Genomic DNA, 144,179 nt, shown 5'->3' on the forward strand with positions numbered 1-144,179 from the left:
GACGGAAATAGAACTTGGAACATTCTGCTCTGAAACTCTGCCTCTAACCCAAACAACGTCAAAGGAAATTGCTTGAAATATCCCTCGAAGAATTAATTATATGACACAATGAGTAAAATAACGCATCGTTAGTGTTTGTTCAGCGGCTTGTGGCTAACCTGACTAAGCAGGATACTAATTGGCCTAACTGACGTTCCGCCTGGTGTACAAGCGCTCCTTGAATCAGTGCTATGGACAGTTGGAACGTTCTGTACAACTGATTGATGCTTCGGATATCTAGGGATATACTGCAGAGAGAGCATTTATTGTCCTGTATTTGCAGTGGTCGATATTCCTGGTAAGATACTGCATCTGACGGTTAGTTCAGTTGGCCTGCTTTCATTTCTTCATGGAGACAAAGAAAGTCTCCATGTCTTTCTTTGCCGTTCCTCGGTTCAGTGCACCATCTCATTCAGCGGACATCACAAAGAAAGTTATTCTCTTCTTTACCTCTTTTTAAAATGTGATTTATGTTACATTACTTTTTCAAAAAAAAATCTGTATGGAAGTGTGAACGATATTATCAACACAGTTCGGAATTCATTTCCTTTGCATTTAAATAGATAACGCAAATTTAATGATATTTTGTTAATTCTGCCGAACACCAGACATTTTTAAATATGATTACAAAGCGCACTGGCGGTAACCTTCCGCCTCAACATTATCTGTGGAGATTACGACGCTGAAGATCGTGGTTTGCCAGTGTTCTGATCGCTGCTGAGTCCCCACTTCATATTGATACCCATGTTTGTCCTCGTACAGTCCCAGGACAATTTACTGAGAGCAAGCGGAGACATCAGGGGCTGAGTCCTGTCCGCGCTCGATTAGGCCCAAAACAATTCCAAGCATTTCTGTCCTTTCCATCTGAATGAGGTTCCTGCTGTCTGGTGTTATCCTGACAATATTCCTCCCAATGTTAGGGAATCATAATTGTACTGCATCCACGAACGTCCATGTTGTTTAAATATCTGATGAACAGTAATGAGCCAAGTTCTGATGTCCATTAGAACATAGCAAGCGCGCGTTGTCTCTCAGAGAACAAACGCTGATAGACTTTCACCGCTCTCTTGAACTCCGGTCCAGTTACAGATATTACCACATTCGGAAGTAGCTGTATTTTCATTGTGTCCTGGGTAAGCGCCACTTCATATTCCACCAACAAAAGGAACCTCTTTCCTTGGATCATCCCTGATAGTTGAAGAATGTAATCGGGGCAATCGATGAAAACTGGCTTCAGAAGCAGTTCTTTCTGTCTCTTATTATCAGTGCTTCTCCAGACAAGAATTGTTCGGTCACCTAAACAGCGGCTGCAGCCGTTTCCCCGCCACTGACTCTTTTTCCGATTCAGCGCGTCCTTCGGCTCCTTTGCCCTGAAAGGAGAGGTGGTATCATCTGCATCCAAATCAACGAACTTCCTGTCCTTTGGGTGATTCTCTGCTCGTTTTCTACTTAGGCCATCTATGCAAATAACAACTATTGAAGTTAACGGTGAGACATTAGTTTAAAGATCTCACTGATGTTGATTGAACAAATTCATTTCCATAATTGTTTCACTGAGCCGGATTACAATTGACTCGGCATTGGATCCTGTTCACCTACCGCGTGGTTTCCACTCACACGAGTAAAATTTCCTCTCTGTGGCTCCGATATCCGGGACTTATCGATGGCATCTCTTCTTCGCGAGGTGAAGCGGTCAGCGAGTGACGACTTACCATACCTGCGATGATGCGAATGTCTTTCAAGGAATAGAGCAACACGTGAGGCCCGCAGGCATTTTCCACCGTCTACAAATTGCTCGCTTGACCGAGTGAAATAACTTCAAGATTGCATCCCAAAGGATTGTTGAGTCTCCTCTGTACTCCCCGCCCTCTATCTCCTTGCGTTCACCTCTCCTTCCACCCACTCGGCTGCACAGTCGATCCGTGTCCCAGCTTTAGCCACCCTCCATCGCGCGTAGGGATTGGTTTCCTTTTCTTAATGTAACACTTCACTTCCCCTGGTGTAGAAACTGTTGGATGAGTAGAGAAAGTGAGATGATTGAGGCGTCAGGTAAATATGGTGAAATTTCGCCCGCAGATCGCCCCTTCGTCCTTGTGCTGGACACCAATAGTGACACGTTTGTCAACACAATGCGTAATCCGGGAACCAATCACGAAATCCAAGACTGGCTGAAGTCCACGTCTCCTCCAAGGTCAAGGTTACTTTATAATACTGAAATGTGGCTCCCTCTGTGGGAAGGATGAGGATGTTTTGGGCCGGCTCCCAACTCTGGAACGCAGCACAACGATTCTGCCAACACATCTCTGTGTGGGACTTGTGCTGTCCCCCCCCCCACCCCGCTGTCGGACACGGTTCAACTTTACCTCCTTGTTTCACCTGTGATTAGATATTAATCAACGCGAATAATACACACAACCTGAACAACATTGCTTAGAAAGTAACTGGTGTCGTCCCAGTTACTCAAATAGAGAACGCTTATGCAAGATACGAGAGGGAGGATAGGCAGGTGAGAGAGAATGGACCTGCTAAGACCGGTTTGAGATGTGTCCATTTTAACGAAAGGAGTATTGGGAGCAAGGCGGATGGGCTGAGAGCTTGAATAATTACTTGGAGCTACGATGTGGTGGCCATTACAGAGACTTGGATGGCTCAGGGACTGGAACGGTTGCTTTAAGTGCCCGGTTTTAGATGTTTCAAAAAAGTACAGAAAGGGAAGCAAAAGAGGTGGGGGAGTGGCACTGTTGATCAGAGATAGTGTCGCATCTGCAGAAAAGGCGGAGGACATGAAGGAAATATCTTAAGTGAGTCTCTGTGGGTGGAGGTTAGGAACAGGAAAGGGTCAATAACTTTACTGGGTGTTCCTTTTAGGCCGCCCAATCGTAACGGGGATATTCAGGAGCTGATAGGGAAGCATATCCTAGAAAGGTTTGAGAATAACAAAGTTGTTGTGATGGGAGAATTTAATTTCCCAAATATAGAATGGCATCTCCAGACAGTGAGGGGTTTGGATAGGGTGGAGTTTCATAAGTGTGTTCATGAAGGATTCTTGACACAATATGTAGATAGACCTACATGAGGAGATGCTGTGCTTGATTTGGTATTGGGAAATGAACCTGGTCAAGTGTCAGACCGCTCAGTGGGTGAGCATTTGGAGAAAGTGATCATAATTCTATCACCTTTACGATAGCACTGTAGAGAGATGGGAACAGACAGACTAGAAAGGCGCTTAAAGGGAATTATGAGGCTCTCGGGCCGGAAATTTGAAGATTAAATTGGGAACAGATGTTCTCATGGAAAGGTACCGAAGAAATGTGGCAAATATTCAGGGGATATTTGTGTGGAGTTCTGCATAGACATGTTCCAATGAGACAGGGGAGTCAAGAGAATACAGGAACCGTGGTGTACAAAGGCTATAATAAATCTAGTCAAAAGGAAAAGAAAACCTTACAAAAGGTACAGAGAGCTCGGATCTCGGTAGTGACAGAGATCTGGAAGAGTATAAGGCTAACAGGAAGGAGCTTAATAAGGAAATTAGCAGAGCCAGGAGGGGACATGAGAAGGCCTTTGCGGGCAGGATTAAGGAAAACCCCAAGGCATTCGACAATTATGTAAAGACAAAGATTATAAAATGTGAAAGAGTAGAGCCCATCAAGTGCAGCAGTTAGAAAGTGTGTATGGACCCGGAATAAATATCGGAGGTACTTAATGAATACTTTACGTCAATATTCACGACGGAAAAGGAACTGGGGGAATGTAGTAAGGACTTGCAGCAGACTAAAAAGCTTGAGCATGTAGATATTAGGAAAGAGGAGGTGCTAAAAGTTTTGGAAAAAATCAATTTGGATAAGTCGCCGTGACTGAATGAGATGTACCCCAGGCTGCTGTGGAAAGCGAGGGAAGAGATTGCGGAGCCTCTGACGATGATCTTTGCATCGTTGATGGAGACGGGATAGGTTCCAGAAGATTCGAGGGTTGCTGATGTTGTCAACTTATTCAAGAAAGGGAGTAGAGATAGCCCAGGATATTATAGACCAGTTTGCCTTACCTCAGTGGTTGGTAAGCTGATGGAGAATATCCTGACAGACAGGATTTACGAACACTTGGAGAGGTATAATGTGATTAGGAATAGTCAGCATGGCTTTGTCAAGGGCAGTACCTGCCTTACGAGCCTGATTGAATTTTTTAAATATGTGACAAAACACATAGATGAAGGGAGATCAGTAGATGGAGTGTACATGAATTGCAGCAAGGCGTTTGATAAGGTACTCCATGCAAGGCTTCTTGAGAAAGTAAGGAGGAATGGGATCCAAACGGATATTGCAATGTGGATCCAGAACTGGCTGGCCTACAGAAGACAAAGAGCGGTTGTTGAAGGGTCCTATTATGCAAGGAGGTGTGAGATCAGTGGTGAACCTCAGGGATCTGTTCTGGGACCCTTCCTCTTTTTGATTTTTATAAATGACCTGGATAAGGAAGTGGAGGGATGGGTTAGTAAGTTTGCAGATGAAACAAAGGCTGGAGGTGTTGTAGATAGTATAGAGGGCTATCAGAGGTTACAGCTGGACATAGATAGGATGCAAAGTTGGCATGAGAAGTGGCAGATGCAGTTCAACCCAGGTATGTGAGAAATGGTTCATCTTGGTGGGTCCAATTTGATGGCAGAATATAGTATTAATGGTTGGACTGTCAAGTGTGGAGGATCAGAGGGATCTTGGGGTCTGAATCCATAGGACGCTAACAGAGGCTGCACAGGTTGACTCTGTGGTTAAGAAGGCATATGGTGTACTGTCCTTCAGTCGTGGAATTGAATTTAGGAGCCGAGATGTATTGCTGCAGCTATATGTGACCCTGTTCAGACCCCACTTGGAGTACTGTGCTCAGTTCTCGACGCCTCACTACAGGAAGGATGTGGAAGCCATAGAAAGGGTACAGAGGAGATTTATAAGGGTGCTGCCTGGATTCAGGAGCATGCCTTATGAAAGGAGGTTGAGGGAACTAGGACCTTTCTCCTTGGAGCGATGGAGGATAGGGGGGACCTGATAGAGGTATATAAGATGATGAGAGGTATTGATAGGGTGAATAGTCAGGGGCTTTTCCGCAGGGTTGAAATGGTATTTTCCTTGTGTGACAATATACCTTCAATTTTTTAAAATCGTTGCTGAATTTGTCCAATCCCATTAAGGTTTTCCACGTGTTCGGTTGTTGTGCATTTTACACCAGATTCGAGTTTTCTTTAATGTTAGTAAAAGCGAGTTTTGTCTCTTCTCTCCTTTCATGAATATTGGCGTCGCAATTATTCAGCTCTAGTCCGAAGCGTCTGAAGAACTTTGGAAGGTGACCAACAGCGCGATCACTGTTTTGAATGTGACCTCTTTTAGTCGGATTTAGAGGGTGCTTGAAATGAATGCAGTCTTTGACGGAGCGCGGCATCAACAAGCGTTGATAAAACTGAAGTCAACAGGACCCAAAGGAAAGACACTGCAAGGGTTGGAGTGATGTCCCACACAATGGAAAACTGTTGTTGTTGTCAGCTGTCCGTCATCCCAGACACAAGACATTACTGCAGAATTTCTCCCCCAGGACCAGCCACATTCAGCTGCTTCATCAACGACTTTTCTTCCATCACGTGCTCAGAAGTGGAGATGTTCGCTGAGGATTTCAAGAGCTTCAAATACATTTCAAAATTTCAGAACATTAATTGGATATCCACGCAACCTCTTCTGTTCCAAGACAACAACCCCGGCTTCTGCAGTCTATCGCATCAGTAAAATCCTTCACCCTTGGACTTACTCAGTCGATCTCTTCTGTACCCTCTCTAAAGATTTTGCAGTTCTGCTGAAGTTCGGCGCCCAGAGAGGACTTTCGTAAGGTGGTTCTCTCAATGTGTCCTGACCTGAGTGTGGGGGAGGAGCACGCAATTTAACTGGAAGCACACCAAATTCCTGAACTGTATCCTGTGGGATACAGCACATTGTGCTCGGTCAGCCCTGGAGGATTATGTTGCACTGGGTCTGGCTGTGTAGTTCTATCACCCAACCTACACGAACAATCAAGGCTACACCGCGCTGAAGCTTTGGGCGTCCCTTTACCCAAGGTCACTGGAAGCAGCACATTCTGCCCTTTTGCCTGCAGTTCACCCTTCACTTTTATGAGGAGACGAAGAGTGGATCAAACGCGAAGGGTCAGGACGCTGTTACCTTTCCACTGTGTGCACATTTGCGAGAGAAAACAAAACTAATGGTGAAATGCAGTTGAACTTTTTTTGTTGAAACTTTCTACTTTCAGATTGTGAATAAGCCCTTTCAATGTTATGGTTTGATTTAATTGCGACACATCGATTTTACTGTCCTTCTGATTCCGTCCGGGCCAGTTTCCGGCCCTTCATTATACCTTGGGAAATGCGATTACACTTGACGAAGGACTGAAGATGCAAAAATCACCACCAACCTCCGGTGTCACTCTGAAAGACGAGGAATCGTTGGCGACATGGAGAGCACATCCTGACATTGCACTCAGTATCCATGGTCCCGAGGATTTGAGTGGAGCTGCCCTCAGGGAGGAAGGATCCTCTCATATTCCCGAGGCCGCATTAAATCTTACTTCCACATAAAGAGGCAGATTGTGCAGTTTCTGCTTCGTGTTTGGGACTGGGGTAAATGTAAAATGTCGTGTGGTGACGTTGCAGATATACAGGAAAAGTTCAACAGGTTAGCAACATCTAACCGGGTCCGAAAGATTAAGCATCAGGAAATAAAATATCCAGTCGGGAATTCTGCAATTCCTGGTCTACCGAAGGAGTGGTGAAAACAGGAAGCGGACCTACAGAATCAGTAGTTGAAGATGGGGTTTCCATGTATTTTATGAGTAGATGTTGCAAGTTTTGAAGTTGATGAAATCTACAGAGGGATAATGCGGCCAAATGTTTCCTTTATTTAAAAGACCATTCATACTGTCCAGCCTCACCTCTACAGGGGAAAAAGAAAGAAAGTAAAAGCAAACAATAAAGAAGGAAGGAAAGAATAAAAGAAAGGAAAGATTGAGAAAGAAAGCAAGAAAGAAAGAAAGAACGAAAAAAGAGAGAGAAAGAAAGAAAGAGAGGAAGCAAACAAGAAGAGAAAAAGAAAGAAAGAAAAAGAAAGAAAGAAAGAAAGAAAGAAAGAAGAAAGAAAGAAAGAAAGAAAGAAAGAAAGAAAGAAAGAAAGAAAGAAAGAAAGAAAGAAAGAAAGAAAGAAAGAAAGAAAGAAAGAAAGAAAGAAAGAAAGAAAGAAAGAAAGAAAGAAAGAAAGAAAGAAGAGGAAGGAAGAAAAGAAGGAAGGGAAAGAAAATTAAAGAAAAAGTGTGTTTGGAAAGTCCTCGTCTTTCTGCCACTGGTGTGAATTCACAAGACTGTTCAAAGCAGTGCGGAAAGGCATATGAAGAAAACCTTGGGCTGCAGGGCGCAGAGCTCGGGTTCAGTGCAGAGTTTTTGGACAGAACCGATAAGGACAACGCGATCTAATCACCTGGGCCAAGGCCAATAATACCGGGGAAAAGTGTGAATAATTCAACTCTAAAACTTTCCGTGTGTTTCGCCTGACTGGTGGCATTTCTAAGACCCAGTAGCCCATACACAGTGTTTTGTGGTGGGAGAATTAGTCTGGACGTAGCAGGTGCTGGAGCAGTGTTGGGACACTTTGAGAAGGAACTCACTGCGTGATGGAGAACACAGAAACCGAATTTTCATTCCACTAAATAGAATTGTCGTTTCTAATTTAAATACTTGAAACCTGAAAAACAAGCTTGAATGTGTCGGTATGTCAGAGCAAATTACCGGAGCACGGAAGTAAAGCAAGGACTCTAGAACGGGGTTGGATGCGCCAAGGATCCGCGGCAGTCCAGCCGCATTTGGATGTGAAAATAAGGAGATGGTGTCTGTTCAGAGCAGGATTCTCTCTCACGGCTCAGTAAGATACGAGGGTGTCACGTCACTTCTGGACAGAGACATCATTCTGTTTGTGGTGACACCTCCGTCCAAAAACGGACCAATGTCGGTAAGAAATATTTAAGGACGGGGTTACGGATCTGGAGGTGCAGGTAACAGGATCATGCGTTGTTCCTGTCTCCCTCAGTAACTGGTCGTGATAGCCAGGGTTTTAAAGACTGATCCAACTGTTTGTCCCAGACTTCTCCTGATGGAGAGATGACTTTGGGATGTCCAAAGAAAGACGTTCGAGAATCTCAGGAAGTATGCATGGGACACCCCTCAGTCCAGCCAAAGGCAGGAAACAGGGAACGACGACTTCGCCCGGTTACTCTCTGAACACCATTGTTTGGTTCTTTGAATTGGTCGCACTTATTAATGTCCAATAGCTGTTAAAAAGAAGAGGCGTGTCTGCAGAGTCACTGTGGCGCGGAAACGATTCCAGAAACCTACCTCCTTCCGATAGGGTGTCCTTGATCATCGTCAAACGTGAATGCAAACTAAGAAGCAACAGATATTTGTCACTTTGATGTCAGTGCTATGTCACCACTTTGTTCAATGCCAGTCTCACCCTTTACTCCGGCGTTGTTGATGTTTTCCACTGAAAGCGCGACCTCCGTTTATAATGTGAACATTGCCTTGGACAAGTGCCCTTCTGCCAGTTTGGGATTTCCGCATTGGTATGCGGATTTTGATAAAGGATTTGTTTTGACAAGCCTGATACCGCAAAATACAATATTCGAAGTGGGGGAGGGGGGTCCCAGAACAAATCAGTTCGAAACACCACTGATAACCGACCTCCGGGCAGCACACGCTCCATCTACCACCACCCTCTGTCTTCTATGGGCGAGCCAATTATGAATGCACGCAACCAGGTTTCCCTGGATACCATGCCTCCTGACTTTCTGAATAACCCTTCCATGAGGAACCTTATCAAACGCTTGACAAAATCCATGTAAACCACATCCACTGCTCTACTTACATCAATGTGCTTTGTCACATCCTCAGATAATTCAATCAGGTTCATGAGGCACGACCTGCCCCTCTCAAAGCCATGCTGACTGTCCCTAATCAGCCTATGCTTCTCTAAATGCCCATCAATCCTGTCTCTAAGAAACTTCTCCAGTAATTCGCCCATCACTTGTCCGTAATTCCCAGGGTTATTCCTACTCCCTTTCATAAACAAAGGAACAGCATTTGCCACCCTCCAATCATCCAGCACTACGCCTGTCGCCAGAGAGGATGCAAAGTTCCTCGCCAAAGGCGCAACAATCTATTCCCTAGCTTCCAGTAATAACCTTGGACATATACCGTTCGGCCCCTGTGACCTATCAATCCTCATGTATTTCAATAGTTCCAGCACATCCTCTTTCCTCACATCGACATGCCCTAACATATAAGTCTGTTGCTCGCCGTCCTTTCAAAAGTCAAGTTCAGAACAATATTGCAACAAATCACATGAAGCCCTCGATCCCAGTTACTTGAATGATTTTTTTTAAAAAATGAGAACACCCATATTTGAGGATCTGCGAAGGGGGTTGTAGAAATACATCACAAGAGCTTTCTTAAGTGAGGACGTTTATGACCGAGAAGGGGTGAACAGTCTCGGTTCCTACTATAAGAAGGTAGAGAGGGTGCCTTGAATGGATGTCTTTAACCTATGGAGTAGCTTGCTCGGATAGGATTGGAAATAATGCCTTCAGGTGTTGCAGCACAATACTCGCAAAGTTTATAATGAAAATAGATAAAACCACGCACAATATTCTCTCGTGGTCCCCAGTTACTTGCGAACATTTCTGAACACAACATTCGTCATACTGTCGATGGAAGAATGGTTCTGTTCCTCGCCCACGAAAAATTAATAACACCTTGTTCTGCACTAAGGAAATACATCTAATAAACATAACAGCATTTTCTAGAGAAATCACTTTAGTACAGCATGGTTAGAATCCGATGGAATGGAACAAATTAAATGGGAAGTTCTCCAAATTCTTGAGGGGATATTAAATAAACGCCAGAACACAGATGTAACACAGTTTATTGAAGAACGTCAGAGCTGGAAGTTCGCACGCAATCCCTCCCTTACTTACGACGTGATTCTGAAAGGAACCAATCGGATCCCTGTAAAGTGTCCTCCTCCCCGCCAAAGAAACCAAGTGATGTTATTATGTTCAAGGTGAGCACTCCGTTTTACGCGATGGAGACAAATGTGATGCCCGCACTTATAACGCAGTCACTGAACTACAGTCGAATTTCTGGTGAGACCAGGGTTTTGTTTTGACCTGTTTCGATATCTTCAACTTCCCGTGTTCATGTCGGAGTGTTTAATTACTGAAAATGAATTTGTCCAAATTCCTTTTGCAAAATTCTGACACCCAATAGATTCCAGTTCACCTTCTCAGTTTTGGATTATATTCCATCATCTCCCGCAGTGGACGTTAATTTGATATTATATGGGTCAACGATAAGGTGCTGTGTCAAGGTAGTAATCTGCTCATTCAGTTTCCATGTGAAACCTAATGCATTCTACGGTGAGAGATGGAAACACCAGACCGCGAGCTACAAAACGAAAAAATATAGAATATTCATTGTAAAGCTTAACGAATGGATTATAGGGTTTGCATTTTAATTACAGAGGTGTCCATTTAATGTAAACAGATATTTCACTCCATTCGTCATTTCCTCCCTGAATTTCCTCTGTGTCAGTCCATAGATACACGTGTTGGTGCAGCAATTGAACAACTGAAACATAAACCCAAACAGTTGAAAGATATATATTGGTGTGCCGAAATATCTGTCTTTGTAGGTATAGTTTTCCGCTTGCCAGTTCATAAAATGTACAACATAGGGCATGCACAATAATATGAAATTGGCTGACAGAGCAAACAACAAAACCGTTGACTTTCTCCGGTTTTCCACCTCTGGATCCTTCTGATTCTCACTGCTGTTCCGGAGTCCCCGACGGACTCGATTCTCTGCTATAATATGTATGACTGTGAAAACATTGAACAGCAGAATTAAACCGATTGGTAATAACGGTGTCATTATACTGTCAAATACCTCGTAGGCTTTCCACACGGGTGACATAAGGTATTCAGCTTTGGGTACGCAATGACCTGGATCCATTGCAAAGTAAAATGGAAATGACTGAGCACAACTCGCTGCACCTGCCGTTAAAATCACCTCTCTCGGTGCAATATCGTTTCCGCAGATTTTGACAGCAGATGGCGACGTAACCATCGAAAGTGAAAGCCACTGTATACCAGACTAAACAATCCATGGCTGCAATGTCCAGAACAAGTGTAACAGAACATATCGGAGGTTTGAGCAAGAAATCAGCAAACAAATAAATATAATTAATCTTCTCCAGTACAACAGCAAAGATAATGACCATCAGATCTGCTGCCACCATGGCCACCAGGTAGCGAGAGATGTATTTGGAGAGACCACATTTTCCGAGGGACAGGATCACAATCGCCGTTAAATTAACTGTAAGAAACGATAAAATACGGCGTTACTTCCGAAAGGGTCTAATTTTATTAGTGCAACTCGATCTCTGTAGTAACAATAATAGTCCGGATCGTGATACTGCCAGGTGTCACTGCCGGAGTACCAGTGCACCTGGGCTGACAGACACGGACTGCATATGTCCGATCAGACTGACGTCAAATTGGGACATCACCAGTTTCGCAACCTGAGCAGGACCCACAAGAGCAGGTGGCCGAGCTTTATTTTTAATAAGAGCAAGACTTCCTCGGGCATTCCATTAAGTAGGCAACAGAAGGCCAGGTACATTTATGTCCAGTCTATAAGTCGAGGGCATTCTTTTCATTATGATGGGGTTGGCGATTTGCGAGGGGGCGCACATGCAGTAGGGTAATGCATAGTATTTTAATTTACATGCTGTGATTACACTGATTTAATTTCACTTACTTAAGATCGGTGCATTTTGGAACGAATTGACTTGGTACATTACACAATCATAAAAAAAATACAGCACAGAAACGGGCCCTAATAACCATACTAGTTCATGCCGACTGTGATGCTCATCGACGCTAATCCCATGCTTCCGCCTTAGGCCCGTAGCCCACCACGGATTCCCCATCCCACAATTTATGCAAATGCCTTTTGAACATTGCAGTGGTTTCTGATTCCACTAATCCTTTGGAACCTCGTTCCAAATATTCACACCTGCTCTATGGAGATCGGACACCTCAGATTTCCTTCAGATTTCATCCCTCCCATGTTAAACATGTACCTCCTAATTCTAGATTCCCGTGCTCTGGAGAAAGATGACGTTAACTATTTACCGAAACCATGTGCTCATGATTTTGTACACATCCATAAATTCACCAATCAAAATCCTTCATTTCCAGTGGGATTAATGACAGCCTACACAATCTCTCCTTGAAACTGCAACACGCTACTCTTTCTGTATCCTTTTGAATCCGTTTTGCATTTAGCTCCAATGATACCAGATGCTTCCTGTGGCGTGGCGGCGAGGATTGCACACAATATCCTGATATGCCGTCAAATCAATGCGTTAATGAACTGCAACATGATGTCCCAACTCTTATAAATTACTTTTATACTCAGTTTGTTCGCCTGTGTAGCTGCTTTCGTGGAGCTGCAGTCTTGCACTCTCTGTACATCGACACTCCTCAGGACTTTTCCATTAACTCCACATATATGACCGGAATTTGACCTCCCAAAGCGCATTATCTCACACTTGTCTGGATTAAATATTCTATTTGGTACCGCTCCGCTTAACTTTATAGTTGATTTATGCCCCGCTGCATCCCTAAACTAATTTTTTCCCTGTCTACGAACCCACCAGTTTTCGTGTCCTCCAGAAACGGCCGAATCATACGCGCTACATTCTTATTCAAGACAAAGAGCACGGATCCCTGCTGCACATCACCTTTTTATTGGTTTCCAGTCAGAAATAAAAGCACATCTACCACTCCCCACTGCCTCCGGTCATGAAATTAATGTTGGATCCCGTTCGCCAACACACCTCGAATTATTTCCGCGAATCTTCTAGAGCAGCTGGCTAAGCGGGAATTTGTCAAATGGCTTACGGGTCCATATAAGCAACATCTGCAGCCTGCCTTCATCAGATTGATTGGTTACCCCCGCAATAAAACTCAGGTTTCTTGTGACATGAAATCCCCTTCACAAAACCACGCATACTCCTGCTAATCAGTCCTCGCCTTTCTCCAAGTGAATTTCAGTCCTTCCTTCATAATATTCTCCAACAATGTCCCTGCACTGTAATAAGGCTCGCCGGCCTGCCTTTTCCAGGCTTATATCCAAAGACCTTGTCGAGCAAGTGGCAGGACTTGCTATCCTTCAGTCTCTTGGTCCCTCACCCATGGATAAATAAGAGCAAAAGACATATCTCTCTATTTTTCCCTGATCAAACCTTAAATTCCCCTTCCTCATCTGAGTTCACTAAAATTACCATCATCGTCTCATACCCTAAGAGACATGCTGTCTCTGAACTCTTACGATCACGCGTTTAAACGCGTTCAACTCAACTGACCGTGTTCGCCCTTCTGGTAGTTGTTCCCAACCCATCTGTTTTAGGTCATGTTTTACACTGTCGAAATCCATCTGCCCTCTGTTAGGACCCTTTCTTGAGGACCAGCTGTAGATTATATTGGGGCGGAACCTCGCGGCTCTACTCTTTATAAGCATATGTAAATTCCAGTATATTGCATCCTTATTTTAAAAAAATAATATTTTTAAATTAATGCACATTAATGCACATTAAATTATAATGCTCATTCATTTTGCATTTTTGCTAAATACATAATTAATAGAAATGTCTTAATATATTAGCAATCTCATTTAAGCTCCCATTACCAATTAAAGCATGAATGAAGCACAAATAACATTTCAGAAACTGTCACAACACGATTCTCTTTCCAGTGCTCACTGAATGAACTATAGAATGGACCGAGCACCAACACAGCAAGAGACGGCTACTCTACGTTGCAGCAAGCGCAGTATAAAGATTGAGCCACACAGACAGCAGTCGGTTCCAGTACCTTACCAGGAATACCGACTGCTGCAAGAACAGGATAGTACGTTCTGATTATTTGGAAAATTGCTGGATATCCTATTTTCTGCCTCAGTTGTATAAAACTTTCCAAATACCCACATGCGCTTGTTCAAAAATTCCTTATACACCAGGAGGCAAGGTCATTAAGCCAATTAGTATCCTCTGCAGTCACATTAGCCACACGCCACTAAACAAACAATGGGTGTGAACTATTTTTACTCATTGTGTTGCTGTGTAATATATTTAACTCTTCGGTAGATACTACAAACAATTTCCTCTGATGTCATTTGGACAGATTTTGGGAGAGGTTTGCAATTTATGTTCAGTACCGTGCAGATTCAGCTGTGCAAACAAAACTTTTCTCTGAATCGTTCGGTTCCTATAAGAGAACAAACGCTATTTCCTTTAAACGCCTGTCAAATATAACATTGATGGTATCAGAGAGGCTTGTATGATACAGTGATTTTTAACTTCGCAGATGAAATGACGGACACGCCATACTTTGACCTTCCCTATTGAAAGACCTGACCACCTCGTTTATCACCCATTATCGTTGGTGTATACTTCAGTCTTCGTTTTTATATTCTCACTTGTTTACCTGCATTGCCTTTAACACTATCACATTATTGCCTGTCCGAACAATAGCTGCACTGTTCCCCATCATCTTCTGTTGCATTTCTATAAGTGATGGACGTTCCCCCTCATGTATCCTTGGAACTACAATGAACTGTTTTTGTTTATTTTTGCTTTTTTACGCCATATTCATGGTACGGAAGTGTCACCCTGGTAATCATTCAAAAATACTATCAGTCGCAGACACACAAATTCAATCGTTTGATGGTGATGAAATTCTCTTGTACCAGTTCTGCTTTTGCAGAGAATACCAACGCCCTCATTCACCGTCCTCAGTTAATAGCTTTCCTTCATTCTCTGCGTGGTGATCCACATGGTTGAATTATCGTCACGAACCACGAACATGCCACACCTCAGCTCCGATTGGTCGAACATTTCACTTTCATTTTCCAATTCATCGCTCAGCAAAGATGTATTCGATTAAAATGTGTCCCTACCTTGTTTTGTTGGTTTCCTTTTGCATTTCATTTAACATTTTCTGAACAGTTTACCTCATCTGGCCCTGCAGCTCGATTGTCAAACTTACTCTTCCTCGCATTGCAAGTAATTTGCCAGCTGGAAGCCCGATCAGTGTTCCATGCGGCAAATTCTGCATCACATTCTGGGGTTGTAGCTGTCAGTCTACATGCAATGCTGTGCTAGGTGTTGAATTTGTCTCTCTTTGTCGTTCATTGCTGCGTTGTAAATTGAACTGCGTCCTTGTAACCTTCGGATCCGCATTCTTGCATTGTGCTGGGTGAAAATCAAAACATTGGAAACGCTCAACGGATCAGACAGAATTTGTGTAAAGATAAACAGCATCATCATTTCAGTTCTGATACTCTTCATCAAAACCGTTAACGCAGACAGAAAATACAAGGGAAGTTGGTGATAAATTACAAAAGAGGATGCGTGTATATACTTAATGGGAATTGTGGTACTGGTAACGGAGGGCATGGCTCGAAGGATTAACGGGCACAAATACAGAGAGAAAGAGAGAAAGAGAGAGAGAGAGAGAGAGAGAGAGAGAGCAAAGGCTATGAAATGGAAGGAGTTAGAGTACGGAAAAAAGGGAAACGGAAAAGTTGCGAGAGAGAAACTGAGCCAAGTTCATGGGTGAGTGAGCTGTGCCATAACCAGACAGATTCAATATTGTTAAGAAAGCAAGTAACTGAAGTTGTTTGAATTCTATTCAGTAAGGCTGCAATATGTGCAGCAAGAGGACGAGCTGGGCTTTCCATTGGTCTCCCTACTTACAGCACAATGTTGAACATTGCACTGCACTGTCTTTCTGCAGCGCAGTTGTGGAAATTGCAGTGGCCTTTCTATTTATCCTTCTGTACCGGGGGCCAATCGTACACTGTGTTATTCCAGAGAATATCAAATTTGCAGATCTGTTCACGGTAGGTTTTTACAAACCTTCAAGACCTCGGGGAGGCTGACAGCAAAGGAAGAAATTGTTCCGGCCTTCGCAGAGGATTTATTATCTTTAGCCTCGGGTGAGCTACTGGAAGATTGCAGATAGCTAACTTTATGAGTTTTACTTAAGGACAAGCAAGGTAACTACATGCCGGCGAGCCTAACATCAGTGGTAGGAAAGTTACTGGAGAGGATTCTAAGATACAGGATCGATCTGCATTTGGAAAAGCGAGGACCGTTTAAGGATTACCAGCATGGTTTGTTCGTGGGGAATGACGTCTCCAGAATTTGATACAGACTTTCCTGCAGTTGACCAAGGAGATTGATGATGGTACGTCGGGAGACGCTGTGTCCTTTGATTTGAGCAATGTCTTTGAGAATTTTCCGCATGGCAGGCTGGCACGGAAGTTGAGATCACATGGGATCCAGGGTTTAGCTAGACAACTAGATACAAAACGAGCTTGGAGACAAGAGACAGTGCGTGGTAGTGGGGGGATATTTTTGCAGTTTGGAAAACTGTGACCACTACTATGCCTCAGGGATCGATGTTGGGCCCCCAGTTGTTTGCCAACTATATTAATGATTTAGAATATAACGTAGGTGGAAGAATAAGTAAGCCAACAGAAAATTGGTGGTGTAGTGCACAGTTGTCTGAGGTTGCAACGGGATCCAGATCAATTGAAAAAAATGGGCAAAGGAATGGAAAATGGAATGTAACGTGTACATATGTGAAGTGATGCATTTTGGGAAGTTAGATACAATACATAGTGAATGTAAGGGTCCTGGGAGTGTTGTACAGCAGAGAGACAGAGGGGTACAAGTGCATATTTCTCTGAAATGAGTGACACAGATACACAGGGTGGTGAGGAAGGCGCATTACACTCTTTGCTTCATTGGGCGGAGCATTAGGAACTAATTTCAAAGCAAGTAATTTCACTCGGAGGCCTAATGTGACCTTGCAATATGTAGGATTATGTGTTGAAAACTGTGGCGAGTATGACAACAAAACACGGAGTAGGGTGAGACGATGGGATTATATTGGGAGTAAAATGTATCTGCCTCCCTGCCAGACGTCTCCTCGGATCTGTTTCAGGGCACAGAGACTGCGGCATCCTGGACTCGAAATTCACAATGTTCATCATGGCTTCCGGTCTAACTCCAGACTATTCTCCTTTAAATCGCCAAATTTCCTTACATTTTCATCTGTTCTTTGTTACACAAGTTGTTTCTGTTACAACAGACAAAACGACTATGCACAGTAACATAATGCACGATAGAGGGCGGAACATGCTCTGACAAGAAAGGAAGAGCGGCGAAGAGGCAGATAGGGAGAGGAAGAGATAGAAATACGCAAAGTGACGTCGACCAGTGATGGGGACAGGGAGCAACAAAACGCGTGAAAACGTGGAGAAAGTGAAGGAAGGTGGGAAAACGGGACAGGAGGAAGGGATTATTCAGAGAGAGTCGTGTGAGATGCAAACACGGGAGTATCATCAGTGAGTTTATGGGAAGAAGGATAATGGGGGATTATCAGAGAAAATATTGGGAAAGGAAGAGAGAAAAAGAGAGAGACGAAGACAGAAACAGAGAGAGAAAGGCAGAAAGAGAGATGGTAAGCAGATGGAGGGACATAAATTGACATCAAGGGTATCTGGTTCCGGATATTCCACTGCCCAGGACGTCACAATTCCCTCTTTGTCCTTCCTGATTATTGGGCGGACCTCAGTGATGTCCACAATTTAGAAGAATGTCTTCTGACATTACACTCAAATTTTGGGGAGAAATTGCGTTTGGTCCGCCGAGCAGCTCCCGCCTGGGTACATCAGATTATCTGTGAAATATATCTCCATTAGTATATTCAGGGTTCTCCTTTGCAAGACGACAACTTGGATCTCACCAATTAGGGATGCAAGATGCAAGGGGAAATGAGAGAGGATTCAATTCTACTACTACTGGATCGATATTAAATCCAATATGTAATAAATACAATGTGGCGTTTCAACAGATTAGTCGATCGCGATCTTCAGTCCTCGAGAAATCTACTCATGATCACGAGCAAGAACATGCGTAATCGTGCAGCAAAGAGGAAAAGTGGATAGGGCGGTGTAGGAAGTACATATCATGCTTGCATTCGTGGTTCGAGACATAACATTAAAAATCGGGACGTTGCATTGCAACTTTAAAAAAACACACTGATTAGGCCGTACCTGGAGGATTGTGTAGAGTTCTGGGCCCAAAATGTTGAAAACATGTGATTGTGCTGTAGAGAATGCATAGGAGATTCACCACGATGTTGACTGTTTTGGAGAACTTCATTTACGCGGTGATATTGGACAGCCTGGGCTTGTTGTCCGGGAAGGAAGGAGGCTAGGAGTGTCATAAAAGCAGTATATAAGATTATTAGAGGCATAAATAATGTATGTAGTCAACATATTTCCTATGGTAGGGGTGGGAAACACAGGAGGGCATATTGTTCAGGTAATAGGTAGGGGATTTACAGGGGATACTATGGGTATTTTCTTTTAACAGAGAGTGGTTGGTATCTGGAACACGCTGCGGGAGAAATCAGACGTAACCTACAACTTTGGGAGACATTTAGACAGCAGATTCTGTAATCTCGAGCAATAAACAAACTGCTGCCGGAACTCATCGGTTAAGATATCAGCTGTGGGGTGGCGATTCGTCTGTAGTCCCTGCATCGCTTAAGCTGGAAAGGTATAGATGGAGAGGGTCGTAATCCTACGAAATGGGATCAGTGTAGATGGGCAAATCGGTCAGCATGGACGTTATGGTCCGCAGGACCGGGTTCTGTGCTGTACGATTCCTACTCCATGCCTGAGAACCAGCCGCATCGCCGCCGGATGTTGTGTGAATGAGTCAGACGCAGGTTAATGATAAACATTATATGACCCGTTTCCTTGAACAAGTGTATCGTTAATACGTGTTAATTACTATTTTTCAAAGGTAAACGCCAATTCATTACAACTTCCTTGCGAAGTGGTGTTGGTACTAAAATTCAAAATAAGTATTTTCAGATGTGTTTGTGTAAAATTACACTAAATACACAGGTGATCTGAGCTGCGCTGAATTGTATTTTGAACATAAATAATCTAATAGATGGGAAACTGTCAAGGTGCCAATCTTCACAGTACTCCGCCCTAAACACATGCACACCGCTTATTGACACGTGCTACAGCACCAGATATCCAACAGTAATATTCTGTCTTGATCTTTGTGTTGGTACGAACTGGACGGGCCGAATGCTCTCGAATCCTGCTGAAACCATTTTGTGGCTACGTATTGAGATACTTCGTGCGGACACAGAGCGGCCCGGAAACCGGCAGAGTTTCGTTTGCATACACAAATTTGGGACCGGATGGAGCAGGAGAGATTCAGCGGTTTACCTGGATGTGGGACCTGACGAAACTCACCCAGCCCCCAGTCGTCTCGGTCTACCGCTTACACGCTCCTACTGTTAGCCTCTCCACGAGGAATGTCACGAGCTTCCGGGACTCCACAACCAACTAGCCTCCTCTGCTGCTTGTCTCCCGCCGCTAACAAGGTCGGGGCACATCAATGGCTCAGCTCTCACAGCGGGACCAGTTGATCGACGGCAGCTGCTGTCGAGCAGCCCACCGCTCTTTAAGCAACTCCAGGAAATTGGCGTATATGGTTGAGCCGAAACTTAAACCGAACACCGCTGTATCCTCGGCTGTTTTGACCGGCTGCATATCCGTGCGGATATAAGCCTGTTGTACTAGCCCCTCCTTCCCCGGAGGGATGAATATACATGCAAGCTTGGCGTCGGACTTCGTCCGTCACTGGATCAATGAGAGGAATCTTTTGTGCCCTCGTCTCAGGGAGCAGGGGGTTGCCATCGGCAAAGACCCCTCCACACTTAGGGGTAAATTCATCGATGGCATTTGCGCCTGGGATAGGTCCATCAATACTCTCTTCCATACAGAAGCTCCAGCGGACACGACATTTCCGGCCCCTTCCCAACGACAAGAAAGCAGACACCAGACAGAAGGCATGACATCTATTTAATTTCTGTTAATGAGCACAGTGTTTTCAGTTTGAGTCACGTAGGGGATGAGTTTGCAGCCACAGTTGTCAGATAAACTTCAATCTCCAGCATTGACACATTTTTACAGTGTTACGATTGCATTCATGTGAACGGTTGGTTAAATATGTTAACTATTGGGGTATATAAACTTATTTGGTATTGGTATTAGTATTGGTTTATTATTGTCACTTGTACAGAGGTACAGTGAAAAGATTGTCTTACGAACCGATTGTACAGGTCAATTCATTACACAGTGCACTTACATTGAGTTAGTGCAGAGTGTATTGATGTCGTACAGGTATAATTAATAACAGTACAGAGCTGTTACAGCTACAGAGAAAGTGCAGTGCAATACGGTGCAAGGTCACAAGGTACATCGTGAGGACATAGTCCATCTCATTGCATAAGGGAACCTATCAATAGTCTTAGCACAGTGGGGTAGAAGCTGTCCTTAAGTCTGGTGGTACGTGCCATCAGGCTCCTGTATCTTCTTCCCGATGGAAGAGCAGAGAAGAGAGAATGTTCCGGATGGGTGGGGTCTTTGATTATGCTGGCTGCTTCACCAAGACAACGAGAGGTAAAGACAGAGTCCAAGGAGGGGAGGCTTGTGTCCGTGATGAGCTGTGCTGTGGCCACTACTTTCTGCAGATTCTTGCGGCCCTGGGCAGAGCAGTTGCTGTACCAATCCGTGATACATCCAGATAGGATGCATTCTATGGTGCATTAGTAAAAGTTGATGAGAATCAAAGGGTCAAACCAAATTTCTTTAGCCTTCTGAGGAAGTAGAGGCGCAGCTGAGCTTTCCTGGCCGTGGCATCGACGTGATTTGACCAGTACAGGCTGTCGGTTATTTTCACTTCCAGGAACTTGAAGCTCTCAACCCTCTCGACCTCAGCACCATTGATGTATACAGGTGCATGTGAACCGCTCCCTTTCCTGAAGTCAATGACCAGCTCTTTTGTTTTGTTGACATTGAGGGAAAGATTGTTGTCATGACACCGTTCCACGAAGCTCTCTATCTCCTTCTTGTACTCAGACTCATCGCTGTTTGAAATATGGCCTGCAAAAAGTCTGGTGACACCATTGGAAAGGGAGCTGGAAATAGTGAACATCTGGTCAGGTGCCGGTTAGTTTAATAATCAGACCATACCTGTGACTCTCTCTACGATTTCAATAATTTCACGAAGAATTTCAGCGGACACTTCACCAAGTTCTTCAGCTCCTCTCGGAACATTCTTTGTGTCAGAACATAAATCCCCGTGTTCGTGCAGGTGCTGAGAAGCTGCAGCATGAATGCGATTGGGGGAAGGTCACTTCCCGTGAAGTACTTAGGGCCCAGAACACGCTCAGACACAACATATCCGACCTCAGTGCTCCACAACAACATGAAACTGCCGGATATACTGAAGAGTAAAACGATGGATTTCCTTCGGTTGTCCATCTCCGGGTGCTTGTCATTCTCTCCATTGCTGCGGAGCCACAGCCTCCTGCGGATTCTACCAGATACGAGAATATATCTGGCTGTCAGTGAATTGATCAACAGTAACAAAACGAATGGGAGACAAGGGGTTAAAGTAAACATAAACAACTCGAATGAAGCCCATGAGGATGAATTTAAAAATGCCAATTTCCAGACCCAGCCTTGGGGTATATTGCCGATGATATATGCTGGGTCCAATGTAAAATACCAGGGGATGCTTATTAAACAGCTCAGCGCAGTCACCGTCCCGAGAACCACAGTTGCCGTTCTCTCGGTGCAATATTTTATTCTAAGGTTCTGACAACAAATGACCGCAAACCGATCAAATGTGAAACCCTCCGTGAACCATACGGAGACCACGGTGGCTGCATATATCAGGACAATGTTAAAGGAACACCCAGAGGTGATGGCCAAGAATGAAAGTGGGAAATACATTTCAACAATGGCATTTAACACGACGTCAGTGATGACGACCAGGAGATCGGCAGCTGCCATTCTCACCAGGTAGCGAGTGACACATTTGGATAGACCGCGCTTTCCTCGGAATAGGATAACAATTGCCACCAAGTTAACTGTGGGGAGAAAAAAAAGATGTAATGATGAGGTCAGCAAAATAACCCTTGTTGAGTGAATTCCCAGGTGACACCAGGAAGGGAGATGAGATACATAACGTAAATGGAATTAAAGTAACTATTAGTGGAAAGCTAAGGCAAACAAAAATAGACGCTGCTCGCAGTACCACATGTTCTATTCTCTGTTCGGGCGATGGTTGCGTGGAGTGTGCATGTTTCTCACGTCACCAGTTGGCGTTCCCAGGGTCTCCAGAAACTTGCTCCATTTCAAAGACGTTTTGGCTTGTTAACTGGTTGCTGTAAATTACCCCATAATGCGGGGTTAGGGTAAAAGCTTCAGCGCAGTGGTGATAGGAAAGTAAGGGGTAATAAGTAGCGAATAATTGGGGCAATTGTCTTGCGGTGTTCTTCCTTGGCAATGATCTGCACTAGATGGGTAGGATGGCCTCCTTTTATGTCGGAATACACACCGAAAGAGAAATGTAGTTATTAAAACACGAACTCTTGTGGGGGCAAAGAACTAAATTCTCCAGTCAATGGCGCCCAGGGACAATTACTCATGCAATAAATGTAAGAAAAACCAGTTACACGGGTGGTTCCATTTGAAATGCCGCCGCCTCTTCAAATACTTCAATTATTACTCTGATTTAGCAATGCCATTCGTTATGCCAGCCCTATTAAACTACTTTACGGATTAACCAAGATCAGTACAGAAATCCCCGTGCCCGTGCTCTGAAATTGAGCATGAACGCGCGTGACGCCGAGTGTGTGAAGCGCAGAGGGTCAGAGAGACGAAGGGGCCGAACACATCTAGCCGCTGCACTTCATGACAATACGAAACTGCCAGTTAATCGAAAAAGTAAAACAATTTTTCCACTGCACCGCAATTCTGTATTCTTGAAGTTTTGCTCAAAACGGCGAAAGGTAGTTTACTGCGAACTCCAAAACGCATTCGCGCGACACAGAAATGATGAAGTTATAATAGCAAAGTGCGGTCCAGCGGGTGATCACTCACGGGGCAGAGCGCAGACACACGGAAGGTTCTGAGAAGGATATTGACAAGGAGAAGAGTGAACGTGCAACGTGCCATGAGGAAAGTACAGGGTGAAGGTGCAGTGGAGGCTGCGCAGTGTGATAGTCTGTGGAATGTGACAGCGGGAAGATTTAGTGAGGTCTTGGCAATCGTGAAAGTGAATAGCAGATTGAGCATGGAGAAAGTGCTTTTGGTCTGCACATGTTGACAGCGCAGTTGGGTGAGGCGCCAGTTTAAACTCAGTGGAATTCTACATTGTGAACTGGAAGTAGTTCTGGGCAGTTTGTATTATACAGTGGGGGCCGGCTGAATGTGCAGCCAAGTGAAGGGGAGACTTCGGGCAGGTGAAGAAGCTGCCGGGGACGGTAGGTGAATAGGAATGACATTTCCTTCCCTCTTCTCTCATCTTTCTGCAGATTACTCCATGATTTTAAACTATCTCCCATGGGAAATGTCCACGTTTTTATTGGACATATACTTGATCCATTATTATGTACAAATCGATTGAACCTCATCGTATACAGTTTCACAGGAAACGACTCCACCCTCTCTCATCATAACTTATCATTCCCAATTTGAATGCGGGATAACAAGTGAATACATATCATCTGTCCTCGCTCCCTGAAGTAACGTGGTGATCCGAACTCTTGGCAGTCTGTGACCAAACTGCTTTGTTATCAATTTCAAGCATAGTAGTCCCCTGATCTTGTATAATATAGAAAAACGCCTGTATGATATTTTAGATACCTGTACGTTTAATGCAGCATAGAGTCAGGGATTCATGGACTACAGCTTTCAGACAACTAGCACATCAATTCACCCAGATTCATCAATTCATCTACACTCAATCTGCAACTTACAACAGCCAAGTAGTCACTAATTCACACACCTGTGTGTGAGAGTGGAAACCGGAAGATGTCAGAAGTTCGCCAGTGAACTAAGTCCAGAGGCATGAGATCGTGAAAGAGGAGTCAACAACAATTCTCAGCTGCAATGAGTGACCACAAGGACTGCAACTCTGACCCCACATTCCTGTGTGTGATACATCATTTACACCGCACCACCTCATTCCATTCCCTATCCAACAACATATCCATGTGTGCCCTTAGCTGAACGAATGTTGCCCAGCACCGCCACCGCCATGTTCAGTGTCCCGCAGCTCACAGACCCATTCCAACATGGAACAGGCTGCCTTCTTCACGGACGTGTGGGTCACAGACACCGGATCCCTCACCACACACCACTGTGGCAGAACCGACACCCACAACGGGGCAGCAGTTCAACAACCCCATCTTCAGTCAGCTTGTGTGAGGGCTCTGTAGCCGCAGGGGTTACCTCTCATGGAGCAACAAGTGGTGGGGAACAGACACAGACTTGCAGCCTCATCCGTCACCCAAGCCCACGCCCCAATACACAGATATGATCTCATGATTCGGACGGAACCTAGGACAAGGATTGAAATGTACTCTGTTCCGTCAATAACACGGCACCATCTCTCTGGAACACGGTCAGAAATGTACATTAAACCAGGAACAAGCAAGCTCAAACATCACCACAGGGTACAAAGGGAACTGCAAAAGCTGCTCCATTTCTGGAGACGGAGCATCACAGACACAGGACAGGAGGAGAAATAAAAAATATTGCGGGTGTTGGAAATCTGAAATAAACCGAAAAGTGCTTGGCTAAATAGAAAGTGCTAGAATATACTGAGCATTTCCCAGTTGGTCAGTCTGAGCAATGTCATTTCAAGACGCTGATACAGCAATATCCCAGCTGTATCAAAGACAAACAAAAAACTTCACCCAGATATTTAACTCACTGACCATTCCCTGAATAGCACACTTTTTACCATGGACACTGAAAGCCCAAACACAAACATGGGACCAGACAGTTGCATCCAGGAAGTTAGAAATATCCTCAGGAAAAATCCCTGACCCTGAGGGACCAGAAGAGGCTTGGTCAAACTACTTCCCTGGAACTACAGACCGCCAGAAGTGCCCCATGTAACCAATGTGTCATTGCAGATACCTGGATGACAGTTCGGGTGTGTGGACATAATTCCTCTAACATCTGAGGAATTCATCAAGATCCTTAACAGTCACCACGTCTCCATCAAAGTCACAACAAAGGGACAATTGATGTTGTGGACACCACTATTTGAAACCAACACGAGGGCCAAAAGAGTTACCAAATGACTTTCAAAACAACAGAGGCGCACGTCCACTTACACACATTGATCAACCATCACAAGCACACGTTCAGAGATACAAGAAATCCAACTGAATCGCTTTCATCGCATTTGCACCAGGGAGGAGGACACAACCAATCAATTTCACACCTCCACCACAGATTTGCAGCGTCACCCTGGACTTCACAACATTCGCGACGCATTCCACAGACAAATGGGCTCAACTCCCCATTCAATGGCTGCAATATCTCCCCCGTACCAGACATCCCCTGTGTCCCACCCAGTGCCCTCCTCGCTTACTCTGCCACATACACGAACGTGCTTTCTCTATTTCCCAGTCCTAACGAAGCGTCTTCGACCTAAAAGTTTGCTAGACTCTCCTTCCACAGACGCGGAGCGATCTGCTGAATTTTGCCAGCAGTTTCGGGTTTTACGGCAGACCAGCGGGGACTTATTCCGGGATGTGGAAATATTTCACACTGCTTTCAAATAAACAAAGTGGATGGAAGTGACACACGAACGTGTCTCAGGCAGCCGACCGGCAACGTGGGTCTTACACCTGGTCGGGAGCATTACCGGTTATGTAGAGTCTCTGAAAGAGAAAGAAAGTCATTGAGAGCTGGTTAGTTTCCCTCAGTGCTGTAACAGCCAGGAGACCAAGGGACACGCATCCTAGCGTTATTTCACGGTGTATTTCACAGACTGGGACCATCAGCGTATTACTCCTCTCTGCCCACACACCCAGAATGTACACTGTAAAACTCACATCTTCACTGCTGACCTGACAGTGGCAGCTGATTTATATATCACACTGCAATAGCCTTCAATAGTCAAAATACAACATGGCAACTTCTCCTGAGATCACAGTTTGGATGAAGACACCGGGTGAAATTAAAAGCAAAAGCAGAATTTTAGCAGATATCATCCACAGAACTATACAGCAGTGTCACAGGCCATTAATGTGGCCCAGTCCATCAATGTGGCCCAGTCCATCACCAGCACCTACAGAGTTAACACTGATGAACACGGTGATTACCCGTGTGTATTCTACGCACTGGGAATGCTGACAAGCTGCCAGAACTGGATAGTAAATGGCCAGGACTTGTCCAAGTAATCCGGGGCTCCCATGTTCGCGGAGAACTGGCGATTCCTCTGTTGATGCAACACACTAGTCCTGTTGCCAAACCAGTGCTGAGATGTTCACGGCAGCTCTTATTATAGAGGAGAGAGCTATCCAGTCGGCACCAAGTCTCCTGATCATTGATGTTAGTTACACTCACTGAACCACCAGGGTTACCTCAGCTGATCCCAGAATAAGCGCTGCTCTGGGAATTACCAGACTGAAAGTGACATGCCATACATCGAATGTAATCTTTGACAAAGAGCACCGGCTACATTAGTACAGGGGCTGTGCCACCGTAGGGAAAGGGATCACTGAGGATCCTAGGGCTTCACTGTATTTGGGGTCAATACTGTTTCTGTCTGTGTCTTGCTCTGGCCACATCGGACTCTCAGGTATGTAGATTGAATGAACCCATTCCAGTGTTGCAACTGTGGAGCATGTGTAACCAGGGGACGGAGGTTGGAAAAAGGTTTAAGGTCAAATGAGGGCAGATATTGGTAAATCCCACATCACGTGGATCAGCTTCTCACAGAGAGGGAAGGATGGCTGCCGACCCTGACCTGGCCTGGTTCCCTGTGTGATTCCATCCCCACCAGTGTGTTTGTCCCTGCGTTGCCTGTGCCAGGCTGCTATTTCTATTACCGATTGCTATTACTGCTGCTATTACCGATGACCGAGGGGAGAAAATGGTCCCGATACACAGGGCTGTAGGGAATGTCGGACACAGGGGTGCCCGAGGGCAACGCGTGTGGGTGAGGATCTGAGGAGGTCTGTGTGGGCGGTTACGGGTCTCACCTGTGTGAAAGGTGTTTTACCTGGTGCACTGATCACCGCGTATCAGCGAGGAGGCCCAGAGAGTGACAGGACTGTGTGTGCCGCTGACCTGTGCTGCTCTGAGCCCTGAATGAACCCGAGCGGTCCCATCAGATTTATAAATTCATCCATTCATAAATATATACAGCACGGAAATAAGCCCTTCGGCACAACGTGTCAGTGCTGACCAAGGTGACCAATTCCATTTCCCTGCGTTTGGTCCATGTTCCCCGTAAACGTTCTTCTCCCCGTCCCTGACCATGTGTTTGCTTTAACCGTGTCATTGTATCTGCCTCTACCGCCTCCTCTGGCAGCTCGTTTCATTTACCCATTGACCCACCACTCTCTGTGTGGAACCGTCACCACTCAAGACTCCCTGTGAACATTTCCCCTCTTACCTTAACTCTATGCCCTCTACATTTAGACTCCCTCTCACTGGCAAGAAGACCGTGACTCTGCCCCTCATAACTACAAACCTCTGTAAGGTCAACCTCAGCCGCACTCACTTCAGGGGAAACAGTCCCAGTCGATCCAATCCCTCTTTTCTGCCCCCTCCCCATTTTAATCACATCCTTATTATAGCATTAGACTGGAACTTCACACAACATTTCACACCAACACCTTGCAGAACTGGAATATGAGGTCCCACCTTCGGTACTGACTGCCTCTGTCGATGAAGGCAAGCTTGCCATGTGCCGTCTTCAACACCCCGTCTACCTGTGTTGTCAACAGCAAGGAATATGTACCTGTACCTCTTGGTGTCTCTGTTCAACAACACCAGCCGAGGCACTGCCATTCACCATGGATGTCCCGGCATGATTTAAATTCCCAAAGAATGCATGACTTTGCACATGTAGGAGTTAAATTCCAACTGCCATTCCTTTGACCACTTTACAATTTGATTAGTGTCCTGTTGTAACTTTAGACAACATTCTCACTGTCCCCGACACCACCAATTTTGGAGTCATCTGTGAACCTACTGATCACACCACCAACATTCTTCTCCAGACATGAATATAGATGACAAACAACAGGGGAGCCGCACCCATCCCTGCCATACATTACTGGTCAAAGGCCTCCAATATGAAAAACAGACCTCCCCTCCCACCCCTGCCTCCTTCCACCAAGTCAGTGTTGTATCCATTCAGTAGCCCGCCCTCTGCCCCATGATCAAACCTTCCAGACCAGCCTACCAGGCAGGACATTTTCAGGACCATGCCAAAAACCATGTGGACAACTTTTATCACCGTTTCCTCATCAATCTTCTACAGTAAATCTTCAAACAATCCTGAGTCAAATTCGTGAGAGATCATATCCCATGGACAAAGCAATGCTGACTGTCCCAGACCAGCCCTTGCACTTCGAAATGCTGGTAGATCCTGTCCCTCAGAATCCTCTCCATTAACATTCCCACCACTGATGTGAGGCTCACCGCGCTGTAGTTCTCTGGCTTGTCCTTGCAACCTCGTTCAATAAAGCAAAACATTATCCATCATCCGATCTTCCGGTGCCTCACCGATGGTTAAGGATGATAGAACAATCTTTAGCAGAGCCCCAACAATGTCCTCACCTACTTCCCACAACATCGTCGGGTACAGGCACCGGGGATTTATCCATATCGCCCGCACGTCCAATTTCGTTTTGTCACTGTGTTTCAGGATACCACTATCCTCTTCGGTCTACTCAGTTACTCTCATGTCTTTCTCTGCGGTAAATAAAGATGACCAGTATTCATGTGGAAACTTACCCATATGCTGTGCTCCACAGATAGGCAACAACACTGATCCTTGAGAGGACTTATTCTCTCCCTCGCTTCCCATTTGCACTTAATATACTTATAGAATCCTTCTGGATTCCCCTTTACCTGATCGGCCAGGGATATCTCATGTCCTCTCTTTGCTTTTATAACTTCCTTCTTAAGTATACGTCATCATTTCTTATATTCCTCAAGGGATTCACTTCATCTGAGCTGCCTAAGATATGTGCCTCCTTATGTTTTGCTGACCAGATCCTCAATGTCAATCATGAATCTAATTAGCTTCTCTAACCCAGCCAGCATTACCGTTCACTCTAACAGGGAGACTTTGGCCCTTAAGACTTCCGATCCCCCGTCTAAAGACTCCCACTTGCGAGAAATCCTATTACCTGTTAACAGACTCTCCCAATCAACCTTGCAAGTTCCTGTTTAATAATATCAAAATTTTCTCTCCCCAATTAAGGATTTTAATTCATGGACCAGTCCTATTTTTTCCTGTAACTATTTTAAAAAAATGAAATTATGGTAACTGTTGACTTAGTGCTCTATCACTGACACGTCAGTTACTTGCCCAGCCTTGTGTCCCAGGATCAGTTTGAGTGTTGCCGCCTCTATGGGAGGAACATCTTCACGTTGCTTGGAAAACTTTTCCTGGACCCACTCAACATATGTTGTCCCATCTAATCCCTTCACACTACAGCCATCCCAGTCAATACTGGGGAAGTTAAAATCACCGACTTCCACCTGTTTATTTCCCTCCATAGATGCTGCCTGACCTGCTGAGTTCCTCCAGCACTTTTTGTGTGTTACTATTACAGCCTATTATTCCGACATCTGTCTGCGATCTCTCTGCACATTCTCTCATCCAGATCCTGCTGGCTATTGGCAGGAGGAGGGCGTGGAGGTGGGCAGGGAATGGATATCTCATAATCCCATCAAAGTGAGCACACCATCCGAAATTCTACCTATTTTGCTTCACTGGACGTTCTGGGTTATCCTCTCTAAGTACCGCTGTGATGTTCTCCCAATCAAAGCTGCAACTTGCCTCCACCTTTCTCTCATGCCCCAAGCATCAGTACCCCTGCACATTGAGCTTCCTGCCCCGCCCCGTAACAGCTAGAACACCACAATTTAATGTGCCTCCCTAAGAAATGGGTTCACCTGCTCGACCTTCCAAGGGTCTCACATTAAAATAAACACAGCTTAGCCCATCAGACCCTCCTCACTCACTGCCTTGCCCCTGCCTGTCCCGTCTCTTTGGCTTGCTTACTGTAACCTCCAGATTTGCTTCGTCTTTCTCATCGGCCACATTTACACATTGAATCCCATCCCCGGAGAAGACCAGTTTAAACCCTAATGAGTAGCACCAGCAACCCTCCCCCCCCCCGCCACCACCAGATTATTGCTCCCCCTCCAGTTCAGGTGCAACCCGTCCCTCTTGTACAGGTCACCCCTGCTCAGGAGTGATCCCAATGGTCCAAAGAACTGAAACTTCCCTCCTGCAACAGCTCCCCAGCCACACATTCACTTATCCTGTCTTCCAATTCCCCCCTCACCAGCACGTGTCACCGGCAGTGATCCAGAGATAACAGCCCTTGAGCTCCCGCTTTTGAACCTATTGCCTAACTCCCCATATGTAGTCTGCAGGACCTCATCCCTTTTCTCCCAATGCCGTTGGTCCCAATGTGCACAACGACCCTAGGCTGCTCCCCCTCTCGCCGAGAATGTTCTGGAACCGTTTAGACACGTCCTTGACCCTGGCTCCCGGGAGATAACTCACCATCCTGGAGTTTCGTTCGCGGCCACAGAATCTCCTGTGTGTCCCCCTCACTGTGGAGTCTCCTATCACTACAGCTCCCCTGGTCTCCACCCTCCCCTGCTGTACATTAGAGCCAGTCGTTGTGCCACAGACCTGGCTGCTACTGCTGCTCTCCTCTGAAAGGACAGCCCCCCAAAAGGTTGTCCATCCAGTGTCCATATGGCGACACTGGGTAAGGAGTCACAATTCTGGTAGTCCTCAGTGTTGTCCAGGCACTTCCCATCTGAGATTCTGGCACAAAGTGTCCCAGTGCTGCCTCCACTCATGGATACCCTCCACTGTGAGAGGACACGGTCTTCATTTCCACGTTGAACAACACTTGGGGGAAGAGATGGGCGGAACACGGACACCAGGTGCACTGTGGCGGGAGGATTTCATTCTCCCTGCAGAGAGCCTGCAGTCCCGCCAGTGACTGAGCCGGTCCAGTACTGAAGGGTGTATCTGCCAGACCCGACACTGGAGCTGATGGAACAGCCAACACGCAGGGTGGGGGGGGGTGGTCACTGACAACTGCTGCTTCTTCCCTGACCAATGTATCAGTTACAGTTGCAGATGTCGATTGGGACACTGGTGGGCTGTCGGCAGCCTAGAGATCGGTACGGCCCAACACTGGGACCACGGTATGTCCTGTCACTGAGAACCGGATACGTCAGATGGATCAGTGACAGACCAGCAGCTCGTAACTGGACCTCTGTGATGCTACGTGTGTAGAAGCAACAGCATCTGATACCACCAGAATCGGCACTCATTGTACTGAAAGCAGAGAGACCAGTACACCCGGGGAATATAGTGCTGGAGACAGATCACTCGAACGGTCCACACTGTACTGCAGTTATACCGACCAGTTAAATGTCGACGTTGTCCGATCAGAAGACAGAGCAGTGGTGACCAAGCACAGGACCAAATGGTCAATGAACAGTCCCTCCCCAGCACTGTACTGTGAGCAGACACAACAGGACATACCCAGAAGCCCACGGTAAGCATCAATCTGGTACAACACACAGTACGGAGACGGGGCAGTACAACTGCCCACACGGTGTTGTCAGAAAAGAGACAGATGCAACAGCCAATGCTGTCGGATAAGAACAGACAGAAACAAGATCGTGTGCTCAGCATGGGACTGCAAGCTGACAGACCCGTACACACCCAACACTTTACTGTAAGGGGACTGACCATTACGCCCCAACACTGTGCTGTAAGGTGACAGACCAGTTCACCCTCAACATTGTGCTGCAAGGGGACAGACCAGTACATCCCCAACACTGTACTGAAAGGGTACAGACCAGTGCACCCCCAACGCTGTGCTCTAATGATAAAGACCAGTACACCCCCAAAAATATACGGTCAGCAGACAGACCAGTGCAGCCGCAACATTGTAGTGTAAGGTGACAGACCAGTACACCTTCAACACTCTACTGTAAGGGTACAGACCAGTACACCCCCAACACTGTACTGTAAGGTTACAGACCTGTATACCCCCAATGCTGTACTGTTAATGGGACAGGCCAGTTAACCCCCAAAACTGTACTCTAAGGTAACGGAGCAGATCCCCGCAACACCATACAGCAGACAGACCAGTACATACCTGCAGTACTATACTGCAACATAACATTACAATCAATACTACTCACTGTAACAGTACACCTCTATCTTCCCCTCGTAACCCACTGCAAGTACACAATTCTCTCCACACTGAACATTTCACTGTAAGGACACCTTCTTCTTCCCCCACAATAACATTTGGCGCAAAGGTGTATTGTGTCCAATTTCAGCACCAATTGTACGGTTTAAAGACCACATGTCAGGTGGTGACCATCAGTTTATTCCTGCCATTGGTGAAGTTGTGCTTGGTCACAGCTCCGTGAGGCTCTTGTACATTCATAACCCTCTCCTGCCCAGATGTCACAGTAATGTCATTGCTGCATGTGCTTTACACGTTGTGTCAAAAGCACAGTTTGTAACACTATTTGATTTAAACGAAGGAAAAGGAATGCCAGACAGGTTTTATTCAGTGTGTCATCAGTGTGTCACTCGTTGTGTCATCAGTGAATGTATTTTCATTGTTGTTGTGCAGACCTTCAGGAAGGGGTGGTTTGTGTTGTCTTTTGTTCCCAGAGAGAATGTGCGCCACTGAAAAATAAATTGAAGTTAATTTATTCCATGTTAATATTTCCCAAAACTGTAACAGGCAGGCACCGCCACTGATGTGGACCGGAGCCTTAAACAGAACTATGGATTTGAGATCAGAAATTTGGCCACAGTTGCAATAAAAAAATAGTGTATGGTTGGATAAATATAGACCTGAATTAACTTACTGTAAGGATGAAGCTGAATACATACATATCACCTCACTGTGAGGTCACAGTTGTGTACAGACACAGTAACTCATGGCCAGAACAATCTCGATGCACCCACACTTCGTCACTATACGGGCACAGGTCTATATTCCACGATCCATCACATATTTCCTCACTGCAAGGACATATTTTCATTCACCCACAATAATACCATGTAAGGGGCACAGCTCTGTACACCCACAGGATGTCACTGTTAAAAACACATTTCTGTTCACACACAGTACTTGAAAGCAGGGAAACAACTGTGTACACCTGCAAAATAACCCTGTAGGACACAAATGCTTTCACATACATTACCTCACTGTGCAGACACAGATGGATACACACAGTAACTCACTGTACAGACACAGAGGGATACACACACAATATCTCACTGTACAGACACAGATGTATATAAAGAACTTCACTGGACAGACACAGGTGTACACACACACACACACACACACACACACACACACACACAGTACCGCACTGTGCAGACACAGATGGATACACCCACATTACCCACTTTACAGACACATATATACACACCCACACTACCTCAGTGCACAGACAGTTTCACATACCCACGAAACTTAACTGCACAGATACAGATGTACACACAACACCTCACGCAATAGACATAGAGGTACACACACAAAGTTACTCTCTGTAGACACAGATGTTTACATACACAGTACTTCACGGTACAGACACAGATGTAGACACCCACAATTACTCATTGAACAGGCACAGATATACACACCCACAGTACATCACTGCACAAGCCTGTACCTCACTGTGCAGACACCGATTTATACACACAGATCCTAACTGGAAAGACACGCATGTACTCACACACTGTACATCACTGCGCAGACACAGATACACACACTCACAGCACATCACTGTAAAGACACAGATGTATACACCAACAGTATCTAGTGGTAGAGACGCAGATGAATACACACACAGTAAATCACTGTACAGACACAGAATAACAAACGCCACACATCTCTTCACCATACAGGCACTACTCTATTCACACAGCATACCTCACTGTAAAAGACACAGATGCAGACACAGTACCACACTATACAGACACTGATGTATACACCAACCGTCCCTCTCTGTACAGACACTGATATAGACACACACAGTACCTGTCTGTACGGACACGGAAATATACACATACTATAGTTCACTCTACAGACACATGTGTATGCAGGCATGCGCTCATTACACATATACAGATGCATGCGCACCAAATATCTTACGGTACAAGCATAAATGTACACAACCAGAGTACCTCAGTTTACAGATACATATGGATACAGCCAGAGCACCTCACTGTGGTCATGGATGTACACGTCCGGAGAACATCACTGTGCAGACACTGATGTATACACACTCAGTACATCACTGCACACACAATGATGTTTCCCCACACAGTACTTCACTGAAGGGATAGACATGTTTTCACCATCAGTACCTGACTGTACAGACACTGATGTTAGAAGATATATTGCCACTCTGCTCAGACACAGGTGTATGCACAGAGGACCTCACCGTACAGACACAAATGTATGCACGCAAAGTATACAGACACAGATGAGAACACACACAGTACCTCACTGCGCATTCACAGATGTACACACGCACAGTACCTCAGTGTACATACACAGTTGGAGACACACATGGTACCTCACCGTACAGGCGCATATGTATGCACAGAAAGTACCTCACTGTACAGGCAGGTGTATACATACACAGAGTATATCACTGTCCAGTATACACCCAGACTGTCCAGTATACACTGTGCACTGTACTGCACAGTGGCAGTACAGACACAGTGACAGTGTCTATACTGCCACTGTGTCTGTGGCAGTACAGACACATATGTATACACACACAGTACCACACTGGGCAGACACAGATTTACACATCCACAGTATCTCACTGTACAGACACAGATGTATACACACGCAGTACCTCACTGTACATTATCTCACAGTATCTCACTGGAGAGACAAAGAAGTGTACTCCCATAATGCCTCACTGTAGAGACACAAATGTACCCACCCACCGTTCCTGAAAGTACAGATGCAAAAGTATACACACATACAGTAAATCACTGTTCGGACACGGATTTATGCGCAAACAGTTTTTCACTTTGCAGACAGACACGTTCATACAGAGTACCTCACTGTTCAGACACTGATGTATACACACACAGCACCCTCTGTTCAGACACTGATTTATACACCCACAGTACCTCACAGTAAAGATACAGCTGTACACACGCAGAATATCTTACTGTACAGACACTGTTATATAAACACACAGTACCTCACCGTACAGGCACAAATGTATACACAAAAAGTACCTCATTGTACGGACAGCTGTATACTGTGCATACACAGAGTCCATCACTGTCCAGTATACACCCACAGTACCTGGAAGTACAGACACAGATGTATACACATACAGTAACTCACTGTACAGACACAGATGTGTCCACACACTTTATCTCACTGTACAGACACAAATGTATAAACACACTATACCTCTTACAGACACAGATGTATACACCCACAGTAACCCACTGTACCAATGTGTGCACGCAGAGTACCTCAGTGTACGCTGATGTACACATCCACATTACCTCCCTGTACACAGATAAAACACCCAAACTACCTCACTGTACAGACACTGATCTACACACACACTGGACTTCAATGTACACACACACACACACACACACACACACACACACACACACACACACACACACACACACACACACACAAATTCTGATGTCACATCCATGACGGCATTTCCAAGTGTCACGTGGAAGGTGTGCAAGCCAACCACCAGTGACAGGTCAGACGCGACGGTGTGAAATTACAGTGCACAGTCTGGGTGTGTGGGCAGAGAAGAGTAACACACTTATGGTCCCAGTTTGTGAAATACACCGTGAAATAACCCAGGATGGGTGTTCCTGGGTCTCCTGCCTGTTACAACACTGAGTAAACCTAACCTTTTGTCAATAACATTCTTTCTCTTTCAGGGGCTGTAAATCAGCTGTTAATGCATCCGCCCGGGTGTGAGTCGGTGTTGTCGTTCATCTGCCTTGGACACGCTCGAGATTCACTTCCACCCACTTTCGTTATTCAAAGGCAGCGTAGAACATTTCCATATCCCTGATAAGAATCCCCGCCGGTCTGTAATGAAACCCGAAAATGTTGAAAAAACTAAGCACGTCAGACAGCAACTGTGGGAAAAGAGGCAGGCAAGGTTTCAGATCAAAGACTCCTCAACAGTACTGAGAATGAAGGAAAACAAGTTCGTCTCAGTGGCAGAAAAAGTACGAAGGGCAACGGGTGGTAAAAAAGGGGATGTCTGAAGCAGGGTGAGATGTTGCTCCCATTGAATGGAGAGTTGAGCTCCTTCGTCTGTGTAATGTGTTGCGGATGGTGTGAAGTCCCAGCAACGTTGTGAAGTCTGTATGATTTTTTTATAGACCGACCTCCAGGGACCTGACCAGCATAATCCAGTGTTTCCAGTTTCTCCAGCATTTTCGTTTAAATTTCTAAATTCCTGCATCCGTACTTTCCACACCTCACCCCCTCCCCCCATTTCCGCACAGATCTGTGGTTTTGATTCTCCGTCTCCAGGAATGTATCAGCTTTTACTTTCCTCTTTGTACCTTGTGGTGTTGTTTAAACCCAGATGTTCCGAAGTTGAGTAAATTTTAGACGATGGTCCAGTAAAATGGTGCCGTATTATTGCCAAGACGGAATACATTTCAATTATTGTCCAGGAATTGTCCGAATCTGAGATCAGACCACATTGGGGCGTGGACTTGGGTGACGGTCGAGGCGCAAGTCCGTGTCCTTTCCCCGTCCCTTATTGCTCTGTGAGTGCCATCCCGGCTTTTCCAGAGACCTCACGCCAGATGACTGAAAAGGAGTTGATGAACCGCTGCCGCCTTGTGGGTGTCGGTGCTGCAACAGTGGTGTGTGCTGAGAAATCCCGGGTCTGTGACCCAACGTCAGGCAAGAAAGGCAACACCTGTTCCAGTTGGGAATGGATATGTGAGGTACGAGATTCTGATCCTGGAGGGGACCCTACTGGTCAATGTCGTTTGATATCAGAGGGAACAGAGGAATACGTTGTAGGAAAGGGAACTGAATGAGTTGGTGCGATGTAAATTGAGTATCACACACGGGGACGTAGAGTTAGAGATAAAGTCCCCGTTTTCACAGATTTCACCTGAGATTCCTTGTTGTCTCTTCTGTACGCCTCAGACTTCCGACTTCGTTCATTGGAAACTTCTACCTTCCTCACTTCAAATGAATTTACTGTAAATATAGAGTGTTGGTGCGAGTATGAAATCTGTTGGTTTATGCTCCTGTTCATTCATGTACTATCCTTCAATTGCTCCTGACATCTCATTAGTGAGCTCAGTGTCAGATTCTGAATTCCTTTTCTCCATAGGCTGCAGATTGCTTTGGCTGCTAGAGATGTTGCTTCCCAGTTCAAGAGACCAGGGTTTTATGTTGACCTTGGGTGCTGTCTGTGCTGAGTTTGCGGATTCTCCCTGTGATCGAGTTGGTTCCCTCTGACTGCTCGGGTTTCCACTTTCACCCAAAGAGGTTTATCCGGTTTCCACTCTCACTGAAAGATGCGTGAGTTAGCGGCTACTTTGCTGTTGAAAGCTATACGATGTGTGTAGATTTAAAAAAAGTAGAAACTGGGGAGAATTGATGTGAATGTGGGCAAAAGAGTCTGTTACTCTGGTCCACGCGTCTATGACTTTATTCTTCATAAACGGAAATAATTCTGTCCACAGGTCCTCAAAGGTACTGGGGTCGGTCAGTCAGGTAGCTATAAATGTATGCAGGCGCTTTTCCAAATTACACCAGAAAGGGACGTTATGCTTGAAGTGGTTAAAAAACCAGGGTGGTCACAATTTGAGCATCACGCAGAGTTCTGGTCACCGCATTATGAAAATGATGCAACTGTAGTGGAGGGAGTGCAGGCAAGATCTATGCACCTGTTATCCCGCAAGGAATGTGGGATTTATGAGGAATGGTGAGTGGGTGTGGTACACTCTGTGGAACAGTATTTGAAGGAGATCTTAATCGAGATGTGCATAATATTCGGTCAGATGCAGTAACAGAGCAGCCACCTCCTGTGGCAGCATGTCTGAAATCTGGGTAGGGTGTTACAGAAATATGAAAAAAGAGGGAGGGAAATGTCATTTACATTCACGGTAATTCCCCCGGCACTTTCACCCTGTGAACATCCCGCAGGACACACTCCCTGCCCCAATCCAACTATGACGTCAGCAGGATCATTGCCAAATGCAGTTTCACACGGTCCAATCCGCACTTCACATTCACCCTCGCAGTGCCCATTGCATCTTCAGCCTGCCCTGTCCCCACTGCACATTAACTTCTCCAGGTCCCCACTGCACCTCCACCCTGCCCGGTCCTCACTTCACCTTCACCCTGCCCTTTCCCCACTGCACATTCACCCTTCCTGGTCCCCAGTGCCCGTTGTGAATTCCATTCTCACAACCCTCCTTGTGATTGCGCTCTGCCCTGTGCGTCATCAGTCTCTCCACAGCCCTTTACAGCCCCAGATCTCTCAACAATTGTGGTTTCATCATGCTTGTTCCTGGCGTGTGGTTTATGGAGTCCGCAGCAGACTATGGTTCTCTCTGATGAGAAAATAGTCAAGTGTCCAGAAATGTGGGGCAGCAGGAAATCCATCGTTTTACTCTTCAGTAGAGCCGACAGTTTTATATCGTCATGAAGTACAACAAATGTTATGTTCTTTCCTCTTTCTGACCTTTGATGTCGATGACCAATGGTGTACCTCAGGGATCTGTTCTGTGACCCTTTCTCTTTGTGATTTTTATAAACGACCTGGATGATGAGATGAAGGGATGGGTTAGTAACTTTGCGGATGACACAAAGGTTGGCGGTGTTGTGGATAGTTTCAAGGGCTGTCAGAGGTTACAGCGGGACATAGATAGGATGCAAAGTTGTCTTGAGAAATGGCAGATGCAGTTCAAACCAGATAAGTTTGAAGTGGTTCATTTATTAGTTCAAATATGATGGCAGAATGTAGTACTAATGGTAGGACTCTTGGCAGTGTGGAGGATCAGATGGATCTTGGGGTCCGAGTCCATAGGACGCTCAAAGCAGCTGTGTAGGTTGACTCTGTAGTTAAGAAGGCATATGGTGCATTGTCCTTCATCAATCGTGGAATTGAATTTAGGAGTCGAGAGGTATTGTTGCAGCTATATAGGACCCTGATCAGACCCCACTTGGAGTACTGAGCTCAGTTCTGGTTACCTCACTACTGGAAGGATGTGGAAGCCATAGAGATGGTGCAGAGCAGATTTGCAAGGATGCTGCCTGGAATGCAGAGAATGCCTTATGCAAGCTGTTTGAGGGAACTCAGCCTTTTCTCCTTGGAGCGACGGACGATGAGGGCAGACATGATAGAGATATATAAGATGATGAGAGGCATTAATCAGGTAAATTCGTTTTGTGAGGGTTAGCATTGTTTTCCACGTCACGGACACCTTTCTCAATCGAGCTGCTCTCACCAAATACGTGCAGCAACATCTGTAAAACGTGGCCATTTCCAGTTAAAACCGGGATTTCTTTTTTGTCAGATGCTGTAAACTTCACTTGTGTTACCGAAGTGGACTTTCCTCAATGAATGGGCATGAGATGAAATTTTTTGCACGACCTTCATTGGAAATGCGATATATTCCGGATCAGCTTACATGACACCATGATTCCTTCCATTACACTTCTTCAGTTGCCACAGAGGATGTGCACTCGTGTACCAGGGATAGACAATCGGGCGATTTGAAACGTAAATGTCCCATTGTAACAATCAAATCGGCCGCACCTAATTCGCTGGTCTAGATTCCCACGTTAAAACAATGATTTAAAATATAAGTTTACCAATGGAACAATCACAGTGTAGGCTCTTAATTCTTTGATAATGCTGCCCTAATCAGTTGAATAAATTTAGCTTGCTTCTGTGGAAATTGCAAGCTATTGACGTTCATGGACCTGGCTCTATGGATTTGTGGACATTTACCAAACATACGAATCGTTTAGCACATTTATTTCTACACTCAAAAGAAGTTGCAAACTTAATTACAAAGTTGTCTATTTAATGTAAACAGATATTTTACACCGTTCTTTAGCTCCTCTCGCAATTTACTATGTGACAGTGTGTAGATACACGTGTTGGTGCAGGTACAAAGAAATTGCAACATGAACCCAAACTGCTGCAGGATAAATAGTTTTCAGCTTGCCAGGTCATCGTCGACACAATGAAGGGTATCCACAAGATAAAATTTGCTGATAGAGCGAACAACAAAATCATTGACTTCCTCCGCATCTCCACCTCTGGATCCTTCTGATACTCGTTGTTGCACCTGAGTCCCCTGCAAACTCTGTTTGCCGCTATAATATGTCTGGCGGTTAAAACATTGAACAATAGAATTAAACCAATTGGCAATAAAGGTGTAATGATGCTTTTAAACAACTGGTATGCTTTCCACACTGATGAAGTAAAAGTATTCGGCATTGGTGATGCAGCGCCAAGGGACGTTGTCAATGATAACATAAGGTTCCACTTAAAAATAAAATGGAATACACCTCGCACAGCTCCCTATACCCACAACTGCAATCACCACGGTCGCTACCTTTTCCGTACAAAATCTTTCTCGGAGCTTTTGACTGCAAATTGCGATACAGCGATCGAACGTGAAAGACACCGTGACCCAAACAGAACAGTCCATGGTTGCGAGCCTCAGGACAAATGTCACCACGCAAATTGGAGTAACAAGCAAAGCAGGGGCATAAATATAGATATTATTGATTTTTTCCAGTAAAACAGAAATGATAACGCCCACTAGATCAGCCTTTGTCATTCCCACCAGGTGAGGGTGATGCATTTGGAGAGTCCGCATTTTCCCCGAGACAGGATCACAATCGCCATTAAATTCACTGCAAAGAAAAAAAGTACAATTTAGTTTCAAGAACACCAAACCTGATCGATGGAAAATGCGTTGTGCGGTGGGGTCAGGTTTGGTCAGGTAAGGCTGGCTTCGAACTGGAGAGTGGAAATCCAGTCCATTCGGTACCCGGCGATGCACTTCAACTTGGCACCCGAGTGACAGTTGAGATGACAACGTTCCAACAATTTAGAACGGAGACTCCGAAGTCCACGACAAATACCGGTAAGCGGTTGATTGACAAAGTTATTGAAACTGGACCCATCATTGAGGCTGCGAACTGCGAAGTGACCATTGATAGCGAGAAAAACAAGGACTTCGGGAAACTTTCAACTTCAGGAAAGGGAAGTGTTAAAATTAAAACTAGCAAAAAGGAGGCCAATAGGGGAAACTGGACATTTTTCATGTCGTTGTTTCAACTGAAGACATATCGACAAATATCGAGGAAATGTTTGCTATGTTGAGGTAAAATGAAAAGACCCGCGTCTCGCAGATAAACTTGGAAGCTCACTGAAAGAGGTGTGGCGATGGTAAAGGTTTTCTTTTCATTGCATTAGGGGTCGAAGTCTTTGTATTGATGCAGACTCAGAACTACAACAACATCGACTGGAAATGCTACGGAGAGTTGAGCAAGGTAAAATGCTGTAACAATGTCTATATTAGCACTAACTCAATTGATGCAATTGATACAAGAACCAGACATTAATAACGTTCAGCAATAACTGAAACTAAAACATATCTTTGAAACGTGAACGGTCTAGAAAGAGTCAAAACGCGATGCAGCATAAGTAATGGTGCGACAATGCTGCAGCGCAGCAGGTACAGCAAGAATAAAGAAGAGCACATAAAACAGTGAGCGTCAGTACCTTACCAGGGATACCAACCGCTGCCAGTACAGGGTAGAATAATCTCGCAATGTGGTAAATTGCCGGATATCCCATTTTCTTTGTAAAGCAGCGATCAGTTGATCTGCCCATATGTACTGCAAATTGGTTTGAAAGCTCTTACACAGTGGAGGAAAAGTGCACTGAGCTAGGTAATGTGACCACTTACTCAATTAAATCAGGCACAGCCCACTGAACAAACAGTTCAGGGGAACTATTTTAATGCATTCTGTCACCGTGCAATGAAATTCGCTGTTTGAGGTAATTACAAAAACAATCAGATGTAACATTTTTTGTTGTCAATTTCAGGGGCGAATGTTGCACGTTTCATTTCTATGGGCACGTTTCAGCTGTTTGAATGGAACGATTCTTGAGCACATTTTGATTACATGGACAATCATCTTCAAGTAAGTATGTTTGTAACAGTAGACGCAGCACAAGAGCTTCTCAAATTCACAAAGGGAATTTCCTTTGGCATTTAAATGAGTTGAACGTTTTCTTGGAAGGGGAAGATACACATCTTCGCTTTGCCTTCTGATGGGTTTAGTGCGACATGTAATAGTCACAGCGCATCATATTTAACTCAAATGAGGATTTATCGATTTCGTTAACACTATCTCTCAATCATTCAGGGTAGTGTAGAGATTAGCGTAGCGCTTTGCAGCGCCAGCGTCCCGGGTTCAATTCCGGCCACTGCCTGCAAGGATTTTGTATGTTCTCCCCGTGTCTGCGTGGGTTTCCTCCGAATGCTCTGGTTTCCTTTTACTTTCCAAAGACGTAGGGGTTAGGAAGTTGTGGGCATGATATGTTGGAGCCGGAAGCGTGGGGACACTTTCAGACTGCCCCCAGAACATTCTACGCAAATGATGCATTTCAGTGTGTTTCAATGTACATGCGACTAACAAAAATATCTTATCTTACCTTGTATTATATGAACACATCACACAGATAGGGAGGTCATCGAAAACAGATGAATGGGTTCTTTCACGAAAGTAGATCTAGTCTTTGGGCAAATTGAATACAAACACTTTGCAGCATGGAACTGCATCATTGGACTCAAAGAAGCCGAATCTCTTCCAGCAAATATCTGACCACCTCACGTCGCACCATTGACATTGAATGCAGTCGCCTGTGTTTCTATTATATTCAGACATTAATCAGCACTGTTCTTTTGCAGATTTTACAATGCTTTGAATATACCACAATGTTGTTCATTGGTTTCATGTCCGAAACAATGCATTGACTCAAGAAGGTGATCTGCCCACGGATTCTTATGCTTGTAGCGATATTTTTCCTCATTTCCTTTAAGTGTCTTGCATAGAAGTCGTCAGTAATCTATTCACCCGTAAGGGGAGAATTAAATATCATAATTAATATTTGATTCCTCCACAGTATATACAAGTGCGCGGATAACAAAGTAGCTTCTGAATTGGATTGCTGTGTCTGCTGAGCCTGGCTGGATGTTGAACGATTGGTCAGTCTCGACCTGCGCTGTTTTCATGGTGGCATTTTCTTTCGCACCTGCTTCCCTTCGCACTGCTCATTGCTTCCTAAAAAATTTACAAGCTGGGAAGACAAATTGGCTGCTTGACCACTGTGGTAAACGTGTTTTATTCCAAAGCTTGCTGTCTGTTTTCAAATTGTGTGTCGGCCGCAAGGTCACAAGAGACAAGGTCCCACTTGTCACCATGGAAATGTGCTAGGATAAGGTGTTTTAATTGTGCAGAAGCGGTTGGAATCGCGACCAGACCTGAGGAACAGACATACTCACAGAACAGCGGAACTGGCTGTTGGACCTCTGGAGTTTCCTCCAGCACTGTAGCTCAGTACTGAGTGATTGATCAGTAGTCTTTCTATTCTTTCCTTGTCTGTTTCTTTTGGTTAACAAGTAGTCCTTACATAATTCTAATGAAGTAGTTTTTGTAAACTTTAACGCGCGTAAATTCCCTCCTTTATTTGCGGAAACCTCCTGCTGCTGAATCAGAAACAAAAGAAAGGAATTTTAAAATAGTTTCGTTCCGTCCTCCAAATACATTGTCATTTTACGGTGCTCTGTTTTGAAAATTGTCAATATGTGATACTCCTTGCGTGCTGGTTAAAATCCCACATTGACGTGTTTCAGTCACTGTGCCGCATAAACGTGAAATAGTTCCGTCACTTTACCCTGTCGCCATGAGATTGAGGCACTTTACACCAATTGACAAGTGTCCGATTTGGTGTATCACCAGGAGTGAGGGAGTTGGTCTTTGATTTCTGTACATTGGCACATCAGTTGCCCTGTTTAAATTCTGTTTCACCGCCGCACCTAACAACCACAATCGTCAGTAGTAATGTACGTTCTCTCTGGTTTCGAAGGCCCCGCTTATAGCCAGTAAATGCAGCTTTGCACTCCAATCTCCCGTGCACTGCGACTGCGTGCCCGGTTCGGACCAGTCTGCCCAAGAATGCAGGATTTGAATTCCAGTCGCTCTTGCATAAGAGACAGAATTATCGCTGACACTGACAGGTTGTGAAGGGGATTGGCGTGTCCCTCCCGAATAAGTCTCACATCTAATTATCACCTGATATATGTCATAATTACAGCACATGTAAAACAGACGTCTCTTAACTTCCAATCGATCGTTCAATGTGTGACGGGCAATGCTGATGTAAACACTTCTCGCTGTGTTCTGCACGCTGTCAACCTCACTACAGAGCAAAGGAAAAAAAATATCCAGTTCTCCTGCCATTATAGAAGCTCGATTCTGCAGTTTATAAAATGGTCCTTGATTTGCTTAATATCATCTTAAGTGACTGTGATTAAGGCAATCTATCCCTCTTGCAGTTTCTCGCACATGTGACTACTCTGTCCTCTACTAATATCTCTCCAGCTTAATAGAACCACATTTTCTTGGCTGTTGTCATTGGCAAAAAAAAGACATCTACTTCCAGCAACTTCATAATTATGGCCGGCATATCACAAGATCACAAGACAAGGGAGCAGAAGCAGGCCATTCGGCCCATCGAGTCTGCTCCAATGAAAGGGAAATAGAAATGAGAAATGGGGAATGGGGGAAGAAGAAGGAAATAAAACTATTCTAATCCCAATTACCGGCCTTATCCCCATATCCCTTGATATCCTGAATATTTAGATATCTATCTATCTCCTCCTTGAACGCCCCCACTGATCTGGCCTCCACTGCTGTACGTGGCAATGAGTTCCACAAATTCACCACCCTCTGGCTAAAGAAAATTTTCCACATCTCTTTCTTGAAACTGTACCCTCTAATTCTGTGCCCTCAGGTCCTGGACTCACACACCAAGGAAAACAGCCTAGCCACATTTACTCTGTCCTTTCCTATCAATATTTTATATGTCGCTATGAGGTCCCCTCTCATTGTCCTGTACAGTCCAAAAGCCGACAAACGCTGCTCATACGAAAGCCCTTTCATTCCTGGAATCATCTTCGTAAATCTCCTCTGAACCCTCTCCGACGTCAACACATCCTTCCTAAGATGTGGGGCCCAAAACTGCGCACAATATTCCAAATGAGGCCTCACTAGTGCCCCGTAGAGCCTCATCAACACTTCCTTACTTTTAGACACTATACCTCTCGAAATGAATGCCAACATAGCATTCGCTTTCTTTACCACCTTACCGACCTGGTGGTTAACCTTTAAGGTATCCTGCACGAGTACCCCCAAGTCCCTTTGTACTCCCGTGCTTTGGATTTTATCTCCTTCTAGATAATAATCTGCCCGCTTATTTCTGCTTCCAAAGTGTACTACTGCACATTTCCCTACATTGAATCTCATCTGCCATTTCCTTGCCCATTCTCCTAAACTGTCTAGGTCCCTCTGCAAACTTCCTATCTCTTCAATACTCCCTACTCCTCCCCCTATCTTGGTTTCATCCGCAAAATTAGCCACGAAACCATTTATTCCATCATCCAAATCGTTAATGTACAAGGTAAAAAGGAGCGGTCCCAACACCGACCCCTGCGGCACACCACTAGTAACCGGCAACCAACCAGAACGAGATCCTTTTATTTCCACTCTTTGCTTCCTGTCAACCAGCCAATGCTCCACACATTCTGTTATCCTACCCGTAATTCCATGACCTCTCATCTTATTAATCAGTCTCTTGTGAGGCACCTTATCAAAGGCCTTTTGAAAGTCTAAATACACAACATCTACCGCCTCTCCCTTATCCACCTTACCTGTGATTTCTTCAGAAAACTCCAATAGATGATCAGGCAGGATCTTCCCTTCACAAAACCATGTTGGCTAGGACCTATACTGCCCTGTGCCTCTAGGTATTCCGTAACCCCGTCTTTGAGGATAGATTCCAATAGGTTTCCCACCACTGACGTCAGACTAATAGGTCTGTAATTTCCTTTATGCTGCCTCCCACCTTTCTTATACAACGGAACTACATTTGCGACCCTCCAGTCCTCCGGAACCACGCCGGAATCTATCGATTTCTGGAAAATTATCGCCAATGCCTCCGCTATCTCTAAAGCCACCTCCTTCAGAACCCGGGGATGCACCTCATCCGGTCCGGGAGACTTATCAGTCTTTAGTCCATTTGGTTTTCCTAGCACCTTCTCCCTAGTAATCTTAACTGAACTCAATTCCATTTAGTGAGACTCCTGACTAACCGGCACGTTGCTGATATCCTCCACGGTGAAGACCGATGCAAAATATTCATTGAATTCCTCTGCCATCTCTCTATAGTCCATTATAATAGCTCCTGCACCGTTATCAATTGGTCCTATATTAACCCGTGTCTCTCTTTTACACCTTATGTATTAAAAAAAAACTATTAGGATCCTTTCGAATGTTATACGCCAACTTCCTTTCATAATTCATCTTTTCTTTCCTAATTACCTTCTTAGTTTCTCTCTGCAGGTTTTTAAAAGCTTCCCAGTCTTCTGTTTTCCCACTAATTTTTGCTTCTTTGTACGCCGCCCCTTTTGCTTTTATTTTAGCCTTCACCTCTCTCGTTATCCACATTTGTGCCTTTTATCCATTAAAAACCTTTTTTTCTTGGAATATATCTATCCTGCAATTTCCTTATTTTCTGTAGAAATTCCTTCCATTTCTCCTCTGCCGTCCCTCCAGCCAGCTTACTTTTCCAATCAATTAGGGCCAACTCCTCTCTCATACCATTGTAATTTCCTTTGTTCCACTGAAATATCGATACACCAGTTATCAGTTTCTCCTTCTCAAACTTGAAACTGAACTCAGTCATATTGTGATCACTGGTTCCCAGTGGTTCCTTTACCTTTAGTTCCCTAATCACCTCCGGTTCATTACACAGCACCCAATCCAAAACTGCCGATCCCCTGGAGGGGTCTTCAACAAGTTGCTCTAGAAAAACGTCCCTTAGACATTCCACAGACTCCCTCTCCTGAGTACTACCGCCATTCTGGATTTCCCAGTCCACCTTCATGTTAAAATCCCCCATAATTATCTTCACATTGTCACTCTGGCATGCTTTTTCTATCTCAAACTGCAACTTATCGTCCACTTGCTGACTGCTATTAGGGGACCTATATATGACTGCTACTATTGTCCTTTTACCCTTTAAGGTTCTCCCCTCGGCCATCTTCTCCATCATTTCTACCTGCTATCTGTTCGCAATATCATCTGAGTACATGGTGGTGATCATGTTAAACGCGAACACTGCCGATTATGTCTCACCTCTCTGTTGACTGTCCAGTGATAGATGAAAATTAAGTCCAAAGATGTAAGAGCAAGTAAACCATCTTCAGTTCACCAATACATTCTGTTACCTCCAAATGTATCTATGTCTCTGGTCACATCTGAACCAAAACCAGGCTGATCATAATATTTCGTTCTGAGATTATTTTGACCTACATTACAGCACTTTCGCGGAAACTGCCTACTTAAACTTCTGTAAGATCTCCCAACTCCATGCCTGTTTTACCTCTTCCAATTTTCATGGCCTCATCCACACTTCTGTTCGCGTGCAATTAATAGTGCACGCATTTCTGACCAACAACATTTTTCCACTCTCCATAAACGGGAGGATATCCGAAACACCGCACCTCCTGTCCAAACTCCCTCCAATTACAGCCAATTCATCGCTCCTGTCCTTGGGTGAACTACATTGTCTCCCACGTAAGCAATGCTTTGATTTTAAAACTCTCACCCGGTATATAATTATTTCATAAAATCTACCCTCCCCATTGCTGTCAGCGCCTTCAGCCACATATTACTCAGAATATCTGTCTTCCACTTCCCGTCTGTAGACACAATCCATCCAGTATTAGTGATCGTGTCTATGTAAGACAAAGAGACAAGCTTTAGGTTCCACTCCTTCTCATTCGTCTTTTAATCATGTGATTAAACTGGAGAGAGTGCAGATGTGATTCACCGGGATTTTGCCTGGGATGGGGTATTTCCACAGCGAGGCAACAGGTTAGGCTGGGTTTATTTTCCTTCGACCAAAGAAGGCGAGGCGATTGAGAGACCTGATGGACGAAAAAGTAATCTAGGGCAGTCATTGGGTAGATATTGAGAACCATTTTCCCACAGCAAGGATCCGATAGCCAGCGGGCGCAGGCTGAATGTAAGAAGCAAAATATTTTGCATGGACTTGCCGAAGAAATTTTCACACAAACGGCGATGAATTCTGATTCTGGAACGTACTGACCAAGAACGACATCCGGGGAACAATTCTCACAACACTTGTGAAGGATTTAGATTATCACTTGCAACGACATAGTACTGAAGGCTACGGGCGTGTTCAGGGAAAGGAGATTAGGGTAACCAATTGTTCTGACGGAACCTTGGGTGCAGAAAAGTCACTGCCTGTGCTGTATGACTTTATGGCTCTTTGATTACATGTGGAACATTGTCAAATGCCAGACTGATATCACAAGCAGTCCCCTCATTAACAGATCTGATGCTAAAAGAAAGCAATCAACTGAGTCAGCAAGTCGAACCCGAACACTCTGACTAATTTGACCAACTCTGCCTTTTTAGCTGAAGATTAATCCTGTCCTTCATTGGTTTTACCAATAACGTCCCCGCCACTGACGTCAAGACTCACAGTCCTGTAATTGACTAGCTTATTCTCTTGGTTCTACATGAATAGGGCTACGGCATTTGTTATCGTCCAGTCACCTTGAGCTTCAACTGGGGAAATACAAGATTGTTTGGACATGCTGTCCTCAGTTTTACCCTCACAGGTACACGATGGACATGAACTCCCATTTTTATATTCTTTTTTGCATGAACCCTACTTGTCCGACGTGGACACCTGCAAGTAGCTGCTTCCTATCACCTTTTCCAGGTGTTGTTCTATGACATTGAAACGCATGATCAAACTTCCATACGGTCCTTATCCATTTTCACAACAGCCTTAAATATTACGTAGTTATCGTCACTACCTTGAAATATTCTCACAGACATTCCAATTTCTAGCCCTGCGACATCGCCTCAGAAATGCTGCCGTACTTCCCCTTCTCCAGTGGCGCCATCGACAAACCGACTCATAAAACTCTCCTGGATGCACTTTCAAAATTTCACCCTCATCCGCACCTTTCAGATTGATGAAATCCCAGTTAATATGGGACAGGTTGAAATCACCGGGAATCATAACTAATTTTCCAACATCTCTGTGATTTGGGTAAGTATCTGCTCCTCTATCTCTTGCTGGTATTTAGGAGACGGATGGTCCGCCTCACCCTCCGCCGCCGCAAAATAATTCCCCCCCCCCTTGTATTTCTGAGTTCTACCCATTTGGCCGCATTTGAAGACTTCTTAATGTCCCCCACTTCACCTCAAAATTGTCTTACGCAAGCAATATTGCAATGGCGCCTGCCGTCTTGCATCCATAGACCACCCTGACAACACGCGTGGTTTCGACACCCTTCGACATCCACTCCTACCCTTCCTTCCACCGCTCTACAGGAAGGGTCTCAGTGTCCAGACATTGACCACCCTCCCCCCACACTCCAGGAATTTGCAAACATACTAAATTCCTGCACGACATTCCTATACCCGAGTGGGTTACAGCCAGCAGAAATTTTGAGCTACCTGAAATACTACGCTTTTTCATTAGCAACTTCCAGCAGATTTGTGGGAACTTTTACCTTCGTTTCAAATGAGTCCTGTTGAAACAATGGCAGGGCTTCCCCAAGGCACTGCCTCTTCAACATACACGGAAAGAAATTTATCACCTGTCCCGGAGCAGAACGAAGTACGTAGCAACGTTAGTGCTCTGTAATCGGTCTCTGAAATTCATGACATTGACAACAGCGGAATGAACAGTGTTTTACCTCAACCGTATTGGAGACCCGTCTCAAAGGATGGAGCCCACGGGATTCAAGGCAGATGGCAAATTGTGTTCCAAACTGGCTTGCAACATGACACAGTGATTGATGATGGAAACTTGTTCTCTAATTCACCACTAAATCATCAACAACAGTAAATCGTCCACAACTCAGAGAAAGCTTGATATAGTCCACAAAAGGAAGCCTGTTTGATTGGCGCACCGTCAATTATTCATTTCCCTGTGTCTGCAGTATAACCATGTGCATTGTTCAACCAGACAGCACCTCTATCACCAAGGACAATGGTAGTGGGGGCAGGGAAACATTAGCACCAACGAGTTTCCGTACAATTCGGGTACTGTTTATCTGGAAATCTATCACCACTTCTCCACTGTTCTTCGGTCAAAGTCTTTTCATACACCGCCGGCAGAGAGCAGCCTTCTCAACGGCAATTTGAAGTTGGTAATAAATGATGCTTTCGTAACAACACGCAGATCCCAAAAAAATTAACAAATCAAACCAATCAACCAGCATTGATCAACTATCCCATCGGGACACAAGAGGGCGCAGTTCGCAATAAGAATAGCGTAGTATGAATCGGGATGAAGTGCGTTAGCATCAAGTGGCAGCTGCTCACACATTGTGGATAAAAGTAGCAGAGAGGAAAACTGGAATCAAAAGGAAATGTATATCTGATAGCGATCACCGGAAATCCAGAGTGTTCAAAGGATGTGAGCGGCGAAAGCGTGCTCTCCGTTGTGGGACTTTCTCCAACGTGCCCATGACTGCAGCTCGGTCCGGTTCCACAATGGATGCAGAATGGCAGAGTGGAATGGGCAGGCACGGTAGTGAAGCTGTTTGCGTAACGCTTTACAGCGCCAGCGGCACGGGTTCATATCTGTAAGGAGTTTGTCCGTTCTCCCCTTTTCTGCGTGAGTTTCCTCCGGATGCTCAGGTTTCCACCCATATTCCAAAAACGTACGAGTTAGGAAGTTGTGAGCATGCTATGCTGGCGCCGGAAGTATGGCGACACTTACAGGCTGCCCAAAGAACACTCTACGCAAAAATATGTATTTCACTGTGTGTTTCTATGTACATGTGACTAATAAAGATATCTTATCTTATCTAGAGTGGTGAGCTGCATAAGCAGAAAGAACTGCCCTTGAAAGGTGATTAAGAGTTGTGAATTAACTTAAGCACATCCTCAGCTCTGCAACACAATTGGTTTGGTGATGAATTGGAAAGTTAGAGGACAATGAATAGAAGAAGGGGCGCGGGTTGTTTCATTTTTAGAGACGCAGAGACTAGTGGACGACGATGTGAGTCTGTAAGCAACAAGGACTGGTCAAGCAGGATTTCATGGAGGTGTAATTAGGTCGCGGAACTTCCCACAGAAGCACAGAGCGAGATTAATATGTTATAGTGTGATGGCGTTCATCACAACATTGGATAAACTACAAAAAATCGTGATTAATGTTAATATCGGAAAAATAGACAGAACCAAACGTCAATGGTGCGAGGTGAGGTGGTAAAGTCTCTCAGTTGGAGAAGTGCAGGTACATCGGGCTGAGCCTCCCATTTCTGTGCCATAAAACGTAGCTCCGGCTGTGCCTTTCCAGTTCTGTGAATAGGGATTATTTGTGTTCATCATAGGAAGCTGCAGTATAGGTGTGGATGAGTTGTTGTCTTCAGTACAAAGATACTGCTAAGGGAATGCAGTATCTTAAAACTAACTTGAATGCATTTAGCTGTTACTGTGACTTCGAGCACGAAAATATCCAGAAAGCAATATGGAAGAATGAATCTTCACTTTCAAGGAAGACGTGTACTTCATTTCAACTGCCAAACGAAAATCTCTTTCTTAATTTCAGAAGCGAAAGAGGCTCCGCCAACTGTTACATATGATGCATATTTTGAGCTGAGTGTACACGTTAAAAGTAATACTTATCCAAAGAATTGTTCGATTTCAGTAGGAACCAAATTCCCCACGAGGAACCAAATTCATTACACAAACGCACAATGAATAAAATAGTTTACCGTAAATGTTTGTTCAGTGGGTTGTGCCTTATGTGATTGAGGAGATCGTCACACTAATTACTTCAATGGAATTCCTATCTCTTTTGTTAGAGTCTGATGAACCAATTACTCATTCATGTGGGCAGGTGGAACGTTTTGTACAACTGATGCTGCTTCATACAGAAAATGGGATGTCCAGCAATTTACTGCATGGTGAGCATTTTCTGTCCTGTACTTGCAACGGTTGTTATCCCTGGTAAGATATTGTAGCTGGTTCCTATGGGTACGGGTACCTCTTCCGACTGGACAGCCTGAGCTGAGAATTGTCGTCTTCATACCCAGCACAGGTGCTGCCTCACCTGCGGAATTTCAGTGAAATTTTAAGTTTACGTTCGACAAGCATATCTCTTCAGCCATGTCAACAAGTGAGAACTTTTGTATTATATCTGTCTAAATATCTTTCCAAAATCCAGAATAACGTAAAAATTCTCCTGGTTTCCCCGTTGGTGATATTTCCTTTTTTTTCTGTGGTACCAGTTCCCAAACATGTTATGCCTGAAGGAACGATCTCCTTGAGTTCGAGTCCACTTCGTTATCATTATCAATGCTCCATTCAACATTTTCATCTTCAATAGAGGGACAAGTCTCGATCATTGGGAAAATCAGCAGCTCACCGGTATGTTAGGGACTTCAGATCTCCCGCTATAAACTCTGGAGAGTTGCCGACGCAACTGTCGCTCCGGTCCGCTGTCATCCTCCGGATGGAGTGTAACGGCGGAGCCCGGACGGACTGCACTTCCTCGCTAAGCTTCTAAGCCAGCCATTTCCAGTGTAGAATCGGAGGAATAGGAACCATTCGGCACGGTCCGACGGATTGGACAAGTGAAACGGATCAGTTTTGGAGCGGTTGATATAACTCTTTTTCTTTGCCCTTGCAGTTAATTTAATGGCGATTTTGATTATTTTCTCGGGGAAAATGTGGACTCTGCAAATGCATCACCCGGAACCTGGCGGGCATGGCAACAGCAGATCCCATGGTGATTGCCGTCGTTGCTGTTGTGGAGCAGACTAATTGTATCTATATTTATGCCAATTTATTGCTCCTTACCCCGATCTGTGCCTTGACCCTTGCACTGAAGTTTGGAACCAGGCACTGCTCCGTTTGTCTCACCGTGGGTTTCACTTTCGATTGATCTATCGCAATTTGTTGTCAAAAACTGCGGGATCTACGCTGCACCGACAGAACAGCGACTGTGGTTATGTTGACAGTGGTTGGAGTGAGCTGCGTGAGATGTGTCCCGTTTTATTTTATGGTAGAGCCTGCAATCATATTAAACAACGTGCCATGGCGCTGTGTGTTTACAGATGAATACATGACTTCATCGGCGCGGAAAGGATTCGAGTTATTGGACAGTAGCTCAACACCACTGTTACCAATCTGTTTAATTCTGGCATTCAACGGTTTAACAGTCCGACATATCATTGTGGCAAATGAAGTCCGCAGCGGATCCGGAGCAGTAAGAATCAGAAGGATGAATAGATGGAGAAGCGGAGAAAGTCAATGATTTTGTTGTTCTCAATTTCAGCCAATTTCTTCGATGGCCTGGCAAGTGCAAAATTATTCATACCCAGACAAGTATTTGAATACCCCGACATATATACTAAAAGAGTTCGTATATATGTTGCAAATACTCAGTATGTGTGCCAACACATGAATCTATATACTGACACAGAGGAAGTTACATTAAATGGACAGCTGTGTAAATAACGTACAACTTCAATTCCAATTTTGCGGAGCATTGAAATTAATGTTCGTGGAATCATTGGATTCTACAGAAGGAATCTGGCCCTTCGGCTCAATCCCTGTCTACCGGCCAATATACCTCTGTACGCTTAATCCATGTACCTCCGTTTCGGCCATATCTATCTGATAATTTCCCATTTCTGTACCTGTCCAAATGTATTTTAATCTTTACAACTGTACGTGGCTCTCCCACCTCTTGTCAGTTCATTGCATTTAGCCATAAACTTTTGTGAGGAAAAACCTGCCCCTGTTAACCTGTTAAATCGTAATGCCGATATATTTCAGTATATCACTGTTCTCCTTCCTGAACTCACCAGATTCTGTGTCCTTATCCACGGTAAATACAATAACTAATGATGGCATGTGTCTAACCATCGGACACCTATTTTATACATCGAAGGCTGAATCATTAGTTCAGTTAAGATGGGAAACTTGGGCAAAGAACAACGTTCTGGCGATGTGATTGTTGGTAGAATTTTTTTTTCTAACACACAGTATTATTGACCTCTGGGACTTGAGTGGACATCCTTCTGTGGTTACTGTGGAAATTTGACTCAAATTTCTAGTGTCAGGCCAAGTGTGTTCGAATCGAATGGTTTCCATGGCAATAGAACACATGCTTTTGACGAACTTCCGTCTTGACACAACTGAAGTATAAAAGTGATAGAAAAAATATAGACCGTCTAAACCGAAGATGATTGTGTTTTGCACTTTGTTGCGTACTTATGGCGCTGGAGGGCGTGGTATCGACATGGGCCCGTTATGTGAAAATGAAAGTCAGCTTTTGTAATACAGCATTGCTGATTGAAGTTTTGTGGGGCACACTGGTCTTATCGGTCTGGGTTTTATCGGTCTCGGTCTGCTCAAATTAGATTTTAGGCCCAAATACTGGTCTCAAGGCGCCTTCCGGTTTTTCTCCACTCGGCCGGGGCACCCGGACCTCGCCCACTGAAGGATCTCCCACCTCGTCGGACATCCTTTTCGCCGAGCACAGACTCTAGTACTTTATCTTACATTATTCACTATTACTTTTGCAGCATTTCAGAGGTTATAATTCTCCCGCAGATTTTATTGGTCACTTCTCTTTCGCACACAGATGTCAACTGCAAACTGGGATCTCTTATGTTCCTCTACTGACGCATATCTCGCCACAATATATTTTTCTTATTCACTTGTCTTTTCTTCAGAATCCGTGATGACAAAGTGATCTCTCCACATTAGGCCTTAGTGTACACCGTCACGTGACACCAGACGACTCTAAATAATTAACACAGATAATACAGAGCTCAGGATTAATCATTGGCCCAGGTGGTTCACCAGTAGTAACAGGACGCACAACAAAAATGGACAGTTCATCCATTACGTGCGGTATTACTTCCTGAAACGTCCGAGTCTCCGTGACAGAATGGAGCTCCAATTTGTACCCAAACTTCCTTTTCTATGATGTTCTTCAGATCTGTACATGGATTTTCATCGCAGTTTCGTGGCATTGAATGCTTAGATTTAAAAGGCAGAAATAGTATTTGGATGTGTGTTTGACGCTGTACTTGTCAGGCTGTCCGATTTTAATATCAAATATAGTGGATGATAGACCATAAAAATGAAGTACAAGAAAACAGAAAATGCAGTGGTCTTCAGCATATCAGGAAACATCAGTGGAAAGAGAAATAAGTCCGATGTTTCACGTCGATGGTCCTTCATTTGAATCGGGTAAGCAAGTCATCAATCCACCCAACATACAAAAACATGCACATTAGAAGAAATACGACTTAAGACCCCTAATTACTGCTCCGCCATTCATGGGTTCATGGCTGTAGCGCCACATCAGCACTCCTGTCTTCGCCAGATAATCTTGCATCCTCACGTTTATCGACGTCATGTCACTCTCCAATAAAAATTATTGACCGCTCCGACCATGCTTCTCGGTCTTGTGAGGGAAATAAAATGAGAAAAAAAACACACTTCACAACAAAAACTTTAGTTTCAGTTGTGAGGAGATGATGTCAAACTTGGATTGATTTCTCCTGAGTGTCAGGAGCTGAGGAGCGACCAGATACAAGTATTCGAAATTATCAACGGCATATAGAGAGTAAGTAGTTATGGATTTTGTTCTCTGGTGGAAATGTCAAACACTGGAAGATGCAGCATTAAGATGAGAGGGCGAAAGTTCAGATATGATTTACGGGACGATGTTATTTCACAGACTGGTAGGTGCCTGTTAAGAGCTATCGGGGAATTTATGGATGCAGATACAATGGCTACGTTTAAGAGACATTGAGACAGGCTCATTAGCAGTTGGGGATAGGATGGATGAAAGCTATGCGCTGGTCAAGAACCCAAACCCTAAGACATTGTGAGACGAAGGGTCTGTGCTATGCTGTTCTATGTTCCATATAAAATAGCCACATACCCCACGGTTAGTTTAGTTTAACGAACATTTCAATAAATGAAATCGTATTTACAATGATAAAAACAATTCCAACTTCTGTGTCTGACTCCGCTTCCGTGTCCTGAGCTTCTCAGAGTAAAGTCTCAGACCCCTTTTTCGACCACACCCTCAACGAATTAAAGGTTAATAAAGGATGTCATGATATTGCACCGGACCTGTTGCCAGCCAGAGTCCTTCCATTGATCGGCAGTATAGAATCGACGAAGGTTAAAATTTGTTTATTTCAACACTGCCGCCATTCACCGCACTTAATGCTTACAGCAAAAAGAATTACAGGAATTAACGGGCCTGAAGAAGTGCGGAGCATAACTCTCTGCACAGCATATACGGCGGGCAGTGCCAGTAAATGAACATCTTAAATTATTCGAAATACGTATACATTCGGTGAATATATTATAATGAAATTGATCATTTTGGTACGAAGGTATTATAAAGTGGAAGGCACTGCACTGAGGTGGCTGTCGATCAGATTTACAGAGATATTGTTTGGACTGTAAAATTATTGCCATAAAAAGATCGGAAACATTTGATTTGCTTTATTTGGAACAGAGGAAAGTGAGATTAGACGTAATTGAGAACGATGTTGCTCTGAGACTCAGTGGTGGGAGGATCTTTTAGGCAAAACCGAGATGGCTGGGTGTGTAGAGCGGTCGGAGACACATAACTGAGATGTGTCAAGTTGCAGGAGGCTTGGGCAGCGCCAATACGAAGGAAATATTTCCATTAACAAAAAAATAGTGAACAGTAACATAAAGAAACTGGTTGCGTTGTAAAGGGGATTTTTTGTTCATGTAGATGGCCTGAGCAGTGCATCGGATAAATCAAAAGATTGACAAAATAAGCAGAAACATTGGTGTGTGGGAGAAGCATTAAAGGCGAAGGATGGTGTAAACCAGTGGCAACCGGAATAGGAAGAGTTCGTTGAATAGAACTGTCATAATTCCAGCAAGGACAATGTCAGATTTTTCTAAACTTGCTCTGGGTGCACATCACCATCAGAACCTCGGCGAATTCTACGGAATGTTCTATAAACTTGATCACCAATTGAATAATGTCATAAAAATAGTTCAACACTTTCCAGACTAAGACAATAGGGTCCATACTTAGAAATAAAATTTACACGTTATAAGAGGACTGACATGTGTTTCCTCATCTTATGCCCTGACTCCTTTGTCCTCAACACAAATCGCCATTTGAATCACTTATTGAAGTCATTAATTCACGGTGTTATTCGTAGCTAAATTTAGATTTCCGCCAAACTCTGAACTGTTGTACTTTCCTCTGCTTCAATTCTCTGGATTTTGTTAAAATCCTCCTTCGTTCCATTTGTTTTATAAAGCTGATTCGGACTCCCCTCCAGTGCCATCGACTCCCCCATTTATTGTCTCCCACCCACAACGCTTCTTACCAGCTGCCCTTTTGACGTCTTCTTCACTCCTTCTTTCCCGTCGTTGTCGATTACCTTAACCAACGCAAGCAATGAGCGGCGTGTCCTTAATCGTTCCATTCTGGACACTCATCCTCCGGTTTCTGCTGGACCTCTGAAACATGAAGCCGACTGAACAAATTGCACATCTGCCACGCAACTTCTCCTTCCTAAAGTAACACTTCACTTCCACTCTGCCCTGCCGTTAGAGTCAGTATTCAGTTTAAAAGTCAAAGTCAAAGTCGAAGTCCAGTTGGTTGTCATATGCACAAGTACATGAGCAGCGGTGCAAAAAAAACTTACTTGCAGCAGCATCAGAGGCATATTGCACCATAGAAGCAGCATTCATGAGGGAAAACGCAAATTAAACATAAAGTTTACTCCTTTTCTTCAGGAAAGGACACACTGGAACAAAAACAATAATTTCAGTGCAGATGATCAAAGTTGTCACAGTGTTGTCGTGAGTCGCGTTGTGCAAGTTGGTTCAACAATCGAATGGTTGAAAGGAAAACGTTGTTATTGAACCTGCTGGTGTGGGGCTTCAGGTCTCTGTGCCTCCTGCCCGATTGTCACTGCGAGCAGATAGCACGGCTCGGAAGGGTGGAATCTTTGATAATGTATGTTGCCTTCTGAACGCAGCGCCTCCCGTAGATACTCCCGATGGTGTAGCGAGATGGGCCCGTGATGTTGTTGGCTGCGTCCGCTGCTCTCTGCAGGATCTTACATTCGGGCGCATTCGATTTGCCATGCCAGACCATGAAGCAACCAGTCAAGATACTTCAAACAGTACATCTGTAAAAGTTCGTTCGAATGTTGAGTGACAAGCCGAACCTCCTTAAACTTCCAAGAATATAAAGGAACTGGCGCGCCTTCTTTCTTTGTTCAGGGACCAGGACAAGTTATTCGATATGTTAACGACTAGGAAGTTACAGCTGTTGACACTGTCCACCGCCGATTCCCCGATGTAGACTGGAGCATGTTCACCCTCCTTCCCCTTACTGAAGTCAATAATCAACTCTATAGTTTCATTGACTTTGAGCGAGAGGTTGTTGTTGCGGCACCACACAACAAGGTGTCCTACCTCGTTCTTGTAGGCTGATTTATCAGCAGCTGTGATTCGTTTGACAGTGATGCTGTTGTAGAATTTATATCTGACCTTGGACCTGTGCTTCGCCACTTAGTTGTTTGTGTGCAGAGAGTTGAGCAGGGGACGAAGCATGCAGTCCTGATGTGCATCTGTTCGCTTCCTTTAAAGATTTTCCCTGATATACTGCAAATTGCCCTGAAAGCTCTGGACAGGTTAATGACTCTAATTCTGTCGTTCGATGCAGCAACAGACCTGAAAATTTCACCCATAGCCTCAGAAACTCCTGCTTCAGACCGGCACCGCTCAGTAATCTCTCTGCTTTCCTTTCCCTCTCCTGCAGTTAACTTGGTGGCGATTGTTATCCTGTCCCGAGGAAAATGCGGTCTCTCCAAATATGTCACTCGCTACCTGGTGAGAAAGGAAGCGGCCGATCTCCTGGTCGGTATCTCAGGTCCCGGATTGGTGTTAATTGGTACCGTTTATTTCTCCGACACTTTCCTCAGCTTTACTGTAATTTGTTGTCTCAGTGGAAACATTGCACCGACAGAAGGTCGGCTGTGGTTACAGGGGAAGTGAGTGTGCTGGGCTGTTCAGAGAGTGTCTTCTGGTACTTTAAATATGAACCTGGAAACATAATTGACAATACTCCCTTGCTTTGTGCTGTTCTGCAAAGTTTCTACTCGTCCTTCGCCATGTTTCACGTTTTATCCCCCGCGTGCCGTTCTTTCTGATTTTGCTATTCAATGAGAAGGACCCAGAGATGGAGAACCGAAGGAAATCCATCGTTTTACTTTTCAGCTAATAGGGCAGTCTCATACTTTTCTGGATGACCCGAGTTCGGTATAACCTTTACGCTCGAATTTCAGATATCTGCGAGTATTATTTTCCTTCTGACCCGCATTTAATCACAGATGCAGCGGCAATGATGATACAGGAGCTCAGTACCTGCACCAACACGTGTATTATGTCCTGATCCAGAGGAAATGCCGAGAGGAGCTGAAAAATTTGCTGAACACCCCATTGAGGAGAATTGTGAAATTGGTTAAAATATAGAAAGAGGTGAGTGAGCGGTAGCAATAAATTTCAAGCGCCTTCCTTCAGAAGCCTGGACTCTGAGTTTGCACCTTTGAGAGGTAAATCAGATCCAAAACTGGATCAGTGGCAAACCAGAGTCTGGTGGTTAATAGTTTTCTCGGCAAGAAGGCTGTTCTGATGTGTTTCTGCTGGCTATTTGCACAGAGCATTATCGAAACTGTCAGATTGCACATCACTGAGGCAGACTACTTAACATAACACAACCTCTCAGCAAGGGAGCCAGAGGCTCCGAAAGACGTGGCTGTGCATCCAGGTACTTTCCAAACGTATTCTTGTGTTTTGCCTCAAACGCCTATTAACATAAGGAGATCCAGACTCCAGCCATTCGCTGGTTCAAAACAGATCCGTTGTCCACATTCCTTCTTCGGATTACATTAAAACTACACGCCTTGTTTTTTTCCGTAGTTGTTCTGCTCAGGGGAACATATCCTTGAGATTCAGTCTACCGAGGTCCCTTTCTATCTTATCCTACCACGTTCTAAATGAAACAACCTTTCCTGTTTTCCCCTTGCTAAGAGAAATAAGAGGATAGAGTACAGCATATTGAACAGCACAGAACATAACAGCAAAACCCCTTTTGGCTCATTATGTCTGTGGCATACATCATGCCAAAATTTGTATCACATCTGCCTGAATATGATCCATATTTCTCCTTTCCCTCCGTTTTCATGGGTTTGTATGAATGACTTAAACGTCACTGTCATGTTGGGTTCCATTTCACCACAGCACCAACGCCTCAGAAGAGTGTTCAGGCAAATATTACTGTCTGTGTCAAAAGTTTGCCTCGCGTAACGCCTTTAAACATCTGCTCCCCACATAGATTAAAAATATGCCCTCTAGTATTTTGCTTTTCTACCCTGTGGAAAAAAACTCTAACCATCTCCTTTATCTATGCTTCTCATAATTTTATAAACTTCTATCAGATTTTCCTCAGCCTCTGACACTTCAGAAAAAGAACATTGCATGTTTGTCCAACATTTCCTTATCGCTGCGTTCTCTATTATCCAGGTAAAGTCTTTCTGTACCACTTCTGCACTTTCTCCAATGCCTCCACTCCCTTCCTATAATGCGGCGACCAGATCTGCACAGAATACCAATAAAGTTATCCAACCAAACTTTTATACCGTTGCAACATTACTTACTGATGTTTATATTCAATGCCCCGACCAATGAAACAAGCATAGCACACGCTTTTTTACCCACTGAATCGATCCGTGTTATCATTTTGAGAGAGAGGTGCACTTGATTCCAACATCCCCTTGCAGTCTTTGAACTTAGTGATCTCTCCGATGTTTATAACCCATATTTAATAAGGGATGTTCAGGAAAGGATGGAACCTGTTTTATTTGCTCTTTGGCTTGTCCGTTTTATACAGCGGAATTGAGATGATTTTTGATCACCACAGGGTATTGAGGTTGATGGATATTTGCTTGAGCAGTGCCTGATCCATCGCTACATGATTGACATGATTGATACCATCCACGAAAGCTCACCAGCGCCTCTACTCCTCATAAGGTGAAAGAAATTTGACATGTCTCCATTGACACTCACCAACTTTTATCGATGCACCATAGAAATCATCCTATCTGGATGCATCACCATTTGGTACGGCAATTTTTATGCCTAGCACAACAAAACAAAACTGCAGAGAGTTGTGGACAGAGCCCAGCACAGCCTGAAAATCAGCCTACCCTCCATGGACTCTTGTCTGTAACTCTCGCTGCCTTGGGTAAGCAGCCAGCATGATGCAAAAATCACACCACCCGGGTCATTCTCTCTTCTCTTCTCTCCCATTGGGCAGAAGATACGTGAGCCTGAGGACACATACCACCAGGCTAAAAGCACAGTTTCTATCCCACAGTGATAAGACTGCGGGATAACGGTTCCTTTATACGATGATATGGACTCTTGAATTCACAATGTGCCTTGTTTGTCATTTGTACTTTATTGTCTGCCTGCAACGCACTTCGCTGTAGTTGTGACACTTAGCTTTACATTCTGCTTTTGGTTTTATCCTGTACTACCTCAATTCACTGTGTAATGAATTGATTTCGACTAACGGTATGCAAGACAGATTTTTCACTGTATCTCGGTGCAACTGAAAATAATAAACCAATATATTAAAGCCTTGAAAGTGTGACTGTTTTCGTTCAGGTGTGTGTGTCTGTGATTCTGTTTTGCACTCTCCTGTGTTTGTAGGCAAGACTCTGATATTTTGAAAGACGACCCGAGAATTGTCAGATTGGGAGTTTATTAACGGAGTAGAGATTTGAAAAGTTTTTTCTCAGAACAGTTCAAGACAAAGGACAATAAACAATCACCAATAGAATTCAAATGTGGACGAGGGGAGTTAGGATGTGCCGTTGAAATGAAAACTCGTTCATGGCGACAAATCCTAACTTGGTGGAACTTTAACAATAGTTCAGTCATCATAATAAATTGGCTTTATTTCATTCTGTCTAACTTGGAATCACTGACACTGCTCAATCTCAGTTTGAACATTCGTTGAAAACAGTTTAGATCTGACAATGCAAGGCTGTAAACTGTGGCCTGATTAAGTCTGGTCAAAAATAGACACAAAATTCTGTTTGGTTTGGCTCCCCGGGATAGATTTTATGTGAGTTTCTTCACAGTAAAGGGAATCTGCAGGAATGGGTGTATCCTGTCATGAGACTCGTGCTCCATTGTTTGAAATGTTGCCAGCGTGAATAAGTGCCGAGATTTCAACCCAATCCACCGAGAGTTTAATTTGTTCTTTATACAAGAGTACAGTGCTGTAATAAGGCAATAAAGAAGAAACTTTGACAATAAAAGTCAGTCGAATAAGTATATCACTTACTTTGTTGATTTAGAAATGGAAAACGAATGAACTCAAGATGAATGAAATGTACTGTGATTTTTCTCAGATTAAATTTAAGTCTGCGCTCACCATCAACATTTCCACGAATCCGTTAGTAATTCCATTTTTAATCTTCCTACACTGCCCTCAACTCCACCCCATCCGCAGTCTCTACCACTCACCAATGCACTCAGGAAAATTTACACTGGCTAATTAACTACCAGCTCCCGCGCTCTGGGATGTAGGAGAACTCCTGATCACAGATAATAGAACAGCGTGTAAAGTACAGCACCGAACCCGCCCTTCGGCCGACCATGTCAGCGCCAAAGACAATGTAGAAATAAAGTAACCCCATCTGCCTGAACATGACGCATATCCACTCATCCACAACAGTACAAGTATTTCCCCAATGCTTCTTAAACACTCGCGATCGTATCTGCTCGGACCACGTCCTGTGGCAGCGAGTTCCAGGCTCCAGGTTGCACGTTTTCTTCCAGTTCTTCATCAGTGTTGCATTTACAGAGCCATAAATATTTCGTCTTTTGGATATGGCATTTTATTATTTTCCAAAGAATGCTGCTTGGATCCAGGTTGCTTCACAGTCTACGCATTAGCATGTATCAACTGCTGAATTAATCTTTCCCAGTCCGCTTAATCTAAAGTACATTTCTGCTCCAGGTACCCGAAATATGTTTACCCAAGTCGTTGAGAACCAATGTACAACACTTTTCTCGGCTTCTTTGATGATTTTAATGAAAAGTAAAATCTCTGAACGACAGCGTTACCGACCATTGGACTGCGTTCCCATTGCTCCCTCTCTTCCGTCCTATTCAATATCTGTAATATGACGGTAGGGTGAATAAACACCCACGTGTTTCATTCATCTGAGCACCACTCTTTATTGAAATATAGAGTGCCGTCTGTGGGCTACAGACGCAAAGTGAATGGACCGTCCCTTTAGTCAGCTAGTTGGGGACTTACTTCAGAGACACAACTAATTTACGAATAAGCAGCCACGATGCCACTTGGGCTGTCACTGATCTGTTGCTGACTGTGCAGGTGTGAATTACCTAACCTTGAAACATAGGGAGCAGAACATTTTTCGGGATGTTGTCTATTGGTCGGCTTTCTGTGTTTGGGTGATGGGAGGGGGAATGGGTTCCTTCTCTGGAAGCTCGTTTCAGTTCTTAGCCAAGTCTGTTGCTTGGTTACCTTATCTGAAAGCTCGTTGTCTGGTTTTAATTTACATTCCATTATGGTCTATTTGTTAACCTTTCTTTTTTATTGCACTTAAATAATATTAAAAATGGATCAAACTATTAATCTACCAAGTTTTAAAGTGAAAGGGTTATATCACCCTGTGAAAAAAATAGATTTTACCCTTATTAAAAAACTTGCCCCAATTATTTTTTTTACGAGAAACTCATATACGTAGTTGTGATAACTCACGCCTTTTTAGTCGATGGAGAGGGTTTCAATTTCATTCCACTTTCCGAGCTGAATCTGGGGGCGGGTGGGGGGCGCTGTTCAATGTTATAGACAATACTTTTTCATTTGTTCAATACAAGGTAATATCTCATACAGATGGACGTTTTGCTATCGTGTCAGGAAGATTAGCTCATAAATTAATGGTATTTGCCAATATTTATACCAGGAATATGGACGATCCAGGATTTTTGAACGATTTTTTACACTCTTGACAGATTGGAACCTTTAATCTTTAGTCTTAGGAGGAGACTTTGATTGTTGGCCAGATTCAACATGAGATAGCTCATCTTCTAAGCAGCTGCTCTCAATAAATCAGCTTTATTTCTTCAATGATTTCAATGAAATCTGGCTTTACTGATGTTTGGCTTTGTTTATATCCAGAAGATAGGGAGTATTCGTTTTTTCTCATGTTCACCATACGTATTCCAGGATTGATTACTTTTTTTTTAATTGATAGCCTAATGATTTCATCAGTTCGATCCTATGAATATAAAGAGATTGCTCTTTCAGATCATGCTCCTGTGTTTCTATCTAAATCTCCCTGATATCCCTGGAACAAACAGGTTTTGGCGTTTTAATCTAACTTTGTTATCTGATAAACACTTTAAAAAAAAATTGGAGAAACAAATTATTGTTTTTTTTAAAAGAGAATGTGCTGGAAGAGACTTCTAGTCTTATTATATCAGATGCTTTTAAGGCCTTTATTAGCGGGCAAATCATCTCTCATACGGCAAGTGTTAAGAAAAAAGCTGAAAGAGAGAGAATTGATTTAGCTAATCAGTTGAAACTACTGGACGAAAACTATGCCATGGATCCAGATCGTGCTTTCTACAAAAAGTGTGTGGAAATTTAAACTAAATACGATCTCCTTTTAACATATCCAATTGAAAGTCAACATTTAAAAGATAAAAGTCAATTTTATATTCAGGGAGACAAAACAGGTATATGACAGGCTAACCAATTAAAAACCTCTATTGCTGGACGGCAAAATAAAGAAATTTGCAAAGATGATGATGATTGGTCAACTGATCGTTGAGAAATAAATGAGACCTTCAGAGAATTTTGTTCTAAACTTTATAGTTCTGATTCTCGCAAAGACGATACCGTAATGAATATCTTTTTACACCTATGTAACATTCCTACACTCTCTGCTTATAACTGGAAACAGTTGTACCAACCTATTTCTTATGAGGAAATCGCCGAGGTTGTATGTTCATTGCACTCTGGGATGACTCCGGGTCCTGACAGATTTCCTAGAGAATTTTTAAGGTCTTTTCCTCATTGCTTCTACCTCATTTATGTTCTGATTTTTCGGACTCTTTTAAATTGAGTAGGCTGTCACAATCTTGTTATGAGGCTTCCATTTCACTTATTCTTAAGAAAAATAAGAACCCAACGGAATGCACTTCGTACAGAACAATTTCTTCACTTAACGTTGATATAAAAATTTTATCTAAAGTTTTGGCTCGTAGACTGGAAAATATTTTACCATCAATTGTATCTGATGATCAGACTGGTTTTATTAAAAATCGCCATTCCCATTTTAATATCAGTCGTTTACTGAATATTACCTATTCTCCCTTTAAGGAAATATCGGAATGTGTGATATCGCTAGATGCTGAGAAGGCCTTTGATCGGGTTGAATGGAGTTACTTCTTTAAAACTTTAGATAAATTTAACTTTGGGCCATATTTCGTTAAATGTATTTATTTCTCCCCCTCTGCTCGTGTTCATACTAACTTTCAAAATTTTGAATCTTTTAAACTTCAAGGCGGAACCAGACAGAGATGCCCTCAGAGCCCTTTGCTCCTTGATCTGGCTTTAGAACCCTTAGCTCTTGCTTTAGAGAATCTGGAGATATCGCTGGTATCGTCAGAAGAGGTATCACCCACAAAGTTTCGCTTTATGCTGACGACATTGTTTTTTTAATTCTAATGTTGAGACCTCGTTACCTCCAATGCTTTCTCTACTCTCCTGTTTTTGCCCGTTTTCAGGATAGAAACTGAATTTACATAAGGGTGAACTTTACCCTTTTAATAATCTGATGTTATTCGATACTGACCTTCCTGTTAAAATTGGAATAAATCATTTTACCTATTTGGGTGTAACAATTACTAAAAATTACAAATACCTATGTAAAGAAAATTTTCTTATTCTACTGCATTATGTGAAAAGGTTTTCATCAAATTGGTCACCCCTCTCCATATCGTCGATTGGTCTATTAAAATCAATATTCTACCTCAATTTAAATACCAATTTCAGGCCCTACCCGTCTTATTACTGGACAGTCAATATACGAAAACTTACGTTCTGTTTACATTACATTAACCACGAGGCTCGTCCAGTATGGGTTACTTTAGAAGCTAACTCTGTTAGAAAAATTCTATTATTTCTCTGCTTGGTTCCTCACTTCCTTTATCATTAAATAATCTAACTGATAATCATCTGGTAGTTAAACATACTTTGAGGAGATGGCTACAATTTAAAAGATATTTTGGTTTATCGATATTTTCTCTTTCTTCTCTCATTTTTTCTAATTGTTTTTTAAACCTTCTATCACTGATCTAGTTTTTAAAGAGTGGGATAGATTGGGTATTACTTGCCTTCATGTTCTGTCTTTTGGTGCAAATCTCTCTCTGTTTGAACAATTGTCAACTAATCATAGCTTTACCAAAAACACATTTTTCGATATTTACAAATTCGAGTCTTTCTCCGATCTACATTACATACATTGCCCACGAGTTCTGGTAGGATCTTGGTAGATGTAATTTTTAATTTGAAACCTCTTCATAATGGCTCAATATCTAATACTTATGGCATGTTTTCAGGAATGAGTAAGGTTCCTTTAGACAAAATTAAAATGCATGGGAACAAGATTTGCAGATTTCAATTTCTGAGGAAACTTGGATAGAAATGTTTAAAATAGTCAATACTTCATCATTATGGGCGCGTCACCCCCTTCTTCAATTTAAAGTGGTCCATAGCGCTCACCTGTCCAAAGACATGTTATCTCGTTTTTATCTGGATATATCACCCTATTATTATGAATGCAACAGTGGAGAGGCTTCTCTAATCCATATATTTTGAACATGTCCGAGTCTTAAAAAAAATATTGGATAGAAGTAGTTGAAACTTTTTCTGTGCTTTTTAAAACAAATTTTAAGCCTAATACTTTAACTGCATTATTTGGGATTGTTGAAGGAAAAGGCATATCTTTGGAGACTTCTGCTTCACATATGTTGGCCTTTATTCCTCTTAAAGCCAGGAGGGCTGTGTTGCTTAAATGGTAGGAAGTTACTCCGCCTACTCATGCTCAATGGTTACGTGATGTTATGTTATACCTAAAGTTTTTTGAACTATTTTCCAAACCTTTGATTTAGTGGTTAAAGTACATATATTGGCTCGTATCATTGAGTGATAAGGGTTTCTCCTTGACTTTCTTTCTTTACCAAATGGCTTCGGTCTTGGTAGTGGGCTAAGACTCTTTTTTTCACAATAATTTTTTTGCAATTTAATCACTATTAAACAATTATCATTTCTGATTACCATAATGGGGTGTTGTGGTTTTAAGTGTGATTCAAGACAATGTATTCAATACTATTCCATTTTTTTCGATTCATGTACTCTGTATTCTTTATGGGGAATTAGTAATAAAATACTGTAAAGAGAAAGAGAGAGATAAAGTCTCCAAATAAACAGCAATAAATGCCCAAAAAATACAGCGGTGTAACATTTGCGAACTCACACTTCAATGGGACCCTCCACAACTCCAGTGATGCTCGAAAGATCACTCCTAATATCTATACAATCTCTTCAACTGCTCTTTCAAAACTCTGTTTGCAGTCCATCTAGTCCCGTTGATTTATCCACCTTCAGGCCTTTCACCTTCCACAGCACATTTTCATGAGCAACAGCTGCTACAGTCATCTCTGCCCTCTTACTCTCTTGAACTTATGGCATGACATATTTTATATTCATAAAATATCAGCGCGGAGATAACTCAGACGGACGGTTCGTCAAATTTGACATGTCCCCTTTGACCCTCACCAATTATTGTCAATGCACCAGAGAAAGCATTTTATCCGGATGTACCACGGCCTGTTATGGCAACTTCTCTGCTGGGGACCCCAGGACACTGCAGTGACGTTGTGGACACAGCTCAGCACATCACGGAAACGAGCCTCCCTTCCTTGGACTCTGACAATACTTCTCGCTGCCTCGATAAAGCAGCCAGCATAATCAAAGAGTCCACCCACCCGAACATTCTCTCCCCCCCCCCACCCAACGGGAAAAGATACAGAAGCCTGAAAGAACATACCAGCAGGCTCAAGGACAGCTTCTACGCCAGTGTTATAAGAAGGTTGGCTTCTGTTGACCGGAATGGAGTAAATGACTCGGTGCAACTGAGTAGGGTTTGGGGAGACCACGCCTGGAGGACTGCAGGTAATTTTGGTCTCCCCAACCCCTACTCAGTTGCACCGAGGCTTCCCTGCATGGTTCCCAGGGTCGAACACTGGGTGTGCACGATGTCCTTCGGGGAAAGATTAGACAGAATAGATGTAAAATTTCTGGCATTCAGGAAAGACGTTGAACTAGTCGCAAAGTAAGTTCGTGCTGGGACTGACGGGGTTGATTCTGTGATGATATTTCCCCTTGTGAAATGAAACTCGTTCTATTACTCGGCTCCATTAACACAGGGACTCATTGATGCTCATGATTGTGCACATTTGAGGCTGAAATGGGTGGGTGTTTGGACTATAGAGCAGTCCGGGGTTCTGGAGAACGGGCTGGAAGCTGGAGCTGAAGCTAACAATCAGCTTTGAACTTATTGAGTGGTTCCCGGGCTAGAGAACCGCACGGGCGTCTCTGCTACCACAATTATTCAACGCCCTCCGTGTACCGAGGGAAATGAGATCTCTTCCGCTGAATTTCTACCCAAGGCTGACGAAGATAACATAAAAATGTCAACAAGACAACGTAACAGAAATAACACAGGACCTGGAGCGGGGCTACATAACTTTATTCCTGAATTTGCGTGTTTCCACTAATTATTGCAAAATTATTCTTCATATTCTCCATCCCAGCTGCAGTTCCTGGGAGTCTGCTGTGACGTCAGGATTGCGAGAAAAATGTCCCGATTCCTCGTTGTTTCAGTTTACAATGAAGAACACATTGGGTAATATGTATCGGGGTGGCATTGATTATTAGTGTCCGTTGTTTTACAGTCAGCCAAGGCGGAAAACAGGTCGTAACTCCCGTAACACCCGTAACTCTTTTGTTTCTGCCTGTGTTCCGCCGTGGCGCTGCTGAAACCTCCGTCTTAAAGGCAAAACTCCTGTCTATTCTGCACATTTAAAACATATTCCTTTTACATTAACCTGATTTTTATCATGACGGTACACCAATGAGACGGTGTCAATTACTCGGGCCATGGGGGTATTAAACCCATTAATTTTGTTTTACTCGCGTTCACAAGAACGGACCGGATTCGGGAGAGAATGGTGGCTGTTGCAGCTGGAAAACCAGCTGGAACTGAACTTATTTAGGCCAGGAAGGGTTGGTTCGAATGAGACCTTTCATTGGCCAATGACAGAACAGACGTCCAAGGAGACATTAGCAATGTCTTCAGCTCCTCCCTGAATTTAGTTTGGGTCACTGCATAAATGTACTTGTTTGTACAGGAACTCAGGTGCGCGAGCAGATCTACAGTTTGAGCAGTAATATATGCTGGAGAGGAATAGTCTGGATGAGAATGCATGGTGTGACCGGCGATAAAACGGGTCGCAATCGCCGGCAACCAGAGTAACATGAAGCTTCCCGATACACTGAACAGTAATATTATGGACTTTCTTCTGCTCTCCATTTCTGTGTCACGACGATTCTCACTTATTTGACTCAGAAAACCCCTTCGGGATTTGCTGGACACCAAGATATGTCTGACGGTCAACACATTAAATAGAAATATAGAACCAAAGACGCAGAATAAATATTGAAATGATTTCAGTCGGGTGAACGCCACATATGCTGCCGAATTGAATGCCTCCAGTCTGAATTCAATACCCAAAGAAGTGTTGCCAATTGTTCGTATCGGTTGAAATACAAACTAGGGTATATTCTCCAAGGAAAGCACGATTAGAATTATTGCTGCAAGGATTCTCACTGTTTTCACTCTGCAGTACTTTGTTTTAAACTTCTGACAGCACATGGCAACATATCGGTCAACGGTAAAGGCGACTGTACACCACTGTGACAGTTCCATTCTGACGCCCATCAGGTACACAATGGAGATAAGGAAGTTCGTGTGATGCCGCGATGTGTGTAGTGGAGGATTAATTAAAATTTCGTACAGAACGACATTGATGATAATGACCGATAAATATGACACTGCCATGATCATCATGTAGGCGCCGATACATTTGGAAACACCGCAGTTCCCTCGGGAGAGAATGATAATTGTCAGAAAGTTGGCTGTAATAGAAACCGAAAAGTCGTCAGTAACGGGGCAAATATTCGCCCGTCCATCTGCTTAGTGTCCTCTAGACCGGTCGCGCTAATTATTCTGGGGGCTGGTGGCATCGCGGCACTGAGAACCAGGCATCGTCAAACACTCAAATAACCTCTGAGGAATTACCAGCAGGACAGGTGTTCAAGTAAGATTTCCAGCTGAGGTAATACCAAAACATACACAGTAGATTGCATGCTTTCTTATCATTGCTGGCGGGAGCCGCATCTAACAGTGTGTGAGCGGATTATTTGCAGCCGGAGGGAAGGAAGGAATATTGACATCAAACTGCAAACTGATCGATTATATTCATAATTCAGGGCAGGTGGGCGTTCTCTTCGAGTCCAGCTAGGTCGTGGTTCTACCTAATCTGAGAGGTAGTGAGGAATCATGCGCCTTAGTGGGACTGGAGTCACATATAGAGAAGACCAATAAGGAAGGCTGTGCGCCTTCAGGGCACGTCGGTGATCAGATTTGTCCGTGAACAGTCAGGAGTGAGTTTATAATTACAATTATTGATACTAACTGTTTCTGGTTCTTAACAAAATACAGAAGAAATTAAAATTTGCGGTTCCAGTAATTTCGCAGAGGGTGTGGCGGAAAAGATTGTCCCGCCTTCTAGATTCCAAATCAGTGAAGGAACCAACGGGCCACAGTTCTCGTTACCCACAAAATCCCCTGATCAGTGCGCTCTTTTTGCATAACTGCGGCCACAGGCCCAGGGAATCCCAGGTTAACAAAAATGACTTTCTACTAAGGATTCGACGGCCATGGATAATCCCTTCCTTACTGAAAGAACCTCTGCTGTGGGAATCAGAGATGAGGATCCTTCTTTACTTTTTACAGGAGGGGACATTGTGCCCCACGGGCGTGCTCACACTGATGGCTCCTCACCGGCCCTGAGAACTTCAAGGAATTCTGCTGTTATTTAACTACTTAACATACTGTGTACATCGCGGTGCATCACTGGAACCCGTTGCATTCATCACAATGAAGTGTCAGATGGTCAAAAGCTGTGAGACGATGCGCTGCTTTGACTTACCGGGGAGATCAAAGACTGCTAGAATTGGTAACAAATATTTACCATCTGGAGAATCGGAGGGAGATACATTTTCGAAAATTGTTCGTATTCTGTCCTGTGTTGTAGCTCACATCAGAGAATGACGGCGATATCGAAATCCTCCCGCTTTATATCAAACACGGATACTCGGTCAGAGAGAAACAGGTTGTGCAACAACTGTCGTTAGTTAGAGCCACTGAACAAACAAGGGGCGATGTTCCGCTCCAGTGCGACCGAGACTCCAATGGGTCGATTGTGCAGCTGTACCAACAAGCTCATTCATTCACATTCCACAACGGAAAATACCCCCAGATTGAGTGACTTCAAGGCTTGCCTTGAAATACCTTCAGGTAACATCCCTCCAGGGCTACCTGAGCTTCTTGGTGCCTCACAGTGATTCAGTGACAGGTCACTTCTCCGTTCTATGATTGGATCTGTTTTACACTGTGGGGAGCTCCGGCGATGAGCTGACTCTAACGTTGCTGCTGTTGCTCTTGCCTTCACCTTACTCGTGATTACTCGTATTTCACAGTGACCCTCATGATTCTTACCTAACCTGACGTCTGCGTGTCCCAGTCCAATATTATAGCTTGTGATCCATTCCTGATCGCGGTCACATTTCAACAGAACCGATGGTGCCGGCACTCGGACAAGGAGGGTCCCTACTCTAACATTACTGGTGACATCATTCTGCGGTTGCTGGTGGAGATTCCACTGTAGTACGTAACGTGGTCACTGCAAAATATCCTATGAAACCCCTTCCCAGGAGTTACTGAATATGTTCACATTTAAACAGTTGGAGTTACCTGTAGTTTTGCGACTGATAATCAGCGTAAAACACAAACGATCGGGCAGCACCTTTCGGAAGGCAATTTGATTTATCCTTCTTTTAGGTCGCTCTCCTCCCCCACCTCACCCCTTTCCCCCGCCCCTCAACGCCTCCATCTGCACCATGTTGTTTTCGGATTACAGCTGCTCACGCTGCCCTCTGCTGATCGCTGCCAGTGCGACCGCTGTAATCTTGAGAAGGGAGTTCACGAAAACCTCTATCGATTCATATTTGCATAACATTGTGAAGAATGATACTGATAGATTAGTAAGGCGGACTGTTGACTGCACTATTCGTTACTGGGCCTAAGTTCCCGTGGGGGAATGGGGTCATTGGATTTGCTCTGACCATGGGCAGAATAAATGGGCTGAATGACCTCTTTCTGTCCTTATGAAATATGACAGACGTGAGAGCACTGATAACTTCTCCCCGTAACATCTGGATCACCTCCAATACAATAACCCGTCTCTTTCGGTCATGAAGATATTCAGTTTCAGCCTCCTCAGATCTGTAGGATAGAGAATTTGAAAGACTCACTGGCATTTGAGAGAGAAGGCTCTCTTCACCTCCATCTGAAAAATGGACCGTGTTAGTCGCAGTCAAAACCCATTATATTCAGGTATTCCATTACCGTCAAATACCCTCTCAACTTGACCGACGACTCAGTAATATGAGACTTGAACTTCCTGTTGTCTGCCACGTTAAATCACCATCCCACTCCCATCCAGATCTTCCTGTCTGCGCCCTGCTGCACCTTTATATGGAGTTCGAGCATCAGGTTGAACAAACGGAGCTCATCGTCCGTCCTGATCCATTGCATTCTTCCAGAATCGATAATAAGCCCTACGCGTCAGGTCACTCGCTTTCTCTGTACGTACAACAAATGCCCAGGCCGTCTATCAGTGAAAACGGCTCAGGAATTTTCTCTCCATCAGCACACCCGAATCTACTGGGCACGTGTTTCAGCTCTACATTTCACAACGTTTGCACTCATTAATCTGTGTTCTCATTCTATAACTGCCCTCCTCTGATAGGTTTTATGAACATTGTTATCTCTACTTATGTACTCCTATTAACCGAACACCAGATGACCTCGTTTCATGGCAGCGCTAGCCTCCCCTATTAGATATAGGACCTTCACATCCTTGCCCACCCTGCTGACATGGGAACATCCCAAGAAGGGTTTTAGAATTGAAACATTATCTTTATTTCTGTTTCCACAGATGGTGTCCGAAATGCGTAGTGCTTCCAGCAGAGTCCATTTATGTTTTTTTGCGTTTGATGGAAAAGGTACCAATGATATCAGACCAGTTGCAAGAGCATTGAGTCTAGAACGTCAAAGTCAACGGTTGTCCCGGTTTGCCGTCTACACCTGGAATGGAGGAGCACATTTGCCGCCAGATACATTTGAGTGCTGTTAGAATCACCAGTGTCCGTGCAGGGTGACCCCAGAGCTGGAGCCGTGTGGCCTACCGGAAAATATTACATTAGGGTCAGAATCATCACGTCATCCCCAGTAATGTGTAATACTTGTAATCGTCGCCAGCTTTATTATTCTGCTGGAGCCCTCACCAGTGCTGTTTGAGTCCAATCACTGTACTGATGTTAGTGCAGATCGCCAACATGTGTTACACTGCTGACCTCAACAACAATATTCGCGAATAGTATGGAATTATGTTGTAACGAAATATATAGTTCTGGGGGATATGTCCATGATCAGTGCAAGTAGAAAGACGACAAAAGTTGTTGTCAAGTAGATTTATTTCACGTGACCTTGGTTTCATGTCATCACCCACAATGTTACTGCAGCGTCTGCATCACCATTTGAAGCTACTTTGATTCCTGCTGGTGAAGGGTCTATAGCAGTCAATATAAATGAGGATAAACATCAGTGATGTTCTGACAGAGTTGTCCCCTGTACATAGAACATGGAACAGTACAGCACATGAACACGCCCTTTGGCCTATAATGTTGTGCTGAAAGAATTAAACGAGTAATTAAATCCCCAACTAACTAACTACTCTCTTCTGCCTAAACAATGTCCATATCCCTCCATTCTCTGCACATCCATGTGGAAACCTCAGTACTTCTTCAGCACCTCTATCGGATGTACACCCACTGCCACCCCTGACAGAGCATTCTAGGCAAGCTCCACTCTCTGTAAAAAACTTCCCTCGCAGATATCCTTTGAATTTGACCCCTCTCACATTAAATAAATCACCCCTAGTATTAGCCTGGAGTAAAGGTACCGGCTGTCTACTCTGTCTATGCCGCTCATAATCTTATAAACTTCCATCAGGTCACCTTCTCAGCTACCGTCGCTCTAGAGAAAACAACACAATTTGTCCAGCCTCTCCTTATAGCACATCCTACAATCCAGGAAGCATTCTGGTAAACTCTTTTGCACCATCTCCAAAGCTGCCACATCCTCCATATAATGTGGCGAACAGAAATGAACGCGATACTCTGGATGCGGCCTATCGAGAGTTTTACAAATCTGCAAAATTACTTCCCGACTCTTGAATTCAATTCCTCGAATAATGAAGGCAAGCATTCCATTTGCCCACTTCACCACCCTAACAACCTGTGCATCCACTTTCAGGGAGCTGTGGATTTGGACCCCGAGAACAATCTGCACATTAACCCTATTAAGGGTCTTGCCTTAACTGTGCACTGTCTCTGTATATTCGATATCCCAAAGCGCAAGAGCTCGCATTTGGCTGGTTAAACTCCATCTGCCATTTCTACGCCCATATCTGCAACTCATTTCTATTCAGCTATAGCCGTGGCAATCTTCTACACTGTAGACAACGCCAGAAATCTTTGTGTCATCGATGAACCTACTCACCCATCTGCTATGTTTCATCCAGCTCATTTATTTATATCACGAACCGCAGAGGTCCCAGTACGGAACCCTGAGAAACCCCAATAGCCAATTCTGAATCCAAACGGCCAAGTCACAGTGAATCTCATGCATCTTTTCTACTGCTGCAGTATCGCCTCCAGTAATAATATGTCAGAAACATCACGCCCAACGTTAAGCTGGCGTCACCTCATTGATGTTGGAGCAGGATGATCATGTTCTATTTGGGCCATCATCTCACAGAAGTTCAGCCCAGTGTCAGCATCAGCCAGAGATTTGTTTCATGTTAGCCGGGTAAAAGGATGTTGTTTCAAAGTATGGCTGTCAGCACACAAAACATAGCGGGTTCGCCGTAGCAATGGTTCAGTGGCGACTTCACCGCGAATGTCATAGTCATAATCTGGAGATTTATGGCAGTGATATTGGAATAAAAGCATCATCGACATATGCAAAGGTAGGTCGGCATATTTACCGTCGCCGTGATGTTTGAGGTGATAAAAATACAGGAACAGGTCCCGTACTCTCAGCGTCGAGCCTCCAATATAAAGGTTGAAGCAGAGTCTTCCCTTTGCTCAACTTACAATCCAAATGTTGCTTACTCAGGCGAGGAGAGGACCAGGTACTGAGAGACCGACAAAAAGCGGTGTGCTCTTCAGGAATACCAAGCATCTCTGTTCATTGATTTCAATGAGTCAACATTCATGAGCTGAGCAGAACCATCTCTCCACTGGAGTCCCGGCGCACTGTTGCGAAAATTCGCACCTTGTTTACAAATGGAGTATGACTGGCACCGAATATTGGGTCATCTCTATTAACTTTATGTTACGTGAAAAGATTTTTTGGTATAAAGTAGGGATTTATCGATGCAGCCACACTGCTCTCGGGAGATGGTAAGGTGCTGTTACTGATATCGTCTATTTTGTAAGATGTTCGATTTCTTTCTCACTGTGAATCCATTTTCCAATAAATCAAGTACATTTCCTGATCTCATCCACACCCTTCGTCAGGAGCGGAAAGCTGCCAAACCTTTCCACATTCCAAGAGATTCGTCGGCAGCAAATTCGACAAACATTTACAGAGGCATATTTGCAGACATTGGTATTCCCGGTAGCTGAAGATACCCAGTTGCGCAGATGTCATTTCTTTGATGGTGATACAATTGCAAGTTATAATATTCCTCCCGTCTCTCAACAGCAATCGGCATCCGCCTCTTTTCAGGAATCGCTGGAATTTGTGAGAGAGAGAAAGGTTACAAAACTTCTCAAGATTTTTTAGTCAGCGGAGCAATATTGACGATGTATTATTGAATTGAAATCCAGCACCTGTTAATAACTCTCTCTCTCTGTCTGTATGTCTCTATCTGTCTCTCTCTCTCTCTCTCTCTCTCTCTCTCTCTCTCTCTCTCTCTCTCTCTCTCTCTCTCTTCCTCCTCACCACCCCTCGCCCCGCTCTGTCTGTGCAGAGTTTCTGAGTTTTTTCCTCTCGGGATGGTTAAGGAGTTAACGTATCCACCTCCCTTTCCATTTTTCTCCTTCTCTCGTATCATCCTTTCCCCGTGCGCAGTTTTTTTTTGTGGACAAGGGAGACTCTTAAATTTGTCGCCAATTTAGCTGCGCTGGGCGCTTGGTGTGATGGAGATTCCCCAATCAGAACAGTTACCTCTCATTTACCCATACACCTACCTCTTGAAGGCCCTTGCCCGTCCAAGTCAGCGCCCCAGGAGAGGGCTGAAGAGGTAATGTCAGTAATTTAAAGTGGAAGCCCAGTGGGTCCCAGGAATTGGACAGCGCCCAGGAAAAAAGAGTTGCATCCACCCATCCAGCTGCAAGGTCAGTACTCTGGGTAGAACTGGGACTGTGTCTCCTGCAGCTGCGGGGGCAGGAGCTAGGGACAGTTCTGCAGAGGAAATCAGGCGATAGATGTCGTTGAGATGCGTCCTTCCGCGTCTGCTGGCCTATGCCTCTTGGCCCTAATGGTAATGTTGTCACTGAGGGTGAGTATTAGAGTTAGGATGCGAATCGAGCCTGTGACCCTGGGACCACGTGGGGGGAGGATGACGGGGAAAATACGGAGGGAAAAATAAACAAAAAAAATGTCGATGCCGAAAATTTGAATTAAAGCAGAAAAATCGGCAGGTCGGGCAGCGTGTATGGGACGAGGACCAGAGTCACCAGTTCACGTAAAAACCCTCCACCGGTAACGTGAACATGAGGGCGACAATTTCTCATCGCGGAGTATTTTTAGCCGGTCAGGAGTGTTCTCGAACCCGGGCAGGAGAGGTCTAATATTCAGCAGTGACTCCACTTAATTTACTCAAACAGGCGGCCTCGACCCGCCACATATTCAGAACCTGGCGAAGTCGGCCCGGCTGTTGGGGCATTAACAAGGAGCCACCTGCGATCAACAGCTGCTACATCCCTGCTGTTCTGCTCCTGGGAGCGGGGTGAGTGTGGTGACAGTGGGACCACACCCATCCGTTCATTTGTATATGGGGGCCTTTCCCTCAATCCCCCTCTCCGGCCGCGGGATTGGAACTTCGAGTGGATCTACGGCAGTGGTCAATCACAATTTTACATTATGCTTGGACACAAGAAGCGATCATTCGTCTCATTGTGTCCGTGCAGAAAGAGGTGGTTAAACCGAGCAACCACACCTGCACGACACATCTCCACGTGTGTGAATATCTGCTTCCTTCGTCCGTTCAAGCAAGGTAGTGAGACTGAGGTCGTATCCTCTCGTTATGTGTGTGAGGGTCGGCCATTCAGTTTTTTCAACCTCCTGTCCACTCCTAATAAGTGCTGAAGGGCAACTTACGATTTACGGTATTTGACCGGTATGATAAGAGAAATAGGCCTTTCCATTTATCTGGATTTCTCAAAAATTTGTACACCAATTAAGTCTCCCTCCAGGAGTTCCATCTCAAGCAATCAAGGCTGTCTGATCTTTTAATATAATTACTTAGATCATTTGTTCCAGTCTTGTTGTTAAAGGAGCATTTTATATAGTCGTTTTATACTAATAATTCAGCATGTGCATATTGCCAGAAGGCTGTCAGTGATTGTCCCTGAGCTGGTTTTGTGGTCATGATGCTGTTTAAGAAGGAAGTTCAAAATTTTTACAAAAAAAAATGTCAAAGGAACAGTGATATGCCTGGATGGTGTGCGACCTGCAGGGAAATGTGCAGGTGGTGACATCCCAGGCACCTTCTGTCATTACCATCCCTGTAATGTTGTATCAAAAGCTGTCTATTTTTACACTCCATATCCTTGTAATAGTGGCCAATGTTATACGAACCGTGCTAATTACTTGTTGAATATACATGCTAGCTTTGTCTTTCAGTTATAATGATTCTGCGGATCTTTCTACCGTATCAATGCACTCTTACTGCATGCGTAGACTTTCTCTTCCAAAGTGGATAACCTCACATTTTCCCACAGTCTATTCCAGCTTTCAATGTCTTGCCCTCTCACTTATCCCACCTATGTCGCTTGCAGACCCTTTTTGTCCTCCTCACAAATTGCTAAACCACTCATTTTTGTGTTGTCAGCAAACTTGGTTGTAGTACTTTCAGCCCCTCCATCCACATCATGAACATAGATTGTAACTAATTGAGGCCGAGCACTGATCCCTGTGGCACTCAATTGGTTACTGACGGAGATTCTAAACATGACCCGTTTATCCCATTGATTGATGGGCTGAGAGTCAAGTGGGTTGCCTTGTCCTCAGTATGTGTTGGAGGTGGCAGTTTGGAGCTGCATTCATCCAGACAAGGGTGGTGTCATCCATCAGGTACCTGGCTTGTGTCCTGTGTGGATGATGAGAAAGTTTTGGTGTGCTCGGGGGTGAGTTCTTCATTGCAGGATGCACAGCCTTCGACCTGTTCTTGCAATTGTAATAACAAATGTCTGGTTCACTGGTGGGTTTGCGGCTGAAGCACCCAGATGCCTAAGGGGAAGACCTTAAATGGTCGAAGATGAAAGAGACTGCAGATGCTGGAATCTGCAGCAAAAAAATCACAACGCGGGGTAAACCGAGCAAGAAAGCTCACCAGCGCTTTTACGTAGTCAGGAATCGAAAAGAATTTTGCATGTCTTCGTCGACCCGGACCAATTTTATTGATGCACCACAGGAAACATCCTATTGGGATGCATTACGGGTTAGTGTGGCAACTTCTCTGCCCTTGATCGTAAAAAAAATCTGCAGAGAATTGTAGACACAGCTCACCAGAACAGGAAAAGATGTCTCTCCTCCGTCGATTCTGTCTGCACATCGCTGCCACGGTAAAGCAGCCAGCACATTCAAAGACCGCACCCACACTGGAAATTTCTCTCGTCTCTCCTCTCTCATCGGGCAGAAGATACAAAAGCATAAAGGCATGTACCGCCAGGCTTAATAACAGTTTCTATCCTGCTATTATAAGAACATTTAACGGTGCCTTAGTATCATAAGATGTACTCTCGACTTCACAATCTACCTAGTTATGACCTTGCACCTTACCGTCTACCTGTACTGCTCTTTCTCTGTGGCTGTTACACTTTATTCTGCATTCTGTAATTGTTTTACCTTGAACTATCTCAATGCACGAAAAATGAATTGATCTGCATGGAACCTATGCAGGAAAAGCTTTTTCACGGTACCTCTGTACATGTAACGATAATAAACCAATTCCAATTCCAAGTCAAGAATCACCTGTGGATGCAAAAGGTGAAAGTTGACGATTTAGGCCGTGGCCCTGTGTCAGGACCGAGAGGCAAGAGGAAAAGAAACGACAGAGAAAAACCCACACCCCGGTGTTCTCTTCCCACACTCACTCACCTGTTCACCTGGGTGACTTATGCCTTTGTCTAACTTTCTCTCACGTGATTCCATCTGCCCATTGCCCGCGCATCCTGTTCCACCGATCATCTTCCAGCCTCTGTCCCACCACCCCACTGCTGTATATCGGCGATCGTTCTTCTTCACTTTGTCCTGAAATGGGGTTTGACATGAAATAAGGACTTGCAACTTTTGTCTCCACAGATACTTCTTGACTCACTGATTTCATCAGAAATCATCAGAAATCCGGTTCCTGGAGCAGTTCCAGAGACTCCACCTGAAACAAAGACAGTGTGTGGGATTCTGTGGGAATGGAATGTCCACCCTCAGCTCAGAGATGAACCCATCATCAGCTGGAGAATAATTCCACCTGTCTGTATCCGTTTTCATCTCATTTTCCAGCACTTGGCCTGTGGGCTTCTATGTTGAGGTGATGCAAGTGCTTGTCGACACACGTCTCCACTGCTACCAACGTCTCTGCCCAGACCACCCTCTCCGCCAGGGGACTGCATTCCAGACACTCACAGCTCTCGGTGAAAATGCTGCCCCGTCACATCCCCTCTAAATCTCTGTCCGCCCTGATCAGTGGACATCTCCCCAGCAGTCTACCCCACTAATGCCCCTCATTATTTCATGGAGACACAAGGGACTCTGCAGATGCTGCAATCTGGAACAACACACACAAAATACTGGAGGAATTCAACAGCTCAGGCAACATCCATGGCGGGAAATAAACAGTCACCGTTTCGGGCTGAGATCTTTCATCAGGACTGGAGAGGAAGAGGGCAGAAGCCAGAATAAGAAGGTCGGGGGATGGGGAGCAGCACAGGGCGGCAGGTGATAGGTCAGTCCAGATGAGGAGGAAGGTAGGTGGGTGAGGAGGGGAGATTTAATAAGCTGGGAGGTGATAATTAGAAGAGGCCAAGTGCTGAAGAAGAAGGAATCTGATTGGAGAGGGCAGTGGACCATGGAACAGAGGGAAGGAGGTGGGGAAGAGATGGGCAGGTCATGATGGCAGGGTAAGCGGAAAGAGACGGGCAGGGGGCCACAGGACTGAGGTAATACAAAGGGGGGGAAGTGATGCAATAAATATCGATGAAGTGGTCACCCAATCTGCGTCGGGTCCCACTTTATTTGTTGCATCCGGTGCTCCCGGTGCAGCCTCCTTTCCATCGGTGAGTCCGGACGCAGATTGGGTGACTGCGTCGTCGAGCATCTTGGCTCCGTCCGCCGCAAAAGCAAGGATCTCCGGGCGGCCAATCACTTCATTCCAGCATCCTGCTTCCACACCGACACGTCCATCCACAGCCCCCTCTACTGCTACGTTGAGGCCAGACATAGGCTGGGGTAGCAACACCTCATATACCGCCTTGGCAGTCTTCAACCTGACGGCCTCAAAATCGCATTTCCCTAACTTCCGGTAACCACTCCCCTCTTCTCTCCCTCATTCCTGTGGCACCCTCCCCTTCTCTTTCTCCTTTCCTCACCCGTATGACCTGCCCATCTATTCCCCAACTCCTTCCCTCTATTCCATGGTCCACTGCCATCTCCTATTAGATTCCTTCTTCTTCAGCCCTTTGTCTCCCGCACTTATCACCACTCAGGTTCTTAAATCACCCCTCTCCCACCCTGCTACCTTCCCCCCTCACCTGGACTCACCTATCACCTGCCACACTGTGCTCCTCCCCTCTCCCACCTTCTAATTCAGGCTTCTGCCCTCTTCCGTTCCAGTCCTGATGAAAGGTCCCAAGGTTCCTCCAGCATGTTTTGTGTGTTTTGCTCACTATTTTATGTACAGATTTATATATCTTTCCTGCAGTCATTCCAAGCCCACCCAGCGGCCACTTTCATTCCCTCGGCCACCAACCACCAGGACTCCTCCTGCTTTGTCTGCTGACCTATCTCCACACGGTCTCCTGGACCAGTCTCCGTCCAAGGCAGGTCATTACAGAGAAGTACACCACACTCTCCAGATACCTCCATCGCTTGTGAAACTGGCAGTGGGGGAGGAACTGACTTCAGCATTCACATCTCGCTGAAATGCACATCTAACAAGTGAATCATGGGGAGCAGCATCCCCTTCGATGATCCCAGCTACAGAGTGGTTCATTGACCCAACAGACACAAGATGTTGGTACCTAAGGATGTGTCTCCTGCTGGGACGGAGGATGATTCCTAGGTGGGTTCTCCAGTTGACGATCGTTTGAGATGATCCTCTGTGGAAATGTCTGGGTCTGGACATCAGCAGAAGCATGGGAGACTGGAACCACTACCACAGGTCATTAGGCTGGGGTAGGAGATTAGGGAATGGAGGACAGGGTGCGCGGAGGAACCAACATCAAACAGCCTCGCTCCGTACCTTTCACAACAGTCCTCCTCCTATTTTCTGTCGACCCCCTCATTAATCTGTGACCCCCATCCCCGTTACTCTACCCTTGCTGCTCGGTAATTCCACACCACTCTCTCCAATACCCACAGTGCCTGAATCGGCAGAGCCCATCAATGCCAACCCCATACCCCGACCTTGTTCATCACTCCACAGTACAAACTGTCACAAAATCCCATCATTCTCTGATGCCCAATTCCTGCAATGCCCTCTGATGCTCCAACCCTCCAAAAACTGCCTGTTACCACAGCACTTCATGCGCTCTAACTTCGCAAACCTTCGGGTGCCCAGCATCCACCCACCTCTCTGGTTGTGTCTCACCCCTCCACCCCACTGAAACCTTGACCATCAAGCTCCAACTGAGCGCGTTTGATGAGCCCAGACTCTTTCAGAGATCTACTAAAGCCCACGCCCCTTGACTGCCGTAATACTAACCTCACTGACGCTCATAACCCTGCTGTTGCTGGCCAATCCTGGCTGTTATCCTCAGACCGTGTCCAACTCTCTCGCCCAGGTTGTGGACTTTCCTGAAGCTGACTCTAACATCCCCAGTGACCACTGAAATCTCCTCGCCAACCAAACCCCAGGAGCGGCCTCCAACCCATCTCACCCGACCCCACGAACCAGACTCAGACTACGGTGTGTTGTCCATCGTGGGTATGTGCACAATCCTCTGAGTGATGTCTGGCATGGCTGAAATTTTGTCGTGGGGGGTGTGGAAAGGTAGGGAACAAATTTAACTGCCATTCACGACCCACTACGCTAGACATCCAGCAGGTGAAGAGTGTATGAGGATCACTTGCCACAGAAGAAGAAAGGTTGAATGATCCCAGAGACACAAGGCTTGGTACCTGAGGATGTGTCTCCTGCTGTAACAGAGGACGGTTCATGGGTTGACTCTCCAGTCGATACTTTGGGATGTTGCCTTGTGGAAGTCTCCATGTCTGTAATAAAGGAAAAGAAATATGTGAGAGTGGGAACACATAAGTAGGTCATTAGGCTGGGACAGGACTTCAGAAATGGAGAATTGGGTCTATGGGGAAAAGACTGGGTGGGGAAATGTAAAAGATTCAAAACAAATTGAGTAACTGCTCAGAGTAGAACTTGACTTCAGAGAACATGAGACATCTGTCCAGGATTGTACTTATATGCAACTGGTGTCTAACCTCACAACGCAAACATGGCACAACATGGCACAACCATCGAATACAGTCCATGCCTCACTCCTTCCCTCTCTCGTCAGTGTCAATCCCTTAACTCCACCCATCGTTCCCAAATCATCCAAATCGCTCTCCACAATCCTCCACCTCCCTGTCATTTCCACACTCTCATTCATTTCCCTCTGTCAGTCCACCCACTTCCCTCACTCCCTCCACCACACACCCCTCAGTCCGGTTAAAGTTCCAGCTTAGAGATTTGGGTTAAACTGTTTCAACAGGTCCTACAACTAACACTTGCTTTTAGCTGTTGACAGAATCGTGGCCAAATTCTCAGCGGGTTCATGTCCTGCACCCTTCTGTTCACGAGTTGGTGTGGACCCTGACTCTGTGATAAAGTAGGGACACATGGTGAGCGGAGGAAAGACATGGAGGGAACAAACACCCTGCTCCTTATGGTTAGAGACTGCAGAGAATGGCTCACACCAGCCTTTGCTTATACTAACAAATTGCCATCACACTCTGATGTTATTGTCTCCTCAGAATCCCAGAGTGGTGGGTGACTGGAATGCGCTGCCAGTGGTGGTCATGGAGGCAAATACCGCCCACACCCCATCACATCAGGACTCACAGCACCTCCTCCCACTTCCCTCCACCCCTGACATCTCAATCCTCATCCTCTCCTGTAGTCATTTCATACCACACCGGAACGATGGTCCGTCCAGCTCACTTAATTCATGTCACCCATATCGCCTCATTCTTTCCAACAAGTGTGCGCGGAGGTGACTGAAACCTTCTCTGCTGAGTCTCTTCATTCCCGATCCCTCAGTCAGTCCAGTACAATTCTCCTGGATACAACATCCCGCAGTCCTCAGTATTGACTCCACTTCCCTCTGTCATTGAACATAGAACAGTACACTACAGGAACTAGCCCTTCAGACCATCATGTTATGCCGAACTAATGAAACTAGTAATTAAACGCCTAACTAAACTAATCCCTTCTGCTGGCACAATGTGCACATCCCTCCATTCTCTGCACATTCATCTTCCTATCCAAGATTCCTTTAAAATCCTCTATTGTATTTGCCTCGACTGCCACACTGCAACGCATGCCAGGTCCCCACCACTGTGTAAAAGATAATGCCTCTTTACATCTCCTTTAGTGCAATCCAAGTTTGTCCAACTTCTACATATAGCATGTGCCCTCTAATCCAGGCAGCATCCTAGTAAACATCTTCTGCGCCCTCTCTAAAGCAGCCATGTCCTTCCTGTAAGGAGTGACCAGCATTGAATGCAATACTTCAGATGTGCCCGGTCAGAGTTTTGTGAAGCTGCAACATAACTTACTGACCCTTGAACTCAGTGCCTCGACCAATAATGACAAGCACGAGACTCGCCGTCTTTACCACCCAATCCACCTGTGCAGCCACTTTCAGGGAGAAACTACTCACTCATCCTCACCCTGGTCCATCCACATCACTTCTCTTGTTCAGCTCATCACACAACCTAGTGTCACCACTCGCTCCTCTCTCCTCGGACCCTCCCGGTCCGTCCCCCTCCCCTCGGACCTTACTAGTCTGTCCCATTCTTCTCGGCTCTTCCTGATCTGTCCCACTCCCTTGGGACCCTCCTGGTCTGTCCCACTCCCCTCGGACCCTCCTGGTCCGTCCCACTCCCCTCGGACCTTCCTTGTCCGCTCTTCCCTCGTAAGTTCTTGCACTGCCCTCTCATCTGAGACCCTCCCAAGCTGCCCCACTCTCCCCAACCCCAAGTCCCTTAACCTCGTGCTAGTTTGCTTGGATCTGTCTGCCCTGGCCTCCCCTCAAGAACCTCCGGGCCCCCTCCCTGCAATCTTCCACCCACCTACCCTCACTCACTCCCATATATTTGTTGATACTGGTTGAATCTCTGAAATGGAAATTTTGTAGAAAAGCCCATTTTACAATCCCCATGACCGATACCTGAGCTTGTAGTTGGTGCCAGGACCATGCGCAAACTCTCCCTGGGTTCAGATATTATTTTTCCCTTGTGTTCTTGAGCTGTTGCAGATGCTGGATCTGTAATAAATGGAGTCACATGGTGAGTGCAGGAGGGGAAATATTTGACCAGCTGGTTGGGAGGGAATTAAACTCCAGAAAATGACTGAATACCTGAACAAAACTTCAGATGCAGGAAATCGAAACCGAAAAGTGAAAATTCTGCGAATACACATCAGGTCCAGCTGCATCTGTGGGAAGAGGAGCAGTTAACATTTCAGCCTGGAGACTCTTTGTCAGAACTGACTGACAGCAAACTAACACATTCTGCGTTGTCAATGTGTCATCAGTCCAAATTACACCCACTCCCTGAGTCACTGCGATACCATCACCGTCGTTCTGACACACTTTCGTCAGTACGTACATGTCACTGCCCTACACCAGAGATGGACGGCACTGACCCCAACGCCAGGAAAGTTCGACGGGGAAGGCAGAGAGTCCAGTGTTTCCCTGTGGCCATTTCACTTGAAAACAAGTGTACTGTTTTGGATACCGTTTTGGGGGCGGGGAAGAGGCTGACTGTTCAGGGGAAGGCAGCAGTAGCCAGGGCTGTGACAGCGGGGCTGCTGCTGAGGTTCACCAGGGAAGGGTGAAAAAGGACAGGACTATAGTGATCGGAGGCTCGATAGCTGGAGGAGCAGACAGGACATTCTGTGGCCATAAAAGAAACTCCAGGATGGTGTGTGCCTCCTTGGTGCCAGGGTTGAGGATGTCTCTGAGTGATTGCAGAACATTCTCAAGGGGGAGGGTGAGCAGGGTGAGCAAAATGCTTTTGTGCGCATTGGTACAAATTACATGGGTTGAAGAAGGGATGAGGTCCTGCAGAGTGAAGTTAGGAAGAGGTTAAAAAGCAGGACCTCAAGGATAGTAACCTCTGGATTACTCACTGCATCACGTGTTTGTTAGTGTAAGAATAGAATCACATTGCAGGTGAATGTCTGGGTTACGAACTGGTACATGGGGCAGGGATTCAGATATTGGACCACTGGGATATCTTCTGGGGAAGAGGTGACCTGAACAAGAGAGACAGATTGCACTAAACTGCAGGGGGATCAATATCGTGGCAGAAAAATTTGCCAGTGCTAGAAGGTAGCTTTTAACCTGGATTGTTCATCGGGTGGTATCCATCACAGCGCTGAGGCAGATAGGAGGCTAGAAGTCGATACAGAATTCAATGACATTAAGTTCATTAGACAAGACAGGCAACAGCTTGGAAGCAGCAAGGTAAGGCTGTTGGATTAAATTGAAGCAGATTAACTAAGGGCATCGATAGCTATCTGTGACTGGGATATTACAGCCATGACGGAAACATGGCTAAGAGAGGACATGACTGACAGGCAAATGTTCCAGGGTTCAGGTGCTACAGGCAGGATAGAGGTGGAGTAAAGACAGGAGGGGGAGTTGCATTTCTGATTAAACACTGGATTACGAGGGTACTGAGACTCAGATCAGGAAAAAGGAGGTGGCATGTGTCAGATTCAGGCAGCAGGGATCAGGTGAACCCCTGGAGTAGAAGTGATACAGGAGCGTACTTAAAATAGTTTGGGTAGAAAATATTATCATAGACACAATGAATAGCACTGCCCTTTCAATAGTCTGCATTATCTCTTCATCACTATCCCCGTACCACCAGCACGACCCCCTCCTCATTCCATCCGTTCCCCTTAGGGAGTTTGTGAAGACCTTTGGTTCTGTGATGCCCCTCAGGCAGGTAATCTTCCATCCCACAACCTAACTCCAGATGCATACTGTCACGGACAGTATCAGATAAAAAGGAATAAGAAGCAGGTCACAAGTCCCCTGAAGATGATCACAGATAATTTCTGCTGGCCACAAAACTTCTGTTCCAGTTCCCCCCCAAAAAAACCTCAATTCCTCAATCTTCCAAACATGTATCTATCTCCACTTCAAATATCTCTAATGATCTGGCCTCCGACACCCTAGTGGACAACAAATTCCAGAGATTCACTACCACCTGAGAAGAAATTTCTCCAAACAGTTTTAAATATCAGGTCCCTTTTTTCTAAAAATATCCAATGTTTGAGACGTTTCCATGGGTGAGAACATCTCAACATCTACCCTATCATGTCCTGTCAGGGCCTTACATGTTTATATAATGTTACCTCTTGCTTATAAACTGAAAGGAATACAGAATCAAACTGTTTTTCCTTTTTTCAAAGTGCAATCCCCTCATCCCAGGTATTAGCCCAGACCTTAGACAGGAGAGCTACTGCCTCACAGCTCCAGCAACCTGGATTCAATCCTGATTTCTGATGATGTCTGGTCAGAAGATGCACATTCTTCCTGTGACCACGTGTGTTTCATCTGGTTTCTCTGGATCCTTTTACATCCCAAACATGTTTGGGTCACTTGCCTAATGAGCCACTGGCAAAGGGGAAAGAGGGATTTCCCTTTTCAGCTCAGGGTGAGAGGGAGGAGGGGATGGCTCATTCTGGGGTGGAAGGGCTTGGTACAGGGTGAGCAAAGTGGGTGGTGGCTCAGAGTCCAGGAAGGGAGGGAGGGTTGGGACGGGACGGGTCAGTCCTATGAAGGGAGAGGAGGGGATGGAGGGGATGGCTTAGTCCCAGGAGAGCTCTGGTTGGGCAGCTGACATCATGGCTGGAAGCAATTTTCCACTCACTCAGGACAGAACATTCAGCCAACAAGAGGGGGTGGGTGAAGATGGCAGCTTGGTGCTCAGTTATCGTGTGGCTCTGACCATGAAGGGCTCACAAGTCAGTCACATGGTGGGAGCATGCGTTATAGATCAGACCAGGAAAATGAGGTTCTGAAATGGCTGCTCAGTCCTGGGACGTGTCGAACTGAATGAGGTGATCACTGACCACGGGACGAGCAGCGGGCTGCAATATTCAGCCCATTGTGTGTTTTATCATTTGGGATGTCCCAGAATTTCCCAACAACACCCGACACGTTAATAGGAAATGGTGACATACCTGTACAATAAACCTTGTTGCAGCAGATTGTCGGCTTCAGCCGATACACAAAGAAACCACCGCAGTTTTTGATCTTGATCTCCAGGCTTGTGAAACAGTTGTATCCAGACCAGGTGAAACAAACCGTCCTGGTCGCCTCTCCGTCTCCCACACTGGGATGCAGAACAAGAATGAGGTTTATAAACACTGTAAAATGTTTCCAGTCCCACATTAGAGCAGGGAATGTGAATCTGGGCCCATTGTAGAGCAGTGGTTCCAGCCTCAAGTCAGCAGTGAGCTGCTGCCCTCACCCTCCACACCCCACACTCCCCACAGCAGCACCTGGTTCCCAAGGCCAGCTCCTCTTGGCAAGGCCTTGTGGGTCCCCTGCCTTTGGACCTGAAACACACGCCCTGCCCACAATCCGCTTTGACGCCAATGAGGCCAAGCGCAGGCTGACCAACTGTTAAATATCCCCAAAGATATTCAGAGACATTTGCAAGCTTTCAAAATATTCAAAGGGTAACAATCACAATGTTAAACATAAATATGATCAGGCCTTACAGAAAATGAAAGTTAAAATTATTGCAACATGAAATATGAAACATGAAACATGAAGGGTTCGATTCCCGTCGCTGTCTGTAAGGACTTTGTACGTCCTCCCGTGTCTGCGTGGGTTTCCTTCGGGTGCTCCGGTTTCCTCCCACATTGCAAAGACGTACGGGTAGGTTAAATGGGTTAAAAAAATGGGCGGCGCGGACTCGTTGGGCCGGAAGGGCCTGTTACCACTCTGTAAATAAAATTTAATTTAAATTTACAAACCAAGAAACAGGTTTAAATGTAAACATTAAATACTTTTGTTCAGAATGATATTCATTTATTAATTAACTCATGAACAATGGGTGCCCTGAGATGTGCACAGCTTCCTGGCGGCTGCTCCTCCACTTAAATAAGTGGAGCCACTGAAACTGAACTGGGTGCAATTATGAGAGGGATCAGCGGGCGGATCCAGAGCCCAACTACTAGGAATCTCTAGGAAGGTGACGTTCCACTGACAGACTCCATGGGGATCCAGGGCTGCAGTGTGGTTTGAGTGACTGTGGGGAACATCTCTCAGGGAGAATGGGCTATGTGTCCCTGTGAGCGGACCTCTGAAGAGATGAGTCATCAGTGTGATTTTCCCAGTAAGAACCGCACTGTTGTAAACTCTGACCCTACCGTTCAACCAGCCTGGACCTGTCCCGGAGCAGTGATACGCTGGAACAGCTGTCTCAGTGGATCCTCCATCCACCGGAGCTGAAATAACAACTGAAGAATCAGCCTCTGAACTTAGAGCTTTCATTCACGAAGAGAAAGTCCAGAAATAAGGGCCCATTCCAGTTGCTCAATATTCCCCCAATCACTGGTATCACACTTTGTTCTTTGTCCTTTCTATCTGTCATCAGAATCTCATCTTAAATGATTGGACTGTGAGCTTCCCTCTTCTATATTAACTTCCTGCCCCATCACTGTGACTGATGATCCCAGTCTCCATGTAACCACTCCCTGTCCCAATAGTGACTGATGATCCCAGTCTCCATGTACCCACTTCTTGTCCCAACACTGTGGCTGATGATCTCAGTCCCCCTGTACCCACTCCCTGCCCCAACACTGTGAGTGATGATCCCAATCCCCCTGTACTCACTCCCTGTCACAACACTGTGACTGATGATCGCAGTCCCCTGTACCCACTCCCTCTCCCAACACTGAGACTGATGATCCCAGTCTCCATGTACCCACTCCCTGTCCCATTAATGTCATTGATGACTCCGGTCACCTCACGTCTTGCCTTGCCATTCCCCTTGTTCTCCTACATATCTGCAGCTTCATTGACTAATATCTCTGTAATAGTGTCCTCACGTTACCTCTTAAATCTGTACCATCCTTCTGTACGGCTGTCATCATTCATGTAATTGCTGCCTGTGCACTCAGTGTTGGAACAGTCTGTGCTCCTCCAGGGCTGATCCAGGACGGTGTGGGTTACACACGAATAACCGAGTGCAGAGTCTGCGGCTGAGGGACAGAATGATGTTCAATGTTAATGTCAAGTTCAGCTAAAGTCAACCAGCCTCCTGTAAACCCTCCCACCTCCACCGACCTCAGTTGTTCTCTCTGAAATGTAAGAACCTCTCTCACATTAACACTCACCCTGTTTCATTGTTACAGCTCTCCTTTGTTGATAAAATCATTGAATTATGTGGCATAGAAACAGACCATTCTGTCCAACTCGTCCATGCTGAACATGGGGTACCCCTTCCTACCAGTCCTATCTCCGCCTAGTCCATAGCCCTCTTTGCCGAAATGATTCAAGTGCTCAGCCAAACACTTAATTGCTGCCAGCAACCCAGCTTCAACCACTCAACTGAGGGAGCATCTTCCAGATATTAACTACCCTCGGGGTGAATGTCACAGGTCTTGTAAAAGTCTTCCCCTTAATCCAACAGGTATGGAAATGTTTCTTGCAGTACACCTTGTCTGCACCACATATCATTTTATATAACCTTGATGATATCCCTTCTTCACCTCTTAATGGACAGAAGTCAACATGTCGACGTTTTGGGTCGAGACCCTTCATCAGGACTGCAAATTAGGAGGGCAGAAGTAGGTTTATTGATAATTTCTCTCCACAGATTCTGCCTGACCTGCTGAGTCCCTCCAGCATTTTGTGTGCGTCTCTCTGCAGCCTGACTACTTTCCACGTCATCAAGGACTCCAAACTTACTGAATCACACCTCCCACATCTACATCCTATTCATTCACATGCATTTCAATAAGGTTTATGTTGCTTTGATTCAACCTATTCACTCTCACTCGATTATTTTTGCAATCAATGTACGCTTGGTGGTTAATTTACTGCAGTCAATTTATCAATGCATGTCAGGAACCAAGTGTATGTGGCACACACACGCAGTCACACGGAGAACATGGATAATCCACTCAGGTAAGGATGGAAATCAGATCCCTGGAGTTTGTGCATCAGTCCTCCTCCTGCTAACACACTACACAAATCGATCTGCTACAGAATGGGTTGCATTTATACTGAAAATTTTAAGAAGCGCAAAAGTTAGAAATGAAGATAGAAAATGCTGGGAACACCCAGCAAGTCGGGCAGCATTTGTGCAGAGAGAAAGAGGAAGAGAGCGACCGACTGTTTCAGTTTAAGGACACTTATCCAAAATCTCTGGCTGTATTGTGCATGTTAATGACCTGCACTGGAAATGTGGGCACTGCTGTTATGCAGGGAATGCATCAATTGAATTCTGCAGTACCAGCTCACACAACCAGAAACCAGATGCCAAATGATGTGTTCTAATGACCTTAGCTAGTCATCAGCACACGGAAACTCCCTCACCTCAGACTTCTTTCAGAATAGACAGGGATTCTGTTGAATAGAGAAATCCTGGTAGAGTAGCGCCTCCTGAGCACTGCTCTGTGAATTATTCTGAATTTTCTGCTGGGGTCTCTGAAGTGGTGGTAGCCACAGTGAGGTGGCACAGAGCGAAGTTGACAGCCGCTTCAGAATGGAGAGAGGCCACAGTGGATACGGGCTTTATGGATGTGGTAGAAGCAAAGGCACAATCATTTTTCACGAAACTGGACTTAGTCTTATTTTGTTCTAGTTATGTTCTTTCTTGAAAAGAATGTGTTTAATACATGTTTATGTTTTTCTTGTTAATGCTGCTTACATGTTGCTGTGTGCCTGCGATGCTGCTGCAAGTTTTACATTGCACTTGTGCATACGTGCATTTGTGCAAATGACAATAAACTCGACTTTGTGTAGAGGCAGAGGAAACCAGGACTAAGGATTGTCAGAATGCTTTTTGGGGTGGACCCCGCTGCTAATACTTTAATTCAAGAGGCTTGGGTGATAAAAGTGATGAATTAGGGGAATAGATAGGCATGTGGGTTAATGAGAGTAACCATGAATGAAATCTGGCTCAAAGATGCTAAGAGACCCTCTGGAACATGTTGAACATGGTTCGGAGCTTCAGATCATAGGAGGAGGCCGACTGTGTTGACCAAAACTATTGGCTCCTCCAGTGGGTAAGAGGAGAAATTGGTCTGTCGGGGTGTAGGGGACAGCAAACAAATACTGTACATCCTGCAGTCATTTAGCACCAAATTGTGACCGGATTCATGTTGGTTGGGACTGTCCTGCCTCAATGTGACTTAACATCAGAACAACAGTAGGCAAAGAGTATATTGTATAACTATCAAATACAAAGGTACAACTTTGCAGTATGCTTCCAAAATTGTTTATTCCAAGATAATTATAACTGCAGGAACACCCGATCTTGGTGAAACATCCTTCTGTGGCAGAGAATTGCCAAAATGACATTTTTATGAAATCAACTTAATGTTGGTTAAAAATTGAAGCACTGAAATGTGTGAATTGCCTGTTCAGCTCCAAGCTCCCCAGATAGATCAGTTGTTATATTATGAGTTAACATGACAGGATTCTGGGTTACTTCACAGTTATGCACAATTAAATGCTGCTCTGGGACAGTGGGGACACCATAATTACCCTCAACTTAGCTGGGAAGAAGAAACCAGGATTGATCGTGAGAGAACTGCACCAGACTCCTGCTGCTGCCCCGGTGGTTCACTCCCAATAATTTCCTCGAAAAAGCTGCAGAGGAGATTCACAAGGGTGTTGCCTGGGATGGAATGTGTCAATTACAAGGAGAGACCGGAAAGGCTGGGCTTGATTTCCCTGGCACAGAGGCAGCTGATGCACGAGATCCATATACAAGGCATTAGTGAGCTTTTCTCACATGGCAGAAGGGTCTAAGACCAGAGGACATAGGTTTCAGTTGAGAACTACGAGCATTAGAGGGGAACTAAGGAAGAATCTTTTCACCCAATGGGTGGCTGCATCTGGAACACACTGTCTGACTAGCTGGTGGAGACAAGTACTCCTAACACATTTAAGGTCCAGACAAGCACTTAACCTACCAAGGCTTTGTAGGCTACGAACCAAGTGCTGGTACACGAAAATAGTTCATAATGATCAGCATCTGCTGTAGGGTGTATAATTATAATGAACCAAATACGCCATGTGTGTTGGACTGAGATATAGCATTCCTGGTGAGTGGCATATCCCCTCAATAATCAGAGGAAAGCAGAGTGCAAACATGCTGACAAATGACAGAGCTGTGTAAAGGTGCCATGCTAGTGATGGCTGGGGATTTCAACCACTCTGTCACGAACTGGTATAGGACCAGAGGGAAGGGCAGAAAAGGGGCTGAATCTTGGAATGCAATCGAGAGCGCAGTGTTTGATCAGCAAGTAGCAAGACCATCAAGAGAGGTGTTTCTGGACACAATGAGGAGATGAACCAAGCAAAATAGAAAAAGTTGGCAGTGAGATAGTGTGCAGAGGCTGTGTTAGACCAAGAACTGAAGATCCAAACTAGAGATAGACCAGACTGACTGGGCTGAAATTATCAAAACTGGCCTGGATCCAGTGACTTGAAGGTAACTGAGAGCACTGGAAGAGAGGGCAAATATGTTCCAATTAGAAATGGGCTCACATTCCAAATGTCCATGTATGCTGATGAATGCAGACGTGGGTGAAGCCATTAGAATTGGTTTATTATGGTCACATGTACTGAGGTACAGTGAAAAGCTTGTCCCGCGTACTGTTCATACAGATCAATTCATTCCACAGTGCAGTTGAGGCAGTACAAGATAAAACAGTAACAGAATGCAGAATGAAGTGTAACAGCTGCAGAGAAAGTGCAGTGTACAGATAGACAATCAGGTGCTAGATCATGATGAGGTATATTGAGAGGCAAAGAGTCCATCTTATACTAGGGAACCATTCCATAGACTTATAACAGTAGGGTAAAAGCTATTCTGGAGCCTGGGAGCACGTACTTTCAGGCTTTTTTTAATTTTCGACCTGATGGGAGAGGAGAGAAGAGAGAATATCCAGGGAGTGTGGGGTCTCTAATTATGCTGGCTGCTTTACTGAGGCAGCAAGAAGCGTAGACAGAGTCCATGGAGGGGAGGCTGGTTTCTGTGATGTACAGCGCTGTGTCCACAACCCTCTGCAATTTCTATTGGTCACTGGCAGAGCAGTTGCCATACCAATAAGGAGAAGCCAAGTTCAATCACCAAAAGTTGATAACTGCACAACATCTGAATGGGTACAAAAGATGCAGGAGTAAGACTTGTTATGCAGTAAGTTACTATTGGTGAATTCCCCTTTAAGATAGAGTGGTGTGTGTGTGTGTGTGTGTGTGTGTGTGTGTGTGTGTGTGTGTGTGTGTGTGTGTGTGAGAGAGAGAGAGAGAGAGAGAGAGAGAGAGAGAGAGACGTGCTTACGTCAACAGAAGATAAAGGACATAATGACTTTTTTGGAGCAGTCAGTCAGAGGAGAGAGAGAGGAGAGAGAGAGACACTAGCTTGCTTGTCTCTGTCAATGGATGAAAAACAGTAACTGTGCCTGTCACTATAATCCACGTATGGATTTTTGGAGTATTCCAGTGGAGTCCACTTTGTCGTTAACCTGTGGAGGGAAACAGGGATTTGTGTGGACGGCCATGCCTCGGACGCTTTTCGGGGTGGCAGATACTTCGGAACAAAGTAACGGAGTTCACTTTCTCTCTACATCTACGTCTTATCTTCATACAACGGTGGTTGCTGAAGAAACCTTTGCTCATGTTTCACCTTATGGTTTGCGGAACTGAACTTTAAGAACCATTCCTGGACTTGGAGTTTGGGACTTTGCCACACACACTAGAAGAGTTTAGCTTTTGGGGTTAATGTTTAAGGTTTAACATTTTTAGTTCTAACATTCCAACATTTTTATTTTTATTATTATCATAAGTAGCTATTAATAAAGTAGTTTTTAAACACTGAATCGTGACTCAGTGTTTCTTTTGCTGCTGGTTCGTAACAGACTAAAAATGAAATTGTGAAGACAACACTTGCATTAAAACATATCCCAGCTAAAATGAAATGCACCTTCTGATGTTGTATTGGTAATTGAGTGGGTGCTGTTAGCAACCTTCAGTGGAGGGGAAGACACGTGCAGAGATCTCAACCACTAGTTTGCATCTGTCTTCATGTATGATGAGGATAATATTGGCACTCAGGATGGAAAGTTAAAATAAAACTGACAAAGGATCTTCAGCTTGAAATTCTAACTCTGTCTCTCCCCCACGCCGCTACCTGACCTGCTGAGTTTCTCAAGCATTTCTGCTATAGTTAAAGTGAGGCTACATGTAGTGTGAAAGGTCATGGCTGTCACTTGACAGTGGTTGAAAGGACATGGCTGTCACGTTACAGTGACAATACTGACCCCACCTGGTCGGAAGACACACCACTGTAATCAAGGTTTGGCTCCACCCCCACCCATTAGTGCACACCTAACCATTGGCTTTTGTAAAACATAATTTTACCTGGTCCGAAGCAAGTGGCTTGTTTGAATTACCTGGACTGGCTCCACCCCCCGCCCTCCATCAGTATAAAAAGTGCCACATGCTTGATTCTGTCTCTTCGTTTGTCTCTGAGGGATGTTGAGGAAAGTTGTGCACTACTTAAGAGTAATTAGTTCAGGATCCCTGGGACCATAAAGCCAATGTTTACACTGAGTCAGGGAGAGTGGCAGGTGTTGTATTGTTTTTTCCTTGATTTGTTCGTACCCAGTTTGTGTGTGTGTGCATCTCACCCTCGTTGTGATTTTCCCCATGTTTGCGATCACACCTGTGTGAGTGTGCATCCATTCCCGTTCATTCTGTCCCTGTGTTTGTCTTTGTGAATAAATCATTTTCAAATTCCAAAGACTGTGTCCAGAGTCCTTGCCCTTTGAGACCTCAAAGAACCTTTCTTAGAACAATACATCAAGGTTGCAGCATTGTTACACGGGATAACCTGTCCCTTAAAGAGAGGAAATTGGGCAAGTTCTATTTACAGTGTTCCTTTTATGCTGGTATGACACCAGGGGACTGGGTGTTCACTGATGTGGTATTGTCATTGGAATATAAGGACAGTTCATATCAAGTAACTGGAGGTCAGCCAGTCAGACACTGGTTTCAGGAAAACTTGTTGGAAAATAGCTTGAAGTGCCTCTTTTGGAGGGGTGTAGATTAATCAATGGCAGTCAGCACATATCTGTGAAAGGTTATCTTTCACAGAGTTAACTCAATTTTTTGAAGAGGCAGTGAAGACGGTGGATGAGGGCAGAGTACTTTATGCAGTACACACGGATTCTGGCCATATTGCAGGTTGATCAAAGAGATTGAAGCCCACGGTATGAGATTAAACCTACTCTACTGGAAGAAAATTAAAGTTTGTCAAGAATATCAGTGAATTAAGGGATTTGTAAGGTGATGTTCTGCAGGTATCAGTAATTGGAAGCTTAAATTGGGAACCGATGTTCTCAGGAAAAAGTACAGAAGAAATGTGGCAAATATTCACGGGATATTTGTGTGGAGTTCTGCATAGGCATGTTCCAATGAGACAAGGAAGTTACGATAGGATACATGGTGTAAATCTAATCAAAAAGAAAAGAAAAGCTTACAGAAGGTTCAGAGAGCTAGGTAATGTAAGAAATCTGGCAGAGTATGAGGCTATCAGGAAGGAGCTTAAGAAGGGAATTAGGAGAGCTAGAAGGGGCCATGAGAAGGCCTTGGCGGGCAGGATTAAGGGAAACCCCAATGCATTCTACAAGTATGTAAAGAGTAATGGGATAAGACGTGAAATAATAGGACCTATAAACTGTAACAGTGGGAAAGTGTGTATGGATCCGGAGGAAATAGCAGACGTACTTAATGAATACTTTACTTCAGTATTCACTATCGAAAAGGATCTTGGTGATTGTACTGATGACTTGCAGCAAACTGAAAAGCTTGTGCATGTAGGTATTAAGAAAGGAGGTGATGGAGGTTTTGGAAAGCATCAAGTTGGATAAGACGCCGGGACTGAATGAGATGTTCTCCAGGCTGCTGTGGGAGGCGAGGAAGGAGATTTGTGGAGCCCCTGGCGATGATCTTTGCATCATTAATGGAAACGGGAGAGGTTCCAGAGGACTGGAGAGTTGCGGATGTTGTTCCCTTATTCAAGAAAGGGAGTCGAGATAGCCCAGGAAATGACAGACCAGTGAGTATTACTTCAGTGGTTGGTAAACTGATGGAAAAGATCCCGAGAGGAAGGATTTATGAACATTTGGAAAGGTATAATATGATTAGGAATAGTCAGCATGGCTTTGTTAAGGGCAGGTCCTGCCTTACGAGCCTGATTGAATTTTTTGAGTGTGTGACTAAACACTTCGATGAAGGGAGAGCAGTAGATGTAGTGTATAAGGATTTCAGCAAGGCGTTTGATAAGGTACCCCATGCGAGGCTTATGGAGAAGGTGAAGAGGCATGGGATCCAAGAGGACATCGCATTGTGGATTCAGAACTGGCCGTCCCACAGAAGGCAAAGAGTAGTTGTTGAAGGGTCGTATTCGGCATGGAGGTCTATGACCTCAGGGCTCTGTTCTGGGACCCCTACTTTTTGTGACTTTTTTTTAAATATATAAACTACCTGGCTGAGGAAGTGGAGGGATGTGTTAGTAAGTTTGTGGATGACACAAAGGTCGGAGGTATTGTGGATGTCAGATTACAGTGGGACATAGATAGGATGCAAAGCTTGAGAAATGGCAGATGGAGTTCAACCCAGACAAGTGTGAAGTGGTTCATTTTGGTAGGTCAAATGATGGCAGAGTATAGTATCAATGGTAGGACTCTAAGAAGTGTGGAGGATCAGAGGGATCTAGGGGTCCAAGTCCATAGGACGCTCAAAGCAGCTGCACAGGTTGACTCTGTGGCTAAGAAGGCATATGGTGTATTGTCCTTCATCAACCGTGGAATTGAATTTAGGAGCTGAGAGGTAATGTTGCAGCTATATAGGACTCTGGTCAGGCCCCACTTGGAATACTGTGTCAGTTCTGGTCACTTCACTACAGGAAGGATGTGGAAGCCATATAAAGGGTGTAGAGGAGATTTGCAAGGATGCTGCCTAGATTGCAGAGCATGCCTTATGAAAGCAGGTTGAGGGAACTCTGCCTTTTCTCCTTGGAGCGACGGACAATGAGGGGGGGACCCAATAGAGGTATACAAGATAATGAGGTATTGATTGGGTAAATAGAGGCTTTTTACTAGGGCTGAAATGGTTGCCACAAGAGGACATAGGTTTAATGTGCTGGGGAGAAGGTATAGAGGAGATGTCACGGGTAAGTTTTTTTACTCAGAGTGGTGAATGCGTGGAATGGGCTACTGGCAATTGTGGTGGAGGCGGGTACAATAGGGTCTTTTTAGAGACCTTTGGATAGATACATGGAGCTGAGAAAAATAGAGGGCTATGGGTCTCTATGGTAGGGACTTTCGGCACAACTTTGTGGGCTGAAGGGCCTGAATTGTGCTGCAGGTTTTCTATGTTTACTTTTCATGTAATATGCAAATGATTTAAAATTTAATGTGGAAAATACATCTAAAGAGTTTCCTGATGACACCAACATTATTTGTTTTGAGGAAGAAAGGTCTACAAGGAAGATGCCGTGGACTGGATAGATACAAACAAAAGCAGCAAATGGAATTATTTCCGGAGTAAACCAATGAAATGAACACAGGGAGGTCATGCATTGTGAGGCAACACAGGATAACTGTAGCATAGCAAGTGTAGTGGGACAGAGGGATCTTGGAGTGCATGTCAATAGGTCACCGAAGGTAGCAGCAGGAAGCGGAAAACTTAGTTAACGTAACTACTGGCCATGGCATGGTGACACAGTACTTAGTGCGACTGTCTCACATCTCCATGGAATGATTCATAATGCTCACCTCTGCTGCGAGCAGCGTACAGTTTGTGTGTTCTCTTATCGATGGCCTAGGGTTAACTCCTTCTCCCCCCCCCCGCCCCATCGACCCATGCTCTGCTTTCCTCTGACATCCGAATGAATTGTAAACAGGCTAATTGGATACTACAAATTACTCATCAGTGCATGTTGATTGTAAAACAATACAGGGAAGTTGTTGGGAATATGAGAGTTAAGAAATTGCAGGGCTACAGGAAAATAAAAGAGGAGGAATGGGATTTATGGATTAGAACAGTAGAGACTGGCATTAACCCAATGGGGGAAATGGCCTCTTTCAGTATCTAATAAGGAAGACATGCACAGAGTGCAGGAGCTGGGTAAACATGTTGGAACTGTATAAATCACGGGTATGTGCACAGTTCTGGTCACAACGCCACAGGAAGGATGTGATTGTACAACAGGGTTCGGGATACATGTACAAGGAAGTTGCTCATACTGTACAATTATAGCTGAGGGAAAGACTCTTGCTTGGAGCTGTTATATTTAAACAGAGGAGACTGACCTGTATAAAGTCATGACAGGCCAAGGCAGGGTCTACTCACCTTTGCAAATAAAGGCCTGCAATTAGGTTCAGATAGGGGTGAGGGATAACCAAGCAGCAGGGTCCATTGTGTGTATTGATTACTTGGAACATCCCAGAATTTCCCACAACCCTTCACACCTTTGTTAATGGGAACGGTGACATACCTGTACAATACACAGTGTGATCGCTGTATGTTGGCTTCAGCTGATACACAAAGTAATCAGTGCAGTTTTGATCTTGATATCCAGGTTCTCATGGCAGGCGCTGTACTCTTCACCGCTGTACTCTTCACCGCTGTATCCACTCCCGATGAAAAAAACTCTCCTCGTCACCTCCCCCTCTGTCGTGGTAGGATGGGAACCTGGAATGAGGTTTATAAACATTGTAAGTTGTACCCACTCCAACAGGGAATGTGACTGGTCCACGGTAAAGCAAAGCGTCCAGTATGGCCTCTGTCACCGATGAGCTGCTGCCTTCACCTCATCAATTCACACTCCCCATTCCAGAAGCTGGTCCCTGAGACTAGGTCCTGCTGGTGAGGCCCTCTGGGCCCAGGGTTTGGACAGGAAACCCAAGCCTCACCCCTGATGTACATCAGACGGCTGGTGAAGCTGCATCTTCAGGCCAAACACCCATAACTATTTCAAAGAAGCACTGTTTCTCAATATTGAGAACCATTCACAGGTTTAGGATATAGTCAATGCTTATTACAATTAATCATATTATTAAAATAAAATGATCAATTGACTCCCTCAGGATTTCTCGAGTTTCTAAGGCCTTAAGCCTCTCCAGGTTTGCTCCGACAGTTACTGAAGCCACTCCCCAGGCTGAGCAGAAAAGGAAATGAGAAACCATCACGATTCACTTATATTCAGACATTTAGCAGCCTTAAAAACAAACTGAAAACATTGTGGCGCAGCTGTGAAGATTCTGCCACTATTAGATACTGAGGGACTGGGCCCTGTGTAACAGCCTCTCAAATGTTTCTCTGATGCAGTGTTGAAATGTTGAGGATGTTGATATATCGTAAGGGGAGGTATTGAATTGCTGGATACAATGAATGTTGATTACGACATTCCTAATAGTATTTACTGCATATATCACAGAATATATCCCATCATTCCCTCTGTATTAATCAACAAGCTTCAAAACGAGAGCCTCTGGAACTCCCTCTGTAACTGGATACTCAACTTCCTCACCAGGAGACCACATTCAGTGCAGATAAGTATCTTCTCCTCACTGACAATCAACAGAGATGCACCTCAAGGATGCGTGCTTAACCCACTGATCTACTCTCTCGACAGTCATGACTGTGTGGCTTGGCAGACCTCAATTACCATCTAGAAATTCACGTTGACACCACTGTTGATGACAGAATCTCAGATGGCGACAAGTAGGCATACAGGAGTGAGATAGATCGGCTGGTTGAGTGGTGTTGCAACAATATCAGCAAGACCAAGGAATTGATTGTGAACTTCAGGTGGGGTCAGCAGTGGAAATGGCGAGCAGCTTCAAGTTCCCAGAGATCCTCTGGAAAACATCTCAGAAGAACTATCCTGGACCCAACACATTGATACAGAGGGCTGTAGACTCATCCACCTTCATCATGGGCACAACCCTCCCCACCACTGAAGACAATTTCATGAGGTATTGGCTCAAAAGGTGGCATCCACCACAAACACCCTCACCACCCAGGACATGCCGTCTTCTCATTACTACTATCAGGGAGGTGGTACTGGAGCCTGAGGACACACACTCAACAATTCACGGAAAGCTTCTTCCACTCCGCCATCAGATTTCTGAACGGTCCATGAACCACTTTGTTATTCATTTTCTTGCACTATTTATTTTACTTGTAATTTGCAGTAATTTTATGTCTTTGCACTGCTGTTACAAAACAACAAATTTCACGACACAAAACATGTTAAAATTAATGAAAATTAAGATAGTTTTAATATTAAATTTGTATTTCAATTACTTGACTAACTGCAACACAAAAAATAGAAAGCACATTTCAAATTAAATACAAATAATACACATAAGAATTAACTAAATCATACAATTTGAAATAAAAAATGCATCCCTTTAATGTAGCCCGATTACATCATGAACAGTAGGTGCGCTGAGACACCATCTGCTTGGGAGCCGCCCCTCCACCACATCGAATGGAGCCACTGAAACAATACCAGGTCTCATCTGGAGTGGAGTCAGCAGGTAGATCCACAGCACTATTGCCGGGTAACTCCGGGAAGCCCACATTGCACCACCAGACTCCATGAGGATCTGGGCCGGAGCATGGTTTGAGTGACTGTGGGGAGCACCTCTCAGGGAGTTTGGGTTCAGTGTCCACATTAAGGGACCTCTGAAGAGATCTGGGTTGTCAGTCTGGACCTTCCCAAAAATAACTGCACCCCACGGTTGTAAACTCTGACCTACCATTTAACCAGCCTGAGCTCTTCCCAGAGCAGCGACCCTCTGGGACGACAGTTTCAGGAATCTTCTGTCCACCAGAACTGAAATAACAATCAGAAAGTCAGATCCTGAAATGAGGGAGCTTATTCAGAGCGAGAGCGATCAGGTATTGGGTCTGATTCTGTCTGCACTCTGTCCCCCATCCTGTCCCTTTCAATATTCCCCCGATGCCAGCTAATCTTCCGTTTATTTTCCATCCCTGTCCTCCTTTTCTCTCTCCCTTTCACTCAGTGTGCAGAATGTGTGAGCTCCCCTCTCCCTGTTGTTCCTCAAGGACCCATTGAGGTGACTGACCATGTGGTCTTCCATCATTTCCCCTTCCCATACCCCTCACTCTCCCTTCAGACTGGATTTGAAAAGAAAATATTTCCTCACATCACCTGCTGAATCTGTACCAGCCTTCCTTAAGATTTCTATCAGATATCCATTGACTGCTTGTGCTGGAACACTCCGTGCTCCTCCAGGGCTGATCCAGGATGGTGTGATTTACACATGGATCACCGAGTGCGGAGTATGTGACTGAGGGACGGGATGATGATCAGTGTTAGTGCGATGTTCACCTGATATCACTCAGTTTCTCACACACCTGCCCCACTTCCACCATCTCTGAAGCACAAGTAACATCAGTTTAATCTCCAACCACATGTCCCAAAGACTTAGTGGATTAATTAGCCACTGTATATTGCCCCTACTGTACAGCTGAGTGGTAACATTTAGGAGCAATTGACAGGAATATGAGGAGAATAAAATGGGATCTGTATCAGATTGATGTCAATGGGTTGGTGCATTCCCAGTGGGCCAGATGGCCTCCCTGATGACAAGGTGAAATAGCAACGTACAACAAACAGGGCTGAACATTGCCAGCGGCATCAACATCCCATGTCCCACTGAGGGATCAGGGTGTCCAGTAAACTCAGAAAACAGCCTCTGCTTCAGTTCCCATTCTGAGCTTTCACTCTGTTTATCATCTCCCTCCTACTCCTCACCAGAAAACAAGACTTGCATTCAGTTTTCTGGTCCATATTTTGTGGTGCAATGTGGGACGTTCTACAAGGAACAGGCAGCCTCTCCCTGTGTAGCTGTCAGCATATTTGGGATTTCAGGTCAAATTCCCAGACTCTTCATCGTGATTGACCTCCTCTGGCTGGACTCTGGGGTTTGCTTTAATTATCTTTAACTGTTTGGAAATCAGCTTCATTTCAAGTTTGGATTGTTTTTCAATATCTGGCACATTCAGAAATATTGAAAACATCTGATCGTGATTGGCTCAGTTGGGACGGGAATGGAAGGCTGGACTGGTGGATGGGGGTGGGAGAAAAGGGGGTAGCTGGGCCCCGGGCGGGGTGGGAAGGATGGATCCCAGGAAGGAAGGGGTAGGAGGGGAGAGCTGAGTTCCAGGGGAGATGATGGGAAGGAGGAGGGGACGCTGGATTGGGGTGAAAGAAGGGAAGGCTTGGTCCTGGGGGGAGGGAACGGATCAGACCCAGGGGGAGGACGCAACCTCTCAGGTGTGTGTGGGCTGTGCAGTTCAATGTTGGGTCAGTGCATGGCCAATGCGGACGGGGGTTTCAATAAATGGGAGCAGTGGGTGACAGTACCAATGTGTGGAGAGTGGGCAGGTGTTAGTCCATGTATTCCAGCTCAGGCAGGGAACTTGGGTCAGAATGTGGCCAGCTCACGTCAGTCGTAGGGTGTGGGGAGGGAGGGAGTGGGGGTGTATGTCAGACCAGGAAGGTGAGGTACAGACACAACAACTTGGCTCAGACTAGGGGTGAGGGACAACTGAGTGAGCTGATCACTGACTGCAGATTGGAAAATTCAGGCCACTCTGGGTGTTGAAGACTCGGATGTCCCAGGAGTTCACCCTCTTCATACAAACACACACATGCACAGTATCAATGTGAAGAGCTACATACCTGTACAATACACACTATAAAAGCCGTGTGTCGGCTTCAGCTCATACACAAAGTAACTGGTGCAGTTTTTGATCCTGATCTCCTGGTGCTTGACGCAGGTGTCTCTATTCGTGTTGCCTTTAACCCAGTTGAAACAAACTGTACTGTTCACCTCCCCCTCTCCCACGCTGGGATGGGAACCTGGAATGAAGTTTCTAAACATTGTAAAATGTACCCAGTCCCACAGCACAGGGGGAGTGTGAACCTGGAAGTACTGTAAAGCAGTGGTTCACAACCCACTGTCCGGCCTGGCCTCAGTCAGCAGTGAGCTGCTGCCCTCACACTCCCCACAGCAGCAGCTGGTCCCTGAGGTCAGCTCCTGTTGGTGAGGCCATGGGTGGTGGGGGGTGTCTCTGGGATTATAAACTGGAAACAACTGCTCCGTCCCGACATGCATTGGCAGCTGCTGAAGCTTCAGCTGAGTGGCTGACCATCCATTAAAAATCTCAAGGCCTTCAGCTTCCACAGCTATTCAGAAACATTTGTAGACGCAGAAAACACAAACCTATTGCACTAAATCAGAATGCAGGGCTTCGACCTGAAACATTGGCAATTCCTTTCGTCCCCCAGATGCTGCTTGATCCACTGAGTTCATCGGGCAGGTTGTCGGTTGTTGATACAAACTGATATAACTCTCTGCAGAGCTGTACAAGAACTGTTTGCTTGCAGAGGGTTGTGAATCTCATGAATTCTCTATCCCAGACGTTTGTGGAGGTGGAATGTTTGGAAGTAATTAAAGAGGGTTGATAAACTTGGAATGGTCGGAGAATTGAGGTGTGTGGGGAACTGGCACAAAAATGGAGTGGCGAGTCAAACTCAAGGGTCAAGTGGGCTACGCTTCTAAAATACAAAAATATCGCAAGACACTTTGAAAGTAAAAATCATTTGAGTAAGGCGATGGTAGGTCTAAACGGCAATGGCGTCAGCAGGCTTATCCACAGCACAACTGCCAGATAACTCCAGCAAGCCAGCTCCTCCACTGGACTGTATGAGGATCCGGGACTGGAGTGAGGACTGAGTGACTGTGGGAATCATTTCTCAGTGAGCTTGGGTTATGTTTGTGCACAGGGCGCTGCTGAAGAGATTTAGATTGTCAATCTGACCCTCCCAAAATAATTGCAGTAAATTATTGTAAACCTACCATGTAACCAGCCTGGACTCCATGCAGAGCAGTGAAAGAACGGAACCACAGTCTCAGGAATCTTCACGCTGCCATAACTGAAACAATGATCAGAGAGTCAGTGCCGGACTGAGGGTAAAACCAGGAACTGTGGCCCATTACATCCACACATTGTCCAATTTCGGTCTGATCAAATAAAACTACTTTTTTATTCTCTGCCCCTTCCAAATTCCTGTGGGGATCTCTATTTTCTTACTGAGGAATGTGGGAGTTTCCTTTTCACTGTGCGCACTCCCTCTGCCACCATGGGGTGTGATATTCCCAGTCTCTCTGCACTGCCCATTCCAACACATTTTATCCTCATCCATTTACAAATAAAATAGCAGAAGGAAGCCATTTGGCCCATCAGGTCCAGGCTGTCTCAATGAGGACCTATCCTTTCAGAACAATTCCCTGAACTACTGCAATTTGTTCCCCTTTACATATCTGTCAAACCCCTTTGATTCATTTGCATTTGCCCACACGAGGGATTTCTGCGACACGTTAATCCTCCAGTACATCTTTGGGATATAGGAGCAGCGAGGGGAAACAGAGTCATGGGAAGAACATGCAAATTTCACACAGACACGGAACATAACAGCACAGTACAGACCATTTAGACCACAATGTCGTGCTGACATTTTATCCTGCTGTAATATCTATCTAACCCTTCCACCCCCACCCCCCACATAACCCTCCATTTCTCTATCGTCCATGTGTCTATCTCTATTAAATATCCTCGTGTATCTGCCCCCACCACCTCTGCAGGCAGCGTGTTCCACGCACCCACCACTCTCTGTGTGAAAAATTACACCAGACATCCCCCTTATATCTTCCTCCAATAACCTTAAAATGATGTCCCCTCGTGTTAGCCATTGTCGCCACGGGAAAAAAAAGTCTCTGACTATCCACTCGATCTATGCCACATCATCTGGTACACCTCGATCAAGTCACCTCTCATCCTCCTTCTCTCCAAAGATAAAAGCCGTAGCTCACTCAACCTATCCTCACAAGACATGGTCTCCAATCCAGGCAGCATCCAGCTAAATCTCCTCTGCACCCATTTTAAAGGTTCCACATCCTTCTTATAATGAGGTGACCAGAACTGAATATAATATTCTAAGTGTGGTCTAGCCAGAGTTCTGCAGAGCTGCAACATTACCTCGCGGCTCTTGAACAATACCCTGACGAATGAAGGACAACACTCCATATGCTTTCTTAACAACACCGTTAACCTGTGCGCAATATTGAGGGATCTATGGACGTGGAACCCAAGATCCCTGTTCCTCCACACTGTTAAGTGTCCTGCCATTAACCTTGCATTCTGCCTTCAAATTTGATCTCCTGAAGTGCATCACTTCACAATTGAATTCCATCTGCCACTTCTCAGCCCAGGTCTGCATTCTATTAATATCCTGTTGGAATGTACAACAACCTTCTACATTACCCACAACAGCACCAACATTTGTATCATCAGCAAACTTCCCAACCCACCCTTCCACACCCTCATCCAAGTAATTTATAAAAACCACAAAGAACAGGAGTCCCAGAACAGATCCCTGCGGAACACCACTGGTCACCCACCTCCAGGCAGAATAAGCTCCATCTGTCACCATCCTCTGTTTTCTTATGAGCGAACCAGTTCTGAATCTCACACAGCCAAGTTGCCCTGTATCCCATATATCCTGACCTTCTGAATGTGCCTTTCATGAGGAACCTTATAAAACGCCTTAATAAATCCATGAACACCACACCCACTGCTCGACCTTCATCTATGTGCTTTGTCACATCCTCAAAGAATTCAATCAGATTCGTAAGACATAACCTGCCCCTGACTAAGACATGCTGACTCTCCCTAATCAGTGTATGCTTCTCCAAATGCCCCGAAGTCTTGTCATTAGGAACCTTCTCCAGTAATTTGCCCACCACTGAAGGAAGACTCACTGGTCTGTAATTCCCAGGGTTATCCATACTCCCTTTCTTAAACAAAGGAAAACATTTGCCACCTTCCAATCACCTGGCACTACTCCTGTGGCCAGTGAGGATGCAAAGATCATCAGCTCCCGTAATAACCTTGGATATATCCCGTCCGACCCCAGTGACTTATCTATCCTAATGTTTTTAAAAAGTTACAGCACATCCTCTTTACTCATTTCGACAAGCCCTAGCATATCAGGCTGACATACACCATCCTCACAAACATCAATGTCTCTCTCACTGGTGAATACTGAAGCAAAGCATTCATTAAGGACCATCCCCACCTCTACAAAATCCAGGCACATGTTTCCTCTTTTATCCCTGATCAGTCCTACCCTCACTTCAGTCATCTTCCTATTCTTCACATATATGCAGAACGTATTGCGGTTTTCCATGATTCTCCTGGCTACCTTGTAACTCTCTGGAGCTCTGTCTGATCCATCCTGTCTAAACCTCAGGTAAGATTCTTTCTTCCTCTTGATACGATATTTTACATCCTCTACCATTCATACCCTGCCTCAATGGGAAAAACCTACGCAGAGCCCCATGAAGGTATTCCCTAAACAACCTCCACATTTCCGCTATCCACTTCCCCAAGAACATCTGTTCCCAATTTACGCTCTCAAGTTCCTGCCGAATAGCATCATAATTCTCCATCCCCCAGTTAAATACGTCCCCATATTTTCTGCTCTTAGCCCTCTCCAAGGCTATGCGAAAGGTAAAGGAGTTATGGTCACTATCTCCAAAATACTCTCTGACCGAGAGATCTGAAACCCGATCAGGCTCATTGCCTAGTACCAGGTCCAGAATGGCCTCTCCTCTAGTTGGCCTGTCCACATTCTGTGTCAGTAATCCTTCCTGGACACACCTAACAAACTCTGTCCCATGTATCCCCTTTGCACTAAGGAGGTACCAATCAATATTAGGGAAGTTGAAATCACTCATGACAACAACCCTGTTATTTTTGAAACCTTCCATAATCTGCCTCCCGATCTGCTCCTCAGCATCTCTGCTGCTATTGGGGGAGGGGGTGTCTGCAGAATACTCCCAATAGTGTGATTGCTCCCTTTCTGTTTCTGACTTCCACCCACACTGACTCAGTGGATGATTCCTCCAGGACATCCTCCCTTTCTACAGCTGTGATACCGTCCCTGATCAGCAAAGCCACTCCTCCATCTCGTTTACTTCCATGCATGTCCCTTTTGAGACAGCTAAACCCCAGAATATCCAGCAACCATTCCTGCCCTTGCGACAGCCAAGTCTCTGTAATGGCCACCACATCATATTTCCACATACTTACCCTTGTTCCTGATATTTCTTGCAGTAAAGTAGACACTCTTCAGCCCATCCAACTGACTGTAATTTTGCCCTTTCAACTGCCTATCCTTCCTAACAGTCTTTCTACACTCTGCATTTACTTGGACATTAAATGAACCAACCTGACCTATCCCTCTCGTTCCCATCCTGCTACCAAACTAGTTTAAACCCTCCCCACACAGTTCTAGCCAACCGGCCTGCAAACACATTAGGCCCCCTCCAGTTCAGGTGTAACCCATGCCTTTTGTATAGCTTCTACCTTCCCAAGAAGAGATTCCAATGATCAACAAATCTGAAACCGTGCCCACTGCACCAATCCCCTAGCCACGCATTCATCTGTCAAATCATCCTATTCTTTACCTTCACTGGCGTGTGTCACAGTCATAAAACCAGAGATTACTACCCTGGAGATCCTGCTTTTAAGCTTCCTACCCAGCTACCTATATTTCCTCTTCAGGGCCTCATCTCGTTTCCTACCAATGTCATTGGTACCAATATGTACCATGACCTCTGGCTGTTAGAACATAGAACATAGAACAATTACAGCACAATTCAGGCCCTTCGGTCCACAAAGCAGTGCCGAACATGTCCCTACCCTAGACATTATTAGGCTTACCCATAGCCCTCTGTCTTACTCAGTTCCATATACCGAACTAACTGTTTCTTGAAATACCTTATCGTATCAGCCTCCACCACCATTTCCGGCAGTCCATTCCACGCACTCACCACTCTCTGAGTAAAAAAAAACATACCCCTGACATCTGCTCTATATCTACTCCCCAACACCTTAAACCTATGTCCTCTTGTGGCCACCAATTCAGCCCTGGGGCAAAACCTCTGACCATCTACCCTATCAATACCTCTCATCATCTTATACACTTCTATCAGGTCCCCCCTCATCCTCCGTCTCTCCAAGGAGAAAAGACCGAGTTCCCTCAACCTGCTTTCATAAGGCATGCTCCACATTCCAGGCAGCATCGTTGTAAGTCTCCTCTGCACCGTCTTTCCTGTAGTGAGGCGACCAGAACTGAGCAGAGTACTCCAAATAGGGTCTGACTAGGAACCTATATAGCAGCAACAATATCTTACGGCTCCTAAATTCAATTCTCCGATTGATGAAGGACAATACACCATATGCCTTCTTAACCACAGAGTCAACCTACGCTGCCACTTTGAGCGTTCTCTGGACTCGGACCCCAAGATCCCTCTGATCCTCCACACTGCCAAGAGTCCTACCATTAAAACTATATTCCGCCAACATAATGTTCACCCTCCGCTTCAGAATGATGTGGACCTGATCCGTGACATCCCTGACACTGGCACCCAGGAAGCAACATACAATCTGGAAGTCTCTTTCATGACCACAGAATCTCTTGTCCACCCTCTTACTATGAAATCCCCTATCACGACCACCCTCCTCTTCTCCGGCCTTCCCTTCTGAACCACATGACCAGGCTCAAGTGCGAGAGACCTGGTCACTGCGGCTTTCCCCGGGAGGTCGTCACCCCAACAGTAACCAAAGCAGTATACCTGTTATTGAGGGGAATGGCCACAAGGGTACTCTGCACTACCTACCTTTTCACCATCCTTCTCCTGACAGTCACCCAGCTACCTGCCAGACAGCAGCTGGTCAGGACTGAACTGGGAACACGGGATAGATAAGCAGCAGCACTGGCTGCTACACATTCTCCATTACTGTCCTCATCACTTTCTCCTCACTTTACCTGCTAAATCTGTACCATCCTTCTGCAAGATTTCCATCATCCATCCACCGGCCAGTGCACTGAGTTTCAGAACAATCCGAGCTCCTCCAGGGCTGATCAAGGATAGTGTGAGTTTCACATGGATCACTGATTGCAGAGTCTGTATCTCAGGCACAGAAAGATGATTTGTTTTAATGTATTCACCTGTAGTTCACCCTTTGGTACCCCCACCCACTCCACTGACCCGTGAGCAACAAGTATCTCAGATTTACTCTCCAGCCAGTGAGAATGTAACCCAAATATACTAAGAAACAATTCCATCTCCATGATCAGTTTCTGTCTCCCCTAGATTGTATTCATAAGGGGGCTGGAGGAGACCATTGGGCGCATCTGGTGCATGCCAGTTGCTGGTGGAGCAATCCCATCAGTCACATGCATACCCTCGCGATGTTTCCCTTAAGCCCCACAACTTACTGTCTCTCGCACATGCTGTTCAACTCACTTTTGATTCTTTTGCCATTTCCCAACAGTTAGAGGTAACTTACAGTGGTCAACTAACCTAGCAACCCACAAGTCTTTGAGATGTAGGAGGAAACAGGAGAACCAGGAAGAAACCACAGGGCCACATGCAGCTCCCGCAACTAACTCCCTGTGAGTAAACAGCTTGATCTTTCACAGAAAAGCTTATGTTCATACTAAAAGTTGAAAATAAAACTGATGATCTCAGAAATCTGAAATATAAACAGAAAATGCCAGAAATACTCAGCAGGGCAGGCAGCATCTGTGGAAAGAGAAACACAACCTAAGTTTCAGGATGGAGACACTTCATTCCAACAATATCATCCAAAATTTTTGAGAATACTGAAGTGCATTGATTAACCATTTCAGAAATATGGAAATACAGTGATCAATTTCTGGAAAGCAATTCGTACGAACAATGAGATGTCAAGAAAACGTGTTCAGTGAACAAACTGAACAATGCAGGAGCTCTTCCAGTTTCCCTGCAGCATGGCCAGGGACTTTAATAGAGCACCCATCTTCATGAATAATTGATTGGGTACTGCTCTGGAAATCAGCCTGAATGTTCAGTCTGGAATCTCTGACGTGCAGACCCTGGCTATCAATCAGGTACGGTGGTATGGAAGTACTGAGGAGACTGACCCAGTTGCAGCAGGAAGAAGGACAAGAATAGATCTGGGTCTAATGAATGAGCTGAAGGCAGGGACATGGGTGTGGTGCATGTAGGAAACAAGGACTGGGGCAGAGGGAAACAAAATATTCTCTTGTCAAGTCGTAATTGCTGATACTTCAATGCAAGTTGTCAGGGAAATAAAAACGATGAACTGAGTCCACATTTAGATGTGGGCATTCCTTAGTGTTGGGAGATAAAACTAGAAAAGATTCCTAATTACATATTTAAAATGCGATGGGAGGTAAAAATGGGAGAGCTCGAGCAATATTTACTGAAGGTGTAATGTGAAGGGAACTGATGTGCAAGCGAGGCCTGCTGTGCCAAACTTAAGCAGGATTGTTCACAGATCTGATAGAAATAAGCCTTGCACACGCAATGCTGCACACAACACACATTATTGCTGGGTTAAAACAAGTGGGACTCATCTCGGAATCACACCTGAGCCTGTTTAACTGCAGTGCCTCTGTCCACAGCGTCAGTCACGACCTAACCTGTGCTGAGCCCAAATCCAAGAGACCTCACCACCAGTCTGCTCATTGTTTTATATCCTGGTCACTTCTCTCCACCCCTACCTGGGTCGAACCTTTGTCCAGGTAGACCCATCATGTGGCCATTGCTTCAGGAACTGCAGGCTCATATCTGCAGAGACAATACCTTGGCACTTGAGGTCACCCTTCCCCCTGCGCACACACATACACATTTGATGCCAGCAGTTGTTCCCTGTGCTCTCTGCCTGACGTTTCGGGATTCATACTGCAAGGCCATGCCAGTTAAACCAGGAAACACAAAATGACCAAACACGTTGCCCAACATTCGTGGAAGATCAAAGAACAAAAGTTTTGGCAAATTTCTGAGCAGTGTAAAATGCCAAGGCAGTGATGATTGAGGATTTCAACTACTCTGTCACGAACTGGGTTAGGACCAGAGGGAAGGATGGAGAAGCAGAAGAGCTCCCGGAATGCATTCTTTAACCGTTGCCAAGCAAGCCCAACAGGAGAGGTCGTGATTCTGGACTTAGACTTGGGGATCAGCCTGAGCACGTGGAAAAATAATGTAGGGATAGGTGCACTGGGGCACTGAAAGGCCAACAGTTAATGTTCTTGAGTTGAGTAAGACAATGAATATCAAAACTCGGTTGAAAACAACTACTTGGAAGCTATTGAGACATGGAGGCTACACTTGAGGAGGACACAGTGAAGGGTCAGAATAAATGATGATTCCATGAACAGAAATAGAGTCTACCAATCCAAGATCAACACAGCTGCAGATGAACATATAGGGTGGGATAAAGCAAAAGTTGTGAAGTTCAGGACAGCTGAAAACCGCAGAAAGCCTGGAGGAGTGCACATATGCAAGGATTAAATTACAAAGCAAATCACAAAGGTACAAAACATGAGTGTAAAACAAACATTGGCAGACAAATTCAAGAAATATGACTGCAACATTCAGTGAATACACAGGAAAAAGAAAATTAGAAGGGAAATGTTGGACACCAGAAGAACAGCAGACAGCAAGTGCAGGCAGAAGACCTGTGTGATGTTCTGACTGAATGCTTTGCACTGGTCTTTACAGAAGGCGGCAACAATAAAAGCTGTGGCATTAAACTGGTAAATAAATAATGGAGTTGATAAACAGACCAAATGAGGGCATAACAAAGTTTTATAATATTTAATTTCAATAATCACCAAGCCCTCATTACATGGGGGAAGATTACCGAGGACCTGACAGAGATGATTAATTTTTTGGAGGCCACAGGTGAGGTGCCAAAAAACCAAAGGACAGCAATATTTGTACCCTTATTCAAGAAGGGCAGTAACTATAAGCCAGTTAATTATAGTCCTGCAAGTTTAACAACTGTCGTAGCAAAGCGAATAAAAAATTTAAATTCTGAGCAGCAGGATTGAACCACACTTGGTGAGGAAGGTTTAAGCAAAGATAATCAGAGAGGTTTTATTATGTGGGCATCCTGTCTGACCAATTTCACTGATTATTTTTAAAGAGGTAACAACATGTATTGATGAGAAATTGCAACCTATGTAGTCTAACTGGACTTCAGTAAAGCTTTTGATGTGGCTCATGAGGTTTAAGCCCATTTGATCCAGGGCAAATTAGCAAATTGGATCCGAAATTGGCTTGGTAACAGGAGTGAGAAAGTGATGATGGAGGCTTTTCTCTGTGAATGGAAGCTTATAACACCGGTATATCACAGGGACCAAGAGTGGAACGTTGCTGCTTGTAAAGAACCAAAGGTTTGGAGGGAGCCGTTTTCACCCAGAGTGTGGTTGCAATCTGGAACACGCTGTCTGAGTGGATGGTGGAGGCAGGTACTGTAATAACATTTGGGAAGTATCTTGACAAGGACTTGAATCACCAAGGCACAAAAGGCATCCAAAGCATGGAGGCAGTCCTACAAAAGGTTCACCCAGTCAATTCCTGAATGGAGAGTGTTGTCCTATCACGAGCGGATAAAGATGTTAAGATGTTTATTTATTAGTCACATGTACATCAAAACACACAGTAAAATGCATCTTTTTGCATTACTGAGAATGTGCTGGGGGTTGCCCGCAGGTGTCACCACTCTTCTGGCGCCAACACAGCATGCCCAGAACTCCTAACCTGTCCGTCTTTAGAATGTGGGAGGAAACTGGAGCACCAAGGTGAAACCCATGCAGACACCGGTTGAACGTACAAACTCCTTACAGAAAGCGGCGGGAATTGAACCCAAATTGCTGGCGCTGTAATAGCGTTACGCTAACTGCTACACAGTTACTGGTTGTAACTGCAGGCCTTGGAATCTAGAGGAAGGAGTGGCGAACTTATTGAAACATACAAGATCTGAAAGTGTTGTGCTGAGCTGTTTCCACTCGTGCGAGGGTCTCGAAGGAGGGATGTAGTTACAATGTAAGGGGATGGTCATTTAAAACCGATGTGAATAGGAACTTCTACGAGAGGCTTGTGAATCTCTGGAGGATTGCGGAATATAGATCACTGGAGACATTTATAGGTGGCACGTTGATTTCTGAAAGATGGGGGAATTGAGGGCAATGAGAAACTATCATGGAAGAGCATTTGAAGGCTGGGAAAGATTGGCCATGCACAATTTGATTGGGGGGCAGCTGAGATAATAGATGGCAGAGTCCTGCTCCGAATTTGTATTCCTGTGAACCCAGACAGTCACAGGAAAAATGTGGAAACTACACACAGTCAGTAACTGATGTCAGGATCGAACACACATCATTGTAACTGTGAGGCTGCAGCACTATTGGTCCTCTACACAGACAGTTACATTAAATCTACTTCCCACTGTTGTACACAGTGATTCGTTGTAAAGTACTCACTTAGAGAACACAGGATTAGCAGCATAACCTTCATTTCACCAAGTGATATTCTGCAAAGTAAAGCAATGAATAGAAATCAGAGAAACGAGACACTGGTACATTGGGAACCAGGGCAAACTATAAACTCAGACATGAATTCCCAATCAGAAATATATTATATTGTGCATGAGGTACATCACTCCCTCTCTGGAACCTCAATAAGAAAGCAATAAGAAAGGGGAAATCACCCATTCTCCCTCACAGAGAATCAATAGACAGAAGTTAGGTCTCGGTTTCTCCCTCACTGGCATTTTTCAGACAGAGTGTGATACACTCTCTCTCTCACAGGATCTGACAGACCAAGGTGAGGTCACCCTCCATCCCTCACTGGGACTCTACAGAGGTGTGATTCCCTCTCCCCTCACAGGATCTGACAGTCCTGATATGATGAGATGGACTATGACCTCACGATTTACCTTATTGTGACTTAACACCTTATTGCACTGCACTTTCTTTGTAGCTGTGACACTTTACTGTTATTGTTTTTACCTGTACTACATCAATGCACTCTGTACTAACCCAATGTAACTGCACGGTGTAATGAATTGACCTGTACTATCGGTATGCAAGACAAGGTTTCTACTGTACCTCGGTACAAGTGACAGTAATAAACCAATATCAATACCCTTTCTCCCTCACAGTGATCCGACAAACTGAAGTGAGGTCACTCTTTCTCCCTTATTGAGATCCAACAAGAATAGATGAGTTCTTCCTCTTCCCTGCACTGGAACCCCACAGAGATGAGATATCCATCTCCCTCTCACTGAGACTTCCGCAAACCGAGATGAAATCTCACACTCTCACCTTCACTGGGATCCTAAAGAGAGGCAGGATCTATCTCTCCCCCTCACTGTGACTCCACAGAAAGAGGTGAGAGCAACCTCTCCCCTATACATGGATCATACAGAGAGGTGAGATCTCCCTCTCTCTCTCACTGGGACCCACAGACAGAGATGAGATCTCCCTCTCTCCCTCACTGGACACTACAGAATTGAGATCTCTCTCTCACACTCACTGGGACCCAACGAACAAGGATGAGCCCCACCTCCTTCACATCCTTTATAAAGATTATTTTCTTGCTCTCTCTCTCTCTCTCTCTCTCTCTCTCTCTCTCAGAAACACACACACACACACACACACATCTGAGTCAGTTAACTGAGACACAATTTTGAGCTTGAGCAAGTGTCAGCGATATCAGCTTAAATGAATCTCCAGGCGAGATGTTGATGTGCGAGAAGAGGGAGATGGGACCACCTGCAACCTCCTCAGTCTCAGGGACAATCAGCTGTGAATGGTGTCAGGCTCAGTGAAAGCTCGTCGTCTGCCTTCCACACCGGCTTCTTCAGTGAATGACACCGGAGGTTTATGGCAGCACAGCTAACGTATGATATGGAAAAACATGCAAAATAAACAAATCAACATCTATTCTGGCCCTCTGGATTGAAAGGGCCATTGTTCCCAGTGTGTGAACTTCCTCTGACATTCACTATATCAATGGTGGGTCTGCATTTAGCAGAGGGATGCAATAATAATGGACATAGTTGTAAAGAATATGGAGAGGGAATATAGATCCTATACAAATCCCTGTGAAATAACTAATGGGCCAGTATTACACTCAAGGTTGTGTATCCACAAGGAGAATCTCTTCCAGAGCACTAATGGGAGTGCGTTCTGCACTGGGCTGTGCACTGTAACTATAATTGGACTGCTTTGGAACTTTAGGCTGGCAGAGTGGAGCAACTGGTAGAGCTGCAGGTTCACAGTGCCAGACACCCAGGTTCAATCCTGACCTCTGGTGATGTCTGTGTGGAGTCTGCACATTCTCCTGTGACTACATTGGATTTCCTCGATGTGCTGCGGTTTCCTCAGATATCCCGGAGACTTGTTGGTTGGTAGGTTAGTTGCCCAGTGCAAAGCTCCCTGAGTGTGTAGGTGAGTGATACAAATGGAAGAAGTTGATGAGAATGTGGGGAGAATTCAAGTGGTGTTAATGTAAATGGGTGATTAACGGTTGGTGCAGATGTGTTGGGCCAAAGGGCCTAAGGGGGCACGATTGGTGAGGGAGCAGCCACAGCCTAAAGCATTGCCACATCACTACTGGGTCAGTATTTGACAGTGAATTGTGTATGAGAAAATGGAATGGACAAGGAGATTAGGGAGAATGTTATCAATTCACAGAGACAGGCCAGTCAGCTCCACTGGACCACATCTGGGGATAGATCAGCACTGCTCAGGCAGAGTACATGTGCTACCACCGCTGCCAAATTGAATTCAATGCAGGAAAATGTGAGGTGATGCACTTTGGTCAGAGGAATCAAACGCAGACACTTATCTAAATGGACAGCCAATGCACATGATTACAGAACACTGTGACTGGGATATTCTTGTGCAAGGTTTCACAGACAGACATACAGAACTGAAACAGGCCTTTTGCCCCATTGGGTTCACACCGAGCATCCAGCCGTCATCTGCACCAATCCAACATTAATCCCATTATTTTATTCTTCCCACATCCTCATCAACTCCCCCAGAATCAACCACTCTCTCTCTCTCTCTCTCACACACACACACACACACACACACACACACACACACACACACACACACACACACACACGGAGCAATTCACAGTGGCCGATTAACTTACCAACCTGCACATCTTCAGGATGTGGGAGGAAATGCGCGTACTCAGGGGATACCCACGTGGTCACAGGGCGCACATGCAAACTCCACACAAAAAGCATTCAAGGTCAGGATTAAAACCTGGTCTGTGGTGCTGTGAGACAGCAGCTCTGATAGCTGCACCGCTAGAGGTGCAGCAAGTAGTTAGGACAGAAAATTGTGGAGCAGTATTTCTTGAAAGAGGGTTGGAGTTTAGAAAAGGAGAACAACTGTACAGAATGACGCCAAACCTGGAACCTCACGTGTTTTAGGTTCCCTGAAAGTCACGGAGTCATACAGCACATCAACAAACCCTTCAGCCCACCATGTCCATGCTGATCATAAAGTAGCCATCGATACTGATCCCATTTCTAGCACATGATCTGCATCCTTCCACCCCTTTGCGATTCAAGTGCTTGTTTAGATATGTTCAAAATGTGAGACATTATTCAAGAAAGAATATACTAACAATTGAGGCAGTTCAGAAGGGGTTCTTGGCTAATTCCTGGGAGGAGTGGGTTGCCTTATATACAAAAAGGCAAAAAGGTTTATTCTGAATTCTTTGTATTTTATTTAAAATGTTGACCTTTAGAAATATAAAATATCCTCAGGTGCCATGGCAGCAGATGCGAGATATGTCCATTGGCGGGAGATATTTGAACGATGTGACATCGTAACAAGACAAAGGGATGGTCATACAAAACTGAGATATGTTGAAAATTCTTAGAGCGTGGTGAATTGCTGGAACTCTTTAACCCAAAGGATTGTGGAGGTTACATCACAGGGACTATTTAAAGAACAAGAAAACAAGTGGACTTGGCACATAAGAAGAATTGAGGCCTGGGTCTAATCAGCAACAATCCTATTTAACAAAGGGGAAGGCATGAGGGCTGGGTGGTCCACTCCTGCTCTCATTTTGTTCTCCTGTTCCAATGGTGTGGTGATGTTGGAGGGTAATACCACAATAAATGTTTTGGGTGGCCAGTGCTGACAGTTTTAAATTCAGGAGGATAAATGGACAGTGTTTGGGAGCAGTGATATCTCAGTGGGGAGTAAGGCAAGAGGAAATATGCGTAATCTCCTAATCCCAGCTCTCGCTATCACCTCAGCCTTGTCTGCATCTGTTGCTTTTCACGAGAGGGTGTCTCTGATGCTGGCATGGACAGTGCACTGTTCTCAGTCTGACAGATTCCTGTGACAAACACAAATCCGAACGGGGCAGAATTGGGCAGGGGTCATTTCTCATTGGAACTAATTGGCCATCAGGTGTGGAGAACATTCATGGCACATAGCCCATACAAGACCAGAACAGGTCAGCATTGACAACAAGGTGTGTCCACTTCAAAGTGCAAGGATTTCACACTGAATTAAACATACCTGATCAGACAGAAGCAGCTCATTCAAACTAACCATATCGAGCCGACATCACCCACACCGCTTCAACTGACCCATCGCATTAACCTCCTACTCCAGTCTCCCTTATTTACCCTGCCTTCCTTTGAATTGATGTTATGGGGAAGTTAGATGAAGTGTATCCACAGGATAATTTGGATCTGTAATATACAGGGAGAGGCAAGACCACAGAGGCCATTGAAAACTAGGGTGAATATTTCATGAGCTAGATAAGCACATAGGTGATAGATAAGTGAGACGGTGCAAACTGGGAAACAGGAGTATCACGCCTGTTCCCTCAACCTGTAATGGATGCACTATTTCTATATTTCTCAGTGTTCCTCTCTCAGCTTTCTCACTCCCTCTCCACCATGACTCTGTATCTTTGTATTCTCACCCTCCCCACCACATTCCCTTCCACATCCACCAACACCTCCCTTCTTTCCATGTTTGATTCGGTGACTTTCCTGAGATGTTACCTGTGCACCCAAAATCAGTGACTGTTGAGCTTAAAGCCAAGTAAGGCATTTGACAAGGTCTCTCAGGGTAGGCTGATACGGAAGATAAGGATGCATGGGATCCAAGAAGACTTGCTAACTTTGATTCAGAATTGGCTTGTCCATAGAAGACAGAGGGCAGTGGTAGATGGTGTTATTCCGGCTGGAGGTCCATGACCAGTGGTGTTAAGTAGGGATCAGTGCTGGTTCTCTGTTGTTTGTGACATGCATGTATGAATGACTTAGATCAAAATGTTGATGGAAGTGTTTGTAAGTTTGCAGATGGCACACAGATTGCTGGAGTTCTGGACAGCGTGGAAGGCTGCCAAAGATACAGCAGAAGATAGATCAGTTGCAGATATGGGTGGATAAAAGGTTTGGATGAAAATGTAGATGGGCGGGTTAGGACGATTGGTGGAATTGTGGATAAGTGTAGAAGATGGAAACAAGATACCGAAGGGTATAGATCAGTTACAGATATGGGGAGAAAAATTTCAGTTGAAGTTTAATCTGAGCAAGTGTGAGGTGTTGCACTTTGGGAGGTCAAATGTAGGGGGAAAATATACAGTTAATTGCAGGACCCTTAAAAACGTTGATGAACAGATCTATTTTGGAGTCCAAGCCCATAGCTCTGTGAAAGTGGCCACGCAAGTAAATAGGGTGGTAAGGAAGGCATATGGCATGCTTGCCTTCTTTGGTTGGGACACTGAGCATAAGAGTAAGGAAATCATGTCAGCTCGCAGAGGCAGCAAGTAGTTCGGAAGGTAAATGGCACATTGGCATTGACTGGAAGGAGGGTTGGAGTATGGAAACCAGAAGATTTGTTACAATTGTCAGGGTGTTGGTAATGGCACACCTCGAATATTATGTTTTGTTTTGCTCCCATTATTTATGAATGGATACACCAGCACTGAAGAATTCACTTGACTAATTCCTGAGAGAGAGGGTTGCTCTATTATAAGCATCCAGAAAGGTTAGATCTCTTCTTTGAAGTTGGAAGAATGACCAAGTCTCAAACAAGGAGTTATGTTTACAAGATGGGAGGGCTGGTGGGGGAGATGGTCATTTAAAACTTAGGTAGAATTTGCTCCAGACAGGGTTACAGGCATAACCTCACTGGAAGAGATCAATAGAAAGGAAATAAATTAAAAAAAAAAGTTTGGCTAATTGAAATCTATATGGAGCTGACATAGAAGAGACGAGCCCTGAGCAGATCAGCCATGTCTCTAATGAATGTCTGATACAAGCACCTGGTCAATGATGGACACTGGTAGAGAAAATGAGTGTTAAGTTATACAGCATGTAGTCAGGCCCTTTCAGCTGAATTCGAAGAATCCGACCAAGGTGCCCACCTGAGCTTGTCCCATTTGCCGACAATTGACCCACACCTCTCTAAACCTCCCTTATCCATGAACCTGTCCAAATGTCTTTTAAATGTTGAACTTGTACCACTTAATTGGCAGCTTGTTCCATTTACCCACCATGCTCTTTGTGAAAAGCTTACCCTTAAGGTCCCCTTTAAATATTTATGCTTTCACCTCGAAGCTGCGCCCTTTAGTTTTAGACTTCCCTGCCTTGGAAAGCTGTGATTATCCCCCTTATCTCTGCCCCCGTAGTTTTATAAAGCTCTATAAGTTCACCCTTCAGCCTACTGTGCTCTAGTAAAAACAGTCCCAGCCTATACAAGTCTCTCCTCATAACTCAATCCCTCCAGTCCTGCATCATTCTTGTGAACCGTATCTGCCCCCTCTCTAGCTTAATTACATCCTTCCTATAGCATGTCGACCAGAACTTCACTCAATATTCCAGGTGGAGTCTCACCAACATCTGATACAGCTTCAATATGAAATCCCAACTCTTGCACTCAGTGCCCCATCTGATGAGGGCAAGCATTCCATCCACCTTCTTCACCACTTTGTCCAACTGTGTTGCTATTTTCAGGGAACTATACTGCACATTTGTACCTCTTGATGTCTGTGTTCTGGAACACATCCGAGGGCCCTGTAATTCACAGTGTATATTCTGCCCTGCTTGAACTTTCCAACATGCATCAATTTGCATTTCCCCAAGTTAACTTCCATCTGCCATTCCTTTGCCCACTTTTCTAATTGATCTCGATCCTGTTGTAACCTTCGATAACCTGTTTATCCCTCCATCACACCACCAATTTTGGTTTCATATGCAAGCATTACTCATGCCATCTACATTCTCATCCAAATCATTCATATCGATGACAAACAGCAGGGTACCCAGCACCACTGGGCACAGGCCAGCAATCTGAAAAACAACTTTCCACTCCCAGTCCATTCCTTCCACCAAGCCCATTTTGTGTCCAATTTAGTTGGCTCACCCTGGGTTCCTTGGGATTACAAATTCTGGACCAGTCTACAATACAGGATCTTGATAAAAGCCTTGCTAAAGTCAATGCAGACAACATCTATCTCCCTGCTCTCATTAATCCTCTTGGTCACTTCAAAAAATTCAAGCAAATTATTGGGACGCCATTTCCCACACACAAAACTGAAATCCATAATCAATCCTTGCCTTTCCAAATGCAGATAGATCCTGTCTCAGAATCACCTCCACCACATCCTCCCCCCAACTTATTCACTACTGCTGTTTGGCTCATCAGCCTGTCGTTCCAAGGTTTGTCATTGCAGCCCTTCATAAATTACGGCACAACACCAGCCACTCTCAAGTCTTCAGGCACCTCACCCATGGCTAAGGTTTATGCCAAAATCTCTGGCAAGGATCGACAAATGCTTCCCTTTCTTCCTGCAACATTCTAGGACATACCTGGTCAGGAAGTTGGGATTTATCAACCTTTATGCCCCTCAAGACTGTCAATACCTCCCTCTTTCTTAATAAGCATACATTTCAGGACATCACTGTTCTCTTCTCTGGATTCCCTAGTTTTCATGGTAAATTAAAACACAGTATTCATTTAAGACCTTGCACATCTCCCGTGGTTCTACACAATCACGACAATGTTGTTACTTACGGGGATCTACTATCTCCCTCGTTACCCTTTTGTTCCGACATAGAATCCCTTAGTATTCTCCTTTATGTTATCTGCCGAAGATACTTCAGGTCCCCCTTTTGACCTCCAGATTTACTTCACAATGCACCCTTACATCCCATATACACCTCAAGGGATTTGAGTGATCTCTGCTGCATATACCAGGCATACCACTTCTTTTTCCTGTCTGGAACCTCAATATCCTTCACCAGACAGTGTTCCCTAACGCTGCCATACTCGCTCTAACAGGAACATGTTGGCCCTGATAACAGCCTCTCCCAATCGACAAGCTTGGAAAGTAAACTTCTGCAGCATAATTCTTTCCAAATATCTGTATTGGTCTCTGTTCTCCAGAACTATAACGCACAGGCAGTACATGGGTCATTGGCAGCTGAAAGCACAAAGGTCAGTTGTGAAGCCTCTAAATGTGTTGATTATTGGGAGGCCAGAGTGAGAGGTACTTAGTTACTTCAGAGAACTGAAGTTATCAAGGGTATTCTGAGATTGAGAGGGTGAGAACATGGAAGGTACTAAAACTAGAAAACATCACATCAGTTCCCTCAGAAATTCATCTCTTTTTTTTCTCAGCAGCACATCTTCACACAAGTCCTTTCAGCCAATCTTGGAGTTTTCTTGTTTCTTTATATTGTTCAAAATACATCTTCAATGGGTAATATGTGCCTCTGAAATGAGCTGCATCTAACAAACATAACATCAGGAATGGGTCAGAATTGAACAGAGAAGTGAATATATTGCAACTTCATTGAAAGTTCAATCCTGGCCAAAAATCAGAGCCAGGAGAATCTACAACGTGGGCCAAATAATTTAGGCCAATATAGACAATAGACAATAGGAGCAGAAGTAGACCATTCGGCCCTTCGAGTCTGCACCGCCATTTTGAGATCATGGCAGATCCTCAACAATCAATATCCTGTTCCTGCCTTGTCCCCATATCCTTTGATTCCCCTATATATAAGAAACCTATCTAGCTCCTTCTTGAAAATGCCCAGAGAATTGGCCTCCACTGCCCTGTGAGGTGGTGCATTCCACAAATTCACAACCCTCTGGGAGAAGAAGTTTTTCCTCACCTCTGTCCTAAATGGCCTAGCCCTTATTCTTAAATCATGCCCCCTGGTCCTGGACTTCCCCAACATCTGGAACATATTTCCTGTCTCTATCTTGTCCAATCTCTTAATAATCCTGTATGTTTCAATCAGATCCCCTCTCAATCTTCTCAATTCCAGCGTGTACAATCCCAGTCTCTCCAACCTCTCAGCATAAGACAGTCCCGATATCCCCGGAATTAACCTCGTAAACATACGCTGCACGCCCTCTATAGCCAGGATATCCTTCCTTAACCCTGGAGACCAAAACTGTACACAATACTCCAGGAGTGGTCTCACCAGGGCCCTGTACCAATGCAAAAGATTCTCTTTGCTTTTGTACTCAATTCCCCTTGTAATACAGGCCAACATTCCATTAGCCTTCATGACTGCCTGCTGCACTTGCTCATTCACTTTCAGTGACTGATGAACAAGGACTCCTAGATCCCTTTGTATTTCCCCCTTACCTAACTCCACACCATTCAGATAATAATCCGCCTTCCTGTTCCTGCTCCCAAAGTGGATAACCTCACACTTATCCACATTAAACTTCATCTGCCAAGTATCTGCCCACTTACCCAACCTATCCAAATCACCTTGAATTCTCCTAACTTCCTCAACACATGTCGCACTGCCACCCAACTTTGTATCATCAGCAAACTTACTAATGTTATTCACAATGCCTTCATCTAAACCATCAACATTGATCGTAAACAGCTGCGGTCCCAGCACCGAGCCCTGTGGCACCCCACTAGTCACGGCCTACCCTTTGTTTCCTATCGGCCAACCAGTTTTCTATCCAGTTTTCTACCCGCCCCCCAATTCCATGAGCCCTAATTTTACCCACCAATCTCCTGTGCGGCACTTTATCAAATGCCTTCTGAATGTCGAGGTATACAACATCCACTGAATCTCCCTCGTCTATTTACCTGGTTATATCCTCAAAAAACTCCAGTAGATTAGTCAAGCATGATTTTCCCTTGGTAAATCCGTGTTGAATCGACCCAATCCTATCATTGCTATCCAAATATGCCGCTATTTCATCCTTAATAATGGACTCTAGTATCTTCTCCACCACTGTGTTAGGCTAACTGGACGATAGATCCTCCTTTTCTCCCTCCCTCCTTTCTTAAAATGTGAGATAACATTAGCCATTCTCCAATCCTCAGGAACTGACCCCGAATCTAAGGAACATCGGAAAATGATCACCAATGCATCCACAATTTCTAGAGCCACCTCCTTTAGTACCCTGGGATGCAGACCATCAGGACCTGGGGATTTGTCAGTCTTGGACAAGAATGTTGTTCCTTTGTTTAAGAAAGGAAGTAAGGATAACCCTGGCAATTACATACCAGTGAGTCTTACTTCAGTGGTGGGTAAATTACTGGAGAAGATACTTAGAGAGAGGACTTATGGGCATTTAGAGAAGCATAGCCTGATTAGGGGCAGTAAGCATGACGTTGTGAACGGCAGGTTGTGCCTCACAAGCGTAACTGAATTCTTTGAGGATGTCACAAAGCACATTTATGAAGGTAGAGCAGTGGATGTGGTGTACATGGATTTTAGTAAGGCTTTTGATAAGGTTCCTCATGGAAGGCTTATTTAGAAAGTCGGAAGGCATGGGATCCAGGGAAACTTGGCTGTGTGGATTTAGAATTGGCTCGCCCATAGAAGACAGAGGGTGGTGGTAGATGGAGCGTATTCTGCCTGGAGCTCAGTGACCAGTGGTGTTCTGCAGGGATCTGTTCTGGGACCCCTGCTCTTTGTGATTTTTATAAATGACTTGGATGAAGATGTGGAAGGGTGGGTTAGTAAGTTTTCTGATGATACAAAGGTTGGTGGTGTTGTGTAGAAGGTTGCTGTAGATTACAAAAGGATATTGATAGAATGAAAAGCTGGGATGAGAAGTGGCAGATGGAGTTCAGTCTGGATAAGTGTGAAGTGATGCACTTCAGGAGATTGAATAGGAAGGCAGAATACAAGGTGAACGGCAGGACTCTTAGCAGTGTGGAGGAACAGAGGGATCTTGGGCTCCACGTCCATAGATCCCTCAAGGTTACCACGCAGGTCGATAGGGTTGTTAATAAGGCATGTGGAGTGTTGTCCTTCACTAGTCGGGGTATTAAGTTTAGGAGCTGCGAGGTAATGTTGCAGCTCTATAGAGCTCTGGTCAGACCACACTTGGAGTGTTGTGTTCAGTTCTGGTCGCCTCATTATAGAAAGGATTAGGAAGATTTAAAGAGGGTTCAGAGGAGATTTGCCAGAATCTTGCCTGGATTGGAGAGTATGATTTATGAGAATAGGTTGAGTGAGCTGGGGATTTTCTCTTTGTAGAGGAGGAGGATGAGAGGTGTCTTGCTGGAGGTGTACAAGATGATGAGGCATAGATCGAGTGGACAGTCAGAGAATTTTTCCCAGGGCGACAACGGCTAAAATGAGGGGACATAATTTTAAGGTGATTGGAGGAAGGTATAAGAGGGGATGTCAGGGGTAAGTTTTTTTACACAGAGAGTGGTGGGTGCGGGGCAGATACATTAGGGATATTTAATAGATTCTTAGACAGACACATGAGTGATAGGAAAATAGGGGCTATGTGGGAGGGAAGGGTTAGATAGATCTCAGAGCAGGATAAAATGCTGGCACAACATCGTGGGGCGAAAGGCCTGTACTGTGCTGTAGTGTTCTATGTTCTATCCAGAGGACAGTTGGAGCATTCAATGCAGGCTTGAGGGTGATGGGGGCAGACTCTCACAATACTTCAGAAGCATCCAGATGAATACTTGAATCAGCAAGGCATAGGCTACATACCACATGCTGGTTAATGGGAACAGTCTGGGTGAGTAACTGTTGGTTCACATGGGCAATGTGTGGTGAAGGGCCTGCATCTCTGCTCGAAGACTATTTCACTCGATTTCATTGAATGGCAGGGCAGGCTTTTGTGACAGGTGAATTACATATGCTCCTATTTTGTACCTCCTCTTCCTATACCCACTATCACATGGCACATGGCACAAGCAGTAATCCTGAAATTACTGCCTTTGAGGTCCTGCTTCTCAGCTTCCTTCCCAACTCCCTGTAGTCTTTTTAAGGACCTCATCCTTGTTCTATTTGTTCCATTTCCATTTGTTACTCAGTTTCCAACTGTGATTTTTGACCAGTTACTGGTGCCCATAAAATGGAAGTTACCATGTTCTCATTAAGATTCCTGTCACAAACATGATGACAGAATATATCAGAAATGCCCAGCGCTTCTATTTGATCTGCAATGGCCAGAATCACAACGGGAAATTATTGAGAGGATTTTGCACAGCAAAATGCCATTCAGTCCAACAGTTCAAACTGCAATAAACTCTCTCTCTCTCTCTTTCTCTCTCTATCCTTTTCCCCAGCCACATTGCGCCAACCCCTCTCGCTTCCAAGTACTGCTCAGTTTGCATCTGTGACCTTTACCAAATGTAGTGTGCACCCATAACATGAAAAGTCCTTTGTTCTCAGTCGCTGTGTTTCCTGTTAGAAACAGGATGACAGAACATAATTAACCTGGGGACGGTACTATTAAGATTCTACTTGTATAGAATTTGATCCACAGAAGAGTGTCATTCAGCTTAGCAGATCCAGCTGCCCTTGGAACTCTCTGCCTCTGCCTGCCTGTCTGGTTGGTGCAGGAGGGAGGGTTTTAGATTTCTGGATCATTGGGATCTCTTCTTGGGAAGTTGGGACCTGTACAGAGAGGACGGGTTAAACCCGAACCAGAAGGGGGCCAATAACCTTGCGGCTAGGTTTGCTAGGGTGGTTTGGGAGGGTTTAAACTAGTTTGTGAGGGGGAAGTGAACCGGAGGAGTAGGTCAGAGGAAGAAGGGGATAGGGAAAACTTAGATCAAACAGGTAGAGAGGCTTTGGGGAAGGAGAAGCAGAATACAGGCTATGAAAGTAGTAAGGTAGATGGACTGAAGTGTGTTTACTTAAATGCAAGAAGTGTCAGGAATAAGGGAGACGAACTGAGGGCTTGGATAAGTATAGGGGACTATGATATTGTGGCTATTACTGAGACGTAGCTGACGTCAGGGCAGGAATGGATATTGAATATTCTTAGTTTTCGGTGTTTTAAGAAGGATAGGGAAGGGGGAGAAGAGGAGGAGGTGGCGATACTGGTCAGGGACACTGTTACGGCTGTGGAAAGGAGGGATGTAGTAGAAGGATCATCTCTAGAGTCCGTATGGGTGGAAGTAAGGAACAGGAAAGGAGCAGTTACTCTACTAGTAGTATTCTTTGGCCACCTGGTAGCAGTAGAGATATAGAGGAGCAGATTGGCAGGCAGTGTTTGGAGAGAAGCAAAAATAACAGGGTTGTTATAATGGGAGACTTCAACTTCCCAAATATGGACTGGAACCTGCTTAGTGCCAAAGGTTCATATGGGACCGAATTTGTTAAATGTGTCCAGAAGCGATTCCTGACGCAGTATGTTGACAGGCCGACTAGAGGGAATGCCATGCTAGATCTAGTTTTAGGAAATGAACCGGGACAAGTGAAGGATCTATTGGTGGGTGAGCATTTGCGGGACAGTGACCATTGCTCCATAACCTTTAAAATTGTCATGGACAGGGACAGGTGCAGAGAGGACTAGAAGATATTTAATTGGGGAAGGCCGAACTATGAGGCTATAAGGAGAGAACTTGGGAGTGTAAAGTGGGATGTCCTTTTTGAAGGGAAATGTACAATGGAGATGTGATCGATGTTCAGGGATCTTATGCAGGATGTTAGGGACAAATATGTCCCGGTGAGGCAGAGAAGGAATGGCAGGGTGAAGGAACCGTGGGTGACGAGAGAGGTGGAATGACCAGTTAGGGAGAAGAAGGTAGCATATATAAGGTATAAGCAGCAAGGTTCAGACAGGGCCCGTGAGGAATATAAAGTAGCGAGGAAGGAACTTAAGAAAGGGCTGAGGAGAGCTAGAAGGGGAAATGAAAAGGCGTTGGCTAGTAGGGTTAAGGAAAATCCAAAGGCCTTTTTCACGTATGTGAAGGGTAGGAGGATGACTCGGGTAAAGGTAGGTCCGATTAAAGACAAAGGTGGGAGAATGCGCCTGGAGGCGGCGGAAGTGGGAGAAGTTCCCAATGAATACTTCTCTTCGGTATTCACCAAGGAGAGGGGTCTTGATGACGCGGAAGTGAGTGCTGGTGAGGGTAATGTTTTCGAGGTTGTAGATATCATGAGAGAGGATGTGTTGAAGTTGTTAAATAATATCAAGACAGATAAATCTCCTGGGCCTGACGAGATTTTCCCCAGGCTGCTTCGAGAGGCAAGGGAGGAGTCTGTGGAACCGCTGGTAAGGATCTTTGAGTCCTCGTTGTCCACGGGGATGGTTGCCGGAGGATTGGAGGGTGGCGAATGTTTGTCCCCTTGTTCCGAAAAGGTAGTAGGGATAGTCCAGTGAATTACAGACCGCTGAGCCTTACGTCTGTGGTGGGTAAGCTGTTAGAAAGGATTCTAAGGGATAGGATATATGAACATCTGGAGAATCATGGACTGATTAGGGACAGCCAGCATGGCTTTGTGAAGGGAAGATCTTGCCTCACAAGCCTGATAGAGTTCTTTGAAGAGGTGACGAGGAAGATTGATGAGGGTAGTGTGGTGGATGTGGTCTATATGGATTTAAGTAAGGCATTTGATAAGGTTCCTTATGGTAGGCTTCTTCAGAAGGTCAGAGGCCAAGGGATCCAGGGAAGCTTGGCTGTGTGGATTAGGAATTGGTTTGCCTGTAGAAAGCAGAGGGTTGTGATGGAAGGAGTGCCCCCGGATTGTAGGGCAGTGACTAGTGGTGTCCCGCAGGGGCCAGTTACGGACCTCTACTTTTTGTGATATTTATAGATGACTTTTATGAGGGGGTGGAATGCTGGGTTAGTAAGTTTGCGGACGACACTAAGATCGGCAGTGCTGTGGATAGTGTGGAGGGCTGTAGGAGCTTACAGAGGGATATTGATAGGATGCAAAGCTGGGCTGACAAGTGGCAGATGGAGCTCAATCCGGAGAAGTGTGATGTGGTACACTTTGGAAGGACAAACTTCAGGGCAGAGTACAGGGTACTTCGCAGTGTGGAGAAGCAGAGAGATCTGGGAGTTCATATTCACAGTTCACAGGAAGTTGCCTCACAGGTGGATAAAGCAGTTAAGAAGGCCTATGGGATGTTAGCTTTCATAAATAATGGGATTAAGAGCCGCGAAGTGATGATGCAGCTTTACAATACCCTAGTTAGACCACACTTAGAGTACTGCGTTCAGTTCTGGTCACCGCATTATAGGAAGGATGTGGAGGCGTTGGAGAAGGTGCAGAGGAGATTTACCAGGATGCTGCCTGGATTACAGCGGATGGAATACGAGGAGAGGCTTAATGTGCTAGAGCTTGATTCACTGGAAAGGAAGAGGATGAGAGGAGACATGATAGAGGTATATAAAATATTGAGAGGAACAGATAGAGTAGACAGCCAGTGCCTCCTTTCAGGGCACTAATGCTCAAGGCAAGAGGGCATGGATTTAAGGTTATAGGTGGGAGGTTCAGGGGAGATGTCAGGGGGAGGTTTTTCACCCAAAGAGTGGTTGGTGCATGGAATGCACTGTCTGGGGTGGCGGTGGAGGCAGATACATTGGACAGGTTCAAGAGTTTGTTGGATAGGCATATGGAGGAATGTGAGATAGAGGGATATGGAGGACGAAAGGGTTAGATAGTGTGAGGGTGGTTTGATGGACGGCACAACATGGTGGGCCGAAGGGCCTGTTTTGTGCTGTATGGTTCTATGGTTCTCTCGCCATTCCACTAATCCCTCACTTCCATCGGTTGCTGAATTTGCATCCAAGATCTTTCACCTGTGTACCTGGTGTGAATAGTCCTTCGTTCTCAGTTCATTTGTTTCCTGTTAAAAAAAAGCTTGACAGAAGAGTGTAGATTTAACACATGAAGTGCTTCTATTAGACTTGAAATGGCTGCATAAATAACAACGCAAAATATTAAAATCACTGCGCAGGAGAATGTCGTTCAGCTCATGGCAGATTTTATACTCCATACCAAACCTGCAACGTGGCAGTGCTGCGAATTCAGCTCTGTTTTGGAACTACATGAACATAGATGACTGGAAAAGGAATATCCAAACTATTACTTACACACTAAAATGTGTCAGTACTGAATATTGGCCTCTGTGCTCTGGTAGCATAGCAGGCAGACAACACATGGGGCCTTGGCAAAATAAAGGCACCACTGCAATGTTGGAGCCATTAGTTTCCGCTTTATGAAAAAAAAGAACTTGAGAAACTCACATGCTTTGGACTATGACCCCACAATGTACCTTGTTATGACTTTGCAAAAATTGCACTGCACTTTCTCTGTATCTGTGACACTTTACTCTGTACTGTTCTTGTTTTTACCTGTACTAATCAATGCATTATGTACTAACCCAATGTGTCTGCACTGTGTAATGAATTGACCTGTAAGATCGGTATGCCAGAAAAGTTTTTCACTGTACGTCGGTACAAGTGACAATAATAGACCAACACCAATAATAATAAAAATATGGAGGGAATTACAAAAATGGGGACAATGAAGACCCAAAAGTGGACAAAATTCAGGATGAGAATATCATGATTGAGATCAACACAGATATGATGGGGATATCGGACTTCGTGCTAACTGGTAAACAAGGATGATCATATTTATTTCCTCAAATTGCCATGTTTGAGGAAACTCTGTTTATTTATTTCTCTCTTTCACCACCCCATGCTATTTCTTTTCCTACCAATTACACATCCGTCCCCATTCTTATAAACCCCCTCTTGTTCTTATGTACATATGTTACCTTTCACCAATGTTACCTGTGGCACTGACACGAAGGAGATCTTGTTGTCACTTTGCTAAACTGCTGTTACAAATAACTGAACAGAATAAGGCAGAATTTTTCAGTGAAATGTTTCTATTTCAACTGCAATGCCCCATAATTACATGTTACTTATTTAAATGTGTTTGCACAGAAACATGCCATTCAGCTGAAATGCGACACACCGACCTTCTGAAATGTAGCAGTGGGAATAAGGACAGATGAAATACATACACTCTCAGTCCCAGCTCCCTCTCTTACCTCAACCTTGCTTGCATCTGATGCTTCTTTTTCTCCTGCAACCTTTCTCAACATGTTATGTCAGCCTCCGACATGGAGAATCCATTATTTTCACTAAGTGAGCTTCCTACAAAAACACATTATTCAGTGACACCATCGGGCAGGCGGCTCTGCCTGCTGTCTTTAACTGACAGCAGTGTTAAAGAACATTCTGGGCTATATCCGATATCATACCAGAAAACAGATACATTTGGCAGAGTATCTGCAGAGTTTTAATTGGCAAAAAAATGCTAATTAAATAAATGGCCATCCAGGAACAGTCCATTCAAACCAACCGTAACCAGTCTGTGTATGAAAATAGCACCATCTCCTCCCACCTCTCTCCACCTAATCCCAGTACATTCAGCTTCTATTTCGGTTCCCACTTGTTAAGGGGCCTCCCTTTGAAAAGATGCTGAGGGAAGTTAGGTTAGGTTCTACACAATATATCCCTCCTCTATGAGTACAGAGTCAGTGTTGAATAGAAAGTTGTGTACACTGGATCCTTAATGAACAGAGAGGATTGGAAGGTAAACTTCCACACTACAATTCCTTTCCTGTGCCGGTGTTGGACATTGGTCTCCGTGCTGCACTTTGATATCTGTTCTACATTGGCAGACAGCATTTGGAAGGTCTTGGCAGCTGAATGTGCAGCTGCCAATTATGAAGCCATTAAATTTGTAGATAACAGAGGTTAGAATGAGAAGAGTTCAAGCAGCCAAAAATACAAAGTAATGGAGGGGATTACACAGATAGGAAGTGCGAGAGACCAGAGTGAGATCTTAAACGAGGATGGAAATTTTATGACCGAGACCGACATAGAGATGATGGGTGAATTAGATGGCACAAATTGGGACGCAGGGAGAATTGTGCCTGTTCCCTCAAACGGTAATGGATACACCATTTTCACAGTCTCACTCTCTCTGGATTTTCTAGTCCCTCCCATCACATCTTTGTCTCCATTCCAATTCCTCCCATGTTTATATATTCAATCTGTTGATCAGTTTTTGTTTGCCTCTCACTGCCTGTCCATCTGGTCTCTCTCTTTTTCTGTTACTTTCACTCTCCCTCTCCTGATTCTACCCATCCCCTTTTTGATCTATTTCCATTTGTTACTCAGTTTCCAACTGTGATATTTGACCAGTTACTGGTGCCCATAAAATGGAAGTTATCATGTTCTCATTCAGCTTCCTGACACAAACATGATGACAGCATACAGCACAATTGCCCAGTGCAATGGCCAGAATCGCAAGAGGAAATTATTGAGAGGATATTGCACAGAAAAATGCCATTGCCCAACAGCTCAAACTGCAATGGAAACTCTCTCTCTCTCTCTCCCTCCCTCCTTCCTTTTCCCTAGCCACATTGGGCCAACCTTTCTCTTGCTTCCAAGTACTGCTCAGTTTGCATCTTTGACCTTTAGCAAATGTTACGCGCACCAATAATATGGAAAGTCCTTTGTTCTCAGTCTCTGTGTTTCCTGTTGGAAACAGGATGACAGAACAGATCAGAATTAACCTGGGGAGGGTTCTATTAATATTCTAATGATGACAGAAGAGTAAATTCTAAAGAATTTTATTAACAGAAAACTGTCATTCAGTTTAGCAGATTAAACTGCCCTTGAAATACTCTGCCTCTACCTGTCTGGCTGCCTGTCTGTTCTCCTCTCTCTCCCATTCCAGTAACTCCTCATTTACATATGTTGCTCAATTTGCATCCAAAACCTTTCACCTGTGTACCTGGTGTGAAAAGTGTTCTCAGTTCTTGTATTTCCTGTTTATAAAGAATGTTGACAGAACAGAGCAGAATTAACCCACGGAGTGCTCTACTAGAATAGTAATGGCTGCAAAAAGAACAACATGTGGCGACCCACCTTCCACGCAGGATAACCTACTCCGAAAACGGCGCGCGCATTGGCGGAGAGGCCAGCCACAAAATGGCGCTGGGCCTTCTTCTCCACCAGCGAGGGGAGGTCGTTATTTCTAGCTCAGTGCGTAGCCCATCACTACAAATGCATAATATAGAAATCACTGCACAGGAGCACGTCAATCAGCTCATGGCAGATTTTATACTCCACACCAAACCCTGCAATGTTGCAGTGCTGAGCACTCAGCTGTGTTGTGGAACTACAGTGAACATAGATGACTGGAAAAGGAATATCCGAAGGAAGATACACTGAAATATGTCATTACTGTATATTGGTCTCTGTGCTCTGGATCTGTAACAGTCAGAAAACACATAGGCAACTGAAGGTACAACTACCATGTTGGAGACATTAATTTTAGGTTTATCAAAAGAAAAGGATTTCAGAAACTCACATACCTTGGAGAATTTTTAAAAAATGCAGAGGATTACAAAGATAGGGAGAGTCAAGACCATGAAATGGACTAAAATTTAGGATCAGAATATCATGATTGGGATCAACACAGAGATGACGGGGATATAGGACTTGGTGCTAACTGGGAAACAAGGATTATCATATTTATTTCCTGAATGCCATGTTTGAGTAAACTCTGTCTGTATTTCTCAGTATTTCTCTCTTTCACCACCACATGCTATTTCTTTTCCTACCAATCACAGACCCGTCCCCATTTCATCAACCCTCTCTTGTTTGTATGTATTTATTGCTCTCTTACACAGGTGAGCTTTCACCAGTGCTGCCTGGAGCCCTGATATGGAGGATGTCCTGATATCACTTTGCAAGCTTGCTGTTGCAAACAACAGAACAGAATAAGGCAGAATTTAAAGTGAAGTGTTTCCATTTCAACTGCAATGTCCCATAATTACATGTTGCTTATTTCTATATATTTGCACAGAAACATGCCATAGAGCTTAATAGCTACATGACATATTTATACTCCACACCAACCTTCTGAAATGTGGCAGTGTTAGGCACGTGGCTGTGTGGTGGCACCATCGTGAACAGAGAAGTTTGGAAAAGGAACAGCCACAGGATCACTTGTTTTACACTAAATATTTGTCAGCTTTGTACGTTGATGTTGGTACGACAGACCTGTAATGCGCAGACAGTACAGAGGCCTTGGCAGCTTAATGCACGAGGGCCAGCTGTAAAGGAATTACATGTGTGTTATTTTGGGAGGACAGGAGCTCAGATATTTCAAAGGCTTCATGTGATGGAATGGATCACAAATAAAGAGGAGCAAAAACCATAGAGGTTATGGAAATCATGACATATTGTGCCTGATCCCTCTTGGTGCCAAGGAATTTCTCACTCTCTCTTTTCCCAGCAGCACCTGTTTCCACAAATAGTCTCACTCAGTCGTGCATTTTTTTTTTGGTTGTTGTCTCTTTGTATTGCAAAATATACATATTTGTGTCTGAAATGAAAAATCCATATTCTTGTTATGCCGACTACATCTAAAAATCATGGTATCAAAAATGGGCCCGGGTTGATCACGAATGAGTCTACTGAATCTTCAATGAAAACTGGAGTTAGAAAGAACATAAAACACAGGAATGTCAAACTCAGACACAATCACAGCCGTACCATGTTTCCATCACTTCCTGTTGCAATCACTATTCCTATCCAAATCAACATTTGGTCGGTGTTGGTCACTGGATTGTATATTGAGGATTGAAAGTGGAAAGAAAAGGCAAGAGAGGGACTGTTTGCAAGATAAATACTGCCATACCAGCACAGTTTCAGTACTGGACATTGGGCTGTGTATACTGCAACTATACTGACAGTTTGTCCTTTGAAAGGTAAACCCCTGGCAGGATAATACCAGTCAAAACTTGGCAATGAACTATGTAAGTGGGAACTGGAATGGGCGAAGAAGTAATTTATCAACTTTGCTCACACAGCGTGATGTAGCAAGAGAAGTTAAGAAATAAAATGGCACACTGACATAATAGCATAATCTAAAGTTAAATCTGTATTCTTTGAAATAGTGGGGGAATCACAAACAAGGAAGAAAGATCAGATAATGTTCAAGTAAACCATTTCTTGCTGCATGGTATGGTGAAACTCCAGACTTTCTTATCTCAGTGGATCATTCAGGATACTTCACAAGAGGTTTCCAAAGAGGAAGGAGATCAAGTATTGAAAGATTGGGGAAGTAAGAGATGTGTGGATTTTGCTCAGGGGAGTACACAAGGTAAGTGCCCATGGGATGCAAAGCTAATTGGGTCTGAAATTGTCTTGGAAGTAGGGGACAGAAAGCCATGATTGAGATTGTAGTGAAAAGACTCTGACGGAGGTGGGCAGAGGGATGAGTTGTAGCCGGTACAGAGAAGGGTACATGGATCTGTGAGGGAGGAGGAGAAGAACCGTGTCTGAATGAGATGGGGCAGAAGGTGGTGTGAAGAAAGGGGGGTAGGGGCAGTGGAAATGGACAGAAGTTTGAGAGAGGGACCATCCAGAGGATAAACCTCTCCTACACAAGCACTGAGCCAATGTTGGGAAACCTGCTGTGTTCACTGGAATTACAATGGACAGAGAGGATTGGAAAGTAAAAATGCACAGAATGAAGATCAACTCTCCCATGTTGAACACTTAGCTGTGAGAGTGTTGGGGAGAATATCGACGAGATAAATGCCTCCTTCATTTGTTGGAGTTGGGTGGTGATCCTCATTTTACTCCAGAAACTATGCTGGTCCCTCTACTGGCCCTGCTTTGCTGGGGACTCTCTGCCCAGGGAGTCTCGGACTCTCCCCATCCCTGGGGAGGGGCGGGGGGGGGAGGTGGAGAATAAGTATGTCACCATTGAGGTAGCAAAAACTTCCCTGGGTGATTTAAAGGAGCTTATTATGTGAACCCTTGCCACGTAATGATGTGCTCAGGCAGAACAACACCCCCTTTGAAGGATGTAGATTTTAAGATGGCAAGTGAGGTATTTGGTGCAGAAGCGTTCACAGTAGTTAATGAAGACTAATTGTCACGTGGAAGGCAGGCAGTTGGACTGTTTGGGTCTTTTTCAGACTGGAACGATGTCGCTAGTGGAGTGATGCAAGTATCAGTTCTTGGACCTTAAATACAGGCGACTGGGATGGAGGTGGAGGGGGGAGAGGGTGAGGAGGTTGCGTCCCTATAAATAGAAATTGCGTTCCTATTATAATATTCCATCATGTGAAACCGCACCATCTGCACATGCAGCAAGAAACAAATAAATAAACTTTGTGGTTACTTATTTACTTTTTTCCACATAAATTCCATGAGATGAAATATATTCCATCTCTCAAATTTTAGGGTAGTGATTTGTGAATTCTGCCAGGGTGAATTTTCTGTGCACAAATGATTGTTATGCAGGGGTCACCTGTAGCTTTACCTGCAGGGATGACGTGGAGGAGGGTTTCCAGGTTCACTGATAAAAAGACAGCAGGTGGGAGGGCACATTACAGTGAGCATATTCGAACACAGATACAGAGAGAATGAGTGGGTGAGCAATTGACAAATGGAGTTTAATGAAGAAACGTGAGAAAAGAAGAATCAAATGGCAGAGAGACTGCAAGTGATTTCAGTACAGAGGTATCGAGGGTCTGGTGAATGAGGCATTAAGCTGATGACACATTGGCATTTATTGCAAGGTGGTTGACACTTAGAAATATATCTGCACAGGACAAAGACACATCTACAATACCAGGTGCCCTTACTTAAGAAAGAAAAAAAATCTCATTGAAGGAAGTTAGGAAGAGATTAATTCAGCTAATTCCTGGGAGGAAGGAGTTGTCCTGTCAGCAATGGCTACAACTGAATTTGTATTCTTTGTAGTTTAGAAGAATGAAATATTGAAGCAAACAGGACCTCAATGGAGCATGACAGGGTAGATGTTCAGATAGTGTCATAGAGATAAACAGTATGGAAACCGGCCCTTCAGCCCATTGACTGCATATGCTGGCCATCAAGCAGCATGTTTAAACTAATTCTACCTGAACCCATTCCATTCTCTCCATATTCCCATCAACTCCCACACACATTCTACCACTCACCTACACACAAGGGAGGCAATTAAAAAAGACAATTAAAAAAAACTTTCATCACACATACTTTTGGAATGTTTGAGGAAATTGGAGCACCTGGAGGAAACCCACATGCAATCTCCACACAGCCAGCGCCCAGGTGAGATGTTTCCAGTCGTGAGAGAGTCTTGAACATGGGGACATAAACGGCCTGTCATTTAAAACTGGTTTCTTTCCACAGAGGATGGTATGTGTGTAGAATCCTCTACCCTGTATAGTTGTGGACATTAGATCACCAGAGATATTTAAGCAGAAAGGAGATCATTTCTTCACCCGCTCCCCCCCCCCACACCACCCCCCCCCCACCCTACCTCTTCAAAGACTGGGGCATCAAGAGCTATGTGGAGCTGGTACAGGAGAGGAGGTGAGGGCTGGGGCAGATTCCCCATGATAATATTGACTGGGAGGACAGGGTTGAAGGGCTGGACAGCCTACTCCTGCTCCTATTTTGTGTTCTTATCCGATGAAGTGGAAGGATCTCGGGAGGTAACCTAGAACAAAGGGAGTTGGCAGCCGGGTTTGGATAATTTAAATTCAGGAGAATAAAGGGGAGAGGGATGGGCGGCAATAATATCTCAGTGGGGAGGAAGACGAGGAAATGCGCACCTCCCCCAGTCCCACATCCCTCTCTCACCTCAGTCTCATCTATTGTTCAATGTCCAGATGAAGGGTCTCAACCCGAAACATTTACTGTCCATGTCTACTCACATATACTGCCAGACCAGCTGAGTTCCTCCAATAGTTTCAATTTGTTCCTCTAGATTTCAGCACCTGGAGTCTCTTTCATCTCCAGCGTTCTCCTGTGACTTTTCATCAGATGTCGTCTCTGCCTCTGACGTGAAGAGTTCATCATTCTCAGTCTGGCACAACATCAGTCAGGGGCACAGCTGGGCAGTGGATACTGTCTTCAACGGGAAGATGGATTTACTCTACACTACCAGAAATGGATCAACTTTGGAAGTGGACTGCATTTTAGGATAGGAAGTTATAATGAATGAAACAGACGATGCCTCTTAGGAACAGTTCATTCAAACCAAACACACCCAGCTTGTGCTCGTCATCTGCGCCAGTTGATCCCTCCCCTTTTCAACTGACCCCATTACATTATCCATTCCTGTCCCCCTTCTGTTTCTATCCAGCCTCCTTCTGAATAAATACTGAAAGGAACTTAGAGAAAGTATCACCACAAGACAAAACCACACACTAACACTGTGCTAATTATGGACACTGGACTGTGTACTCAGTACTATAATGGACAGTGAGGGTGAGAGAGGACAGTCCACAGGATAAATCCCTCCACACCAACACTGTGACAGTGGTGGACACTGGGCTGTGTATACAGGAATGTTATGAGGGGAGGATGGGGTCGGTGATGCAGGAGGGGGGGTTGGGGATGCAGTGGGTGAATGGCAGAGGGTGATGGGCTTAAGCGGATGCAGGACGGGGTTTGGGGAATGGGATGGGGAGGATTGGGGGATGGGGAGGGTGAATGGCAGAGGGAGAGAGTGATGGGGAAAGGGAGCAGGGATTTGGGAGGGGGGTGGGGAGTAGGCAATGGGGAGAGGGAATAGGAGGGTGATACGGTAAGGCAATGCAAGAGGGGTAATTAGTGTTGGGAATTGGGGAGGGGCAACGGGAGGATTGGGGAGGGGGAATAGGATTGGGGAGGGGGAATGGGGGATTGGGGAGGGGAGAGAGCGATGGCGTAACGGGTAGTGGATGGGTAGAGCAAGGGGTAGGTGGAGGGGGAGTGGGTAGGTGGAGGTTTGAGGGTATTTGGAAGGTGGAGGGGGAGTGGGTAGGTGGAGGGGAGAGGGTATTTGTAAGGTGGAGGGGGAGTGGGTAGGTGGAGGGGAGAGGGTATTTGGAAGGTGGAGGGGGAGTGGGTAGGTGGAGGGGAGAGGGTATTTGGAAGGTGGAGGGGGAGTGGGTAGGTGGAGGGGAGAGGGTATTTGGAAGGTGGAGGGGGAGTGGGTAGATGGAGGGGAGAGGGTATTTGGAAGGTGGAGGGGGAGTGGGTAGGTGGAGGGGAGAGGGTATTTGGAAGGTGGAGGGGGAGTGGGTAGGTGGAGGGGAGAGGGTATTTGGAAGGTGGAGGGGGAGTGGGTAGGTGGAGGGGAGAGGGTATTTGGAAGGTGGAGGGGGAGTGGGTAGGTGGAGGGGAGAGGGTATTTGGAAGGTGGAGGGGGAGTGGGTAGGTGGAGGGGAGAGGGTATTTGGAAGGTGGAGGGGGAGTGGGTAGGTGGAGGGGAGAGGGTATTTGGAAGGTGGAGGGGGAGTGGGTAGGTGGAGGGGAGAGGGTATTTGGAAGGTGGAGGGGGAGTGGGTAGGTGGAGAGGAGAGGGTATTTGGAATGGGGAGGGGGAGTGGGTAGGTGGAGTGGGAGGGGTTGGATTGCGAGGGGGAGATGGTGATGGCGTAATGGGTAGTGGAGGCGGTAGGAGCAGGGTCGAGTGGGTAGGTAGAGGGGAAGGTGTATTTGGAATGGGGAGGGTGAGGAGGATGGGGAGGAGGGGGAGTTTAGGTGGGGAGGGGGAGGTGGAGGTTAGCTTGGGGAACATGGCTGTGAGGGTGGGCATTAGGCTGTGGTGGGTATGCGGGTGTGGGAAGGGGAGTGGGAGGTCGGGCTTAGGGTGTGTGGGTGCAGAAGGTAGGGAAATGGGAGGTGGGTGGGTGAGAAGGTTGGGGTGGGGGAGGAGGTTGGGGAGGATGGTAGATGTGGGGGAGAGGAGTGGGGAAGGGGTGCGGGTGAGGGGAGTGGGAGAGGGTGACGGGGTTAAGGGGATACGGGAGGGGGATTGCTGGAGGGGGCCGTGAGAGGGAGAGGGTGAGGGGGTGCGGAAGGGAGTGAGGGAAACTGGAGGTTTCAGTGTTGATGCCACCGGGTGGGTGAAGTGACCGGTACCCTCACCCCCTCCGCCATCATCCCGCTCCCTCACCCCGACCGTTGAAACGTTTTCCGCGCGTATCTCGTGGGCTCCTGACACGTACGTGCGGCCCCGCCCGTGGGCTCCCTGAGACGTGACGTGCGGCCCCGTTCGCAGGCTCCCTGACACGTGACCTGGAGCCTCAACTTCCCGGAAGTCGAGGGACGGGATTGTTACCTGAAGCAATGCGAAGAGGCGGAGCTCCCGGGCGGGCGACGTAAGGCGGAGCTGGTGCAGCGAAACCAGCGCAGGTGGTGACGCGGAGAGTGATCGCCGATTGGTTCTGGATCTGTCCGTCAGGGAAGGAGCTGGTTTACTGGAGCAGCAGCCGGGGGCGCCTCCACTGCTCGGAGGGAGAGGGCGCTGGGTAGGGGACAGCTCTGCCGTGGGGGTGGCGGCGATGGTTGGCGGAATGAGTAGAGGGGCAGGGGCGGGGTAGGCCCGGGTTCAGTCCCAGGTCAGAACATCTCTGAACATAGTACATCTGAGCAGGCGGCCGCAGGGTCCTTCTGCCCCAGCGCTGCGGCTGCATTGCCAGGAGTGTGGGCTGGGTATGTCCCCACATCTGCTGCCCGCGCCACATTTCCCTCACACCATTGCCGGGGCCCCGCTGTCCATCACCCCCAACGCCACACCCCACCCCATTTACCGCAAATTTTGAACACGGGTCATTGCCGGTTAAATTGACAGGGTCCGAATATCTACCAGTGCATGGGAACCAGGAGGGTGCAGCTCTGCCAACTCTGTGTGCAAAGTGTCCTCATATCCACCCGGTGCAGTGGAACAGGCTGCAAGTATCCAGCAGCTGCTGTCCACCAGTGTCCGAGAACTAAGAGGGCACAGGGCCACAATCTCTCGTCCACAGGGTCCGAATATGCAGCTATTGTTTAGAAAAATTGAGCTCAAGTCTCTTGGGCGGGCGGCTGCCTGGTCCAAAATGCCACCCTGGAGGTTCACCTTTAAACACGTTGACTGCTGCATGATCTTCTCATTCGCCTTCTGAATCGTGTCGCCGCATCAGTGGGTGCCCGGGTGAAAGAAGCTGAGATTTCCACGCCTCGACGAAGTCCCGCAGTCAAGCCTGCTGACCGGCCGCAGGGTCCTGGTATCCAGTTAATGGGCATACTGCCAGCTCTGACTGCAAGATGTTCGCAGAAAGCTGGTGCCTGTCCAGTGACCAGGATGCTGTGCCAACTGGAGAGCAGCCGCATGGTCCTAATGCCCACCAGAGGTAAAGATCTTGCACAGAGCTCAGCCACCTGGGACGCCACTGCACATTAATTTCTGCCCAGCAGCCAAGAATAACGTGCACAACTCTTCTGGAGGCGGAGTAGTGGGACGCTGCTATCCATCGGTGCTCAATATACGAGTCACTGTGCCCCAACGTCCACCGGTTGCAACAAACCCTCAACACATTTCACTCACCGACGAGCTGCTGCTTGGTCACAATGTCCCAAACAACCTCGCCCCAACCCCTTCCCGCCCATTTACCAGCAAATGCGTGCTCCGATTACTGGCCGTGGATGTCCATGTTGTGCTAATGATCCCGAATTCAGGGAGCTTCATTTCACCTAAAAGAGGATGACACTTGCTGGTGAGTCTAGGAATAGCAGCAGAGGTCAGATAAATGTATGGTTGATGGGTCGCTGCAGGAAGGAGGGCTGTCACCTGAACCAGAAAGGGTCCACGTCTTTGTCTTGCCGTTTTCCCCAGTGCCTTTGAGGAGAGTTTACCCTAATCTGTCAGTAGAATAGGAGACAGAACGGATGTACGGTTGGGAGAGGATGGGTGCAGGCAAATATAAAAGGAAAACTCAGCCTGTCCAACGGGCAGAGCAGTCATGGGCGAGCTAAAGCCCATGGAGGATGGGAAGATCACGTCGCACCCGTTCCAATGCAAGGACTCTGGCGGGTAACGTAGGTGAATTCGGGGAGTTGATCAGCACATGTTAACATGACGTTCCCACAATAATAGAGACACAATTGAAAGAAGTGCAGGGCTGCCATTCACTCTTCCAGGGTATAACAGTTACAGGCGTGATGGGAATAGGTTGGGACTGAAATCGAAGGTGCCACTGCAATATTGATGTAGGGGTCCATCACAGCAGTGATCAGGGAGGATATTCTTCTTGAAGGCTCTTCAAATAAGGCCACATAGGAGGAACTTGTAAACAAAAAGGAGGCGATCAAATTCTTGTACATATACATAGGCCCACTGACCACCGGCAAGAGATGGGCATGCAGGTATGTGAGCAAATCACTGGGGAGAGAAGAGTAAAAGGGCTATGACAGTAAAAGTATTCAACTTCTCATCATAACTGCAGTCACTTCAGTTATGAAAAGTGTGGAGAGGGAGGAGATTTTAAAATGATGCCCAAGAGAGCTTATTTAATCCTGCGTGGATAGTCCAACTGGAGGAGGGGCAATGCTGGACCTAATCTCAGTGAACGTCACTGGGAACTGAAGTATCAGTGAAAGAGAAAAGTTTACCATAACTCTGTCAGTGTCAATGTTTTCAGGAAAAGTATGAGGGTGTTATGTGGATTAAAGTCATGAATTGTGGTAAGGGCGATTTCAGTATCTTAATACAGGTG

Source organism: Pristis pectinata, chromosome 38 (assembly GCF_009764475.1).
Source record: "Pristis pectinata isolate sPriPec2 chromosome 38, sPriPec2.1.pri, whole genome shotgun sequence".
NCBI lineage: Eukaryota > Metazoa > Chordata > Chondrichthyes > Rhinopristiformes > Pristidae > Pristis > Pristis pectinata.